The sequence below is a fragment of the Mesoplodon densirostris genome, chromosome 14, assembly GCF_025265405.1.
Source record: "Mesoplodon densirostris isolate mMesDen1 chromosome 14, mMesDen1 primary haplotype, whole genome shotgun sequence".
Classification (NCBI taxonomy): Eukaryota; Metazoa; Chordata; class Mammalia; order Artiodactyla; family Ziphiidae; genus Mesoplodon; species Mesoplodon densirostris.
The window spans coordinates 15,547,388-15,691,566 of record NC_082674.1 but is presented as its reverse complement, the minus strand read 5'-3'; the positions used below and the strand labels follow the sequence as shown (position 1 = coordinate 15,691,566).

General features: G+C 39.0%; 1 protein-coding gene across 9 annotated transcripts; it reads left to right on the top strand.

The window, feature by feature from the left end:
- The first annotated feature begins 38,808 nt into the window (after positions 1-38,808).
- On the top strand, positions 38,809-134,059 carry PUM2 (pumilio RNA binding family member 2). Of its 9 annotated transcripts, none has more exons than XM_060116888.1 (21): positions 38,809-38,834; positions 61,394-61,462; positions 69,322-69,430; positions 72,694-72,881; positions 73,433-73,602; positions 76,463-76,733; positions 76,977-77,070; positions 84,675-84,800; positions 87,497-87,639; positions 89,129-89,258; positions 99,935-100,078; positions 100,195-100,485; positions 104,622-104,858; positions 119,838-120,105; positions 121,303-121,432; positions 123,028-123,162; positions 126,827-126,964; positions 128,253-128,378; positions 128,836-128,957; positions 129,522-129,714; positions 131,060-134,059. In XM_060116888.1, exons 2-21 carry the CDS (start codon positions 61,412-61,414, stop codon positions 131,189-131,191), a joined length of 3,198 nt encoding a protein of 1,065 aa, XP_059972871.1. In that variant the 5' UTR covers positions 38,809-38,834; positions 61,394-61,411; the 3' UTR covers positions 131,192-134,059. The 9 variants fall into 9 exon arrangements, with proteins under 9 accessions (XP_059972871.1, XP_059972873.1, XP_059972870.1 ...); XM_060116890.1 differs by lacking the exon at positions 38,809-38,834 and adding an exon at positions 39,038-39,149 and having other exon boundaries at positions 123,028-123,156; XM_060116887.1 differs by lacking the exon at positions 38,809-38,834 and adding an exon at positions 39,038-39,149.
- The last annotated feature ends 10,120 nt before the right edge of the window (positions 134,060-144,179 follow it).

The window sequence follows — 144,179 nt, the reverse complement described above, 5'->3', positions numbered from 1 at the left end:
AGATGTTGCTGGTGAAGGTATTTTTTTTAAGAGGAGATTAACATATAAATCAGTGGACTTTGAGTAAAGCTGATTATTCTCCATAATATAGATGGGCTCCATCCAAACAGTTGAAGACCTTAAGAACAAAGACTGAGATTTCCCTAAGAAGGGAGAATCCTCCTAAAGACTGCAATGTAGACATCCTGCCTGTTGCCCTGAGAATTTGGGCTCACAGCCACAACATCGACTCTGAATTTCCAGCCTGCCAGTCTCCCCTACAGAGTTCAAACGTGCCAACCCCACAACTGCATGAGCCAATTCCTTAAAATGAATCGCTTGCCCCCTCTCCATAAATATATCCTATTGGTTCTGTTTCTCTAGAGAACTCTGACTAATACAGGGGCTGATCCCAGAGGCACCCTCTGCCTGGCACGTACCCAAATTCCAGACTCCAAGAAGGAAAGCAGGGGTTCAGCATGAATCATATTGGCTGTTTCTACAGACAGTTTAGGGACAGGGAGCCACTCTTCTCAGTTAATGTGTAGGAACTCCCCACTGACTCAAAATCTCTGTTCCCAGATGCCAGACAAGGGCCAGCCTGGTGAGCAGGGCTTTCTAAGGATAAGCAGTCAGACCTAACTCCTTTCTGTATGGAAAGTAAGTAGTCTATACTGTGGGCAATAGAAAGTCTTTGAATTTTTTTTTTTTTTTTTGGCCATGCCACGTGGCTTGTGGGATCCTAGTACCCTGACCAGGAGTTGAACCCATGCCCCCTGCATTGGAAGCATGGAGTCTTAACCACTGGACCACCAGGGAAGTCCCTGAGTTGTTTTTTTTTTTAATGTAAATATGTTATTCCATTAGAGATTTTAAAGTGTGGGTGGCATGTTATGTTTTGTGTCATAAGGCCATGCTGACTGCATATGGGAGCCAGCCCAAGTAGGGGAAGCAGAGAAGCAGGTTTCGGATTAGGAGGCCCCTCTGGTCATCCAGGCAGAGTAAGGATGGAGTGGAAGGGGGAGGTTTGAGAAAACAACAGGACCTGTGGGAGGTGTCACTTCCCAGGCTGTCACCTCTTCTCCCAGTCAGTGGGAGCCTTGGAGAAAGGCCTTCTGCAGGTGAGGTTGCCATGTGCACTCTGTCTAGTCCCTGGAGAGATCTGGCCTGCCAGGCCCAGCAGGGGTTGGGTGTGTGTCTGTGTCTATGTGTCTATGTCTATCTGTATATGTGTGTCTGTGTCTGTGTGTCTATTTGTGTCTGTGTCTGTGTATGTCTCTGTCTGTGTCTGTCTGCATATGTGTGTCTATATCTGTGTGTCTGTGTGTTTCTGTGTCTGTGTGTATCTGTGTGTGTGTGTTTGTATGTGCCTGTGATGTGTCTATGTGTGTGTCTATGTATGTGTGTCTGTCTGTGTCTGTGTCTATCTGTGCCTGTGTGTCTTCTGTATCTGCGTGTCTATGTGTCTGTGTGTTGGGGCCGGCTCACCTCCCATGCCCACCCTCTTGGGAGAGGTGTGCCCTAAACAGGGCACCTGCTGTGGCTACGAGAGGAGGGGAGGGGAAGGCTGGCTCTGTGTCCGTCTAGGAGGAGGGGAATCCACTCTCTGGAGACCTGATGCCCCAGGGCCCTTGCCCTGCTCTCTTCCCTCCCACCACAATCCAGACAGGGCTCCAGCTCTCCTGGATGCCCACAGTGCCTGAGGGCACACGTGAAGCTTACAGCTGCGAAGGATTCTGTGGGCTTCAAGGCTTTTGCTACTCAAAGTGTGGTCAGGCACCAGTAACGTTAGCATTTCTTGGAAGCTTGTTGGAAACAGAGAATCTCAGGCCCCAACGCAGCCCAGGTCCCTACAGACTCAGAATCCAGAGTTCAACATGATCTCCAGGTGATTCATTTGAACATAAAGTCCGAGAAGCACTGCTTGTCCTCACCTTATGTTGGAGGAAGGATGGTGGCCATGGGTTGATGGAACGTGTGCTGTAGCCAGGTTGCAGCTTTCCCCGGCCTCTGCTGACCATTGTGTGGTCTGGGCAGCGTCTCCCTCTGCCTCAATTTCTCATCTATGCATCGAGGCATTAGCACTGCCGCCCTCACTGGGCTATTGCGAGTTAAGTGAGCTGTCGCGTGTCAAGTGTTTACAACAGAACCTGGCACGTGGTAAGTACCTGGAAACTCTTAGCTGTCATTCCTAAGTGAGGGGTCGTCCAGCCTTGCCTTGCCCCACCTCTCCCAGCAACACGCGTGCACGCAGGACGGGGGAACAGCATCCCATGCTTAGACTGCCCTGAGGGAGAGCGCCCTCCTGCGCCTCCTGGAAGCTGGGTCTGAGGTGACACAGGAGTCTCTCCCTTGTCACAGAACAGCCTTCAGTTCTTGGAAATTACTCTCTGACCAAGTTTTCCTGTATTCAGGCTGTTCTAGTCCCCAGAACCCCATAATTTCTGCAGGTCCCGGCTGCCTTCCTGGGAGCCGGCCTCTCAGCGCACACCGGTTTGCCTAAGTCCATCTTAAGGGACACTCCCAAGGCCAGGATGCTGAGACAGGGGTGGTCTTCAGACCTGCTGGTTCTGCGGCCAGGCCAGTCAGATGGCTGCAGGGTAAGGCCCTCTGCAGAGGTGCTGCCACCAGGGTGTCCCAGGTCCAGTGGATGCTGAGCTGCCCAAGATGGTCCCTACAGCATGGTGAGGGTGTAAAACACCCTGGCATCCTGGCCAGCACGCGAGGGGAGACCAGGGGAAGGCAAAGCCCTTCAGTGGGCTCCCCAGAACCATGAGAGGGTGGCCCAGCAGACCCTCGCATCTCCATGAACCAACTACAGCCAATGTCCCCGGTCACAGGTAGGAGAGGGCAGACGGTGGCTCATCCCCAATGGAGAACATTCCACAACATCTTGACTGCAATTGGATTTTTTAAACTTTTGGCTAAAGTTCTTGGAGTTCAAGCAAAGTAAATAAGTCCTTAGAAATAATAATACCAATGACAGGGATTATAATAATAGGATTAATAAGTAACCATCTGAGGACTTATGTGTTAGTTACTAGTTCTTGACATGCATTATCTCATCTAATTCTCACAAAAAGCCCGAGCAAGGTGTGATTGTGGCGGAGACAAAAGCTGTCTGATACTGAGAGTCTTATCCAGCTGCCACCTCCCCTTCGCCCCTTTCCAGAGCAATTCTGGGTTTGCCCACTGGAATGCAGACGCTTCTTTGTGATCATTAGCGGAAGGGAGAATTGAAAGGAGCCAAAAGGCTAAGTTGATTTACATTTTAAAAGGTCCTGGAGCTTCTCCCAGAAGAAAACAACTTGTCCAGAAGGACAGAGGAGAGGTCCAGAGAGAAGTGGGTGTGAGAGGAGATTGAGAGAAGAGAGATTTGGGAGAGGGGCTACCTCGAGGACAGGGCTCTGGGGAATCTGCTGGGGAAAGAGGATCTTCAGGGAATTTTTCTTGTGTGTTTTGCACTATGGCTCCCCTTTGCCACCTCTTTGGGGGATTTATATGCATATTTACATTTCTTTTCAAGATTTTTTTGAGCTGGAGTTATGCATCTTCTAGAGGCAACCCAGAACTGAGCTAGAAGTGAGCCGGCCCACTTTTGTTCGCATTACACTGTGATTAGCTCCACCACTCAGAGATAAGGGCGCAGAGGTTAGAGGGTTGAAGTAAAGGGCCTAGGGTGACATTGCCAGTAAATGTTGAAACCAGCATCTGGTGAACACTCTGTACTGGACACAGCAGCCACCTACCACACTGGCTCAGAGGAGCCTGAAAACTCGGTGCTATTTCCAGGGTCCTCCAGCGGAGGGTCTTTTAATTGCCCAGGTCACACAGAGAAGTGACTCCAGAACCCTTGGGCTGTGAATACTGTGTTGGTCACTCCCTGCCTTGAAGTGGGTTTCCCAAATTGTCCCCTCATCCCGCTGTCCCTCCTCAGTGAATCACCTGCTCCCTTCTAGAAGCAGGCCTCTGCGTAAGCTTCTCTAACCAGGCAGTGTCTGTCTTTAAAGCCAGCAGCTGCCTGCCGTGGCTAATGAGGGGCCAGCAGCCCTGGCAGAGCGCTGTCGGAACAGGAAGTACTGCCGAAATCATTCACTCCCTCCGCAGTCATTTCTTGAGTTCACACTGGGAAAACAGCACTCCCTGGAGGCGACTTCCCTTTCCCTCTGAAACTCTCCGTGACTTACAGTTCTATTGTCATAAAATAAAACTAAGCAGGTCATTGACACCTTTATGTTTTTACTTTATCCCAAGTGGCAGAAGGGTTGCCAGCAAAGTAATATTGAAAACCTTGGACTGTAGAAAAGACGTACCTGACCAGAAACAAGTGGGGGGGGTTAGGGTGGGGGCTGGGTGCTTTATATTTTTTGTCATATAATGATTCAAACGTAAGAAAAATATATAGAGAATAATGTCTGCCACCAGCTTTGCCAATCTTTGAATATTCCATGTTTATTTCAAATCATTTTAGTTCAGATGAAACGCCTGTGCACCCCTCCCCAATCCTGTTCCCCACCCTCCCTCCCTCAGATACACTGTACTTACATATTTACTATATATGAATGTGTCCTAAAGAATAGTTGGTGGAGTTTTGCATGTTTTAAATTTTTACACGAATAGTATTATACTTTACATCACTTCGGCAGCTTGATGTTTTCACTCAATGATATGCCTTTTGAGACATAGCTATTGTTCATTCACTTTACCTGTATAATATTCCACTGTGTAAATATTTACCCATTGTCCTGTTGTTGGGCATTTGGTTTATTTCAAGTTTTTTTCTGATACAAACCATGCTACAGTGACAAGTGCTGCAATGGGACAGGCTGATGTGTTCACGTGGAAGGGTTTCTAGGATATCCATCCGTGTCACGGGAAGGAGCTTTTCATATGACAAAAATCCTGGGTTTCATTTCAGGTTTCGAAATTGCAGCCAAGGGCAAATGAAGCGTGCACCGCGACTCTGCCTCCTGTTTCTGCCTGGGGAGCTCCATGTCCTAGGTGAGTGAATGTGGCCCCCTCTCCAAGAATATGGTCCTGACAACGCCCTACATCCAGACTCATATATAGACCCCACATATATAGAACCCACTGTGAATCATTTCTCTTGTCTGTTTTCCCTTTTGGACTTATAGTTGGAAATATTGACATTCTGGAGTTTTCTGATGATTCATACCTAGTGTGAATGGTGAGAGAGTCCGCAGGGAGGGCACGAGTGTTTAGAGAAGGAGAAATGGAATTATTAGGTAGAAGTCAGGAGGACTGACATTCCATTCAGCCATTTCTGGGTAATAAACTACCCAGCAAAGATTTATTATTCTCCCAATTCTGTGGGTTCCTCTGTTGGCTTCTCCTGGGCTTGCTCATGTGGTTAATTTCATCTGGAAGATTCACTGAGCAGAAAGACCCAAGAGTCTCTTGATTGCATGTCTGGAAGTTGGTGCCGGCTGTCGACTGGGTTACCTTGATTCCCCTTCACTCACTCTTTCACCCTCCGAGGGGCTAACCCAGCCACTTTGCATGGTGGTCCTGGGGCAGCATTCCAAGAACGTGGAAGCAGATGCTGTAAGGACTCTTGTGGGCGGGGCCAAAAACTCACGTAGCATCACTTCTGCCAAATTCTACTGGCCAAAGCAAGTCACGGGGCCAGTCCGGATTTAAGGAGAGGGCTAGTTGTCACTCCCTCTTGTTAGAAGGAAGAGCAAGTCATGGGATATTGCAACATCACATTGGACAAATTGCTTCAACTGTCTTCGAAAATGATCTTGCATGATTGAGCAACATGGGCAGAGTTAGAAATCTAACATTGAGATTTTAGCCAGAGTCTTCTGTGTAATTTCCAAAATAGGTCAGGATGATATAATTGTCACCACCCTGGCTTTCCTGACTAGAAAGAGGTTCACTGAGGGATAGTTTTTAAATTATTGATGATTCTGGCGTTTCTCTTCACCTGAAAATCCAATAAAGAATCTACCTTCAACCTTTGTGAATTAATTCTTTAAATAATTTGTTTTTAAGGTCTCAGTGTGTATGGTGTATTATGCTAGGAGCTGGGGATACAGCACTGGACAAAACAGATATAGTCCCTAATTATGTTGGAACTTTCATCCCATGGAAGGGAGACTGGCATTAAACAATTCATTATACAGTTAAAGATTTAATTACAATAGTATTAAGTATCATAGGAGAAGTTAGTCATGCGAGGAAGAAATATAAGTTGTGGGCCCTGACCTGGTGCTGGAGTCATGGGAAACTTCCTTGAGTAAGACATGTGAGCTAATTTTTGAGGAATAAGTAGGCATTATATAGGCTAAGGGCATGGGGGAGGGTGGTAAAAAGGAATATTTCAAGCAGAAGAAACAGTATGTACTAAGGCCCTAGAAAGGGAAGAAGCCTGCATGTCTGAGGAACTGAGAAATAAATAGAAGACAGGGGAGAGTTGATCACATGAGACAGGAGAACAAACAAGAGCCAGGAGATCATGCAGGACCTTGAAGACCATATAAAGGATTTTGGTCCATCCTGGACTGAATTGTGTTCCCTGCCAATTCATATACTGAAACCCTAATCCCCCCAGTGTGACTGTATTTGGAAATAGGGCCTTTAAGTAGGTAATTAAGGTTAAATGAGGTCATACGCGTGGGGCCCTAATCCAACGTGATTGGTGTTCTTATATAAGATAAGGAAGAGACACCAGGAGACAGCATGGGCTTGTACAAGGAAAGGCCAAGTGAGGATGCACAGCAAGAAGACCTTCAAGTCAAGGAGAAAATCCTCACTAGGAACCAAACCTGCCAACACCTTGATCTTGTACTTCCAGCCTCCAAGACTGTGAAAAAATTAATTTATGTTGTTTAAGCTCCCCAGTCTGTGGTATTTTGATATGGTAACCCTAGCAGACAAATAAAGCATATGAAGATTTATGTTCTTAAAACATCATCCTGGTTGTTGTGTGTGGGATAGACCCAAGGAATACAAAACGTTATTTGGGGACTTCCCTGGCCATCCAATTGTTAAGACTCCGCACTGTCAACGCAGGGGATATGGGTCCCTGGTCAGGGAAGTAAGGGAAGTAAGATCCCGCATGCAGCATGGTGCAGCCAAAAAAAAAAAAATGTTACTTGAAGATAAGTTAGGAGGTTATCACAGAGACCTGTGTAGGAGGTTAGACTGGTGATGGTGGGGATGGAGAGAAGGGGGGCATGCCAGGGATACGGGCCATTAAGAGAGGGCAGCAGAGATGGAGGCCTGCCTGGAGGAGATGGTTGAGGAGTGCTAAGGAAGTGAAAAACTGAGATAGCAGGTATCCGTTCTTTTAAGAAGTTCAGGGACTTCCCGGGTGGTGCAGCAGTTAAGAATCTGCCTGCCAATGCAGGGGACATGGGTTCGATCCCTGGTCCGGGAAGATCCCACATGCCGTGGAGCAGCTAAGCCTATGCGCCACAACTACTGAGCCTGTGCTCTGGAGCCCACGAGCCACAACTACTGAGCCCACGTGCCACAACTACTGAAGGCCACGTGCCTAGAGCCCATGCTCTGCAACAAGAGAAGCCACCTCAATGAGAAGCCCACGCACCGCAACAAAGAGTAGCCCCCACTCAGCACAACTAGAGAAAGCCCGCGGGCAGCAACGAAGACTCAACACAGCCAAAATAAATAATTAATTAATTAAAAAAAAAATAACTTAAAAAAAGAAGTTCAGCCATAAAGAGGAGAAGAGAGATGGACAATAGACATAGAGGGAAGGGGGGTGAACTTTTGTTTCTTTGGTCTTTGTTTTCCAAGAAAGTCTAAGTTTTTTTTTTTTATAAAGTGAAAGAAACTTAAGCATTTTTAAACTGATGGAAAGGGTCCCACATAAAGGTAAGTGCTAGAGATGTGCTAGAGAGAAGACCTGAGTAAAAGCATCAGGTCCTACCAGAAGAGGCAGGAGGCACTGGGACCAACCCACAGGTGCTTTATGAAAGAGAATGAATGGATGAAGTTAATGTACAGATGAGAAAATGAATTAATGAAAATCAACACCCGTGATGCTCTAACCTATGTTATTTAGAGTCTATAGTGTGGCTGCCATCCATTTCCAGCTTACACCCACATAACCAAGGGAATCTATCCAGAAAGCAAGCTTATTTTTCTTTCTCCTCCTTCTGCTGGTCACTTAGGGTCCTCCCTACAGCCACTGGTGCAACTGTGCTGAGAGCCGTGGGGTTTCTTTCTGGGCTACCCACTTGCTGGGCCCTCTGGTCCTTCTTGCACTCAGAGATGCCCCCTCCCATCTCACTGTGGAGGGCTGCTGGCCTGCTCAATCTTATGATCTGGTGATTCTGATAGGACTCAGTTCATGATGGGCAGTGTCAGCCACATCATCACTTGATGTCCTGTGCTCAGAAATTCTGTCTGTTCCAGGGCCCAGAAACATACCAGAAGTTGTTTCTCAAAAGGCATTTAGTTCTCTGCCCCAGAGGGCATGGCCTTGCTCCAGAACTGCAAGGATCTTCATTGTGATTCTCCCACTGGGACCAGCCACAACCCTACATGGCATCTTTTCCCACCACCGATACTTCCATCACCACGGGGCCTACTGGACCATATGGCCCAAGTGGCAGGAGGTGTTTGTGGCTGCAGCCGGGGCCTGCTGCAGAGCCCTTCATGTTGTCCAGTGCACAGGCCTGGTACAACCCAGCCAGTCTTTCCATCTCTCTGGTGACCCATGATGCCCAATGTAAGTGGCCACGAGAAGAGGGTGAACATGTAATTTTAACAGCTCCCCCACCTCACGTGCTCAATCCTCAGAAGCTTGCTAAACCCTTACAACTTCCCCGTGAAGTAAGGCTCAACCTCCTTGTCTTACAGATGAGGAGACTGAGGCACACAGAGTTGAAGAAACTTGTTCAAAAATGCTCCACAGTGCGAGACAGAACCAACAAGAATACTAACCAGATGCCTCAGACTAGGCAAGAGAATCTTTTAGAAACAGGGTGAGTGGAGTAGAGAGGAGTGGAGAATGATCGTGGGTGCCTGTGATGGTTAATTTCATGTGTCAACTTGACTAGACTGTGGGATGCCCAACAGCTGGTAAAATATTATTTCTGGGTGTGTCTGTGAGGGTGTTTCTGGAAGAGATCTGCATCTGAATCTCAGTAGACTGAGTGAAGGAGGTCACCCTCACTAACGTGGCATCGTCCGATCTGTTGAGTGTCTAAATGGAATATATATATGTGTGTGTGTGTGTGTGTGTATGTGTATACACACTATTGGGGGTCTAAATGGAATATATATATATATATATATATATATATAGAGAGAGAGAGAGAGAGAGAGAGAGAGAGAGAGAGAGAGAGAGTTTGTTCACATGATTATGAAGGCTGAGAGTACATATAATCGATAATCTAATTTGGGTTAGATGTATCACTACTCAGTTTTATCTTTTGAAGTGTTTTCCTAACAGGACTTTGCTCAATGATGTAAGCTTTAGATGTTACCATTGTGTAGCGGTTGCTATCTATGTATGGTTTAGAGGTGATCTTAGTCCTAAAATCAGCAGCCGGCAAGCTGGAGACCCAGGAGAGCGATGATGTAATTCCAGTCTGAAGGTCAGCAGGCTTGATAGCCAGGAAGAGCTAATATTTCAGTTTGAGTCCAAAGGCAGGAAAAACGGATGTCCCAGCTCGAAAGCAGTCAGGCAGGAGGAGTTCCCCCTTATTTGCAGGAGGGTCAACGTTTTTGTTATAGTCAGGCCTTCACCTGACTAGATGAGGTTCACCCACATTGGGGAGGGCACTCTGCTTTACTCAGCCTAAGGATTGAAATGTTAATCTCATCCAGAAACAGCCTCACAGACATACCCAGAATAATATTTGACCAAATGTCTGGGCACCACGTGACACAGTCAAGTTGACACAGATGCTGATGCTGCTGGTCCATGACGAGGTTTTGAAACCACTGCTGCAGAGTATCTGCCTCTCTTTGAGGTGGGGTTAGACCATTATCCCCTCTTCCAGCAGCATCCTCACAATCTAGAGGGGAGCACCCATGACTCTGAGGCAGGTGTTACAGCAATGACCAAGCTTGACCTGCTTGCAGACCATGGGGTGTAGAGAGCCCTTGGCTGAGTGGCAGGAACCCTGCATGGCCAGGCACAGGGCCCATGCAGGCCACAGCACCTCCCTGGGCTTGAGCTCCTTTTAGAGTTCACAGATAAAGCATTGCACAACATTACACTGAAAAGTGTTTGTTGCTTATCTGAAATTCAGATTTCACTAGGCATCCTCTTTTTTGTTGTATTTTATTTTTTGCTCAATTTGGCAACCCTAGTTTCTTTGTGAAACGGGGTGCCACCAAAGGGGGTGTGAGAAGGCTTCAGGTGGGCTGCACAGAGAGGGTAGGTCACTGCTGCTTCTGGTAGCATAATGACAGCTTCCAGGCCAGGCCACCAAGGGGGAGCAGACCTGCTTCCCCGGGGCTTCAGGAAGCCCAGCCTCCAACCCTGGATGGGGACTGAGGTTGGGGTCGGGGGGTGAGTCAGCTTGAGAGGAGGCTGGGGGACGTCACAGCTCATGTCAACCACAGAAGGATGTCACTCTCAGACCAGCCCTGACACCAGCAGTAAACAGGAAGTTCCCTCCACCCACAGGCTCACTGCTCTTCTAGCCAGGGTTAAGATGATTCTAAACTAGGATTCAGAATAGTCACTAGTGCTGGCGTTCAGTAACCCCAAGCGGGATGGCCAAGCCCCCAACCCAGAGGTGCCTCCAGTTTTCCAGCTCCCAGCCAGAAGAGACCCTTACACCCACCCAGTCCCCTCCCTGTGCCAGGGCCCAGACCAGAGGAGAACTCCAAACCCAGTTTGGCGAGAGGAAGAGCTTCTCCCAGGCTGTCAAGGTGTCCAGGAGTACAGGACGGGTGCGGTGCAGGGTGAGTGGCGCCCCAGCCCCGGGTGCTCCGTTTGCTGGAGGTCTCACAGATGCTGTACTGTGTGTCGGCACCTCTCAGTCCTACGTGGCCCTGTGAGCTCCAAGGTCATGGGCAGCCCAAGGTCCTGGAGTCAGCCGTCACCCACCCTGTGGCCCCACCCCCCGTAGGCCCCATGTCAAGAAACTAGAGGAATGAGGGGCTGCAAAGGCCAGGTCAAGGGCAAAGGCCACTAGTGCTGAGGGAGGTGCGGGGCCGAGACACCCCCTGGACCGGGCCCCCCGGGAGCACAGGCGGAAGAGGAGACAGAAGCCTGGCCCCAGGGGCAAACCACTGGTCACTTTGCCAGCTCCGCCCCTCACTTGGAGCTTGGCAAGTCACTTAGCTGCGCCAAACCTCAGTTTCCCTTGTGTAAAATGGGGAGATGATACTACTCCGCCTGCCTCCTCAGGCTAGTGTAAGAACCAACTACTTGTGAAAGGATTTCATAAACTATAAAATGCTGTGAGTTAGGGCTCTCTTAGTCGCAAGTGTGTGAAAAACAGACATAAACCAGATGAGGCAAAAGGGGAGTTTACTGGTTCAGAGTATCAACAACAGGACAGGGAAAGGTGGCGTTCTCCTCTTCTCTCATCCCTGCTTCTCTCTGCAAATCAGCTTCTCTCTCTGGCATTCTGGCTTCTCCCACGAGCCTGGAGCATCTCCCAGCTTCACCTGCCACGAGGTGCTTCCCTCATCTATTTGCGCCAACATGAAAAATGCCAAGGAGGGCTCTCATCGGTCCCACCTGGGTCACGTGTCCACCCCTGGATGCAGGGTACTAGGTTGAGCACCCTCTTCTAGAACCATATATTTGGAGATCTGGGAGCCTTGGTTCCCCAAAAGAAAAGAGAAAGGGGGAATTCCTCAGAAAGGGGGAAAGGTATCTACTATGAAGGTCATGTTTTATCAGTGGCATTATTATTATCATTGGCATCAGCCACATTTTTAACCTGGCCACATTTTTCTAATTCCCCTTATCCTTGGGCAAAAGAGCGGCTAAAGGCACAGGCTCTGGAATTCAGACTGCCTGGATTCCAATTTTGGTTCTACCACTTTCTACCTGTGCAAAATTAGGCAAGTTGCTAAAGCTCTATGTAACTTCATTCATAAGTTTGTGAAGATTAAATGAGTTGATACATGCAGAATGTGAAGAAGAATGGATGGTATCTCCCAAGTGTTCAATAAACGCTACTTGTTACCATTGTCAGAAAAAAAAAAGTGGCTTAACCAGGAACCCCAGTTTGGGAGATAAGCTGGAACAAAACCATCGCTGCTCACTTACTTCCCAGCTTTCTTCCAAAGAGTGCTTACAACTCAGGAACTGCAGTTCACTAAGGACTTCCTGAGCTGTGTGGTATCCCTGAGAATTTTACAAGATGATAGACAAAGTCTCTCTCCTTCAGAAGTTCACAGCCAAGTAAGGGGGCAGACATACAAAGAGAGGGCTTTCCTGCAAGTTGGCTTGTGCTCTTCAGAAGTGGATGCAAGATTCTGTGGGAAACCACAGAGGGTGCTGGGTCCTGAGGAAGCTGCCAGGAGGAAACCACCCCTGAGCTGAGACCCAGAGGACGGGCAACAGTTTGTGAAGAAATGCAGTGAGCAGGGCACTGTGCTGGTTAGTCCTCAGGCTGTGGTGTCTCCGCTCCAGACCCACGTAGATCCTCTGCTTTGTGCCGCTGGGGCTGGAGCCCTGCAAATTCCACGTCTCCCTTGTCAGTGGTCCCTGGTATGTTCTGCCAGTAGGTGGCACCAGAAGCAGACTGGCAGGCAGAAGGAGGGAAGGCACTCGCTCCTTCTTGTTTGGTCACTGTCCTGCCAGCTTCTCCCCTGCACGAGCCCACGGGCCGGAAAGCAGCAGGGGAAGCCTCCAGGTCTCTTCTGCCTCCGTGGCTGAGCAATTGACAAAAAGCAGGAGCCGAGAGGCTGTGCAGAGAGCACCCAGGTAAAGCAGTGGGGAGGGAGCATCAGAAAGACTCCCAGGGGACAACAGCAAGGTCAAGGTGAGGTGGCCCTCTTACATAGCACTTGATACCAGCAAGGGGCAGCTGGGGGCAGGAGCCAGCGCCGGAGCAGGTCAGAAGCAAACTCCAGGCCCTGAGAAGTGGGGGCCAGAGGCAGGGCCTGGGTCAGGGAAGCTGTGGTGCCAAGGAAGCCACGCTGCCTTCCCAGCACTGGTGGTTTGTTCAGACATCCCCGAGGCCAGACCCGGGGCCAGGACTCCGAGTGCGGCAGGTTAGGGGAGGGGACCGCTCTAAGGACAGGGGACCGTGACTGCCCGCAGACAACAAGGGAGCTGGCTATCCGCTGAGTGCCCTGTGGCCAGCATGGACAGAGCCCTGAGCCCCTCCCCCATATTAAGGGGAAAGGTCTTTAAGAGCTCCTCTCTGAGATGCACTTCAGAGAGGGGCCTGAGTGCTGCGACCCGAATGCAGGAAACATGCACGTGTGTATCTGTGATGAGCAGTGGGGGGTATTTTCAGAACAGGCCTGGTAGATTTCTATGAGGTTGGTCATTCCCTTAAACAGCTTGTCCGTGGCATTGAAAACTTCTGTCTTCAACACTCTTATTCACTCCCGTGGCTTCCATTTCCACCTTTATTTCTAAACATGGATCTCCAACCTTGACTTGGCTTTTGAGCTCCAGATACACAAACCCCCTATCTTCATAGGAACCGCCCGCAGCACTTCAAACTGAACAAAGTAAAACACCTCCTTTTCCTTCAAACCTGCCCCTCCTCCCCTCTTCCCCATTTCCATAAACCATCACACGCTCACCAAGTCACCCAGGGGCAAACCCCGAGTCCTGGCCAGCATCCCCTCCTCCTCACCCACAAGCAAGAAGACCAGGCCAGTCCTCCTTGCCGTAGGTCCCAGGTCCCTCCACGACCCTCACACCCACTGCTACCACCCCAGGTCCCCTCCACAGATGCCCTCACCCTCAATTCCTTACAACACAAGGAGCCAGATTCATCTTCCAAAGCACCGCTCTCCTCCCCAAAGCTGCAGTTCAACTCAAGCCCGGATGCCTCACGCAGGGGCCCCCATTGTCTGAGCCAAACTGCTCTCACAGCCTCTCCCTCTCTTGACCCCATACGTACTCAGTGTGGCCCCACCACACTCCCAGAGCAGGCGAGCCAGGGGCACGTTCCCATGCTGGAGCGGGAAGCCGAGTGATGCAGACTTTAGAACTGACTGGTTGCCCATAGAGACGGGGTGGAATCTCTCCCTGTCTGAGGCTCCCACTCAAGAGGCCCCCCCCTCTGGGCTGCGATGATTAACAGTCGTGAACGGCGCCAGGATCAGTGAATCGCAGACAGAGATGGGCTCCTGGAGCAGGGTCAGCGCACAAAGGCAGTAACTCAGGTTCCCCCAGCCTCGCACAGCGTGTCCCTCACACAGTCCCCAGGCGCGTGGGAGGGCCCGGGACATGCGTGCGCCCAGTGAGAAGTGAGGATGAGGCCGGTGCTCTTCGACAAGTGGCTATCTTTCTTTTTTCTCTTATCATCTAGACTTTTTTTTGTCTTGTAGCACTGAACTATATAGAGTCAGATTCTGTGGCACTGACTAGGTGATATATTGATCTTATTATCTCTTCTGTGAAATCAAGCCTATACATGCCATTTACTCTTAGATTCAGGAATTTTTATTTCTTTCTGTATTTTTGAAGGTTTTCTTTAGTTTCTAACTTTGGCGGGTATATAAAAATTGTTTTAACTTTTGCTCTTTATATTGTATTTTTGAAAGAGCAATGTATTTGCTCTTTGTAAGTTTTGAAATGGCATTTAGATAAAACTATACAATTCTGCTTTTTAAAAATTAATAACGTACATTCTTACCTTCATAAATTATAAAAGCTTTTCATTTTTAAATGAAAAAGGTGTGTATATACAAATCCAAACTTTACTTTCAAAAGAATACTTCATTTTGGTGTGATTTTCAAGGAATTGTGTGCCTCTTCCATTATTTATTTAATTTAATTCTTAATGTTGTTCCTAAATATTTTATCTTTGTTCCCAAGGATTCTGTTTCCATGTTAAAATTAGGGCTCAGAGTGATCTGCTTAAGAAACCCAGTTATATTCTTTCATTCTTCACCTAGAAAAGGCATCCAAATAAAGGTCCTTTAAATCAGCAACCAGACCAATATTCAGCGTGATCCCCTTTGTTTTATGCACACGTTCACACACACACATATGTTTGTGTACGTTTGGAACATTTCAGAAAAGGTTACCTGTTGTCGCCTGTAAGGAGTGAGATTGGGAAGTGAGTACCTGCTTCTGTGGCTGCTGGTGTTTCTGCTGGCAAGTATGGTCAAGGAGGCATTTGTTTCTCCTGTGGCTGCAAAAACAGAAGCCTCCTTGGCTGGTCTAACTTTGTAGTTGCAAAGAGATAGAGTACAGGGCATCCAATTTTTTTATGTGAATTGCAGTGAAGGTGGTATATCCCTAAGTCAGCAGCTGGGGCAATGATTTCCTTGGCAGGCCAGTTCTGTGGCACTGTTATAGGGGAGCCAGTCCTGGAAGCTCAGTGTCCAGTTGGGCCCTCCTGCCCTTCCAATAATTTTGTAATCACCTAACTCCCTGTATTAAATCTCTTTCTACTTCAGTCGTCTGGAGTCATTTTCATTATCGGCAACCATACCCTGAACTGACACAGTAGGTAGAGAGGAGAGTTACAAATCTCAGAGGAGCTCTTCATATGATATCACCAATGTTCTCCTTTGTATAATTTACCTCCCAAGAATGAACAAGACACCCTGACCCAGATCCTGTCTTTGCACTGCAATACTGGTCCCTTCCTTGTCCTAGTTTCTCTGCCTCTTCAACAAGATATCTGTGTTCATGTATTAGTCAGGACTATTTGGTTGCAAGTGACAGAAACTGTTAATTCAATCTACTATAGGCAAAAATATACATATATTGTGTTAGACACAGCCAAACAGCAAGAAGGGTTGGGATGGATCTATCTTTTCCTCTCTCTCCCTCAACTCTCCTTCTTTCACTCTCTGTTTTTCTGTCTCTCTGTCATGCAAATCTCTCTCTGTTAGCTTTTTCTCTCTTAGGCCAGCTGTCCCCTACAAAAATGTCATTTCGACTGCTGGTAGCTCTTAGCTCAGGTCTTCCTAATTTGTAAGAGAAAGGAGAGGGACTTTCCTCCCCCAACTTCAGTTTGAAAAAACCCTGGGGAATAATTCTGACTGAATTAGTTTGGTTCATGTGCTTGTCCTTTGGATAAATCACTATGTCATGAGAGTGTCTTAGCTTGGTTCAAGCAGGGTCTGCTACTGGAAAAGATGAAAGGATGCTTTAAAAGAAGTAAATGACCACTATAATGTGAACCCTAGGCTGCTTGACACACATGCAATCCTATCTTTTATATATGCAATTCTAATAATGGTCATGCTTAGAAACTGTGAGTCTCCAATATAAAAAAGACCATATTCATTAGATTGTTTCCAGAACAGCTGCTATAATTTCTCTCCATGTGCCCATGCCCTCATATAGATCTAGTGACATACTGTTAAATTGGTTCTCTGAAAAGAGAAGAAAAAAAAAAAAAGCCTTGGTTTGTAGCATTTGCCAATTTCTATGGTATAAATATTCACACCATGGCCAATTTCAACTACAAGCAGTTTAACCACTAGCTTGCAAAAGTCGTGCAAGTTTAACAATCAGCTCTCAAGGTCTCATCATTCTGTTCCCTCCCATACTAGCCCAGGGTTTGGTCTCAGGTCACCTCAGGTGACAATAGCAAACTTGAAGCAAGCAGAGACTTAAAAAGTGCTTGCACGTTCAAGCTTACCCTCTCTTATTCCACTTGGAACCCTGACATCAATCACGTGCATGAGGTAGGTGAATGAGCTGAATGGTGAGAGACACAAAACCAGTTGTCCTTTTCTTCAAGCCAACAGCCAGAAATGTGAGGGGGTTATTGACCAAAGGCCTCCAAAACTGAAGGAAGGCCACCACAGAAGCTTGCATGGGCCCAGCCGAGACCCACGGAACTATCCACTGGACCCAGCCCAAATCGCTGACCTACAGAATCATTGATTAACAAATGATGTCTATATTAAGCCACTGTATGCTAAGGTAATTTGTTACACAGCAAAAGCTAACTGATACACTTATCCTATTCCCAAAGGGAAACAACCAAGGATTATATCCAGTTGTTACAGTCTGCTGTCCAGGATCTCTTAATTATCTCTGTTCTTCTCTGTAAGTTTAAGATATGATTGAGCAACCCACATATTAAGTGAGGAATTCAATTATCTCCAAAACACCTGGTAAACAATGCTGGAGAAAAACAAGGTAACAAAGTCCCTTTCAGAAAACAGAAAAAGAAAGGCAAAATATCTAGTGTAATGACATTTGTCATTATTTTTGGGTGCCCAGCATTTGAACTTTTTTTTTTTTACATATAAGGAGTCCCTCACCTTATGAAGCAGAACCTGTATACATCCCACTATAGCAACTAAAAAAATATTCCTCAGAGTCCCTTCCAGCTTGGGTGTGGGCACATGGCCTTGGTTCTGCCACTCAGATGCATTTACCTTTTGAATCAGAGAATTGTGATGTGAAGAGGCAGAAAACCCATTTGGTTTGTGAGTGGTGACAGTTCTAGGGACAGTGTCCAGTGGCAGCATCCTTGTGTGGGCAAGGCAAGCCTCAGGGTTTCACCACAGAATTTGTATGTTATGATCTAGACTATTGTCCCTGCCTTCATATCCTTCCAGCCTAACACACACAATACTCCTATCACCAGTTCTCCAGAGTGTCGTGGGCAATGGAGAAGCTCTGGAGTCCAGCTGCCTGGGTTTAAACCCTGGCTTTATTACCAATTGGCTGTGTGACCTTGAGAAAATTCCTTAACTTCTCTATGCTATGTTCCCATCCAAAATGTGGGGTTAACCATAGTATCAGTGTCAGAGGTACTATTATTGTTATAAAGGTTGTGGTAAGGATTACAAGGAGTTTCATACATGCAAAGAATTTCACATGATGGCTGGCAAAATGTAAGTGCTTAATAAATGTTAGTATTTCTTTATTATGTAATATCATAGTAATAAATTCCTTTTTATGCATAAATCAGTCAGTGTCTGTTGTTTACAACTAAGAATGCTGCCAGATATGATTAGTCACCAATCCAGAGTTTATACCATACCTTGCTAAACAGGAGTTATAAGGTACAGCTACTTATTAAGTTTCAAATGAGCCACTAGGTTGCTAAAGTCTCTATAGACAGGGAGGATTCACTTTGTCCAGGTCCTCCATGGCCATTGTTGGGGTCTGTTCTACTTTAACAGCTGACCTGCTATTGCTGCAGGTGTAAGGAGCATGGGGAATGTTTTGATACTCTAGCGCCACTGTGGAGCCACAGAAGACCAGTGAGGATATCTTGAGGCATTTTGCCTAAATGTGTCATGCCAACATTTCTACATTTCTATGCTGCATCATGTTGTCTTGCACAATGGGGGAATTCTATGACCTGACGTGCTTTCCTGGGTCTTCCCCGTGGAAGTAAGCAAAGGTTCCTCCACCTTCAGATCCCCAAACATATCTGGAGGTTCTTTTATCTCTACATGACTCTTGTCCCAATACATGCACATATGTGTTACCACAGGTCCTCCAAGGAACAGAGACCAAGACAAGATTAAATGTACAGGAAATTTATCAGGGGAATCCTCAGTGAAGGAAAATGGGGAGGAAGTCAGGAAAGGCTGGAAGAGATGTCAGCCCATGATATATGCCTGACCTGGAGTGAAGGAGAAAGGCAAGGAAGGAAGGAAAGTTGGAAGGAAGTTTTCAGTGCAGTTAGAAGGAAAGTTGAGCAAGGACTTCTCAGGCCACAGTCACCCTTCCAGGAGTCCCCTGTCTCCCAGGAAAGGGCCGGCCGTAGTATCCCCAGCTTACTCAGTAATCAGCTGGGAGTAGCTATGAGATGCACAGGCTCCGTGGACACGCAGAAAATGGATTTCAGAGGAAGAAAGGACTTTTCAATACATTATACTGGTACAATTCACTAGACACAATGAGAAAAAAAGCTAGTTCCCTTATTAATGTCATTTTAAAAAATCTAAATGGATTAAATAGATCATGCAAAAAAGTTATAAAAGAATGTAAAGAAAATATGGAAGAATTAAAAGACAGAAATATACTCATATGGAAAAAGAAAGTCTGAATTCTCGAAGAAAGAAGACATAGCTATGAGAGTCAAAAGTGATTCTCTCTGGGATAGAAGCAAGAGGAGTGGGAAGGAATGGAACCGAGATCTGTAATATTTTGACTTTTTAAACAATTAAATACAAATAAAGTTAACTCAAGGAAAGAGAGTAAGAGAACATTACGTACTACTTTTTCGACAAATCTGAAAGTTAGGAAAAAATAGATAACTTGTATGCTAAACCATTAAATAAATCAGAAGTTAAAAAGTTTAGAAGAAAAACAACAGCAAAAAAAAAAAGGAAACAATCTGTCAAATTTCAAAGAACAGATCATTCTAATATTATGCAAATTATCAGAGAAAAGAAGAAAGTTTCCACTTTGCCCAAATCATTTGATGAGGTTAGAATAGTCTTACCACCACCAGACAAGAACAGGTCAAGAAAGAAAAATTAAATGTTGAGAATTCCCTGACTGTCCAGTGGTTAGGGCTCCACGCTTCCACTACAGGGGTCGCGGGTTCAATCCCTGGTCAGGGAACTAAGATCCTGCATGCCACACACCATGGCCAAAAAAAAGAAAGAAAAAAAAAAAGAAAAATTAAAAGGTAACCCATTTATGAATATAGATGCAGGATTTCTGAACATAATATTAGAAAATTGAATCTAACAATTTTTTTTTAGTTTCTCATGATAAAATTGGTTTATCTCACCAACACAAAGATGTCTAAATTTCAGAAAACCTATTAATATAACTTACTTACCTATTAAAACATTAAGGGAGAAAACATATTATCTCAACAGCTGCAGGAAACATATTTGCTAGAGTTTAATATTATAAACTGGGGTTTCTCACAACCCCCTCCTTGAGTTTGATAATTTGCTAGAATAGCTCACAGAATGCAGGGAAACACTAATGCTTGCCAGTTTATAATAAAGAACATAATAAAGGATACAGATGAACAGCCAGATGAAGAGGTACATAAGGCAAGGTCTGGAAGGGTCCCCAGTGCAGGAGTTTCTGTCTCTGTGGAGCTGGGGTGCACCACCTTGTATCAACCCAGGAACTACCTGAAGCCCATACCTTAGGGATTTTTATGGAGGCTTTATCACATAGACATGATGGATAATTCACTCAATCTCTAGCTCCTATTCCCTCCCTGGAGAACAGGGTTTGGGGCTGAGAGTTACAAGTTTCTAATCATGCTTAGTTTTTCTGGTGACCAGCTCCCACCCAGGAGCCCACCCAGAGTCACTGTGTTAGAACAAATATGCTCCTATCACCCAGGAAATTCCAAGGATTTAGGAGCTCTGCTAACTCTTATCACCCCCTCATTACTCAGGAAATGTGCAAGGATTTTAGGAACTCTGTGTCAGGAATAGGGTCAGAGAACAAATATTAGTACAGAAGGTGCTCCTCGCACCTTTATCACTCCGGGAATTACGAGGGGTTTAGAAAGTTTGTGGAACTGGCGTCAAAGACCAAATACTAGCAGAAGCTGGGGACAGAGACCAGTATATGTATTTCTTAGTATTTCACATATACCATTCTTCTTTTGCCCTTTCAGTGGTTTTATGGAGTTGACAATTCTCTATATTAACTTTCTACTGTTAATAAAATTGCTGTGTGGTTTCTGTCACCTGATTGGATGCTGACAGACCACCTGGGACTTGCAATTGGCATCTGAAATGAGGCGCAATCTTGTGGAACTGAGCCCTTAACCTGTGGGGTCTGTGCTAACTCCAGGCAGTTAGTGTCAGAATTAAACTGTAGGAAACCCAGTTGGTGTCTACTGAAAATTGGAGAATTGCTTGGTGTGGAAAATCACTCACATCTGGTGTCAGAAGTAGTGTGAGTAGTAGCAAAGGAAACAGGAGTTTTCTTTAGCATAAATAATGGAAATAAATAGAAACTTCTTTTTCTGTCAAACTAGGAAACATACAACCCACAACTCAAAAATGCATAAATGCTACCGAAAGCTGCTAAATTTACTTCATAATCTTTATGAAGGTAATATGTTGTGAAAGCCCCTTGGAGTAGAGAAGGGAAATGAAATGCAAAACAGCCCAGAAGGAACAGATCCCAGAAACCCCAGCATGAAAACTTGCTTTTGGTAAAAGGCTCAATTTGAAGTAATAAATCATTACCCCTTGCACACAGTATAAGAGCTGTGATAGTTAGGAGGACAGGATAGAGACCTCTTCGGGGGAAAGTGAAACAACCTAGTAACAACCAATATGAGAAAACATTAGCAAAACTTTGTCCCCTGAAGCAAACCCCAACAAATAGGTCAACTAGAGAAATTCAAAGGCAGCCAGCTTTAATTCAAACGGGGGGAAATAAAAACAGGCAGGAAATTGATGTAAAACTTACCAGCTACAAAGAATCACCAATCAACTTGCCATGAAATAGGTGAAAATTTTGACCAAACATTTGGCCATTACTTTCAAAGACTTAATAAAGAAATAGCCTCAATAAGGAAGAATGAATAAAAAAAATATGTAGTCCCAGAGAAGAAATGGTGAGAAGACAAGAGAAAACTTGATCATTTGCATTTGCAGAACTCAGAAAAGAGGTACAAGAAAAAAAGAAACATCACAGAAATCAAAACAAAAGTAGAGGAGTATGGGGGAGGGGGTACAAATACAGTGGAAAATACAGTAAAATCTTTTGAGGATAGAAATGAAATAAGCATAGAAAAGAAACCGTTTTTAAATAAATCCTAAAGACATTGATACACAGAGAAGACAGACAGTGGAGCTGCAGCAAGTACAGAACTGGAGTCCCCAAAGAAGGAAAACAATACTATGGAACTGGACAAATCATGCAAGAATGTTCCTGAAATAAAAGGCAACTTGACAGACTGTGCACCGGGGGAAGTGACCACAAAGTGGTCAGTATGTGCCGAAACATATTAGATGTTAAAAATAAAGACACAATCCCCCTTTCTCTTTCTCTTCCTCTTTCTTTTCCCTTTCCCTTCTAGTCAATTCAGTCCCAAAGACATTTGGTGGCACCAAGCAAAACAGGCATGCATGGAGGGAGGGGAGGAAAGCAGTGACGTTGGAGCCTCAGCAGATTAAGGAAGACATCTGGGTAAAAGAGTGCAGTGGACTGAACGTGTCTCCCAAAATTGATATGTTGAAATCCCAACCCCCAATGTGATGGTATTAGGAGGTGGGGCCTTTGGGAGGTGATTAGGTCATAAGGGTGAAGCCTTCATGAATGGGATTAGTGCCCTTGTAAACAAAAGGGTCCCCGGAGAGAGCTCCCTCACTCTCCTTCCACATGTGAGGACACAGCGAGAAGTCAGCAGTCTGCAAACTGGAAGAGGGTCCTCACCAGAACCAACCCTGCTGGTACCCTGATCTCAGATGTCCAGTCTCCGGAACTGTGAGAAATACATGTCTGTTGTTTATACGCCACTTAGTCTAAGGCACTTTGTTATAGCAGCCTGAACTAAGACAAAGAGTGACCCGTCCTGTGAGGTTGGAGCCTAGGGAGGGTGCCACGTGGGGAACAGGTGGCTTGCAAAGGATGTCACAGCCTGAGTGGAGTGAGGTAAGTGTCCGTGCTGGAGCCTAAGTGGGTGAGGAGGGCTTCAGCATGGTGGGACAGCTCAGCACAGGGTGTTGAGCCCAAGCAGCATGATAATGGCACAGGATGGGAGGCGGTCCAGCATGACATGTTGTGGCCTGACCAGGGCCTGGGGCCGTGCATACTCAGCAAAGCTCAGAGAGCTTTGGCACGTAATCAGGGCCAATGTGTAGGTGATAAGAAAGGCAGACAAGGAGACATGGGTAGGGGAGATGTAAATGTAGAACACCTCCCGCCCCTGGACTCAGGAACCAGGGTGCCCAGCACAGTATAGCACACAGTGCCCAGCACGACCAGGAGACCACAGGCTGCTCAGACCATGCAGCTGGCCCCAGGGCTGTCCCTGGGGACCAACACAACTGTGGAGACACAAAGGTGCCAGAGCTGATCAGGGACACTGCATTGCAGGTCAATTTCCCTCCCTCCCCAGTGTCCCGCCCCCAAGCTCTTGCCTGCCACCCTCTCACCCATTTCTTCTCCCCAACTCAGGACTTCAACAGCAGCTGCCTCTAGTTGATCAGAAGCAGATGCTCTGAGCCTCCTGCAAGAGTTAATGATTACAGCAGCCCAAGGGCGTTTGAACCAAAGGACAAGCAGGCGGCACCTTACTGACTCAGACTTGTGTGAATGCAGGACACATGTTCCCAGGACAACTCAGCCAAGTTCCAGAAAGGAGAGGTTTTCATGCAAGCTCCTAGGATTCACTCTCTAAAGCCGTTCTTGCTGAAGAGGATTTAGCACTTAAAATGTAAACTCCAAGCAATCGCAGATGGAAAGACAGAATTCTTTGTAATGAGCAGATCAGCAAAGATATCAAGAGTTTCTCCTTGTGGGTCAGACAACATGGGATGAGGGTCACAGGTAAGAAAGCTTCAGAATTAATGATGAGGAACATATGGACAGGACTGGACAGGACTGTTTTCATTAGTCACAGCTGGATAAGCTTTTCAGCAATTTCAGAGATTGGATGACTGTGGAACAGAGTTGTAATGTATTTTCTCTGCCATGGTAGAAATGTTCTCTATCTGCACTAATACAGCAGCACTAGCTACATGTGGCTATTGAGCACCTGGAATGTGACTAGTGCAACTGAGGATCTGCATTTTAAATTTTACTTAATTTTCATTAATTAAAATATTTCAATAGGCCCATGTAGCTAGTGGCGACCACAGCAGACAGCCCAGCTCTACAGAATTTGTGATCATTGTATAATTGACTGCCAGTGTACTGGGTGAGTTATTTGGGTTGTTTTCAATTGTCTCAGATAATCAAAAAATATTTCTTGTATAAATAAAAGTCTTAGTTAAAGAACCCTTCTTAATTCGTGTAAGTCAAGTCTGCAGGGCTCTGGAGTCGCATGTAGGCATGGTAAGTGGACTCAGCTGCTAATTGTGGTGGAGGCGGTGGTGTCCAGAGTGGGGGAAGCATATGAGAAAGTGCTCCCCAACGGGCATTACTGGAGCACGATGATGACCAGTTGCTATCTGGTGTAATGAAGAAGCTTTGTGAATAGGTAAAGTGCCACGGAGACTTCTCGGTGGAGTAGAATTCCCCAGGGATCCCATTCCCACCTACACCTTCTCTACAAAGCCTATCAGACAGAGGCCAAAAGAAGAGGCGGCGTGGTTCTCTTCCCACCAGCACCCATGGGGTCTTATGCAGGGGACGTAATAGAGAGAGGGTAGCAAAGATTGGGAAAGAAGAAAATAGACGGGAAATGAGGGGTAGAATGCTGTCAGCAGGAAAGAGAAACTAGTGTCTGAGGTAAGAAGCCAGCAATTTGGGGGGACTTCCCTGGTGGCGCAGTGGTTAAGAATCCGCCTGCCAATGCAGGGGACGTGGGTTCGAGCCCTGGTCCGGGAAAATCCCACATGCCGTGGAGCAACTAAGCCCGTGCGTCACAACTACTGAGCCTGCGCTCTAGAGCCCGCGAGCCACAACTACTGAAGCCCACACTCCTAGAGCCCGTGCTCTGCAACAAGAGAAGCCACGACAATGAGAAGCCCATGCACCGCAATGAAGAGTAGCCCCTGCTTGCTGCAACTAGAGAAAGCCCGTGCGCAGCAACGAAGACCCAACACAGCCAAAAATGAAAAAAAAAATTTTTTTTTAAGTTTAAAGAAAGAAAATAAGGTTAGAGCCTAGAACTGCCAAAAAAATAATGGGTGGGGGGAGCCAGCTCAGGGTGCTCTCAGTATGAGGGAACTGGGGAGGCTGAGGCCTGTTGGCTATGACTGACCTGAACCTGTCCTCCCCAGCCATCTCCCACCAGTCAGGCCTAAGTGTCCTGCATCTACAGTGGGGGTCGCTTCAGGGTCCCCATGAAGCCATCGCTGGGTTGTCATCACTCGTGCAAGGAGGCAGACCCTGCTCTCAGCAGTGGGTTCAGGGGATGGAGAGCGGCACCTCAGGGCCAGGACACTGTGCTTTAGACGTGTTTTACCATGAGCCTCACGGGCTGCTTCCCACTCTGTAAAACACAAATCCTCCGTGACTAGAGGAACACTGTAGGTACAACCCAAAAGTCCCCACATCCCGTCCGCCTGTGGATGCAAATTCAATAAGTCAGATTCCTACTCTCCTTCCCACTTGCCCACTCTGGGCTCCAGGGCCCTGAAAACTTCTTAAGCATTTTGAGGAGCTCTCAGGCAGTGCCTCATGTGTGCTCACAGACCAGTCGGGTAGCTACAGGCAGCATGGACCTCCTTCCCCCTGTTCTCCCTGCTGCCGGCCCCTCCAAGTCCCCTCCCAGGATCCTGCAGGGAGGGCACTCTCCTCTGCCTCAGCACCAGTGCCCCTTATGCAAATGCCATGGTTCCCAAGAATGCTCTCTCCCCTGTGTCCAAAGCTGCTGCCTGAGGTGCCAGAGGTGCTGGGCTCCAGGCAGAAATGTCCCAGATTACGTGAAATATTTTACCTCCCCAGCCCTGGAGCAACCCTGCTTACTTCACCCAAATGATTATATCTCAGCAACCTCTGGCCTCCAGGTAAGGTCATTAAAAAAAAAAATCAAACTAATTTTTAACAATCATGAGATCCTCCTCGACCTCCCACCTCCCTCCCTCTTTCTGAGGTGGAAGCTCATTTGGTAGCAACTCCCTTCAGGTAGTTTGAGGCCTTCGGGAATGCTTTGCTGTCTGTGGTTTACCCTTCCTGTCACTCCCTAGCTTCCCCTGACTGGAGAACTGAGGTTCAAGCACAACCCCAGTGCCCAGACTCTGCAAACGCCAACCTCTGGCCAGGCCACCAGTGGGTCTGGATTCTCTCGAAGAACCATGTATAAATATGCTCTGAAAAATACAAAGTGCTGTGCTCAGAGCTCAGAGTGTTCTTATAGAGAAACTGAAAAGTCTAAAAGCCCAGTAGAGGGACTTCCCTGGCTGTCCAGTGGTTAAGACTCCACACTTCCACTGCAGGGGGCACAGGTTCGATCCCTGGTCGGGGAACTAAGATCTCGCAGCTCGACCAAAAAAAAAAGTTAAAATAATAAATAAATAAATAAAAATAAATAAAAGCTCGGTAGACACAGCTCTCTTCTCTTGAGTCAGAGAACAGCAGTGCTGAAAGCATCCCCAGAGGGGATCCAAAGTAATGCCATTGTTCTACTTGTGAGGACAGCCCTGGCCCCGCTGGGCTGGTCATCACAGGAACTCAGGATGGGTTTCATGGGCCAGGCAGGGAGTGCCAAATTTTGGAAACCAGATCATATCAGCCGTTGTGAGCTCTTAGCCTCACCTGCTGTTTCAGACATCCACCCAAGTGTTTACACCCCCTCCAGCTGCCAGGGAGAAGACAGTTATCACAGAAGTCCTGCCACTCCCTAAGTCCTATAGAATCTGAGCTGGCCCCTAGGTCCCTGTGCCTGAGGGTGAATGGGCGAGGCCAGCCTGTAAGACCTCAGGGGTGTCATGCCCTGCTGGAGAGTCTGGATCTCCCATTGCCCTCTAGGCCTTGAGGCACCCAGAGGGGGAAACTTCTGCCTGAGTCAAGACTGGCTTCTGGGCTTCAGTGCCTGGGCTCCATTGCCTGGGCTCCATTCTAAACTCCCAACATGGGCTTCCCTGGTGGCGCAGTGGTTGAGAGTCCGCCTGCCGATGCAGGGGACACGGGTTCGTGCCCCGGTCCGGGAAGATCCCACATGCCGCGGAGCGGCTGGGCCCGTGAGCCATGGCCTCTGAGCCTGCGCATCCAGAGCCTGTGCTCCGCAACGGGAGAGGCCACAACAGTGAGAGGCCCGCGTACTGCAAAAAAAAAAAAAAAAAAAAAAAAAAATTAAACTCCCAACATGACTGACTGGTTTATAAGTTGGCCCTCTCCTGTCTCTCCTGAAGGGGATAGTCCGTCAGCAGGTGGAGCTCTGGGTCCAGAGCACAGGGCAGCAGGTGATGGAGATGACCCTCCATCCCTTAGGGAGTTAGGAGGAGGGGCCGAGGGTCCCTCATGGTGAGGAGAAGGGATAGGAACGTTCAGAGGCTGCCCAGTGCCTCCGTGGGTCCCCAGCAGCCTCGGTGACCCAGGCAGTGTTGATCCCTTGATACCTCAGCTGCCTCTCCTACAGAGACAAGGGGAGACGGGAGGGGGTCTGGGACTTGAAGGGGATCTGGGCACTCTCCTGAGCCAACTTCAGTCCCTCCCTGTGGCCCTGTGGTCCACATCCCAGAATCTTCAGCTCCTAGAGCAATCCTATAAGGCCTAAAATTGTGCTTAGCACATAGCACATACGCAGGAAATATTCACCCAATGAATGGATGACTCTAAAAGTAAGACTCTGCTTACCTGTAGCTGCTGGTTTCATGGCAAAACAGGTTGCAGCTTCTACCTCCTTTGTGGGTTGGGATGATGCCCCTTCCTTCACTGTCTCAGTCCCTGGTCCCTGGCCCTTAGCAAGAACTCTGGGACTGTCACAGTGCCCTCTCTGCAAGTCTCACTTGGCACGGACAGGATCAGGACTTGGGAAGGCCCCAGGGTTCTCTAGTTTGGGCAGAATTTTGACAAGTCTGGACGGAATCCCGCCCTCACCCCTGTCAGACAGGTTTAGATGGCTCCATTTCACGGGGCCCATACTCCTAAAAAGTGGCATAAGCATCTCACTTTTCCAGCTCTCCCACACCTCAACCTCACTTTCCCGGGACAGGTGCCAGCTGCGATGAGGACAAAAGCAGAGCCAGACAGCGGCCTCCTTGACTGCTTCTCTTCAGAGGGTCTGGAGGAAATCCCTATAAAAGCTTTTTCCCCAGACATGCAAGTGTGAGTAGACGCCTCCCACAAGGAGTTCATTCATTCACTCCACACATAGTTCTCACATGCCTTCTCCGTGTCAAGCACTGTCCTAGGAGCTGGGGTCCAGCACTGAACACAACAAGGTCCCTGCCCTCAGGGAGCTTACATCCTGGAATGGGAAGACAGATCATAAATAAACAAGTAATTATTGAGACGGTGCTACATGCCAAGAAGAAAAATCAATCAGAGTAAGAGGATACAAAATGGTTGCAAAGAACATGAGTGATTAGAGAAAGCCTGCACGCAGCAACAAAGACCCAACGCAGCCAAAATGAATGAATAAATAAATAAATAAATAAATAAATAAAATTTATTTATTTTAAAAAACACACACACGCAAAGACCCTGAAGCAAGAGTGTCTGATGTGTTTTAGGAACAGCCCAGCATCCAGTGTGGCTTAAGTAAGGGTAAGAGGAGTAGATCTGAGAGATAGCTGGGAGCCAGACCACGAATGTCATGGTAAAGATTCTGGATTTATTCCAAGTGACACGGGCAGCTATTAAAGGGTTCTGAGCAGAGGAGAGACATGATCTGACTTGAGTTATAAAGGGGAAACACTTGCTGCTGGGTGCAGAATAGACTAGAGCTGGGCAAGGGTGGGGGTTGGGAGACAAGGTTTTGCAATAATCCACCTGGGGGATGCTGGTAGCCTAGACCACAGTGGTTGGCGGTTATGGTGGAAGTAGTAAGAAATGGGTGGAATCTGAGTATATTTCAAAGGCAGAGCTAACAGGATTTTCAGGGAGATTGCATGTGGAGTATTAGAGAAAGATAAAAGTCAAAGATGACTCCGGGGATGACTCAGACTGTTGATCTGAGCAAAGAGGAAGAACGAAGCTACCACGAGTAAACGCTTTCCACCCTGGGATCTTGTATTTCTTTGAAAAGGAAACGAAAATCAGGACATGCCAAGGACCTGGACTTAGTAATCTTAGCCCACTGACGATGGTGACCCTGCGAAGGTGTTGATGGGTATGTAGGTGCACAAGGGGCACAGTGAAGACAGGACACTGGTGGTGGGCATGTGGGTGCAGATGCAGGTTAGCACACGGCACACGTGGAGGGTGACGCTACAGGTGTGCATCATGAGATGCATGTACCATACGGTACTCTCAGACAGAATCTCGTTAAAGTAGCACTGAAATAGCAGTTACTCATCTTATCTTGACCAATCTATGCCCTAGACTTTTGACTTGAATAGTGCAGTAAGATTCTCCCAGCTCTGATATCATCTATAGCAAAATCTTGAGGTTTTATGTGGGACTATGTGTAGACACCAAAAGGATTAGCTGAGAACAAGGAACACATACCCTGGAATGAGAACCACAATCGGTTTACTCTAAATTCTCAAAGACAATGAATTATAAATGCTGGGCAGAAGGTTCTGACCTTGGCTCCAGTTTCTTCTCCTTAGAAACTGGTGAAAGTCTGTAACTCATGTGGCCAAGAGAATAGTTTCTTCCCCTCAGGTTTCCTCCATGTCCAACTTTGTGGGGTCCATGCCAAGATTGTCCCCCAGGGTGTAGTTTGCTCTAGGAGGTTTACCTCTTCCTTCAACCCATTTGTTACTATTCATGGCCAAGGATTCTCAGTTTTTACTTATGTCTGTATTTCAAAGGAGGATTTGCTTCTCTCTAACATGCTTTATAAAATGCTGAATGTTGGCTCTACTTGTTAACCTGAGAAGACTGTGCAACAGGGCAGTTCTGTTTTCCCTGCCATGCTGTTTTCTCTCTGGGATCAGCCCTCTCTGTGAGCATCAGCGATGGGAGGGATATCTTAAAGCCCCTTGGACACATGCAGCATACAGGGGACCATGAACACAGAGGGCGAGGGAATAGGAAAAACTCTTTGATTCCTCCATGTACCAACTAATAGAAAAACTCTTTTCTCCCTCTGCTACTCTCCATACTTCATTCTTTTCACCAAATATGTCATGGGTGGGGGAGGGCGGGTTCCCACACCAAGCAATTCTCCAGTTCTCGGTGGACATTCATTGTGTGTCCTGTAATTCAATTCAATTCTGACACTATCTACCCAGGGCTGGAGCAGACCCCAGTCCTGGAAGACCTGCCCACCCTCCCCTACTGCAGATGCCAATCACAAGTCCGGGTTGTTCCCTGTGCTTCTGACCTACTGGCTATAAATCAGAGGTTCCCAGGTTCCCACAATGACCTCCTTGGTTTTGATAATTTGCTAGAGAGGCTCACAGAAGTCAGGAAAATACTTACTAGATTACCAGTTTATTATAATGGAATACCACTCAGAACAGCCAGATGGCAGAGATGCATAGGACAAGGCACGAGGAAAGGGGCGCAGAGTTTCCATGCCCTCTCCACGTGTGCCATCCTCCCATCACCCCCACATGTTCACCAACCCGGAAGCTCTCCAAACTCCAGTTGTTTAGTTTTTGGAGGTTTCGTTTGTAGACATGATTGTTTAAATCATTGGACTTGGTGATGGAACTCTCCAGCCCCTCCTTGCTCTGCCGGAGGTCAAGGGGTGGGGCTGAAAGTTCCAATCTTTTAATTACCCAATTGGTTCCCCTGGCAACCGGTCCCCATCTTTAGAGGTTTTCCAAAAGTCACCTTCTTAATGTAAACTCAGGTGTGGTTGAAAGAGACTTGTTATGAATAGCAAAAGACACCTTTGCTTCTCTTTTCACATAGAAGATTCCAAGGGTTTTAGGAGCTCTGTGTCAGGAAAGGGGCCTACGACCAAATATATATTTCTTAGTATAAATCACAATTTCACAGTGAGCCTGCTGCACTACTAGGAAGTTTCCAATAATATTATATATATATATATTTTTCCCTCATGCATCTCTAGTTTAATGACAAAATGAGAAAATACAATCTACTTTCAAAATCTCCATCCCTGGCAGTCTATAAACAGAAGATACTAGTAGATTTTCCTAGACATTATGGACTGATGGTGATTTATTTTTTAATTTATGAGCATAGTTTGACCCCTTGACTCACCTCACAGCCTCAGAAAGCACCCCAATGGTATGCAAGTCAGACTCTGGGAATTATGGAAGTCTGGTGTGTCTGAGATAGTATAAAGTCTCTTGTTCCAGTTTTGTCCTTGCCTTGGTCAGAGACATTGGAAAAGTCATAGATCTCCCGGTTTCTAGGACCTACCTTCCTTATTTCAAGCCAAGGAAGCTGTTACTCTCCACTATGCCCAAATGGCCAGGATTTTCCCTCTGAGAAACCATAAAAAGCTGGGAAAACCCACCCTATCCAGGCGTGTTTATATTCAGGGAAACCCCTCTGGCTCTCCCTCTAATATTCATTTGGCCTCTCCTTCAGGGGCAATGGAATATATAAGATCACAGCAGCCCTCGCTTTATGCACAAACATTTAGAGAACACAAGCAAATAAATCCACAGCCACCACAGCTTACCCAAGCTAGAACACCTGTTCCCCAAACCCAAAACATACCACCATCCAGATCCCATTGTTTAATTGCCTGTCTTGGAAGAGCAATGATAGTCAAGGTTTAGCTAACAGCGGGGTTCTTTATTTTGTACAGGCTTTAGGGCAAGGGAGTGGAATTCAAGCCTTGTGTTCCTTAGAATACCACCAAAATCACAGAAGGAAACTGTAGAAACCACTTTGAGATTGGAAATAAAAGCTTTGGAGAAATGCTATACTTGAGACTGGATGTTTCACCTTGAGAGCAAGGGATTATTCCATGTTACAGAAACTTACCAGACTAAGAACATCTAAGAAAAATTTCTCCTCATAATTTTGAAAATGGAGAATTGTTATAAACCAAGCCTCTACAACTATACAGTTCCTTAAATAATTGGGCTCTGTCCTGGAAGGGGAAGGAGGCTTATGGCAGCTATGCACGGGCTGGTCAGGACTCCTGCTTCACTTTAGCAGTGAGATAGGATGCTAACAGACCAAGCTGCTACGATAGGGCAAGCCAGGAGGCAAAGTGGATGTCACCATAGTTTGCCACCTGCAGAACACTCTTAGTTGACACAACAAGCTGAAGCCCAGGGGAATGGAACAGACCTTTGACCGGGTGTCATGGACCTTGGCAAAGAATGTTTAGGAGAATCTCTACTGAGTGACCAGAATCGAGGTCATCCAGCAAGAATTCAACTTAGTGCCGACTGAGCTCTTTCCCTCTCCCAACACGGTTTCCTCAGGCTACAGAAAAGTGGCTTCAAACTATACCCAGTACTCAAACTAACGCTTTGAAGGGAAGACACGTTGGTCCCAGATGAGTGAGAACGTTATCAGAGATTTCACTGGCAGTTGCTCAAAGCAAAAAGAAAGCATGCCAGGTCTGCCCAGGGTGACCTTGGGTAGCAAGAAAATAAAAGGGGCCTTTCCATTAGGCAAACGTACTGCAAGGGGGGAGGGGGTGGGGTGGGAGGAGAAGGAATACCTCACACAAAAGACAGCAAACCCACTATGAGAGAAACCATAATCAAAGAACAAAGGCACTCCTCACAAAAACTTGTACACAAATGTTCACAGCAGTGTATTCATAAAAGCCACAAGGTAGAAACAACCCAAATGTCTATCAGTTGAATGGATAAACAAAATGTAGCATATCTGTGCAATGGAATATTATTTGGTCATAAAAAGGAAAGAAGTATTGATACATGCTACCCCATAGATGAACCTTGAAACATTATGCTAACTGAAAGAAGACAGTCACCAAAAACCCACATCTAATATGATTCCATTTATATAAAATGTCCAGAATAGGCAAATTATCTACACAGAAAAACAGTGAGTTAGTTGTTGCTTAGGACTAGGAGGTATCAGGGACAGTAGAGTGATAGCCTAAGGTATGTTTTCTTTTTAAAGTGATGAAAATATTCTAAAATTGACTGTGCTGATGGTTGCACATACCTGTGGATACGCTAAAACACACTGAATTGTACATGTTAAACAGGCAAACTGCATGGCCTGTAAATCTGTTTTAAATATAAAAGCCAGGGCTTCCCTGGTGGCGCAGTGGTTGAGAGTCCGCCTGCCGATGCAGGGGACACGGGTTCGTGCCCCGGTCTGGGAAGATCCCACATGCCGCGGAGCGGCTGGGCCCGTGAGCCATGGCCGCTGACAGCACCTGTGCATCCGGAGCCTGTGCCCCGCAACGGGAGAGGCCACAACAGTGAGAGGCCCGCGTACCGCAAAAAAAAAAAAAAAAAAAAAAAAAAAAAGTTGTCTAAAAAGAGACTCATTTAAACAAAAAATAAGATGCAGAAAAAATTCACAATGAAGGCATGGAAAAAGAATTTAAAAAGAAAAGAAACTGCCACGTTTTCTGCAAATGTTTATGCTGTAATAAACTTTAATAACATGACTTCAAAAAAATTAGTTCCAGGGACTTCTCTGGCAGTCCAGTAGTTAAGATTCCCGACTTCTGCTGCAGGGGGTGCGGGTTCGATCCCTGGTCAGGGAACTAAGATCCCACAAGGTGCGCAGTGCAGCCAAAAAAAATTCTTTTCAATAGTATCTTTACATTAGCTTTACAATAGTAGTTGCACAAAATGTTTCAAATAAGAATAATCATTGTCCCCGAAGTAGAGAATCTATCAAATGTCAGAGAAAAAATATTCAGAGCTAGTACAGGAATCATGAATTATAACTTATTTTGGATTTGTAACAAGAAATGACTATATAAATGTACAAACAGAAAAATTTCCCTGAAATGATTAAAAAAAACACTTAATTTCCAAATATCAAGGTTATATTTTAATACCAGGCAAATCTGTTAGAGGCTGACAGTGAGACATATTGTGGTTAAGACACTGAGGTTCAAAAGTAGAGAAAAAATTCTTAAAGTAGGTTAAAATCAAATCAGCCTCAGGTTTTCCATAAGTCTTTTCCCTAAAAGCAATGTTCACAAAGTCCTGAGGGGAAAAACAGCAAGACCCAAGAATAGTTGTTGTTTGAGTTTAATTAAAACAGAAAGGCATTTTCAAGCATGAAATAACTTAGGGAATATGAAGCTACCATGAAAGATTGCAAATGGACACAAATACTTTGAAGCTTCTGTCATCAAAAGATAAAGTCTGTGTCTTCCTCTGTCAAATCCATGCTGGCCTTATGATTTGCTTTGGCCAGTGACTTGTAATGGATGGGACACTGTATGAGCTCCGAACCTAGGCCTCAGGGGACATTGCATCTTCCAGTCTCCCTCTCTGCCACCACGTGAACAGGCCTGAGCAAGCTTGCTGGAGGGGCTACAAAGGGCCTTGGCTGACCACCTGACCGGAGCCAAAGCTCCCTACCAAGCCACCAGCTGACTGCAGTTGCATAGGTGAACCCAGGAGAGACCAGCTGAAAACCCCAGTTGAATGCAGCCCAGCTGACTAACCCACAGAACTGGGATCTAGGAAACGACTGTTGGGGGTGGTTTGCAACCCAAGTAGAGGCTGATACATGACGAAATGCATATAACCAAATCAAAATGAAGACAGAAATGAAGAAGCAATGAACAATAAATACATTTAACTGGAGAGGGTGTGGAGAAAAGGGAACCCACCTACACTGTTGCTGGGAATGTAAACTGGGGCAGCCACTATGGAGAAGAGTATGGAGGTTCCTCAAAAACCTAAAAATAGAGTTGCCATATGATCCAGCAATCCCACTCCTGGGCATATATCTGGAGAAAACTCTAATTCGAAAAGATATATGCACCGCAATGTTCATAGCAGCACTATTTACAATAGCCAAGACATGGAAGCAACCTAAATGTCCATCAGCAGAAGAATGGATAAAGATGTGGTATATATATATAATGGAATATTACTCAACATAATAAAGAATAAAATAATGTCATTTGCAGCAACATGGATAGACCTAGAGATTATCATACTAAGTGAAGTAAGTCAGACAGAGAAAGACAAATATCATATGATATCACTTATATGTGGAATCTAAAAAAAGATACAAATGAACTTATTTACAAAACAGAAATAGACTCACAGACATAGAAAACAAACTTACGGTTACCAAAGGGGAAACAAAGATGGGGGGAGGGATCAATTAGGAGTTTGGGATTAGCAAATATGTGCTACTACATATAAAATAGATAAACAACAAGATCCTACTGTAGAGCACAGGGAACTATATTCAGTATCTTTAAATATACTATAATGGAAAAGAATCTGAAAAGAATGTATACATATATATATATATGTATAACTGAATCTGCTGTACACCAGAAATAACCCAGTACTGTAAATTAACTATACTTCAATTAAAAAATAAATAAAAATACATTTAAATACTGAAATTAAGACAAATCAATATGGAAATGATGGATTAAAATAGAATGTAAATGTTATAAACCCTGACAAAATGAAAAATAATATAAGCAAAAAATTAGGAAGTACAGGAAGGCGGTAGAAGGAAGTGAAAGTGTGCAGATCTATCTTTCATAGCAGCGAAGTCAGTACTGACCAATATTGAAGCATGTAGTTTGAAAAAGTTACTCGGTCCTATTCGTGATTTTTATAATTGTGTTTAACCTTTGAGAAACCCTTTACAAGTCAATTTCTCTTGCAGTGAAGAAACATGCATCTGAGTTTTTCCTTCATTGACTTCTTTTGTTAAATTCAAGTAAGACTAAAGTCGATGCTGTACTTTAAAAACAGCCTGTGCGAATTGAGCCTGTTCCTGTTACACTCTATGTAGCTCTCTATCCATCCTTCTATCTGTATGTATCTATTTAATAATGGTGTTCACCAACTGTGGATATTTGTAGTTTTTCTGTGATATTAAAATTGGGATGATATGATCTTTTACTTCTTGAAGCTTTTATAAAAGGTTTAAATTATTTTCATAAAAATGACAAAGTTATAAAAGGAGTTTACAAGAAGTTTCTTGAGCGGTCCCAGTGGAAAGGGGGCATTTGCATAGGGAATACTGAAATGGCATTATGCTGTAAGATGTAATCTGTCTAAACTGGTGGTTCTCAATGGCTACACAATATAACCACTGAGGAGCTTTTTTTTTTTTTTTTTCCCCCCCGTTGTGGAGCACAGGCTCCGGACGCGCAGGCTCAGCGGCCGTGGCTCACGGGCCCAGCCGCTCGGTGGCATGTGGGATCTTGCCGGCCCGGGGCACGAACCCGTGTCCCCTGCATCGGCAGGCGGACTCTCAACCACTGCGCCACCAGGGAAGCCCTGAGGAGCTTTTAAAAAACATCAGTGTCCAGACTTTCGCCCACACCCATTAAATAAAAATCTCTGGGATGGGGCCTGAAAATTGATATCTTTAAAATGTTGCCCGGGTGATCCTGATATGCAACACTGGTTGAGAACCACTTGTCTCAACAGGCTGTATAGACACATTCCTAAGATGCAATGCGTGTTGCTGGAAGGTCTAGGGCACTCATTCCATCCTATGCCTCCTCTGTCCCATGGGAATATCCACTGGCCCTGTTGGCTACTCAACAAGGGGAGAATGAATACTCTGGGTAGGCTACTTGGCCACAGTCTAGGTTTCCTTGTAGTCGTAAGATGCCTGACAGCAGGAACTGAGGCAACATGCTTTCTTGCTGTCTTTTTCACATCCAGAAGGAGAGAGAGACTGGATCCCGCTCCCCCCTCCCAGATGCTCTGAGTTGGCATCTTAGTGTTTCACTGGCTCAAAATGGATAACCCACCCATTCCAGAAACAGTTCTTATTAAGTGAGATGGAATTATTGTGATTGGATCACCAATGCTTCTTAAACTTTATTGTGTAGAGAAGCTGCCTGGGAATCTTGTTAAAATGCAGATTTTGATTCATTAAGTCTGGAGTGGGGCTGAGATTCTGCATTTCTAATGAGCTCCCAGGTGATTAAAGTGGCTGTCAGGCGTCAACGTCAATGACATTTACAATGTCCACCTTAAATATCAAGCACACCTGATATTTATAGTAGCTGAGGCGCGTGTTCTTTCCTTGCAGGTAAATCTACAAGAGAAGCCAATTATAATCATAAGGTGCTTAATGAGCAAGGCCAGATTGCAAAGCATAAAGGCACAGAGGCAAGAAACTGCTCACCATGCACAGGGAATCAGGAGCTGGAGATAGGCAGTCAAATCACTAAAGGGCTGGGCTTTGATCTGTGTTCTGCAGAGCACAAAACCTCTAACAGATTTCCCATGGAAAAAAGTCTTATACAGTCAAATTTGTCTGGGAAATGTTGCATACCATGTCCCTCACTTGGATATTTGCAAAGCATATTTTGATTTTAAGGGTGCTAAGCAGTCTGGTAGTAAAGAAGCCTTTTGTTAAACAGCGATAATACCTCATAGACAGGACGGGCTATATATAATTTGTGGAGCCCAGTACAAAATGAAAACGAGGGCCCTCTCTTTTCCAAAAACTAAGGCTTTCTAGATGGCAACAACAAAGCATTAAACCAATTGCGGAACGCTTCTTTCTAAAGCTTGAGGCTTTGTGGGACTTGCACAGGTCACATGTTAGTGAAGCGTCCTGCTTATGAGTATATTAAATGGGACAAGGAAAAAGCTATAGTGCTTGCATACTATAAGCACTAAATAAATAATAACTATGGTATACGCATGGCTTTTAGTTAGAACTCTTGGAAGTACAGGAACTCTATCTAGCTGAAGCAAAAAAGCAGATTTTATTATCTAAATCGAGGCATTTGTTTCAGACCCAAGAGGCCGCCAACAAGGTCCAGGAACAAAGGGGGAGAGAAATGTCAGAACTCTCCTCTTCTCCCTCAACTCCACTCGTCTCCATGGGTTTCCTGTCCACACGGTGGGACCAATCAGCCCAGAGATCCCAGGTTTAAGAGACTTCTTAGGGAGAGATTAGGGTCTCTTAGTCTCAGTTCCGAATTCTCAGGGAGGGCCTCTGATGGGTTCACCTCTTTTTACCCAGACTAAGCAACTGTACATAAAGACTCTTTTGCTGTTATCAGCTCAGTGGCGGGAAAGGAGAAAGCAGGCAAAATATTTACATCCCAGTGTCTCCCATGCTTACTTGATTATAGGACATTTTTTACAGGGACATCTATTAACATTGAACAGAACACACTTGGGAAATGCAATGTGGGTAACAGAAACCAAGAAGCTGAAGGCGAAGATGAGTGCCAGGAATCAGATTTTCATGTTAGATGGCAGTGACCAGAACTCACTGGAGGTAGCGAGACTGAACACAGGAAGGCTATTAAGAGCCTGCTACAGAAATCCAGACCTGGGAAGGAGCCGCGAGCGAGAATCACTAGCGTAGGAGAACCACCTGAGTTTCCTTTGTGTTTACCGGGCCAAGCAAGGGGGGAGGGGGGGCGGCAATCTGCTGAGCCGGCTCCACCTGCCCATGCAGCAAGGACTAGGAGAATGACAGTCCACTTAAAGGGCTCACTCTTCCACCCAAGTTGTGTCTCCACCGTCTTGCTTCGGGGAGAGGCTAAGGGTGAAACCTAAAGTCCTGGATTACTGTCTGGCTCTTGTGGATGTCAGCACCACGAAAGCGAAGTGCGAGGAGTACACCGCGGTCGGGGGCGCTGATACCCGCACAGGCAGCTGGGGGAGAACAATGAGCTACGGGGCAGGAAGCCGAGGGTAAGCGAGTTCGGAAGACTAGGCCCCACGCGGGAAGACAGAGACTTAAGCCGACTTCGGAAACACCACGCCTGCGCCGCCAGAACCCGGCGCGCGCTCCCGAACCCGGCGCGCACTCCCGCCTGACGCCCCAGCCGAGCCTAGAACCAGCAGCTAGCCCGAAAGGTGAGGGCGGGGGAGCACACGCGGGAGGGAAGGCCGAAACGCGCAAGCGCAGAGAGCGTGCGCACGCGCAGAGCTCCCGCCGGCCGGCGCCCGCCCGGAGCGCGGGAGAAGCGTCGGAAGCCACAGAGAGGAGCGGCACCTCGGTGAGTGCTCCCCCTCCCTTATCTCCCGGAGTGCTTTGCGCGCGCCCGGTGGCCGGGGGGGAGGGGAGGGGAGGGGAGGCGGCGGTGGCAGCCATGTTGTTGTGAGTCTCTGTGTCTCACCCTCGGTACTTCGGTGGTTCGGAGGAGGAGGAGGGGGAGGAGAAGGAGGAGGTGGGGTGGGGGGGAGGGAGGTAGGTGGAGAAAGAAGATATTGCCACCACCGAAGGCGGAGGAGGGGAGGACGGCCAAGAGCGACGCCGCCGTGTGCCCAACGGTCGGTGTCCCCGGCTGAGGCAGCGCGGCCGCAGCAGCCCCGTAAGTCAGTCGCGCTTGCACCCTCTCCCCGTGCTCTGGCGCCGCGGGGCTGGCTCCCCGGGCTTTGTGTGGAGGCCTCGGCGGGGGCCGCCTGCCGGAGGGAGGGTGGACGGGGCCTGCGGACTGCCCGGGAGGGCTGCGGCCTTGGGCCCGCTCGCACAATGCCGGAGGAGGGGTGCCGGAAGGGGGGGGGGGGGTGTGGGCCCGGCGGGGGGTGCTCTCGGCTTTCCCGCTTCCTTTCCTCCCCACGCCTCAGCCTCGCGGCGCTGGGTGGCCCACCCGGCTCTTCCTTGGTTTCGGCGCGCTCGGGGTTAGAGACCGAGCTGTCCGCCCGCTCGCCCAGCCCTTGGGCCGGGAATGGGGGGAGAGGCCGGGTGGATCCCGAGAAGCGTGCGAGTTGGAAGTGGGCGAAGAGGAAGGCGTGGGCTTATGAAAACAAGTGTGGGAATTCTCGAGGGCCCGAGTGTGTGCAGGAAAAGCTTCCGGTAGACAGGTGTGGGTTTGAAAGAAAAGGCGACTTGGGTTCGGTGTGTTAGGAATGTTGTGTTTTTGTTATCGGAACAGATTTCGATACTTGGGGAAATGTGTAACTTAAAACCAAAGAAGAGATTAGGGGCTTCAAACATTTTAGCAGTCGTTTTGTATCTGAACTGGGCCAAATTTGGGGACGATAAATAGTTAAAAGTTGTATGCCCAAACACGCGTGTAAAAGTTACTGTTACTTCTGAGAACATAGCTAGGGAAAACCGATTTTTCTTAGCTTTTCATTGTAACACATATTTAAACATTTGGGTAGGATGGGAATTGCGGACGTATTAGGTGTAATAAGACAATCGTGTTAAATTCTGGACTTTAGTACTTCGTGAGATTTTAACCTAAGAAAACTGGTGACAGAGTTTTTGGGGTGAAGGTTTTTGAGGAAAGCTTTATTAGAAAAAGTCTTTTAAATGCTTGAGAGAAATGTAATACTTGTGAAGGTATTGTATACCAAGAAAATTTTAATAAAGGGTGTTAACTAAGGATTTTAGAAGCTTGTTTACTGCTTGGATTCGTGTTTAATAGGTGACTCTTCACCATGTGACCTGGAGCATTGGAGGATGATTTAAGGATTTCTGGCTAGGAATCCTTTTAAAAACACAAAGATAAATAGCTTTAATTGGATACGTTTCTTTTCTTAGTTTTTTAATATCCTGCTTTTAAAAAATGATTTGCTTTATCTGCACAGTCCTAAATAGTTGCTAGCATTTCCCTTATTATAAGAATGTCTTTAGAAGTCCAATTTTTGGTGAAATTGAGTTATTTTAGAATTGTCTTTCGGTGTCCTTGAGGGCGGTTTTTGTATGAAGTAAGTCGTATTTTTTAAAAAATTAAAGTTTTTTTAAAAAAACTTAAAAAAAATTAACCAGAATCCTGGTTCTTAAGCTTTCTTTTTTTTTTTTAACATCTTTATTGGAGTATAATTGCTTTACAATGGTGTGCTAGTTTCTGCTTTATAACAAAGTGAATCAGCTATACATATACATATATCCCCATATCTCTTCCCTCTTGCGTCTCCCTCCCACCCTCCCTATCCCACCCCTCTAGGTGGTCACAAAGCACCGAGCTGATCTCCCTGTGCTATGCGGCTGCTTCCCACTAACTAGCTGTTTCACATTTGGTAGTGTATATATGTCCATGCCACTCTATCACTTCTAAAGTTCAGTTTTTTGTAAAGTTCATTTTTGTTATTTGCACAGGTCTCTTATGTTCGAGTTAGATTTGCGATTAACAAGCCTAAACATCTTCAGTTTAAACTGTTTAATTTTAACACATGGTTTTCTTAATTTGAGTCTGAAGTTCTTTGATGTTTTGATATTAGTAAGATTTCAGGTTTTTTAAAAGTAAGTTAATTACTGCCGTATTAAAGTTGGTCTTACAAGGTTGTCACTTTAAATAGGCCAGTTTTTCTTAGGCATTACAAGTATATAAACCAAATAATGCAGTCTTAACACAGATACGAATATGAGGATTTTGTTTCTCTTAAACCTTCCATACTTGTCTATAAACGTTTCTGGTGTTGAAAGATAATTTATTTTTTTGTGCAGGTACTTATTATCCTATTTACAGAAGTAATTATCAGAGATTTGGGCCAGGTGTGACATCCAAAACCAATCTTCTCGGTGACCAGACGGTCCCCTTTTTATAGATACTGATAGGATCTTCATAATTTTAAGTGGAGGTTGGTTCATTCTCCTGGACTCAAGTTCTCTGTAGTTTCTAATTTAACAACCTTTGAATTCGTTGGGTTTCTAAGATAGGAAAATATTCTGTATTTTCTCATGTTTTTAAGACTTGTGGATACATATTTTAAACATCTGAATGTACCACATATGGCTTCGTCTAGCTTACATTCACAGTTTAAGGCCATTTTTACTGACAGGTGTGATTAAGATAATAATTGTACTTATAATAGTGTAAATTGGTTTGTGACATATTAGAGAGTTTTTTGCTGTTCTTAAGAAAGCATAAAAATAGTCTGACTTGCTCCTATTGTCCCACCTTCTCACTCTTCCCTTTGATGAGTTTGTAAGAAGGAACTGATCAAGTACGGCTCAGCCCCTTTCCTCTTTCTCTTTGGGAGCCTGCCCCCTGCAGAAAGCACTTTGCTTTTTCTGGAGGCCACCAGGGATAGACTCTGTCCCTTTCTGGAGGAGGACCATGGTTGTCCGGTGCTACCTGTGACTGGGTTAGGATAATTATGGGGTGTGGTGTTAGGAAGCCCTGTTGGTCTAGGTTTAGATTATGCTTTCCAGTGTAGCTTTTCAGTAATAAGGGAGCTATTTGGATTACCATCAGCCTAATTCCTAATGTCTCTCACTCCTGAATTCTGATGTGGTGGGAAAAAGGTTTCTTCAAACCCTATCATTTAGAAGCTAACGTTTAAGTAGTGATTTTTATATTTAGCAATATAGATAGAAGACATTTTTTTAAAGTTGCTTTTGCAGTGGAAAAGTGAATTTACAGAGAAATATTATTTTCATGCTTTTCCAGTGAAACATTGTATAGAATTATTGCATAGGTAGGTAGGTGCATGGCATATGCTTTCTCTTCTCAGATTTTCATGTAGCAGTATGCTTAGAGACATAAGCTTAATAATATTTTTTCCCTAGTGACTTTTCCTTTCAGTAACTCAAAAGATCCTACTTATTTATAAATGAGAAATTAAAGCTTGCCTAATTGAACACAAGTGTCAGCTTCCAAAGTGTCTTTTTTTTTGGCCATGCCGCGAGGCTTGCGGGGTCTTAGTTCCCCAACCAGGGATTGAATCCCGGCCCATGGCGGTGAAAGCGCTCAGTCCTAACCACTGGACTGCCAGGGAATTCCCACAGAGGGTCATTTTAATTCTTATTGAAATTGCAGAAGGTTTTGTTTCATTGACTTTTTAAATTATTTTATTTTATCTTATTTATTTATTTTTGGCTGCATTGGGTCTTCGTTGCTGCGCACAGGCTTTCTCTAGTTGCAGCGGGGGGGGGGGCTACTCTTCGTTGTGGTGCGCATACTTCTCATTGCAGTGGCTTCTCGTTGCGGAGCACAGGCTCTAGGCACGTAGTTGTGGCACACGGGCTTTAGAGCGCAGGCTCAGTAATTGTGGCGCAGGGCCTTAGTTGCTCCACGGCATGTGGGATCTTCCCAGACCAGGGATCGAACCTGTGTCCCCTGCATTGGCGGGAGGATTCTTAACCACTGCGCCACCAGGGAAGTCCCTCATTTTTCTTAAAATGAAAAGTTGTATTTGGCCCTTGCCTGACTCATTTTTCTGAAGTGCATTAAAGAATTAAAAAGGGATAAGAACCTGCTGTATAAATAAATAAATAAAATTCAAAAAAAGAAGTTAAAAGGGATGGTTATTCAAGCATGTTGGCAAAAAGATAGTTTCTTTAGTATATACCACCTCTGCAAATATAGCTTCTGTAATCCCATCCATTTTCAGTTTACATATCACAGATTTTCACTTCTTATTCTCTTACTATTCTCTTATGGAGCGAGAAAAGATTTTAGAGTACGAGAAAACATCTAGATTGTGTACACCTTATATATATATATTCCAGAATTTCACTGTAGCTACCAAATACAAAAAGGGGGAAGAAGTGTGAAGGGAGAAGGGGTAGTTAGGGTGTCAGAATACTTTGACTGCAAACCGGACAGCAAAAGAAGGCAGTCATTTTCTTTTTTTTTTTTTTTTTGTATTTTAATTTTTTTTTTATTTTACAAATTTAATCAGTTATACATATACATATGTTCCCATATCCCCTCCCTTTTGCGTCTCCCTCCCACCCTCCCTATCCCACCCCTCCAGGAGGTCACAAAGAACCGAGCTGATCTCCCTGTGCTATGCGGCTGCTTCCCACTAGCTATCTACCTTACGTTTGGTAGTGTATATATGTCCATGCCGCTCTTTCACTTTGTCACAGCTTACCCTTCCCCCTCCCCATATGAAGGCAGTCATTTTCACCTACCTAGGGCGATATGTATATTTGGACCATAAAAATCTCCAAAAATCTGCTTCCTGGAAGGGATTCGGTGAAATTGACTGTAAAGTGACATTATAAAACCACCTATTTGATACGTGTCTAGGAAAATAAAACCGCCAGAGTACATAGAAAATAGTATGGGGAGAGGGGTTAACTTTTTTCTTTTCCTTTAGTCCCCCAGAAAAAAAGTGTGTAGAGAGACTAGTTTTAGAGAAATCTTTGTGGTTTCAGTTTTACTGGACATTTTATGTCAAGAGTAGCAAGTTCTAGATCTCAAGGTGGTAATCTCTGATTTTAGGCACTGTTTCTGAAAGAGATCAGCAGCAGATAGTCTTCACTAATGTATAAGATGGTTTTATTCATTCTGAGGTTAAAAAAAGGTAAATAAATGGCGGAGGCAGGCTGACTCTAAGTCCAGGTCTTTGCTAAGCAGTCAAATGAGGCAAATTGTTGGTAGAGAAAAATATGGACTATGGTATGACTTTGTTACATACCAACAAAGAATTGTATACAGGAAGGAGCTACTTGTGTCTTCCATTTTGGTGACCAGGCCATTTATTTAACATCTCTGTAGTATTAGCACTTTTAGCATGATTTAATGCAAAAGGTTATACTTTCTGTGGCAAAACCTGAGTCATTTGAAACCAATTTAACAAACAGAATTAAGATTTGGAGTTCAGAGAAGGTGATAGCTCCAGGTTTTGCCTACAGATGTTTTCTTGGACCACCTTGCAGTTGAAATATAATTGATTGCTTTTCATCCAAAGGTGCCTTCATTTAATCTCTAAATTATTTGGCTCCTACACTGGCAAAAATAGGAGTATTCAAGGATCTTGCCAAAGATAAAATTGCTACTAATTTTTATGGTAAGTCTGGTTGAGAAGATACTCATGGAGTATTACTTGAGTTTCAGTCCATTTGTTACTCTGGATATTCTAAGTTGTATCATTTCATCAAGCTAGACTACCAGAAACTTGCATTCATTTTTTGAGGTTTGCAGGCCTATCATGTGCCAGACTGTGCTTAGATGTTTGTGGTACAGTGATCCCTGTTCTTATAGTTTTACTGTAACTATAAGCTTATGTTTACAGTGGAGGGGAAGATGATTAAACTCATGTTTACACAGTGCAGTACACTAAGTGCTGTCACAGTGCAGTACACTAAGTGCCACTGGAGGTGGTGTTGCAAAAGTGCTCTGGACTCAGGTAGACACTGCAGGGGGTCAGGAAAAGCTTTCCAGAAGAGGTAAAGTTAACTATAAAAAGACTTAGAAAAGTTAATTTAGTCAAGAGATGGGTGAAGTAGTAGCATTTAGCCAGAGGGTTTAGTATGTGTAGTGACCCAGATAGGGGAGAATGGCAGAGCTTAAAGTGGAGGTAAGGAGGAGAATTGAAAAGATTTGATTAGAGATACAGGTAGCAGCACACTAGATTAAAGGGCCTTTTTTTTTTTTAACGTATTTATTTATTTGGATGCGTTGGGTCTTCGTTGCTGTGTGCCGGCTTTCTCTAGTTGCGGTGAGCGGGGACTACTCTTCATTGCAGTGCGTGGGCTTCTCATTGTCGTGGCTTCTCTTGTTGAGGAGCCCGGGCTCTAGGTGCGAGGGCTTCAGTAGTTGTGGCGCAACGGCTTAGTTGCTTCGCGGCATGTGGGATCTTCCCGGACCAGGGATCAAACCCGTGTCCCCTGCATTGGCAGGTGGATTCTTAACCACTGCGCCACCAGGGAAATCCAGGGCCTTTTTTAATTTGAATAATTCTGAAGAAGACTTCAGAGATCCAAGATTATATCTTGGGAAGATTCAGACTATATTTTCCAGGAACCCTTAACATAATTACTGTGAATCGCTTTCCCTGGATTGTGTTAGGAGTTAGACACATGACTTTCCTTCAGGGATTGACTCTAAAAAAATGAGATTCTGAAACCTTGCATCTGCAAAGAGAGTTGTTGAGCATATTTTCTATTACAACTCTGTGTTCTCTATAATACCCCATATAAGAGATTTCTTTTAAAGCTTAGTGTTAGAAATAAGGTTGTCTCCAAGGAATTGGATAATGAAAATTTTTTGTAATGTGCTGTGTCACTCCCCCATCTTTGTGTCTTTCAGAAGTTAAAGTTCTTACTGTTTTTGTTATTTAGTATTTGCTTAGTTACTTTCCTAAGATTAGTTTTTGTTTTGTGTACATTTCCTATGAGTTACTTGGTGTGGCTTCTTCCACAAATTTTTATTTAAATGAATATAGAGTAAATTTCACTTAGATTATACTCAAGACTATTTCTACCACAGACACTTTTTATGGCATAAACTTAGTACTCCTTGAAACTGATATAGATTTGGTTTCTCTTTTCAGACACTGCAGTCTAGGTGTTTGGTTTTTTGTTGTTTTCTAAGCAACAACTTAGAATTTTTTTTTTTAACTTTTATGTCTTTAGGAAATTGGTTTGGTCATATCACTTTAAAGTCATTGGGAAACAGATCACCAATTCAAGGCTTGTTCTTGAATATTTGAGGAACTTTTTAAAAAATCACAATTCATATTCATCACCCAAAAGATTTCCTCATATTTGTTTAATTCAAAGATTTGTACCGCTAATATTTTTCTTAGACTGTTTATTATGCCTATCAGGAACTAAACATTTTAAAACCTTTTAACCGTCATAGGTTATGACTTTTCCTAGACAAAAGTTCAAGAAAGTTGAAATAGATAACTCGTTCATTTTTTTCTTGGAAATGACTAGAAATAGCTGCTTCTCAAAATAATCAGCGTTGTGTTAACATGCTTACAGAAAGTTACAATAATACTGGGTTAAAGTTAAGCAGATTTATGTATTTATGCATGCATGCATGCATGTTGCACTGTGCTGCTTGTAGGATCTTAGTTCCTCAACCAGGGATGGAACCCAGGCCCTCAGCAGTGTAAGCGCGGAGTCATAACCACCGGACTGTCAGGAAATTCCCAGTTAAACAGTTTTAATTGTGGGACTTCTCAGAGCCTTTACTATGCTGTTATCACAGAGAATGAATTCCAGAATGACCATGTACTCAGCTTGCAAAAGAACAAGTGGGTGCTGGGGAGCAGCATATCTTAAATGTATTGGACGAGGAACCTCTTATTTTAAAGAACACTGTGCGTTGGTGATTATGGAAATTTTTTGTCTGAAGAAAAAATCTTCTAAAAACTGCACTAAAGTCTGCTGCTTAAAGTGGTTTTTATTTTTTCCAGTTGTCTCAGACCACGAACTCAAATGATTTCCTTTAGTTCTCTGTTACAACCTAATTAACATTTCTTAAGTTATCTCTCCTTGGTGCCATACTGATTCTATTGATACTGTGTAACAATTGAAAATTACTAGGTAGCCATTCAGACAAGTCTTCCGTTGGGCATTCAGCCTAGTACTAAAATGAACTGAAAATAGCACAAGATTGCTTGTACTCTGTTGACTGTGGTAAAGCTTCTAAATTATAATGTGTTTAAACTGTATTAATATAGGACCTTTTTAAAAAATACTTTAATTTGCTAACGTCAACGAGCCTTACAACACAGAAATACAAAAAGATAAAGCCAACAGTACCCCTTCTCCTACCAAAGTTAGGTGTTTACTTTTTTCATAACTCCACACAAACATATACATTGCCCCTCTTTTGTTAAACAAAACTGGGATCAGGTTACACACCTTAGGCAACTTGGTGTTTTTATTTAATATCATGGATATTTTATTGTATTAGTACATATAACTTTAATAACTTGTCATACTTAGTGTATGGCTTTTTATTTTACTAACCCATTTTTGTCGAGTTTAGGTTGTTCATCTTCTGTTTTTGAACCACTGCAAGCAGTGCTGCAGCAAATACCTTTATTCAGTTCATCCTTTTATGTTGTTGCTGTTGTTTATGTAAGTTAAATTACCAGAAGAGAAATTACTGTGTCAAAGGATTATATATTGAGTCTTAAACAGAAAAAAATATGTTCAGTCATTATGGTGAGTTAATATTCTAGAAAGGACTTATATCGCAATTTCACATATTATCTAATTTAGTCTTCACAATAACCTTATGAGGAAGCATTGTTATCCTCATTTGTAAATGGGGAAACAGAACCAGAGAGTTCAAGTGGTCTGAGTTCATTCAGCTAGTTAGAGGCAAACCTGGTACCATATTCTAGATCTTTTGGTTCTGGTTTCTGTTTCTGTTACACCATGATGAATGACACAAAATTTTTTAGTTGGAAAACCATTAGGGTGCTTGTGAATATATCCCTTAGCTGTAGGTGGTATGGTGTATGTAAGACTTTCAGTCCTATCTGCACAGGGAAGCATTGCCTGGAGAGCTTAAAAATACTAATAAAAATCTGTGCCTTTCTTCCTACCCAGACTAATTCAAATAAGTCTTAGATAGGTGGGATCTGAGTGTTAGTAGTTTTCAAACCTTCTGTCTAGATTCTAATGCACTGTGAGGATTTGAGAACCAGTGACCTTAAAATTGAGGTGCTAATGTCCCTGAGGAGTACATGAAGTGTTTCCAAAATGGTAGTAGCACGTTTAGTTTCCTGAGGATCAATTTACAGATCCTCACTATGTGTACTGAGAAAGGCACATCTTTGATCCATCCCAGATTTTAATGTGGTGTATTTTACCCCGGATAATTAAACCTTCAGGGCACCAGACTTGGAGTTAGCTTCCTGTAGTGGTTAATCTTATGTATTCACATTGCTGTTAGGAATGAAATATAGCCTAGAACTGGCGTATTTTGGCTTCCATTGGGATTTTCTGAATTCGGGTCAGTGATAGACTTGAGTGGTAGGGAATAATGGCAAATTGTTTTTAAACCAGTTCACCTCTTCTTTCCTAACTTTTTGTCAAAGAATACTTACAAAGAACAATACTATGAAATACTTTGAAAGCTAGAAATACATAAATCATGTTTATTATAGCATACTATCAAATATATTGTGTTTAAATTATGATTTGGTTGGCTCCATTTTTTTTAACACTTTGCAGAAATATATCAAAGAGTAGGGTAGAACTAACTTAGATTTAAAAAACTAAGTGCTGACCACAAGTGTAATTCCTTTAAATCAGGTGATGATAGAATATTTAGATCTACAAATTGGATTTTGATTTTTTTTAAACTCAAAGTCTCATGAAAGTGTGGCTAGAGATAGTTACTATAGTAGGTATTGGGTATACGTGTAAATTCCTTTATATCATCTTAAAAACCCTTAGAAGTTTACAGATAAGGGGCGGGATTGAACCTGGGCCCACGGCAGTGAAAGCACTGAGTCCTAACCACTGGACCGCCAAGGAATTCAAGAGAATATCTTTAAGTGATGTTTAATTTATTGAAGATATTTTTCTGTTGTTTGTTGATAAGTCATGATACCTCTCTTATGTATAGGTGTATGTATATTTGAGTTCTACCATATAACTTGATTTCCAAGTTAACCTGTTTAGTGATTTTTAACATGTATATATTTTAAATATTTTAAAAATATAAGTAACAAATGGCAAATATTCAGAGTATAGAACTATAAAATATAAAATAAAAATCATGCATACCCTTTTCCAGATGTGACCACTGTTAACGGTTGTGTCACTCTTTCTGATTGTTTTCTGTTTTTACAAAAGTGGAATGATAGAAACACTGTTTTCACCTTGCCTTTTCACTTAGTATCCTAGAATTTTTTCCATGTATGCATAAATATATCCATTTCATGCTTTTTAATGGGTGTATAGTTGATAATATTATCATTTTCCCTCTCTCCCTATTACAGTATTTAGTATCCTTCTTTTGGTCTCCTTCCTCATGACTGTTAATATTTCACAGAACACTGGCACAACCAGAAAGTGCAAAATTGTGGTACATGTTTTTCTGTCATAATTCTGATTGAGAGAAGTTTTAAAGTCTAATGGATAAGATGATATTAATACATTGAAAAATACAAATTAAATGCCATGAGAATTGAGAAGAAGATGACTTGGGGGAGGTTTTAATGGAGAAAGTGGCATTTGAGCCAAACTTTAAGGGTTCTGTAGGATCTGCACATGAAGAGATAAATGGCAAAGAGCTGTCCAGAGGACTGGAATAGTTTAGCAAAAGGAAGGTTGGGGAACAGAGTGATGTTTTATGCTTGGTTGGTATGGTAAAGAGCATGGAGCTTTTGAAGTCTTGATGGTGTTGAATCCTCTGCCATTTTAGTAGCTTTGTCTATTAGGGTAGGGAAATTGACCACAATTTCCTTATTTGTAAAGTAGGAATACAATACCTACTTGGCTGGATTGTAATGAGAATTAAATATAATGTGTCTAGTGTCATCTCTGGCGTAAAGTCAAGTGCTCAGTACATTCTCTTGTTCGCTTTGGGGGATGGTGTCTGATAGAAATTAGTGCAAAGAGGTTTATGCTCATTTGGAAATCAGTTTTGTTTTTGTTTTAATTTCATATACTACTTGTCAAAAATATGGTTGAAATAATAAGTGATGTTAGGTTTAAACAACAGCTTGGACTGTAAGTCAGTTAACTTTCTGGAGAGTAACCCCCTGTACAAGCTGCAGTTTATAAATGTTTTGTTTAAAAGTGTGTGTGTGTGTGTGTGTGTGTGTGTGTGTGTGTGTGTGTGTGTGTGTGTGTGTGTGTGTGTGTGTGTGTGTGTGTGTGTGTGTGTGTGGTGGGGGGTGTCCAAATTGTACCTGTCCTTCAGGGCCCAGCTTAAATACCACCTGCTTCACATGGCTGCTTGTCATATTGTTAAACTTATTATGGAAATTTTCAAGCACAAGTAGAATAGTACAGTACACCCTTGGAGATCTATCATCCATATTCAATGTTGTGTGAAATCTTTATACCCATATTTTACTTCTTTGAATATTTCAAAGCAAATCCCAGACAGTAGCCAGTTTAAGCATAAATTCTCTTACTGATGAGAACTTATTAAAAAATGCAATCTTCTTGCTATTATCACAGCTAACAAAATTCCTTAATATCATCTAATACCCATTCTATATCTAGATTTCCCTGATTTTCTCAAAAGTTTTTTTATAGTTGGTTTGTTAGAATCAGGATTCAAGCAAGGTTTATACAATGTATTTGACTTTTAAGTCTTTTAGTGTATATAATAGTCCTCCCTCTCCTTCTCTTTTAAAATTTCATTGATAGTGAAATGAGGTGAATTTTTTCTTTTTTCCATATTCTAGATTGGGCGATTGCTTCCTTGTGTTATCTATTGGCTTTGCTCTCTCTCATATTTCTGATAAATCAGTATTTAGATCTAGCAGCTTTATTATTAGATTGAGTTTACTGGGGTGGGTTTTTTTTAGGCAGTAATTCTTCATTGGTGGTACTGTTTTGTATTACATTATGTCATGAGGCATATAATGTCTGCTTGTTCCACTTTTAGGGTGATGGCATATTAAATTACATATAAGAACATTAATTTGGAAATACTGCTTTTGGGGGACTCACTTCATAATATATCTTGGACATTTCACATGTATCTTGGACTCATTAGAGCCACTTTGCGTTAAATAATAATTATCTTCATTTCCATCTAAGTTATTTGACCTACTTCTCTCCGGTGATATGTAAAAGCATGAAAAACTAGAATTGATTGAGGTTGTTTTAGTGTGTAGATCTTCTCTAAACAGTATTTCGTTTTTCAAAGAAAAAAATGAATTTCCATAAGCAGTATTTTATTTCTTAAACTAAACCAATTGAGAGACTGCCTTGTAATATAAGAGACTTTGTAAGGACTCAAATATATGGTGATTCGCCTTTGAGAGAATTCTAAGGGAAAAAAAATGCCTTGTCTTATATTTGCATTAAGTATATATTTACCCTATTCAGTCTCCTTGAGAAATATGATATATGAGATTGATCCTCAAAGAGCTAAAGTATTCTTGCACATAAATATTTGGTAAACTTTTATTTAATGTCTTAATGCCGGTGCTGAAACAATCTTAATTTCTGATCTTAGTTAGAAGATTTGAGCTAGGGTCTTTGAAGATTTCTAGTTTCTGGGAGTCTGTATATTGATAACACATTTTTTTTGCCAAGTTTTATTCAAAATGTAAAATTTGACTTTTCCTTAATATAGTCAAGTCAGTTACACAGTACTGTTCTTAATGCTGGTAAAACAAGTATGTAATTCCCCCATGAAGTACATGGACAAATGAGTAGCAAATACCAAAAAAATATTTATGGCTCCTGGCTTAGCTACCACCTGAGTGACTTGTCCAACACCACTAGAAAAGTGTGTGATTCAATTTGTACCCCCAGATAAATAACAGATTACTAGGTGTTGATGGTGGTTCCTAGAGACTTCTAATATTAAGTCTGTGAAGGCTAATAGTCTACCAGAAATACTTAAACCTGGATTTACGTTTACCTTTGTCATATGGATAAGAAAAGGCATTGCTAAACAAATGAATTTTGTTGGAAAATTTGCGTAAGTGATTTACTATGCTGAAGAGACTAAGGTATTTGTAAGGACTTTAGTACCTGTTTTCAATGGATACCACTAATGCTCAATGATTATGTTCATTAAAAACAGTCCAAGGAGTATGACTACTAAGAATATGTTATAAGCAGCTTAAGTTACTCTTTGTGTGTATTGACTTATGTGAATCAATTAAATTTTCATGTAATTAAAAAAAATTTATTTATTTATTAGGGTGCGCCAGGTCTTTGTTGCTGCATGTGGGATCTTTTAGTTGGGACATGCAGGCTTCTTAGTTACAGCATGCAGACTCTTCAGTTGTGGCACGCTTGAGGGATCTAGTTCCCAGACCAGGGATTGAACCCAGGCCCCCTGCATTGGGAGCACGGAGTCTTATTCAGTGGACCAGCAGGAAAGTCCCAGTTTTCATGTAATTTTGTTGTTTTTGTAATGGATGCATGAGGTAGCAGCAGCCTCTAGGTATTAGAGGACTAGTTTGGAGAAGTAGTGCCAATGGGAAGTTGTACTTGTTTTATGTTTGGTAAATGTTTTCAGTTGTACAAAAAGTCTGAGGAAAAGTCTTGTTTACATCTCTATTAAAATGAGCATTGTGTATTCATATATATGAAGGCATTTATAAACAGTCACTATCCAGATATTAGATGATTTCATGATCTGAATTTACATTTCATAAAATATAGAATGATTTTTTTCATTCAGTATATATTGAGCATTTTGGTGGCTAAGACACAGTTCCTAGCCCCTTTAACTCCAGAGTTTAATTACTACTATGGCTTTAAAATAGAACTAATTATAAAACTATGAAAATGTAATTGGTCATATATGCTGGTGCTTTAATACCATTTATTGTAGCTTTAAATGGTTTTTGCCCCCTAACCTTTTTTTTTTTTTTGGCCATACGCGGGCCTCTCACTGTTGTGGCCTCTCCCCTTGAGGAGCACAGGCTCCGGATGCGCAGGCTCAGCGGCCACGGCTCACGGGCCTAGCCACTCCGTGGCATGTGGGATCTTCCCAGACTGGGGCACGAACCTGTGTCCCCTGCATCGGCAGGCGGGCTCTCAACCACTGTGCCACCAGGGAAGCCCCCCCAGCCTATTTTTTATGGTAGGCATATGGTAAGGAATTGGATCAGGTGTTACCTAAGAAAATAATGCATATTCTTGGTTCATTACACCAACTATTTGTAAACCTTTTGGCGTATGCATTAGTAAATATGAAAACTCACAAAACGTAACCAAGTTGTTATTTGAAGTACTTTATCTGTTTTTCTCACATAATTAGTAATAATGTTGTCTACAGAAAAATTAGCTAATACTGTTAAATTTTAGAACTTAATAAGACACCCTTCTTTTGCTAGGAAACATCATAACCTCAAAAACTATTAACTTTTTAATTTAAATTTACCTCAAGATTACACATTGTCGGGCTTCCCTGGTGGCGCAGTGGTTGAGAGTCCGCCTGCTGATGCAGGGGACGTGGGTTCTTGCCCCGATCCCGGAGGATCCCACATGCCGCGGAGCGGCTGGGCCCGTGAGCCATGGCCGCTGACAGCACCTGTGCATCCGGAGCCTGTGCTCCGCAACGGGAGAGGCCACAACAGTGAGAGGCCCGCGTACCGCAAAAAAAAAAAAAAAAAAAAAAAAAAAAAAAAGATTACACATTGTCTTGTCCATAGAAAAGTTTCTATTATGTATTTTCTGTATTAGCAAATTCTAATTGTTTAAGGAAATAATGGAAAACTTCATGGCTTAATAATGCAGGCAAAAAAAAAAAAAAAACAATGAAGACAGACTTTACACCCCCAAGCAGTATAGTGTGTACTGTAATTCTGGGATACATTTTCTTCAAGGGAACTAGTCAGGTCAGTATTATATAACTGATAGCTAGATACTCCATTGCTTGTTGAAAGAAGAGATTGTTCTTTTTCTCCCTTAGGTCTAACCACGCAGGGGAGAGTTGTTAAATTATGTCCGGATTCTTTTCCCTTGCCATCAGGTGACACCAGCGCAGAAATTTTAAGAGTCCTTACTGGCATATGTGTGCCCCCACCCCTGCAGTTTCATTACGGTTAATATGAAGGTCATTGCAGAAGAATCGAAAGTGTTTATTTTCTTTGTATCTCATTGTTTTGCCCACTTTCTCCTCCATTTGCGTTCTCATAGTTGAAATAAATGGTAACACCTTAAACTAAAAAGCTGAGCTTGAGTCTTGCTTTGTGAGTTTTGTATTGTCTTTTTTTTTTTTTTTTTTCAGTACGCGGGCCTCTCACTGTTGTGGCCTCTCCCGTTGCGGAGCACAGGCTCCGGGCGCAGGCTCAGCGGCCATGGCTCACAGGCCCAGCCACTCCGCGCTATATGGGATCTTCCCGGACCGGGGCACGAACCCGTGTCCCCTGCATAGGCAGGCGGACTCTCAACCACTGCGCCACCAGGGAAGCTCCTGTCTTGTTTTTAAAGTCTTTTTCCCATAACCCACCCTGGTCATTGAAAGAGAATAATAAAATAATCTCCATTAAACATAATCTGAAATTCCCATGCATTATTAAAATAAAAAATGTACATGGTGAGAGTATAAATGAAAAGGTTGAAAGCAAAACCCTGATGCTTAACTTTGGGTCTGCTCGAGTTTGAGAGTGAATTATCTGCATTTGATGTTTTGTGGAACAGTCGAGAGTAAATGCACTAGGGCAGAGGTCAGCAAACTTTGGCCTATAGGCCAGATCTGGCCCATGACCTGTTTTTGTTTGAACTGCTCTCTAGAATTGACTTTTTTTTTTTTTTTTTTTTTTTTTTTTTTTGCGGTATGCGGGCCTCTCACTGTTGTGGCCTCCCCCGTTGCGGAGCACAGGCTCCGGACGCGCAGGCTCCGGACGCGCAGGCTCAGCGGCCACGGCCCACGGGCCCAGCCGCTCCGCGGCATATGGGATCCTCCCAGACCGGGGCACGAACCCGTATCCCCTGCATCGGCAGGCGGACTCTCAACCACTTGCGCCACCAGGGAGGCCCTAGAATTGACTTTTAGAATTTTTAATGGTTGGGGGAAAAAATCAAAAGAAAAATAATATTTTGTGACACATGAAAAAATATGGAATTCAGACTTCACTGTTCATAAATAAAGTTTTATTAGGACACATTCGTGCTCATTCATTTTCTTATTGTCTATGGCTGCTTTTGTGCTACAGATGCATAGTTGAGAAGTTGAGGGACCATATGGCCTGTAAAACCTAAAATGTATACTGTCCGGCTCTTTACAGAAAAAGTTTGTTGACCCCTGCACTAGGGCATGATTCACCACAAAAGTATGTGGATCCATATAGCTAAGAGACCTCTCACATTTATCCAGAGTTTCTTTAACTTATTACCTTATCTGTTTGGACCATGGATGAAAATGTAGAAGTAAGCAAAGAAGGGGCTTTGGTAAAGCTCTGATGCTTTTACTTACTCTTGAGAAGATACCTTTTTTTTTTTTTTCAGTTTCTCGAATTTATTGTTCTGTCCCTCTCTTTGTCTCTCTTTGTACCAATACCATATTATTTTGATCTCTTTAGTTTCATCATAATTTCAATTCATGTTATACAGTCATCTTTTAAAACATCAACTTTATCGAGGTCTAATTTACATACACTAAAAAGTATATGGCTCACCAATACCAATCAATCTATACACTAATGTAACAACCCCAGAATTAATATACAAAAGTACTTCTTTTCAGGTAATCCTCTCTCTTCTTCCCAACCCCAAGTAACCACTGATTTGGTTTTTGATGCTACTGATTCATTTTGGAATCACACAGTACGCATTCTTTTGTGTGAAGCTTTTTATTCCACATTTGAAGATTCATCCCTGTTGTGGCACTGTTCGCTCCTTTTTATCAATGAGCAGTACACCATTGTATGGCATAACTGTGTTTATCCAGTCATCTGTTTAGAGGCGTTTCCGTCATTTCCATTATAAAGATGCTCTGAATAGGTACAGGACTTTATGTGGGCATAGTCTTCATTTCTCTTAGGTAAATAAATACCTTGGATGCGCATAGCTTGATCACATGGTAAGTGCATGTTTAACTAAATAAGACACTGCCACCTGAGAAGATTTCTTAAGTCCTTTTTTCCTAATAAATTCTCCTTTCTTTCATTCATAGATTGTACAGATTTATTGTAATAAAATAAAAAATATATTTTTAATATTTTTAATAGCTACACGATACTTTATAGATGTGTTATATCACTTAACTATTGTGAGACAGTTATGCAGCTTATAATTTCAGGATCTGCAAGCAACACTGCTACAAACATCTTTCTGCATAAAACTTTTTTGTATTTAGGTTTTCTTTTTAGGATTGATTTTCAAAGTTGGGGAGACGGGCTCAAGATATACGAACCTGTATATATGGTGCCAAATTGCTTTCCTAAGAAAGGATTGTAACTTTAGAATGTGTTTTTGTGTTTGTTGGAAGTAGTTTCCTTCTTAGAGCTTGTTTACTCTTACAAGTCTACCACACTCATCTGAGGCTACAGATTACTACAAATTAAAAGCAACCTAATTAGAAAGGTCAGAAGGGATACTGTATGTTCAAGTCAAGTGATATTTAACCTGACAACAAGGCAGGAGGCTGAAACACTAACAGAAGCATACAAGAAACACAAAACATTGAGCACCCCAAGAGTCTCAGGAAGTATCAGTTCTTTCTCGAGTAGTATGTAATAATGGTCTTAATAATAACTAGTTATTTGTTGAGCACTTTTTATTAATTGCTCACAAAACACTTTTGGATACATTATCTAGTTTGATCTTCACAACAGATAAGTAAGATTTAGAGGTTAGACAACGGGCAAAAGTTAAAACTCGAACTCTTATATTCTGAATCAAAATCACATACTATTTGTACTCTGCCACATTATCTTAAATATAAAATTTGTCCATTATTCTTTCTTGAGGATTGCAGAATAATGAATCAATTTTAGAACTATTTCCATCCTAAATAATAAGAATCTTATGTTTTTGGCCCTAGTGGAATAATTACCTTATTAAGGACAGTCTGTCCTCAGAGGATACAGGTAAATAAGATGTCGCATGGGAGATTTTTTTTTTTTAATGACTGTAATTGGTGTGATCTTTGTATGTTGAGCCCAGATTTCAAGGCTTAATATCATTTAGTGTGTGTTCATAAATTGAATTATGAACTCAAAATTATATGGCTGCATTGTCAAGTTGGTAGGATTTAAATTTGAAGCATTCTTAAGAAATTAGAACACCTCTTTAGGTGATTGAAAATATCAGTACATGATTCCTGATAACATGTCAGCAGTATCTCAAAGCTTTCAAATGATTGGCCATTAGGTTTGGGAAACAGTTGATGCTTGGAAGAAGTTGAGGCTGTAATGGGATGGGAAATCTAGAAAATACAAGGTCTATAACATGTAAGGTTTAAAGAAAGTGAAATCACAAATGTAAATTGTCTTAAGAAAAAGAATATAAAGGACATCGAATCTAGGGCAATATGGAGACCCTAGGAAGTATTTAAATAGAAAAATAAAATGGACGCTGCCCAAATTTAGGAAATTTTAAAGAAACAAGGGAAATCAAAGATGGTTTGAGCAGACCATACTAGACATGAGAATGAATTGTGTCATGTGAGGTGTAGAACTTTGATTGCGTGACTGAGAAGTGTAGGACACATTTGGACTAAGATTCTTTTACTTATCAGATAATTGGAGGCCCCTCCAAACTATATATGTATTTAAGGATGTACAGTTGTTCCTCGGTATCTGCAGGGTATTGATTCCAGGTGCCTCCCCAGCCCAATACCAAAATCTGAGGATGTTCACCATCCTTGTATAAAATGGTGTAGCATTTGCATATAACCTGTGTGCATACTAGGATATACTTTAAATCATTTCTAGATTACTTATAATACCTAGTACAATGTAAATGCTTTGTAAATAGTTGTAAATACAATGTCAGTGCTATGTATTGATAAATAATTGCCAGCCCTCAGGGAATTTAATTCCCTACTTTTTGGAACTTGCTGGAATTTTTTTTTTTTTAATACTTTTGATCCCTGATTGGTAAAACCTGCAGATGTGGAACTCATGGATATAGAGGGCCAACTGTATAATGTTGTGTGATAAAAGAGTATTTTGATCTCAAACTGGGTTTTGCTTTAAATCACTAGGTGTCATGATGGTATGGCTAGAGATATTTTTTGTAGTAGGTATTGGTTGTACATGTAAATTGGTTCATCTACATATGTTATCAAACCCATAATGAAATTTTTGCTTTACATGGGCATATGTGTTTTGAAGAAATTGAGAGGAAAAACTAGTCCTTTGTACTTATGCACATACTTAGCATTTCTGGTGCTCTTAATTCCTTCCTGATTTGAGTTTCCATCTGGTACCCTTTTCCTTTAACCTAAGAATTTTTTTTTTTTTTTTTTTTTTTTTGCGGTATGTGGGCCTCTCACTGTTGTGGCCTTTCCCATTGCGGAGCACAGGCTCCGGACGCGCAGGCTCAGCGGCCATGGCTCACGGGCCCAGCCGCTCCGTGGCATGTGGGATCTTCCCAGACTGGGGCATGAACCCGTGTCCCCTGCATCGGCGGGCGGACTCTCAACCACTGCGCCACCAGGGAAGCCCAACCTAAGAATTTTTTTAAGGGATTTTCTGAGGTGGAAGTCTGTTTAACAAATTTTATTTTCCTTTTATCTAAAAATGTCTTTTAGCCTTTATTCTTGAAGGAGATTTCCATCAGATAAAAATTCTAGGTTAGCATTTTTCTTCTTTCAGCCCTCGAAAGTCTGTCCTTTTTATTCTGGTCCCCATTGTTTCTAGTGCGAAGTCAGTGGTCACTCATCATTTTTCCCCTTTTTGTAATGTTTTTCCTCTTGCTGCTTTCAGGATTTCTCTTTGATTTTCAGCACTTTTATTATGATGTGCGTGGATGTGGGGTCTCGTTTTTGTTTTTCCTGTTTATCTTTCCTGGGGTTCACTGAGCATCTTTTTTTTTTTTTTTTTTTTTTTTGCGGTATGCGGGCCTCTCACTGTTTCGGCCTCTTCCGTTGCGGAGCACAAGCTCCGGACGCGCAGGCCCAGCAGCCACGGCTCACGGGCCTAGCCGCTCCGCGGCATGTGGGATCTTCCCAGACCGGGGCACGAACCCGCGTCCCCTGCATTGGCAGGCAGACTCTCAACCACTGCGCCACCAGGGAAGCCCCTCACTGAGCATCTTGAATCCGTAAATTTTGCTTTCATCAAGTTTAGGGGAATTTCTGGCTCTTGTTTTTATTAATTGATTGCGGCGTTGGGTCTTCGTTGCTGCGCGCTGGCTTTCTCTAGTTGCAGCAAGCGGGGGCTACTCTTTGTTGTGGTGGCAGGCTTCTCATTGCGGTGGCTTCTCTCGTTGCGGAGCACAGGCTCTAGGCACGCGTGCTTCGGTAGTTGTGGCTCGCAGACTCTAGAGCACAGGTTAAGGAGCTGTGGCGCATGGGCTTAGTTGCTCTGCTGCATTTGGGATCTTCCCGGACCAGGGATCGAACCCTTGTCTCCTGCATTGGCAGGCAGATTCCCAACCACTGCACCACCATGGAAGTCCTGTGTTATTTGTAGATTTTTTTGATGACAGCCATTCTGATAGTTGTGAGGTGATATCTCTGTTGTTTTGATTTGCATTTTTCTAATAATTAGTGATGTTGAGCATCTTTTCATGTGCCTGTTAGACATTTGTATTTCTTCTCTGGAAAAATGTCTGTTCCTGTCTTCTGCCCATTTTTTGATTGGGGTGTGTGTTTTTTTTTGGCTGGGGGTGCGTTTTGTTTTTTTTTTTTAATTGAGTTGTATCGGCTGTTTATTTTGGATATTAACCCCTTGTCAGTCATATCATTTGCAATTACTTTCTCCCATTCTGTTGGTTGTCTTTTCAGTTTATTGATGATTTCTTTTGCTATGCAAAAGCTTTTAAGTTTAATTAGGTCCCATTTGTTTATTTTTTTTTTATTATTTTTTTTTATTATTTTTTTTTTTTTTGCTGTACGCGGGCCTCTCACTGCTGTGGCCTCTCCCGTTGCGGAGCACAGGCTCCGGACACACAGGCTCCGCGGCCATGGCTCGCGGGCCCAGCCGCTCCGCGGCATGTGGGATCCTCCGGGATCGGGGCACGAACCCGTGTCCCCTGCATCGGCAGGCGGACTCTCAACCACTGCGCCACCAGGGAGGCCCCCATTTGTTTATTTTTGCTTTTACTTTGTCTCAGGAGACAGATCCAAAAAATATTGCTGTGATTTATGTCAGAAGTGTTCTGCCTCTGTTCTCTTCCAAGAGTTTTATGATTTCAAGTCTTACATTTAGGTCTTTAATCCATTTTGAGTTTTTTTTAATATGGTATGAGATAATGTTCTAATCTCATTGCTTTATAATACATGTAGCTGTCCAGTTTTCCCAGCACCACTTGTTGAAGAGACTGTCTTCTTTCCATGTATACTCTTGCCTCCTTTGTTATACAGATTAATTGACCATAAGCGCATGGGTTTATTTCTGGGCTCTCTTCTGTTCCATTGATGTATGTGTTTGTGCCATTTCTATGCTGTTTTGGTTATTGTAGGGAAAGGAATTATTCTTAAGGAAACCTCTGAATTTTATAATTACTCTCACAGCAGATTATATGTTGCTTTGAGGTAGAACTGGATCACCACTTAAAAAAATTTTTTTATCATTGGTATAAGATCTACAAATAATGAAATTCTGAGAAATTTTGAGAAATCTTAAAGAAGTAGTGCAAAGTAATAATTTTTTAATAGGAATTACAACACTTTTTTTTTTACAAGAAGATAACTGGGGATTTCGGGGATTTCCCTGGAGGTCCAGTGGTTAAGACTCCACGCTTCCACGGCAGGGGGCAGGCATCCAATCCCTAGTCCGGGAACTAAGATCCCACATGCGGCGCAGCATGGCCAAAAAAAAAAAAAAAGAAAAAAAAAAAAAAAGGTAACTGTATTTTAGTACGTGAGCTCACTTCTTTTCTTTTGCGCAGGCAACTAGTAGGGGTTTCTTTTGGCACACAGAATAATCCAAGAACCGTTGACACCAGGTTTCCCACAAATTTTAGTGTAGATTGCTATGGTGTTCTATTTAGGAAAACCTGTCTTTATAGAGAAATGGATTCTTGTCCATCTCAGCTCATGCTATAACATCAGTAATAGCAGCAATGTAATATAAAAATAGTTGATGTGGTCTGTTGTTCAAATTTTTCTTTCTACTAATGTTTCTTTTTGTTATTCAACAGGTTTGATCTGTGGATGAAATGAATCATGATTTTCAAGCTCTTGCATTAGAATCTCGGGGAATGGGAGAGGTAAATATTTACGAATACTAAGAATGTATACCTCACTTTGATTATTTGAGCCATTGAGACTTGTTTTTTAACCATAAATCTCCTTGAAAATAGTGGTTATATCTTTCAAATGATGTGGGCTTTTAAAATCTGTAGTTGTGAGATTTTCAGCTTTTTTTTTTTTTAACTTTTAGCAGTAATTTTAGTGAGGTTATTTGTGTCTAGTTGATTTGATTGACCTGATGATGTCTTCTATTTTGGTAATGGACCATAATTACTTTGATCAGAAAAGAGCCTTCCTTGATCTTTGTCCTGCTGTTTTATATATGTATGCTATGTTTGCTTTAGCCACACTTAATTGTTCACTGTTCTTTCTTACAAAAATTTCTCCTTGTTCATTGTTTGCTTAATAGACTTCTAATCCTCTGCAGGACTCTACTGAAAAAGACTCTTTATTGTCCCATTGATATCTGCAGTAAAATTAATTACTTCCTCATCTGAATTCTCATGGATCTTTGTACATACTTTTATTATATTACTGGTTACAGTTTATTTGTTTTATATTAGTCTCCTCTGTAGATTGTTAGCTTTGAATGACTAGGGCACAGTGGGCACTCTAAAATTTTGGCTTTTATCAGTCCTGTTAATCTCTGATTTTCATTGGGGCATCCCATTTAACCTCACCATTACATAATTCAAGACATCAAAACTACTTAGTTTTCCATATACCTAATGAATATTTAGAAAACTTTAATTGATTATGAAAACCCTTACGGTCACATTTTTGTTTTCTCATGTTCTGTAGTACTAACATAGTGTGGACTTTGGTAATAGAAAATAACCGTGAACAGACCTAAGATGTGTAATTAACCGCTTGCTCCTGGAGATTATTTTACTTTGGTAGACCTTCATGAGACTCACTCCATCCAATGCTGTGCTCTTCAGATGCAGAAAAAGAGTCCAGTCACTCTTCTGGGCCACAAGAGGGCACCCTGCAGCTAGCTAACCCTCCCCCTCTTCAGAACAGCGTTTTCCAAAGAGTTTGTCATTTTCAGAGGACTGATTTAAGGGTGAGTTAAGGTGCTTAAGCATAAGTATTGCCAAAGTAAACTTGTTAGTCCAGCGCTTAAGGTAAAACTCTGGGCCCTAAGAAAATTTGAGAGAGGGAATAATTTTTTAGTTAAAAAAGAACCTTGCAGCTTCACTGCGGTGCCGTGGCGGCTTAGGCATTATTTACACTATGGGTGAATAAAAAGAAGCAGTTGAAAAGGGCTTTTGTTTTTTTCCCTGTTACTTGTTTTCTTTGGTCTTTAGAAAGCAGAATAACATATCCTAAAAGCAGGTTTGAACAGTGCTTTAGCCTAGTCTGTGACGAACTTGAACTTGATTTTCTTAAAGACCAGATAAAGTCACACCCTTACCTTGATTCTGTTTAGACCCCATGACACTTTACTTTGCAGATCTACATTGTGTATGTACTTACAAATTGGCTCTTTTTTTCCCCTCCCTTTTAAAGTAGTATTTGATAAACCCAAAGACATGTTGGCAGTTTTTAAAAAAATGTCATGATCAGAAACAGTAGTTGAGAGAGTTTAGGTATTTGGGGGGTGGAGGGAGGGGTATTTGAGGTTTTTGGAGAAGAGAGGCTGGTTTTAATAGCATGTTAAATTATCTAAGCTTAAATCTAGGCTTTTCTTAATGGAAATGTCAGATATGCAGAGTAAAAATGGCTAGGGTTAGGCTGTCTGGTTTTTTGGCAGGTAGCAGCAGGTCAGTGCTTCTGTGACCTTCATCTATTAAAAATGTATTTTTAAATAAGCTGTTATTCACTAATTAAGTTTTTTTCTTAACAGTTTACCAACTAATTCTGTTACCTCTAAGAGATAGCTAAGAAACCTATTGAGGTTTCTGTCTCTGGGTTCTCTCTCCCACAAGCCTTTCTATCTTTCCTCATCTCGCAGGCAGCAGGGAACCTTCTGGGATTTCCTTCTTTGCCTGTCTCTCTCTCACCAGTCTTCTCCTCCTTTCCTGACAGGTGAGGTTTTTTGTTTTATCCCAGAATTCATTCATTTTAATAACCTAAAAGCAGCCTTGAGTTTCTGGCTCTTGAGTTTTCTAAAATTGCTTGTTTATTTTTTTTAATGCGCCATCCTTTTCTAATATATTGCCCTATCTTTTTCTTTAAAAATAAAGCTTATTATGTCTTAAGTTGCTGTAAATCTATAATGTACAAAGCACTGCATTACATACAGGGTTATTTTCAAATGTACTGGGTTATGTAGATCATGATAGCTTTTACTGACTCATCATCAGAAGGGCGGTTTCTTCTAGTTGTTCATCCAGAGTAGGAACAGATTTGTATTCATCCATTCATAAACTCATCCTTTCCAATTTTTTCCATAGCACATTTTTGTCAAAAGGCCTAACAGTTTGCATATGTCACATGGCTTAAAAAGAGCAAAGCTAACCCACAGGCGGTTGAACTCAGCTTCATTAGTATGGTGTTTTAAAACTATACTGCAGAGACACATACCTATTTATTTTTATATATAAAAATTAAACAGGAATTTTGTGTGTGTGTGTATGTGTGTATGGAAAAAGAGGCTCCTGCCTGAAATTCTTTAGGGAACCCAGAATTTAACTTTAAATCACTGAGTTAATGTGTTTGGGGGGAATATTTTCATAGCTTAGTATGATAAAGTTCCCTCCTTTCTTTTCTGACACAGTAATATTTAAAGAAAACGTTAGAGAAAATTTATGTACTAAGATCCCAGGTAGTATGGTGAAGTGGAAAATGTACTGGAGAGAAGAGTAAGGAGACTCCTGTTTTCTCTCAGATCTATCACTAGTGCTATATCACTAGTGAGAAAGACTGACTTCTTTGAAGGTAGTAATAAGAATAGCCTTTTGTATGAATCACATATATCTCCCAAATGCTCTAGCTCTGATCTGAGCTGTTAGGGATAACTGGAATGGAAACCAGCTGTTTTAAATAGCTGATTAACATTAATGTGTATAAATCCCTATCTTAGACATTCTATCATAAACTTTATCCACTCTAATGAATTCCCACATTATGTAGTCTGAATATCCTGATAACATCTTGAACTGTTTTATTTTTTTCATTGTGGCTAGTCGTGGCCTAATAACTGAATATTTTTAGAAATATTGATGAGTTAGACTATGATTGGAAAGAACCATCTTCTGTGGTAGTTAAGTGTAAAGAAAATGGGCTTTAGAATTAAACAGTTATGGTTTCAGCTCCTAATGCTGCCACTTACTAGCTATATATGTAATCTTATATGTAATCTTGGATAGTTTAACTTCTGATTCTGTTTCCTTATGCAAAATGTGACTTTATTAGGCAACTGTTTTTTATTGATGTAAGTAGTGTAGTTTCATGATCCTCCAGGATACTCAAACTAAAAAAGAAGGCAAACAGCTATAGACAAGATTTTTGTAATGCATACTCTTATAATCATTTAAAATAATCAGCCAGTTAAATGTTGCTGGCCAGCGTGTTACTCATGTTTTAGAATCTTAAAGGATTCATACTTTTCATAGTGAAGGTACGTAATATGTACGTTTGCCACGTGCTAGATGCTGTTCTAAGTAGTTTACTTATATTATTTCATTATTGCCTCATAGAAAACTCTGTAACAGTAGCTTTATTATTATCCTTACTTCACAGATGAAGAAACTGAGGCTCAGAACAGTTACTTAACTGGCCCAATACCAAGTAACAGAGCTTGAACAGCAGTTTGAACTCTTGAGTGCCTTGACTGTTTACAGTACTGCTTCCCATTGGAAGTGATGACATCTAATAACATTTGCTGCTGATATTAAGGGATATTGGGAATGTAGAAGATTTGGGGAAGTAGTATGATTTGAAAACATTAAGTATTGATATCTTTCATTAACGGAAAGGATTAAAGTCTGGAAAAGCACCATTCTGGAGTTCCCTTGTGGCTGTTGTTCTACACACTTGGTTATTAGCATCTATGCCCGCCTATCTTTTATGACCTTCCATTGTAAATAGAGTCACCTTACACCTAATTTGCCCAGACTGTCCAGATATGTGTTTTCGTGGCATAATTGTTAATAGCACTCCCTTTCTCAGAAGTGTCCCAGTTTAGATGTTATATAAACACTATAATGTAGACATAGAGCCTTCAAGTTCTTTTAATCCTTAGGATTATATTAATTTGGTTGGCTTGGTGATTTTACATAACAATATTATCTTTTTTTTTTTTTTTTTGCGGTACGCGGGCCTCTCACTGCTTTGGCCTCTCTCGTTGCGGGGCACAGGCTCCAGACGCGCAGGCCCAGCGGCCACGGCTCACGGGCCTAGCTGCTCCGTGGCATGTGGGATCTTCCCGGACCGGGGCACGAACCCGTGTCCCCTGCATTGGCAGGTGGACTCTCAACCACTGCGCCACCAGGGGAGCCCTTGCATAATAATTTGTATTAGAAAAATCTGAAGTGTAAGTGCACCTCGTAGTATAAATTCTAGCAGGAATTTTAATAATTATTTATTTTGTGGCAGTATACTGTGGTGTTGACTGATTTCTTTGGAGATGGAAAAGGGCAAGCTATAAGTGCTTCTTGAAGGAAAGAACTAATAAAATGGTGGCTAGTGGAGGGGTAAATTTGTATGTCCACCCAGTCATTTCTGAGTTGGAAGGATGGAGGAATAGGTTGACAAGAAATACTGAGTTGCTTGACCTTGGTTTAGAGCTTTTGTGAATTAGGGAACTAATATGAAACAGTATTTGGATAATATGTTTTACAGATCTTCAAGATCTCTTAGCCCTTGTTTTTGTGCTCTCCCATTTCTACTATAGTAAAAGAGTCTCCAGGGGCAAAACACTACTTTTATTGCTATTCCAACCTTTGTACCACTTAATCTTTTCTTTTCTTTCTTTTTTTTTTTTTAACTGTTCTATCCTGGATATCCTGAATTGTTGCCTCCCCCTATATTTAGTCCATTTTAACTTAATTCTTGGTCACAAGCCAGTAGTTTCTCTAAAAATATTTGAAATCACTGTCTGTACTGTCACAGCTGTTTCTAGAATGGTGATAAGGGCCTTTGTTAGGAAAAGTGTTAATTTTATTAACTACTAAATTGTTTGCCGGTCCGTGATAACTTATAAATGTTTGCAAAATGAAGAGACATTCATAGCCCAGTGCCTGGCAGAAAGTAAGCACACTGGGTAAGTGCTGGACATAGACTCCCCCCGCCCCCAGTTTTATAGTTTGGGTGTCAAAGCAGTGATCTATGAAGTACTACTGTACTACATGGAATCTTATCCCAAAAGACTGGAATAGGCTCCTCAAAAAGATTCTATTATTTCTCTTACCTCAGAAGGTTAGTTTGTTTCAGCCACTTCTATGTCTGTAATAAATGCTTCTACTAAGTTGTTATAACTACATTTCTGATTTCTTATTTGTTATCCTTATTTTGCTATTAAAACATTTTTCTTTATGAAGTATGGGATAAAAGCATTATTTGCTCAGGAGCCATTTCCTTCTGCCTGAAATGGCTTATTTATACAGTACTTCAAAGGGATTAACTTGGGTTTTACTATGAATAAATGTTCAATTATTTAAATATATCAAGTGCAGTGTTTTAGTACTGTATTATCAGACTTACATTTTGTTTGAATATTTTCATGAAATTTTTATAGTGAGATTTTTAAAAATCGTAGCAACAGAGGTTGTATTTTACCGGGATCTTTATTAGAGCAGATTATTGTTTTAAATGTCTGTACTTTAGGGAATTCCCTGGTAGTCTAGTGGTTAAGGCTCCACCCTTCCACTGCAGGGGCACAAGTTAGATCCCTGGTCATGGAACTAGGATCCCTCAAGCCATGCAGCATGGCCAAAATAAATAAATAAAATCTTTGAAAATAATAAAAATAAGTAAATAAAATGTCTATAATACAAATCATTTGCAGCTCAGGAAGATCCTAACATGCAAAAAGTTTTCTTTCTTAAAATAGCAGTAAAATTAACAGTATTTAGTTTAGCAAAAGATCCTAGGGATATATGCCCAAATTGAATTTTCCCTCCTCCCTCCAAAGCCGCTTATCCTGTTGTTTTTTTTTTTCTGTTTTGGTCAGTAGTATCATTTACCTCGTTACCCACATTTAAACTTTTATTCTTTTTATCAACCTTCCCTTATTTTTTTAATATTTATTTGTTTGTTTGTTTGTTTATTTGGCTGTGTCAGGTCTTAGTTGCAGCATGCAAGATCTTCGTTGCCGTGTGCGGGACTTTTTAGTTGCAGCATGCAAACTCTTAGTTGCAGCATGTGGGATCTAGTTCCCTGACCAGGGATCGAACCCAGGCCCCTTGCATTGGGATCTTGGAGCTGTAGCTGCTGGACCACCAGGGGAGTCCCAGACCTCCCCTTATTTTTATTCATATTCTGTTGACTCTCCTGAATGTTTCTGAAATCCATTTTATTTTCTCAGTTCTTTCTGCCAGTACCTTGTTTCAGTTCTTGTTGTCTTGGCTCTGTTGTAATTCTCCTTAACGATTTCTTTGCCTCTAGTCTAGATTATCCATCATTCTTAGAACTTACAACTTGAATTGTTTTCTGAAACAGTGTCACTCTTGCCATCCTCTCTTGAGTCCCTGTTGCTTCAATGTAATGTACTATTGATATTTCTTTAGCATGTCTTTGAGGTTCCTCATAGTCTGCCTAGATAGCTTTAACAACATCAGCTTCCACATCTGTTCCTCCATCTCACACCCTATTCTACAAACTGTACATTTTCTCAAGTTGTGCCTCTGTTCATAATTTCTTGTGTCCTCCCCACCTTCCATTCACACTTTAAACCCCCAACACACATACAGTCTTATCTCTCAGACCCAATTCAGGTTTCACTAAGTTCATTTTATTATGGTTAGTTTATATTTGTGAGCTCTCTGTGAGCTCTCTGAAGATAAGGTCACCAGGCCCTTAAGGAGGCAAACACAGGTAATTTAGTGTGATAAGTGTAGTAATAGAAGTATATACAGGTTTGATTATGAGGACCTAATTATGGGCTGAGAGGGATGGGTGTCTTACAAATGCTTATTTAAATGTCAAATGCATGTCTTAGAAACCAGTCTGTTCTTTTCAAACAAACATATCCTCAGTTTGCCTTCTCTGAGTGTCAGGAAAGGTAGAGAGGGGAGACCTGGATGAACGTTAAAGTCTCATTAGGAATTGGCTAAATGTACATTTTGAATCATCATTGAATGCTTATATCAACACAATTTTTATACGCTTGTGTATGTTAACAGTATAGGATAGGGCACAGGGCTTTGACATTGTTACCTCAAAAAGTATTTAAGGGTCTTTTCTATGTGTCTCTTCTGCCATCCCATAGCTTCCTGATTTGGGATCAATAGATTGTTAGTGTTGAGGACCTAGGAAGAATTGAGAAGTTCACCTCCATTGCATTGTGAAGTAAGAATGAAAATTTTCTATCATTGAAGCTGTAGGATAGGAGGTGATCCAAGGGCAATACTTGGAAGTAAAGGAAAAATTTTAATCATTTGTTTAGATATTTTTATTGTATTACTGTATTAAGAAATTGAGTAAGTCTTTTGAAAAAAATTATAAAAAATATCACATGACAGTAAAACCATTTGAAAAATGTAGAAAAGTCTGAAGTTGACTTTTCAGGTCTAGAATTATTAGAGCCAGTATCTAAGCATAAGTGGGGAGTTATTGTTAACTGGACAAATTAAGAAATAGGTCATCTGAATTTTCATTAGCATTGAAAATTAACTTGTGCCTATTGGTGGTAAGTTTACTTTCCTCTATGTTTTAGCTCTTTGTAATTAGAATAAAATTTAAATAAAATATTTTTTTCCCTTCCAAATAGCTTTTGCCTACCAAAAAATTTTGGGAACCTGATGATTCAACAAAAGATGGACAAAAAGGCATATTTCTTGGAGATGATGAATGGAGAGAGACTGCATGGGGAACTTCTCGTAAGTTATTGGTGTATGTGTGAGAGTTCTGAATTTGTTGAATACTTGAATTTTCTTTTAACTCTGCCCCCCAGACAGTATTTGGAGAAACTTTGCAATATCTGTGAGGATTTCATATATCCTTATAATGCACATTTTCTTATGTAAAGTAACTCATATCTAATGGTCCACTTACTGATTAGGAATGTTTGTCACAATAAGATTTTATTAAGAAGTTTTATCTGAGGTTAAACTGATTATAAAATTCTGAATGTCAGTTAAAATAGAGGACACGTTAACCATAGGAATTTTTAAGCTTGAGTTGTATTAATGGACAGTGACTGATTTATTTAATTGCAGCTCAGTCAAACTTTATTAGACGTCAGCCACACCCACAAAGGAAGTAAACCCCCTTAGTAAGGTAGAATTCCCAGAAAGGGAGCAGACTTTGAATGTTTTTGATATCCGTAAGTAGTGAAGAGAGACATAGGTCCAAGAAACTCTTAAGGGAAAAGGAACTGGGTGTAAGGAGTATAACTTACAGGGGTGACAATATCTATTGGTAAATTAAAGAGCATAATTATATTCTTAAAATAGTACTGATTATATTTTTAAATGTTTCTGACTAGTAAAATTTGAGATACACACATGGAACTTTGAACATGTATTTTACAAATAAGTTTTCTCTTTGTAACTAAGTTTAATGCAGCTTACTAAAGGTATACAAAATGATCAAAGTAATATAAAAACAAATTTCTGGATGATAATTATCAACTTAACCTTATATTTTGGGTGTAAATTACCAGGTACTTTTTTTATCCTCCAAATTATTAAAAAGATTTTTAAGTGGGCTTCCCTGGTGGCGCAGTGGTTGAGAGTCCGCCTGCCGATGCAGGGGAAGCGGGTTCGTGCCCCGGTCTGGGAGGATCCCACATGCCGCGGAGCGGCTGGGCCCGTGGGCCATGGCCGCTGAGTCTGCGCGTCCGGAGCCTGTGCTCCACAACGGGAGAGGCCACAACAGTGAGAGGCCCACGTACCACAAAAAAAAAAAAAAAAAAAGATTTTTAAGTCCTGTATAGTCTTAAATTTTGTTTTTAAGGGTAAAATAATTTTTTTTAAGTTAGGAAAAGCTGGAAAATTTTAGTGATTAATACTGTTTTATAGTCAAAACTGAAAAAGATTGAAAACTTTGCTAACTACTAAATTAGACTAAAATACTGGGAATTTTCTTTGGTTTCAAACAATATGTAATATAATATGCCAGGTTTGGAGAATACAAAGATAAATGAGATATATGATCCCCATCCTCAAGGAATTTTTTTTTCTGGATTTGTATTAACCTATATAGATTGCACTCATAAGGACTAGGATACATTTTTCCCACAAAAGGCACTTTCTTTGCTAAAATAATGTGCTTGAAAACTTGGTTGATAGACGTGTTTGGTTTTTTATTTTGACAGTTGAATGGTTAATTGCTCTATTTACCAGAACCAAAATTTTTTAAAGCATTCCAAAGCAAAACATCTCGAGCACAACATGGTAATGAGAGATATTTTCAAGATGGATGGTAGGGAAATATCTTTGGTATGTTATATTTGGAGGACAACTAGTACCAGCAATAAAACATTTAAGCAACTGTTTATATATTCCTGATGTATCTTCTTAGCATCAAGTTTATAATTTTAGTTAATTCCTTGTACCACTCCCTCTTCCAACTTAACTTTTTTAGTTGTACGGATAAAGTTTTGAAGATGAGTATTAGTCTTTACCAGGAGAAATGAGAAAAATAGAAATGAATGGATTATTTTGTTTACTGAACAAGCATTTATTGAATGCCAAGCATGTACAAATACGAATAACACATTCCTTGTCCTAAAAGAATTGTCATTCTGCGATTCTTTCCATGAGTACAGGAGATTTTATCATACACATATTTCCTTCCCAGCTGAACTGAGTTACTTGTGATTGTTAATTTCGTTGTGTTCTCCTGCACTTTTAGGCCTTAGAGAAACCAGGATGTTCAAACCGAAATGCTCTTTCCACCCCCATTTTCACCTGTTTTTTGTTCTCTACTGTTCATATCACTTCCTTTGGGATTCACCCTAAGACTGGGAAGAATTGATAGATGCCCTTTGTTTCTGTTCCCCATAGTATCCTGGATTATTTTTATTGAAGTGCTTTTTACTCTCTTACGATTGCCTCTTGTTACACCTATCATCTGTTTTGAAGTCAGGGACTGTTTGTTCTTGGATTCCCCATACATAGCACAGTGCCCAGCATAGGAGAGACAGTAAATCAGCATTTAAACTGTGAATGAATGGGTGAATGACTGAATGAAAAATATAATGACTAATCTCTCATGGATAAAGGTACTGACATGGAAGTGTTTTAATATGGTTTAACAAAAGTACCAGTCATTTAAAAATTATTGCAGTTAATAAAATGATGAGTGAGTATACCTCTATGATAGTTCAGCCCTTTAAGGATGATGCCTAATATTTAGTATGGTACGTGTTCACATATGAGCCAGATATAAATAGTGGCTTATTGGTTCCTTTTTAAAATTCTTTTCTGAAAATCTATGTGACTCTTCCTCAAATGTTTTATTATGTTTGTATCTTCTTTGCTTTCAGATCTTAAGTATTGCTTTTTCTTTTTGTCACAAAAATATGTAGAAAATCTATTCGTACCATATGGATGAATTTTTTGTTAAAAATAAATGGAAAACTTTTAGACTAGAAGGTGTTTTTTAAAAAATCTTAAGTGATACTTAATTTTTTACACCAAGAATAGAAAATTCTGTGATATTACTGGTTTTTCTAAACTTAGTCATTTGTGTTTATAGCAGTACAGCCGTGTGTTCTGAATCTGTCCAGTACGTAACTGTGAGCTTGAGAAGTGCCTCTGCCAGTTTAGAAGTTACTTTTATTTCAGGTTTTATCTCTAAAGTTTTTTGTTTTAAATTGTTTAGAACTTTTTAATAAGATGCTTACAGGCAGTGGAGATGTCAAGTTAGTTTCTATCTCCATTGACCTTTGGGTTTGACTGTTCTTCACAGAGGCTTTTACCTGCTTTTTAGCAAATGGCTTTCTTAATCTGTATTCTCAAGAAATGTGTGCAGGCCAGTGAGTCTCAACAGACTGAAGATCTTTTTATAAAGATTACAGTAATATTCAAAATAAAACAATATGCTGATTTTTCTTACTTTAGTATATTAATTCATGTAAATACATTTTGTTAGCTTAAAAGTATGAATTTGTAATTGAGTTCTTTCTTCCAAACAGACCATTCAATGTCCCAGCCTATTATGGTACAGAGAAGATCTGGACAGGGTTTTCATGGAAACAGTGAAGTAAATGCAATATTGTCTCCGCGATCAGAAAGTGGCGGCCTTGGTGTGAGCATGGTAGAATATGTATTAAGTTCTTCTCCTGCTGATAAATTGGATTCTCGATTTAGGAAGGGAACTTTTGTAAGTATTTTGAGTAAAGAAAGCTTCTTAAATTGCTTGATGGTTATTTGGTTGTCTTTAAGCCAGTTTCTTTTTCTGGCCCTTCCTAGAACTAAAGGAAATTTCATAGCTATTGGTGCTCTTATTTTCTTGTCTTGGCCACTTGAAATACATAACCACTGGGAATATTTCTAATCTTAACCATGTTACCAAAAAAACCATATTAATTAAAAAACAAAATTTGTAAGATTAAAATTTCATATTCATGGTAGTACTTGATATGAAAGTAAAAAAACAAAATCATCTATGCATTAAGTAGAATTTTTTATCTCATTTGTGGTGTTACTGCTTTTCCAGCACCGCTATAGTTAAGGTTGCCTTAGCCCTTCTGTTATAAATCACTGGTTTGTACTCAATTTTTTTGGCCTTTTGTAAATTAGTTGACTATGAAATTAAAATAAGATTCAATGTTTATTGTTTACATGCACTATAGTATAGTTTTAGGTCACCTCATGGTGCCTTTTTTTGTGTTCTATTAAATATTCAGAATCAAACAGATTCTTTTTCCTCAGGGCACTAGAGATGCTGAAACAGATGGACCTGAGAAAGGAGATCAAAAAGGCAAGGCTTCTCCATTTGAGGAGGACCAAAACAGAGATCTTAAACAAGGAGATGATGATGATTCTAAAATAAATGGCAGAGGTTTGCCAAATGGAATGGATGCCGATTGCAAAGATTTTAAGTAAGATTTTAACTTTCTCAAGAAGAAAAGCATATCTCTTTAGGGATTATTGCTACTAGCTGATGTGACTGATGTAGACATTTTTCCAATTTTGGTTTTTTTTATTTCCCTTTGTACCTTGTATTAATCTGGAGGAAGATTTAAAATTTTTGGTAAGGAATATTAGTTAATGATTATGTGCCATTTTTTAAAAAAACAATTCTTTAAAAGTCTAAAACAATGCATTCCATTGAAGGAATAATGTTAGAAGCTGCCGTTACCTTTCTGCTAATATGGTAGTCTAAATTTTAACTGTTTTCTCCCTGCTAAAATTTAGTGAATTTTAGGTTTAATCTGTGATTTTTCTTGGCAAACTCTTCTTGGGTTTGCTCTTGAGCACCTTTGTGTAGAGTTTCCTCTTCCTTCTATCCCTGTATTGTATCTCCTATCCCCCCTTTTACTCTGAGTTTGTGCTAATACTTAATCTTGCTGAAATTAGGAAGGGGGGGAACATATTAGAGACTTCCAAAGTTAGTATTTAAGTTCAGTTGCAGATTTTTTATTGTCTCTTTATGACAGGTAATTGTTTCTTTTCTTCTAAGCTTTGGACTTGGATTAGACAGTGCACATTTATCTAAATATTAGGGTGTTGTTTCTTCATACAGGGAGTTGTTTCTTCATACTGATTTCCTATACTTTATACTTCAGTAGTCAGATGCTTTGGGGCCTGTACCTGAAAATAAGCTGTTTCTTTGCGATCTTGTGAACCATGGAATATCAGTTAGTTGTAGGTACATGTTTACGTTTATTGCCTTTAATTATCAAAAGCAGACTAACAACGCTTCTTAAAAACTGCCATTTCTATCTGTTTTAAATGCAAAAAAGCATCCAAAACCAGTAAACCTCTTTTGACAAGAAATTAATGCTATTCAATTTGTTTTAGGACCTCATTCTGATTTTGTGCTTCTGCTATTACTTAATCTATGTTTTAGTCAAGGGTATGCATTTAAAACTGAGTTGACTATAAACCTGCAGGGTATACATTTATAATTGAAGTGTTAATACACCATTAACTATAGCAAGAAAATAGCACCACTCATAGCATAATGACTTTTCTATTCTCTACTTTTTGCTATTAAAGTTGTTTTGTATGAGAGGCTATACTTCTTCATATTAATATGAACTTTACATTCAATAGCATTCTAATTTTATTCTGTTTAAGTTTGGGGTATGTATTTAAAATTGCTTATAAAATGTTTCAGATACAATATTGTCTTCAACAATATAAAACCATTTCAAACTAATAGCTGTGGTCATATGGTCATTATGGTAACACATTATTATGTACATTAACTGATACATCATCAACATATATATATTATTGGAGTAGAACTGAAAGGAATGAAAGAACTATAGCAGGCTTTCTTTCTTTTTTTTAATTGGCTGATTTTAAAGAGGACCCTTTCAGTTTTATTTTTTTCTTCCCCTATATTCTGAATGAAAAACAAGCCTTGGGATTATTCATATGAAAAATTAGGTGCGGATAAAGGGGAAAGGAGTTTGAAATTTCTTCTGATGTTGCAAGGACAATGGTTAATTTTGAAATAAAATGTAAGTCTGCCTAAATATCTGGAAAACAATTCTTGTAATTAAGCAATTGCTTTGTGAAATGTTCTGTACATGTTAGCAAATTTATCCCAACGTGAAGCACCTGAAGTTGGGGTCAGTTACATAGGTGTAACAACTGACGTTGAAAGCCAGGTAAAATAGTTACTGCCATTTATTTAATGTACTTATATTTGAATATACTATGAACTGATGGTTCCAGAACAGACTTGTTTCTTGTGAGGGAAAGGATCTTAAATAAAATATTTCTGTAGAAGGAAAGAGACTGTAAATGAGAATTAATTATGTCAAGAAATAAAGTGAAAATAAAGTTTAGACTGTGAAGGATGTTGATAAAAAGAGAAGAGTCGGTGCTTAAAATTTAGTCCAATGTTAATAAATTTCTTCAGAAAATTAAGAAGGCTAGTCAGTGGGGAAAGTTGCTTTTTGTGTGTGTAGGATTATATTTTTCATTGATGTGCATACTTAATTTTTGATTAATATGCTATACATCTCTATTCTCATGATTTAAACTGAAACAATTTGGTATGATAAAGATGGTTTTTGGAGAGCTCATAGAAGGTTTTCACAAATAGTCTTTTTGTTCTTATTATTTGGAACCACAAGGTCACCTCTTCAGTCTCAGAAAGGAAACTGAGGCCTGGAAGATGAAATGATTTGCTCAAAATAATACTTAAAGATAGAATCAGGAGTCAGCTTTCTGACTTGGTTCACTGCCCTTTTCTGTCGTATTGCATATTTTACACCCTTAAGTCATGAAGGCCATATGATTCTTTATGGCCAGTTTTTTTTCTGAAATATTAAGCAAGATGTTAGGGAAATTATGTGCTGGTGGACAGGATGGGAGTATGGTACGTGGGTTTTGGTTTTGAGCCTTCCCATATTTGTCACCTGATAGTCTGCTGTTCATACCTACAATTCATTTTGTCTGATTTGAAACAAAAGTTTTGGGTAGTCTAAGCTTAAATTGTGGTATTGGCAAATTTCCTTATCTGTAAAATTGAGTTATATCTTTATGCTATTCAAATCGGGGACAATGGTCACTAATGAGATTTAAATAATGAAACCATGTCAACTCTTAAGAGGAAGCTAGATTAAACCAAAAAAAGTGATAAAGTGGAATGGTTAGTGACCTAGGGTGCCTAATTTGCCCTCTGTGTTTTACAACCATTTGTTTTTTCATGATTTTCCTACTTTCCCATTTCACCTTTTGACATACTTGTTACTTTTACTCATTTCTGTTTTGTTTACATAGTCGTACTCCTGGAAGTCGTCAAGCCTCTCCAACTGAAGTAGTTGAGCGCCTGGGCCCCAATACTAATCCCCCAGAAGGATTGGGGCCTCTTCCTAATCCTACAGCTAATAAACCACTTGTTGAAGAATTTTCAAATCCTGAAACTCAGAATCTAGATGCCATGGAACAAGTTGGTCTGGATTCCTTACAGTTTGACTATCCTGGTAATCAGGTACCAATGGACTCTTCAGGAGCTACTGTAGGCCTTTTCGACTACAACTCCCAGCAGCAGGTAAAGCATGCCACTCCTTTAAAGAAGTTCCTCTTAACTATGTACTAGTATAGCCTGAAGTGCTGGGAGACACTGACATAAATAATAGGGGTATTCTTGAACATTTAGTGTTTTATTGAATAAAATGTCCTTGTAGTTGAAAAAGTGATTCAAATATGTATTTGTAATATTCTATTCTTAGCTTTCTAAACAAAAATGAAATGCTCTGAGACTCATCTTTGTATTTAATATTTTTCTTAATAGCTCTTTCAGAGGACTAATGCACTGACAGTTCAGCAGTTAACTGCAGCTCAACAGCAGCAATATGCATTAGCCACAGCTCAGCAGCCACATATAGGTGAGTCTTTATAAGTTACCATTTTGATTACAATGTTAGAAAATCTTGTGTTAAAGTGTTTAGAATGTTCCTTTCGTATTTATTGAATGGTGTTATTTAATTACTTTTGAAACATCTCATTGAGATAAAACAGTAGTAGATTACATGGCAAGAGTAAAAGATTAGAAGATTAGGGAAGAACAGTTTGGCTTTTATTTGTATCCTTGGTGAAATAAAAATCTATAACTTGATAAAAACTGTCAGCACATAAGTTTGTTTTTAAACATTTTTTTTTTAATGTGGACCATTTTTAAAGTCTTTCTTGAATTAGTTACAGTATTGCTTCTGTTTTATGTTTTGGGGTTTTTGTTGGCCATGAAGCATGTGGGATCTTAGCTCCCCAACCAGGGATTGAACCCACACCCCCGGCACTGGAAGGCAGAGTCCTAACCACTGGACCGCCTGGGAAGTCCGAGCACATAAGTTTTTTTCTCAGTGTGAAGTCGAGACCATCAAACACTTGGAAATTCAAGTGTAGTTATGGGTGTTCATATCAAGTCAGAATGTTTATTCATTTATTTATTTATTTTTTTGCGGTATGCAGGCCTCTCACTGTCGTGGCCTCTCCCGCCGCGGAGCACAGGCTCCGGATGCGCAGGCCCAGTGGCCATGGCCCACAGGCCCAGCCGCTCCGCGGCATGTGGGATACTCCCGGACCGGGGCACGAACCCGTGTCCCCCGCATCGGCAGGCGGACTTAGCCACTGCGCCACCAGGGAAGCCCAGAATGTTTATTTTTAAAATGGGTTGGAAATAGGAATCCCAAGAAAATTTCTTTGATTATTTTCTTCCTTAATTCATTAAGCTATTTAGTCTTTGACCTTTATAGTCTTTAGTATAATGTGAATTATTACAATTACATATGTGTTACTGGTAGAATTCAGGCATTAGTATGTGTTTTTGTGTCTTGGGCTTTTTGTTGTTGTTGTTATTTTGAAATAATTACTGATTCACGTGAGGTTGCAAGGAGAGTACAAAGAGATTCCCCACCCAGTTTTCCCTAAATGACTACATCTTACATAATTATAGTACAATACCAAAACCAGGTATATGACGTTGGTAAATGTGTGTGTATAGACTTATGTTATTTTATCATGTTCGTGGAACCGTTTTTACACCTGATTTTGGCTGACCTTGATTTATTTCCTGGTTGGGAAAGTTGTGAACTCTCTCAACATCAGTATGTTTGGGGGCAGGTGGTGGGATATACTAAGTTGGTTCTGTTCCCTTAACTGTGTATTGTTCTATGTCAATCCAAGAAGTCTTTCCAGGTCCAAAATTTTATTTTTGGTTTTAATCAAAGATGACCACACATTTCTAGATGACTTCTAGTAGCAGCATGCACTCTGGACCTGTTTTTTCCAGTTTTCTTCAGCCTTCTGTATTCCTGTCCTTCATTACTTCTTACTCGTTGTTAGAAACGTACTGACTCCTGTCTACTCGTGGGCCAGTACAACACTTTTTATTTCTTGACGCTTTGTGGTATGATTTATATGTGGCAGGCTAGGACACCCATTATTGCTCTTCCTTTTGGGAGTTTTAAATTTTTGGTTCTTATTTGCTTTTTCATATGAACTTTAGAATCCTTTTATTTACTTCCAGATCAGGTTAAAATCTTAACTTAGGAAGATCAACATCTTTATGACATTAAGTATTCTTATCCAGTACATAGTGTATCTTTAATTTTGTTCAAGTCTGCTTCTGTGTTGTTTATGATTGCTTTAAAGTTTTTCTCATGTAAGTTTGCATATTTCTCAGTAAGTTTGTTCTTTGGTATTTTATCTTGCTATCACTGTAAATGCCTTCCTGTCTTTCATTATGTCTTTAAATTGGTATCTATGAAAGCTCTTAATTAGTATTTATTAATTTTATGAATGATATATTCTAATAATTGAATAATTCCTGTGTTCTTAGAATTTGGAAGAATTGTATATAATTATTTTAATGAGCTCTTTTAATTTGCTAATGTTTTATTTAGGATTTTTTTAATCAACATATAATGAAGTTAGTCTTTAAGTTTGTGTGTGTGCATTTTTGCATTTTTTGTTACGTTTTGATATCAGTATACTTGCTTCATAAAAATAATTTAGAAATGTTCCTTTTTTTAATGCCTTGGAGTATTTTCATTTACATTCTGTCTTACATGATCTTTAAAGATTTGGCACAACTTAGAACAACTTTGTGAAGCCATCTGGGAAACTATGCAAATAAATTTGAAAACCTGAATAAAATGGAAATTTCTAAGAAAGCATAACTTAGCAAAATTGATCCCATCTTTTCATCTTTGTTCCATAGTTAAATAGAAAGAGAGAGAGAGTGTTGATCATAGTCCTTTTATCCAGGTTTGCTCAGTCATCTCTTAGCTGGCTGATAGTTCATTTAGAACAGCACTGTCCCAAGAGAAATATAATATGTGCCACATAGAATTTAAAATTATTTAGTAGCTACATTTTAAAATGTAAAAAGTAGGTGAAATTAGTTTGAATAATATTTAATCCATTATATCCAAAATATTTCAAGTATAATCAATATAACACTAATAAGAAATTTTAAATTCTCTTCTTCATATGAAGTCTTTGAAATCAGGTATGCATTTTCCCACTTTGAGCAGATCTCAGTTTAGACTAGTGGCATTTTAAATGCTCAGTAGCTATATATGGTAATAACTACCGTAACAGACAGTGCATATTCTAGAATGGGGTTGACAAACTTTTTCTGTAAAGTCCCAGATAGTAAATATTTAAATTTTGCAAGCCATATGGTTTCAGTCACAACTACTCAACCCTGCTGTTATAGCACAAAGCAGTCGTAGACAATACATAAATGAGTACAACTGTGTTCTATAAAACTTTACTATGGGCACTGTTATATGAATTTTGTATAATTTTCATTTGTTACAAATTATTATTTTCAACCATTTTAGAATGTTTATTCTTAGCTAATTCATACAAAAATAGGTAGCAGGCTAGAACGTGGCCCATGGACTGGACCAGAAAGAGGTATAGATACAATACATTTTATGTTTTAAAATATAGAGCCACACTCAAAAGGGGGAGAGAGAGAGAAAAGAAAAACGTGGGGTTGTTTTGATGGCTGGAGAATTTCTGTAGGATAGGAAATTGAGAGGTGATCCATAGGAGCAAAGTGGAAATAAATCTATGAGACCTGTAGCGGGCTGCAAGAGCGATAAATAAGCAGAAGGCCTGCACAGTGCCAGGATTGGGGTTGGAGGGTTAGACCCCCAAGTCACTAATAAAGACTTGGTTTGGAGACTTCACCTTATGGTGTGTAGTTGGCAATTGGGATGAGTAAGTGTAAGAGAATCTCTCATACAAGATAGTATCTAAAACAGAAATTACAATGCAAACAAGAAAGAGCAGTCAGAAGGCAGTCATATAACATATAGTAGAATTTACACCCAAGATGTAGAAATAAGAGAACTTTAAAGTTCTGAAAAGAACTTTAAAGTGTTTATTTAGAATATTAAGAGATAAAGGACTTAAGTCATCGAAGATCGGAGGTCTTGAAACAACAAAATGATGTGAAAACAGACCATTTCAGAACCTTGTAAAAAAAAAAAAAGACATAGGTGGGTTGCATAATTAACTAGCTATCACCTAGGAGGAAATGAAGCAGAAGATAAAACGTACGAACACTGAAATATAGCACATAGGAATCAAGATGTGGGGTGGAGTAGGGAGTAACTAAGTCAGTGCAAGGTGTATGTAAAGAAAACTGTAAACTTTTTCTGAAGGCTTAAATAAATGGGGACACATGCCCTTTGGGGGAACTCATTACTGTAAAGAGGTCAATTCTCCTTAAATTAAGTTGTGAATTTAATATATTGATTGGAATCCCAACAGGATTTTTTTTTTGAACTTGAAAGTTTGCTTTTGATGTTTATCTTGGAAAAATGAAACCAGAAAATTAATAGAACACTAAAATGAGAGGTGGACGTACTCAACTATATTTCAAAACAATTATTATCCACAGTGATTAAAACGGTGTGGCACTGGCCTAGAAATATACAAGTCGATCAGTAAACAAGAACACTCTGAAATGGGTGTGTGTGTGTGTTTGGGTGCAGTGGTAGGGTAATTTTAACCTTGACATTGCAAACTAACTATAAAAGAATATCTTTGGAGAATAAGTTGGAGATAATTGGGTCATATTCCTGATGGATTAAAAATTTTAATGAGAAAAAATAAAGGTATAAAAGATTTGATATGTTTTTTCTTTTTGATAGCCAAAGAACTATAGATTAAAACCAAAAAATTTGAATGCTTTATTTTACTTCTGACGTTGACAACTTTTAAAAAGTTTGATAATATCCTATTTCAGTGCGAGTGTAAGTGGTATTCTCATATACTTATGGTAGTAATGTAAATTGGTACAACTTTCCTGGAGGGTAATCTGGAAATGTGGATCAAAAATTTATATATAGGGCTTCCCTGGTGGCGCGGTGGTTGAGAGTCCGCCTGCCGATGCAGGGGACACGGGTTTGTGCCCCGGTCCGGGAAGATCCCACATGCCGCGGAGCAGCTAGGCCCGTGAGCCATGGCCGCTGAGCCTGCGCGTCTGGAGCCTGTGCTCCGCAACGGGAGAGGCCACAACAGTGAGAGGCCTGCTTACCGCAAAAAAAAAAAAAAAAAAAAAAAAGTATATATATTTGTCCATTTACGTGAATTTTCATGAGGATATGATGATACTGTATTATACTTAAAGAATAATAGCAGCATTATTTGTAGCAAAAACTTGTGACTCATCTAAATATATATCTGTAGTAGACTGGTTAAATCATGTTTCTTCTGTGTAGTGGGATACAAAACTATGAAGCTATAAAAAAAAAATGAACTAGGGAATTCCCTGGTGGTCTAGTGATTAGGACTCGTGCTTTCACTGCCAAGGCAGGGCTAGGGTTCCATCCCTGGTTGGGGAACTAAGATCAACAAGCCACGCAGCACCCCCGCCTCCCCCCCACCCCCCCAAAATGAATTAGATAGGTATCTGTTGACATAGAAAGGGATCTGTGGTTAATTGGCAAGTGAAAAAAGCATATTAAAGTACCGTTATACCCTGTAATATAAAATGTATGAGTGTGTGTGTGTATATATAAATATAAAAATTTAGAAGGGTATACATTTATACATATGTGCATATGTAAACACAGATTCAAAAACATGTATATATACATGCAAACATATACATATTTATATGTACACAAACAAGCATATGGTTTGATGTCTAATGTGTTGCAAATATTTCTCAGTGAATCATGTGAGCTTAAAGTAAGTTTTCATTTTTTTGGCAGAAGGTTCAATATATATCTGTTAGGTCACACTAATTCCTTGTTTTTCAAATATTTGAAACCTTCCTGCTTTTTATCTGCTTTGTAATATAAATATGGAGAGAGCTATGTTAAAATCATGTCTGGAATTGAAAAAAAAAGTTTTAGAAGGCTGTAAACCACCTGCCAGTAAAGGTTACATGAGGACTTTGGCTTTCCACGTTATATACTTCAATAGTATTTCATTTTTTAAAAGCAGTCTTTTTTAATCATAAAGATATAGAATATAAAATTAGGCCCTGACTTTTCGATTTGTAGTTATAGGAGTAGAACATGGATATCAATACATCTCTATTCTTGTCATAATCACGGTAGAGGAACCAGAAGGAAATCTTGAAACCTTCGACCTAGGGCATAGCTAAGAATGCAACTTTGAGCAAATGATTTTTTAAATAGTGCAAGGATTTTGTTGAACCCTCTGTTTAATTCTTATTTCTTTTATTAAAAGCAGATTTTTCAAATGGCCATGCTATGCCTGGGCATGAAATCAGTATTGTAGCTTGTGGCCAGTATTTCTTAAAATTAAGTAATTTAGAAATCAATGAAGAGAAAAATTAAATAGAAAGTAGAGTGCATTGGAACCTCATAAGGATAAATATCTTTTTGAGATTTTTGTTTGTGGCGTGTGTGTATATGGACACTAGGGAAATATATTTTACATTGTGGGTCATAGTCAAAATATGTGAAAGCCACTATAATATAGTTAGAATTAGGTTTCTGAATCTTGATTTTAAGACCTAGATTTTAAGATAAATGTACCTCTTGAATACTTTTTTAAAAATCGTTTTATGTCCACCTGCTTTATGCCCATATCTCCCCACCATCATCTTTTAACTTGAACCTTTTTGAGCTCCTTTAACTTTAAACACATTCTCTTTAATTATTTCCCTACCTTGTACTTGTCACAGTTAATTTCCAGAAGAGGAAACTCTCGCAGTACATTTTCTTTTTTTTTTTTATTAGTTTCTGCTTTATAACAAAGTGAATCAGTTATACATATACATCTGTTCCCATATCCCTTCCCTCTTGCGTCTCCCTCCCTCCCACCCTCCCTATCCCACCCCTCCAGTCGGTCACAAAGCACCGAGCTGATCTCCCTGTGCTATGTGGCTGCTTCCCACTAGCTATCTACCTTATGTTTGGTAGTGTATATATGTCCATGCCTCTCTCTCGCTTTGTCACAGCTTACCCTTCCCCCTCCCCATATCCTCAAGTCCAGTCTCAAGTAGGTCTGTGTCTTTATTCCTGTTTTACCCCTAGGTTCTTCATGACATTTTTTTTTCTTAAATTCCATATATATATGTTAGCATATGGTATACAATGGAATATTACTCAGCCGTAAAAAGAAATGAAATTGAGCTATTTGTAATGAGGTGGATAGACCTAGAGTCTGTCATACAGAGTGAAGTAAGTCGCAGTACATTTTCACAGTAATTTTTTAGTACCCTATGATAAAAGGTCTACATACTGATTCCTGCTCAATACCAGCGGTTTTCTCCTTTCTTTAATAAGTACTGCAAATGAATATTTTAAAATCTTTCTTAGCCTTAACCAAATCTATATTGGCATATATTAGACTCAGAAGTGGGTTTACGCTCCTGCTTAAAACTCTTCATTGTTTTATTTTCAGGATAAAGTCCAAACTACTTAGCATGACCCAGGAAACTCTTCATGAGTCTTCATTCTGATTATAACTCCAGTCTTATCTTACACACTACAACCCCACTCCATCCTACCAAAAGCTTCTTGGATACCCCTACTTTCTGTGCTCATATAGCACTTACACTATATTCTAATTGCCAACTTATTTGTTTGTTTTTCTCACTAGCTGGAGTGATTCGTGAGCGCAGATCATATCTGTCTCAGTGTTGAATCCCTAGCTCACAGTATGGGTTAATAAGGATTGAATGAAAAACCACTATTGAACAATAGCAGTTCTAGCTCTAAACATTTATTGTGTGTATATGCTAGTACTATACAGTCATGTATATTTAATTCTAACAAAAATCACTGGTGATTTTTGAAACCAGTTTCATAAACAAAGAACCCCAGAGTCAGGTTGTATTACGTGCCCAAGGTCACTTAGTTAATAAGAATTAGAATCATTATACACCCTCTCCTCCCCCACCAACCCTAATTTCAGAAGAAATTTTTTTTAACCTGATGAAGAAAATCATACATATTGTTTTATTTATTATTTCTCCCCCTTTAAAATACAGCTGGTGTATTCTCAGCAGGCCTTGCTCCAGCTGCATTTGTGCCAAATCCATATATTATTAGTGCTGCTCCTCCAGGGACTGATCCGTATACTGCAGCAGGATTGGCTGCAGCAGCAACATTAGCAGGTAACTTACTGTTCATACTTGTTGCTTGTTATGGATTTAGTTTTAATTTTGGGATAAGCTTTATTTTTGTCTATTTGGGCAATTTGAAGTTTCTAGGAAAAACTGAAACATTTATCCAGAATGAACTGAAGTTTCCAGAGAGTTAGTTTATTTTTCGACTGTAATGCTACAGGAGAAAACCTAAGTCTGATAACTGGTTTCCTCCTGTACATAGTTGTTTTACATTTTAGTTTTATAGTCTCAGAAATCTTACATTAGCAGCCACAAATCTTTATTCTTGTGACTGATCCCATTACCCACAGAGACAGTGCAAATAAAGTTACTTCTCAGAAAATAAACTGGGGGTAGCTGCTATAAATAACCAGGTCAGGGATAGTACAAGGTAAAGAGGTTCAGTGATCTTAAGAGAATGAGTATCTAAAAAGTAAAGTTAAATTAGCAATGTTAAAATGTGCAGGCAAGCTGAGGGACAAAAAGGTGGGATTGAGGTGGAAAGAACTTATTAACTGTCAAAGCCTGATAAGCACCACTCAAAATCTGAAGGAAAAACCAAAAGTACACAGTGTCACATGTCAGTTGTATGGCAGTAAAGCTGGAAAAAAAATTTTTTTTAAACCGAACTGTATTTATGTCTTATTTAAGTAAGGGAGAGTTGTGTACCGGTTAGGCACAGTCTTACTGAGCAGAGTGATTTGCTGATCTTCTACAGGGTTTTGGGGGAAGGTGGTTTTATGTTGAGTTAGTTACAGAGACAGGAATGAATTTGTCTAAGCATGATTTATGTTGGTTACCAAGGCAGGAGGAGGGAGATGTCAACCATAGAAGTGTGTTCCTTGGGTTGAGTCTGTTGATTGGCTAACTTTTCATAACTTTAAGCTGTCACTGATAAGTTCACTGAATTATCGCTGATCAATTAATTTTAAATCCGCTTCTGGTAGTTATTTATTATTGTGACTGCAGAACAGTTAGTCTTTTCATAGGCTTTTTTTTCATACTCAAGACTTTAAGATGTGAAAAAAATGTTAATTTCAAATTCTTGTTTGATATCTTAGCAGACTGAAACTAACTTGTCACATTCAGTAGTTTTGGGTATAGATCTGCATGTGATTCCATAAAGATGTGAGCTTTCCTGGTACTATTTAACTGGATGTTAGTATGTAAAGTGCTAGTATATCATACATACATAAAATCATGAATCTGTGGAACTGAAGGAAGCAACTTTAAGAGGTCATTAGTTTTGAGATAAGGATTCCTGGCATTCTGAACTTACTTAGGCTTTCTAAGATCAGCACTTTTCAGTAGAAATAGAACGTGAGCCAGATAATGTAACTTAGATTTTTCTAGTAACCACATTATGAAAGTAAACCACAGATGAAATTAATTTCAGTATATTTGATTTAGCCCAGTATATCATGTAATCAATATTTTAAAAATTATTAATAGATATTTTATTTTTAATGCTAAGTCTTCAAAATCCTGTGTGTATTACATACTTACAGCACATCTTAATTCAGGCTCTCCAGCTTTTAATTGTTTAGCCACAAATGACTTCTGGCTACTTTTGGACAGAGAGGTTCTAGGTGGATGTCTGATTCTTTTGTTTTGTTTTGACTGTATCCTTTCTTCATAAATCCTTCTCTGTATTTTAAGAGTCTTCATTGTAGATTGTGCTTAAACTATCTTTAGAAATATACTTTACCTTTAAACTGTTTAAAACTTTTCATTTTAGTGATTCAGTCAGTTACACTGGGCTTTATTTTCTTCCAAAACAAAGTGAAACCAAGAGTTTGACTTTCTAAAGTATACACATTAGATATACTAAAATCATATCAGTGGGATTTAGGGACATGTATCAGTCAGGAAACATGACATCGTAATCATTAGTTTAATGGCAGGGCTTATTGTGTGATACTATTTACAGTCCAGAAATCAAATTTTATCTTGAATAAAGTAGAACAGAGCAAGAATTCATTCTATTTTTCCTGGTTTGCTTTTTTATGTCTATGTCCTTGATTATATTTCATAGTTCTTGTCTTAACTTACTAGTTCCATCTTCCTAACCATAAAGACACTGATGTTTCATTTGTTTTTATGTGATTTTCAATTGTTTTGTGAGAATTGTAACTAATTCTGTTTCAGATATGAAAAATATTTTAAAATTCACAGTTTACAATTAAAATACAGTTGTAGCAAGCTTAGTACCAACGTGTTCCCTAGTTTTGTTATAGATTACAAATTAAAAGCCAAAAATGTTTTGTTTTCAATTATAAAAATTCCTTTTTAAAGAAAATACTGAATTGAGTATAGGAAATCTTACAGTTTTATGGTGTTCAATGATCCTATTTGCCAGTATCAAATGCATAAACTAGAATTCAATAGGTGTTGAATAGATGGTTCAGTGTCCTGTCAATTCATTGGTCTTCTTGAGTTTAGTTCACATCTTTTCATTAAGACAACTGCTGTCACCTCTGAATACTTTCTTTTTTAATAATCCATACCTCAGTGAGACTTTCTCTCTAGTAAAATTGGGAAAAAGAGAAAGGGGAAGACAGTTTTATGTGGGTAGAGGATTGTAAGGACATCTGCTCTAAGTCTTATGCACTGTCCCTTTTTTATGATCTAATGGTAACCTTATTTATCTATAAAATGTAGTGACTTTTTTTATTTTTTTTGGGGGGGTGGGATGTGGGGTTTAGGTCCGGCAGTGGTTCCACCTCAGTATTATGGTGTTCCGTGGGGGGTGTATCCAGCCAATTTATTTCAGCAGCAGGCTGCAGCTGCGGCAAACAACACAGCAAATCAGCAAGCAGCATCACAAGCTCAGCCTGGACAGCAACAGGTATAGGCCTGCCTTCATTAAATACTACCTGAAGAGTCTTGGAAATTTCATGAGCTCCCTGCATTCAAGATCTGTGTTTTTTTCTTTTTATTTTCCCCAGTATGTAGCACAGTACTTATCATATAGTTGGTATACCAATATTGATTATGTGGGTTTTTTTCTCCAGTAGTCATATATATGAACTTAAAGATTTGGTTGTATTCTACTTCAACATTTCTGTTATTGAAACTGTCTTGAAATCTCTAGCAATTTTTAATTTTCTTTTCATCACTTCTTAAAGTGTGCTTATAATGTTTCTATCAAAGTAATTGTCATTTCACTTTCTTCTGGGTATTTAAATTACTATTTTAAATATTAACTTAATACATTTCTGACCAGAAAAAGGAGATTACTGAGTACTTTGTTTTTAAGCGAGGAAAGGTGAAATATTTTCACTAAAGGTTAGATTTAATTTCTTAAAACAGAAAATCTTTATTTTTAAGATTTCTTTTTTTAATTTCAGCCAATTTTCTGGAGCTATTTTTATAAATAAATGTAAAAGAAAAATTCTGATAAAAATTCCAGAATTCTGTTTGTCAAATTTATCATATTTATACCAAAGAAGCAACTTAATGACAAGTATAGTGTTTGTTACTTGGCAGTTGAGTTTTCTTTTAAACTATATTGATGTTCTGTTAAAGCTATCCTTTAGCTCAGTCCTTGGAGATTATACCACAGCACCATTTAATAAATTCTTTTTAAATCTGTGTCTTCTTTGGGGAGATAAAAATATCACCTTGCTTAAACATTACATATACCTGTGCGTGATGCTTGCTTACACGGATGGACTTAAGATGAATCCCCCTTGTCCTGAATTGTTTAAGTATTTACCTTTGTGAAATTAATGTGTATCATGCTTGTGTATATTCACTACAACAACTATGTATTATGAAGCAGTAAAGTTTGACCAGCCTTAAGAGTTTTCACATTTTTTGATGAAATCTTGTGTTCCTTTTTTAACCCTAAGGGTTTACAGTAAAAAGCAGCTTTTTACTCACTTTAATTAAAGCTTCTGAATTCTGAAAACTTGGTTCAATTTGAAGTTTTCACTCTGCACCACAATCTCATACCAAACTAATTGAATAATCATACTTAATTTATAGTTTTCAGTCTTAGAAAATAATAAAATTTAAACTTTTGTCTTCATCTAAGATTTTGCCATTCCCCTCTCACCGCCCAAATATCTGTCTCTCATTTTAATACTACTTTGGTAGGTTAAAGAGCACAAATACTAGAAATAATTGTTCCTGAAGACCCTCTACCATGTTACTTAATAGATTATGTTTTTGGTGTTACGTTATTTGTATTTTTTAAGGGTAAACTGATATTTCATTGAATGTAAATATGTTTAAAGAATATCCAAAGGCTATCTGTGATATATACAGAGTTGTCTGAGATAACTTTGTTATTTTATAATTTCGTTTTTAAGGAAATTGTTTGTCCTTTGTAGGTTCTTCGTGCTGGAGCAGGTCAGCGCCCTCTTACTCCCAATCAGGGCCAGCAAGGGCAGCAAGCTGAATCACTTGCAGCAGCAAATCCAACTTTGGCTTTTGGTCAGGGTCTTGCTACCGGCATGCCAGGTATATAGTTGGTTAATTGTGGAAACTTGAATAGATTTAAAATGCTAAATGTAGATTCTCACACTGAGGAGTGAGAAAAATCAAGAAATGTCTTTAGGGGCTTCTCTGGTGGCACAGTGGTTGAGAGTCTGCCTGCCAGTGCTGGGGACATGGGTTCGTGCCCCGGTCCGGGAAGATCCCACATGCCACGGAGCGGCTGGGCCCGTGAGCCATGGCCTCTGAGCCTGCGCGTCCGGAGCCTGTGCTTCGCAACGGGAGAGGCCAAAACAGTGAGAGGCCCGCGTACCACAAAAAAAAAAAAAAAAAAGAAATGTCTTTAAATCTTGCCTACCCTGCAATGCATTATTTACAACTCAGGTGCCAATAGTTGAAATCAGTATTGTTTGTGAGACTTAATGACAGGGATGGCAAATATGTGTTAGAATTCTCAAAAACCTTTTTTTCTTAAGTCTATGGCGTAAATCATAGCGTCTTTCCAGTGGAGTATAGCCCAGAATTCTTTTTTTTTTTTAAGATGTTGGGGGTAGGAGTTTATTAATTAATTTATTTATTTTTGCAGTGTTGGGTCTTTGTTTCTGTGCGAAGGCTTTCTCTAGTTGTGGCAAGCGGGGGCCTCTCACTATCGCGGCTTCTCTTGTTGCGGAGCACAGGCTCCAGACGCACAGGCTCAGTAGTTGTGGCTCACGGGCTTAGTTGCTCCGCGGCATGTGGGATTCTCCCAGACCAGGGCTCGAACCTGTGTCCCCTGCATTAGCAGGCAGATTCTCAACCACTGTGCCACCAGGGAAGCCCTCAGCCCAGAATTCTTAATGCAGTGCTTTAAGTAATAAAACCATTAGGTGGCATGTCAGACAAAACCTATTTGCCATTTCTGCCTTACAAGGATAGTTAGTCATTTAATTAGTTAATGTTGAAAAGTGTACAGCTAACATTTTCCACTTAGAACATTGCGCAGCCTTGTTTAGCACATTTATAGTATTTTAACCTGTTGGTTTTTATAACCTGATGGCATCAGTATTTACTAAAGTTTTCTGCCCATTGCCACAGTACAACTTTTAGAAAAGGCCAACAAAATACATTTTTTGTGAAGTAAATTTGTGAAAGTAAATACAAAATTAGTACTTTAATAATAGTGGAAGATAGAAGGAAGGTATTTTTCTTAAGCTAATGAAGCAGCACTTGTTATGTTTGGGTTTTTTGAATTTTATTTTATTTTTATACAGCAGGTTCTTATTAGTTATCAGTTAGCACTTGTTATGTTTTTAAAGGCTACATTTGAATGTCCGTAGATAATGCATCACTTCCCATTCTATTCCTTCATTTCTCTTCATTCCTAAAGACTCACTTTCAAGCATTCCATTTTTTCACTTTTAGTATATGAGTAGTTACTCCTTCAGCTGTAGATTACAGCTAACCCTTGAACAACCATGGGTTTGAACTGCATGGGTCCACTTATATGTGGATCTTTTTCCATAAATATGTACTATAGTACTACACAATCTCTGGTTGTTTCAGTCCTGTGGGTGCAAAATAGTGGATATGGAGGGTTAACTGTAAAGTTATTTGCATATTTTCAGTTGCACAGAGGGTTGGTGTCCCAACCCTGCATTAAGAGTCAACTATACTGATTAATGAAATACGTGTTCCAGTTTTCATTAATTGTACTGTAGATAAATTTTCTATTCAGGTCATTTAGGAGATGTGTTTAATGCATTGGAAATGATCCTGACTTACATGATTGAGGGGTTTTTTTAACATGCTGCTAAATATTTCTGTATGTTATTTTGAGGAGTTCTGTATCAATTACATTCATTCTGTTCTCTCTGAAATTCTAAGGTCTGAGTTTATCATCTTGTTTAGCCTACTGAATGAAGAAAAGGATGTTAATATTGCTGTCCCTGGAGTACAAATGATAATAGAATGGGGGCATTCTCATTATTTTCCTTTTTTACCCAGCTGTATACTTGCTTCATAGAAGCTGCTGTCCCAGAGCTGCTGTAGATTAGAGACCCTGGCAAAAGCAGCCCTTAGTGAAATGGACTGTGAAGCAGAAGTTGTAGGCACGTGGAGAGACATGGAACAGGGCTAAAAAGAACTGAGCTGGGAGTTTATGAAAGCCACTGCTAAGACCATTCTGGATTCCTCTTGGGTTTTAGCTATAAATAGAAAAGGGAGAAGAGTCATGGAGTATAACAGTCCTGTCTTACTAGATTCTAAGTAGGATTTTGATTTAAGAGAATGCTTCTGACCTGTGTTTATTTGCTTCTCCCTTTAACTTATTTCTTATTGTTTTAGACTTTTGGTGCTGGTCCTATTATCCATTTCTTATAAATGCCTTTGCTTCTCTTCCTCATATTCAGCTCATGTTCTTATTTACTAAAAACATCAAGGTATTTTGCTATTAATTTTATCAACTTTGGTCTTCTCAAAATTTATTTTTATGTTCACGTCTTTCCATTCTATAAGAAGGCTCTTTATTGCTTTTTTTGTTTTGTTTGGTTCATCAGTGAACTCTATCTTGGTACTCCTAAAAGAAAACCACTTTTTACATGATATTTGTCTAAAAACCATTGACTGTCTTCGGAGTGATGAGAAAATTAAAAGCAGGGAAAACTTTTAGGGAAAAAAAACAGATTATTTTACCTAACCTTCTAAGCCACAACATTTAGTCCCTTTACAACTGTAAATGTAAAAATCATTTTCACAAAAAGGGCTTTACTAGAAATAATATTTGTGTGCCTAAGTGACTTGTTGACTGTTCATTTGATTCTCTCACTGTAAAACTTTTCTCTAATACCTTCTGTACTTTATTCTGCCCAGGACTATGATGAAATAATTGTCCCTTATTCAAATAGTTACATAGATATAATGTTTTATGTGTTATATCTTTATATGTTTTAAAGATATAAAGCTCATACACAAGCTTGCTTAGAAAATTGTTTATTTCTTCAAATCTCATGCAGTTCATAGCTTTCCCACCTTCTGTCCTTCACTTCTCATCCGTCACATCCCTGTTCCTTGTACTATGTTGATTATAGACTTTCAGTCCTTCTGCTTGATTCTATATGCCATCGCTGTTTTTTAGTCTTGGATTTTCAGTCTTTCTCCCTCTGCCACCTCCTTTTCCATAACCACGATGCTAGTCTGCCTCTTCATCCTAAAAAGCTTTCTCTCTCTTGTGCTTCCCTCTTATACTACCTTTCAGAATTTACATTCTACCCCACACTTCTTTTAAGCCCCGCCTCCACGATTCCTTTTCGGTAGCTCTAATGTAACTCAGTGCCAAAATTGACTTCCTCTCCTCCATCCTTAACGTTTCTCAGTTCTTTGTTGTATTACACAACTTTGTTGTATGTCCAACTTTCTGCAGCTCCTCTCCACTACATTTGTGTGATATTTTACTCTCCTGGCTCTCCCATCTTTCTCATTGCTTTTTGTCAGTCTCCCTTTCCTCTGTATATCACTTAAATGTAAAAAACATTCTGGCTTTAGTGACTAGATGCTTTGGAGTCAGATCTGCCATATTGCTCTGCCAGTTAATTGTGTGACCTTGGCCATGTTACTTTCCTCTTTGAACCTTAGTTTCAATATTGGAAAAATAGAGACACTTTATATTTTTTCTGTGGAAGAGTCTTAACTACTTTCATCTTTTCACCTGTCATTCCTATACCAGTAAACCAGTGAGTTTATGTCTGCATCTTGGATTCTTTTCTGAACACTTAACACATTTCTACATTTGTACAAGATATTACCATGTATATGTTCCTGCCACTCCTTAAACTTGAAAATGTCCAAAAATGAACTCACCTCTCCCAAATTTGCTTATCTTATTGTTTACCCTATTTCACTATTAACCCCACTATCCCCTTGAGCTAGAAATTTTTGGCTTCATTCTCAGAGTCATCTTTAACTCTTGGTTTTCTTCTGTGCTCCACATTCAGTGACTTGCCAGTTGTTTATTCTCTCATGTTCACTTCTTTTCATCTCTGCTATTCTTGTTCAGCTTCTCCTATATTCTCCCACTAACTCTGTCTGCCTCTAATCTCTTCTGTTTATTTCATCTTTTTATTCTCCTCTCAGTTACCTTTCAAAAATACAGGTTAGTTTATACCATTCTGGTTCTTAACATTTTCATTAATATAGCTCCAAACTATTGATACCTTTTAACCTAATCGGTACTGTCCTGATCCTATGCTTTAACACACTAGACCACATACTGTTCCACAAACATCCTTTTATGCCTTTAGCCCTAGCTAATACTTTTAGTTTAGAATACACTTTTATAAATTTTAAGCAAAATTGGGACATATACTTTCACATTTTCCTTTTAAAAGCCTTGCTTTATACTTTGTGATTAACTTTCCTTCTCATCGTTTAATATGATCCTTTCCATGAAGCCTTCCCAAATCTTTCCCAGTGCTTGTTCATTAATACTTATTCCTCCTGGGACTTCCCTGGCAGTCCAGTGGTTAAGACACAGCGCTCCCAGCGCAGGGGGTGGGGGTTCGATCCCTGGTCAGGGAACTAAGATCCCACAGGCCGTGTGGCACAGCCAAAAAAAAGAAAAATAATAATAATCATTCTTTTTGCCATTCTTGTGGCACATAACTTGCTCCTTTCTTTACTACTTCTGTTTGCCTTGCATTTCATTTAGCTATTTGTGGTTTGTTTTCTTAATTTAATTATTTTACCATGTTTGGAGGTGTAAAGTGTCTTAAAATTAAAGTGGAAGAGTTATGTATTTCTCCCTAAGGAAAGTTATTTGATCAATGTCATGTCTGAAAATAAGTGGCATCTTAGAATTAAGAATATAGTACATTATCTTCGCTACAAATTGTATAATTCTTGAGTGTGGGGACCATGTCTTTTTTAAGTAACAAAAAGATAATACAATAGAAATTAGAAACTTTTGAACTGAATGATTATGAAAATGCTATACATATTTAAACTTGTGGACTACACTTAAAAACAAAACATAGAAGAGGGGTATATAAGCTTTTTTTTTTTTAAATTGAAGTATAGTTGATTTACAATGTTGTTAGTTTCAGGTGTACAACAGTGATACAGTTATATTTATATATATATATTATTTTTCAGGCTCTTTTTCCTTATAGCTTATTATAAAATATTGAGTATAGTTCCCTGTGCTATACAGTAGGTCCTTGTTGGTTATCTATTTTATATATAATAGTGTGTATATGTTAATCCGAAACTTCTCTAATCCCCCCCCCCCTTCCCTTTTAGTAACCATAAGTTTGTTTTCTATGTCCGTGGGTCTATTTCTGTTTTGTGCATAAGTTCATTTGTATCTTTTTTTTTTTTTTTTTTTTAGATTCCACATATAAGCAATATCATAGTTGTCTTTCTCTGTGTGGCTTACTTCACTTAGTATGATAATCTCTAGGTTCATCCATGTTGCTGCGAATGGAGTATATAGGCTTCAGTGCATACATTAGAAAATAAGTTTCTATCTGGGAACCATGAAAGGAAGAGAATATACCCAAAGAATTGTAGAAGGAAGCCAGATAATAAAGATAGAAACTGATGTGGATGAAATAGACTACAAACATATAGTTAAAAGAGTCAGGTTATCCCAAAATTTACGTCTTTGAAAAGACTAATAAAATTGATAAACCTCTGAGAGGTTCATCAAAAAAAAAAGGTAAAGAGAGAAGACATAATAACCAATATCAGAAAAATAAAATAATCATAAGAGGGTATTAGGAACCAGTCTCATGTTAACAGAAATTGGAAATTGTAGACAAAATGGACAAATAACTAGAACAATGTAACCAAACACACTCAAGGATATATAGAAAATCTAAAGTTCATTACCATTAAATCAATTGAGTAATCAAAAATATTCCAAGAAAATTCCAGGCCAACACAACTTCAGTGGTGAATGATAATCAGGCATTCAAGGAAGAAATAATTCCAACAATTCCAATTTTTTAAATTCCAGAGAACAGAAAAAGAGGGTGTGCTTCCCATGCCATGTTATGGTACTAGCATAGTCTTGATATTAAAACCCGTCAAACAGTGCAGAAAAGGAAAATTGTAGGCTCATCAGACTTAAGAACATGGATTTAGAAATCCTCAAATATTAGCAAACCAGATGTAGCAATATAAAGCAGGATAATATATCATGAACAAGTTGGTTTTATCCCAAGAATGCAAGATGAGCATTAGCAAATCACAGTGTAATTCACCACATTAAAAGATAATAATCATAAGAACTTCTCAAAAGATGCAGGAAAAGCATAATAAATTTGTATATTGACTTTAAAAAAAAAAAAACCTCTTTAACAATTATGAACCAGAAGATAACGTCTTTAATATGTTGGGGAGTCAGGAGGGAATTAAACACCCTACCCCACTTCCCAAGGATGATAGACTTTCCTATTTATAGGAAATACTTGAAAGTGTTCCATCTAAGACTGGGAATAAGACAAGGATTTCTGCTAACGATACTTCTCTTCAAAAGAGCCTAGCCAGTATATAACATGAGAGAAATTCTAGTAAAATGAAAAAGTTCTGTAAATAGAAAAACACAACTGTCATTTGCAGAAAATATGATTGTATTAACTGAATCTGCAGATAAAGTATTAGAGTTAATGTGTTTTTGTTAAGGATTTTGGATATAAAAATCAGGTTTAAAATCTTTTTCTGTTAACCAACAGCCTTTTCTTTTTCTTTTTCTTTTTCTTTTTTTTTTTTTTCTGACATGCTGCGCTGCTTGTGGGGTCTTAGCTCCCCAACCAGGGATCGAACCCAGGCCCACAGCAGTAAAAGCGCTGAGTCCTAACCACTGGACTGCAAGGGAACTCCCAACACCATAATGTTTTGAAATGAAAAAATTGAAGGTTATTATTTACAGTAGTCAGAAGTACCTAGGAATAAGTCTAACAAAAAATGTGCCCAGTTTCTATGGGAAGCAGCTTTGTTTAGACATTAAAGGAGACCTAAATAAACAAACCATTGGGCAACTCAATATTTTAAACATGCCAGTTCTCCCCATATTAACCTGTAGTTTCAGTGCATTTCCAATCAAAAATCCCAATGGGTTCTTTTGGTGGTTCTTTTTGACAGCTGATACTAAAATTTAATGAAAATGCAGAGTCAAGATAAGCCAAAACATTCTTTTTTTTTTTTTTTTTTTCTTTTTTTTGTGGTATGTGGGCCTCTCACAGTTGTGGCCTCTCCCGCTGCGGAGCACAGGCTCTGGACGCGCCCGCTCAGCGGCCATGGCTCACGGGCCCAGCCGCTCTGCGATATGTGGGATCCTCCCAGACCGGGGCACGAACCCGTGTCCCCTGCATCGGCAGGCGGACTCTCAACCGCTGCGCCACCAGGGAAGCCCCCAAAACATTCTTTTTTTTTTTTTTTTTTTTTTTTCGGTATGCGGGCCTCCCACTGCTGCGGCCTCCCCCGTCGCGGAGCACAGGCTCCGGACGCGCAGGCCCAGCGGCCATGGCTCACGGGCCCAGCCGCTCCGCGGCACATGGGATCCTCCCAGACCGGGGCACGAACCCGCATCCCCTGCACCGGCAGGCGGACTCTCAACCACTTGCGCCACCAGGGAGGCCCCCCCCAAAACATTCTTAAAGAACAAAAGGAGGTAGAAGGGCTTGCTCTGTTCTAACTTACAGAGTAAGATTTACTCTAAAGCTGCAGTTGAATTACTGCATGGACAAACAGACCAGTGGAACAAAGTAGAGACCCCAAAAGTGAGATTCCCAAAAGAAATGGCCACCTAATTAATAGCAAAGAAAGCAGCAAAAAGCAGTAGGGAGGAATGAATGACTTGTTTTATAAATAAGATGAAAGAAAATTGATGATTTGGGCAACAAATTGAACCGCTGCCTTATCCTGTGTTCAGTACTCAGCTCCATTTGGATTTTAGACCTAGGTGTGGAAAAGTGGAATTTTAAAGCTATTAGAAGATAATATAGGGAAATTTTTTTATGAAAATAAAGGAAATAATAAATTTGAACCCATTACTTAAAAAGTCACCATAAAGAGAATCACAGGTCAGGCTAAGAATGGAAGAAGATATTTGCAATACATTAAAATGGTGAAACAGCTGAATTCAGCATACATAAAGAATTATAAATCAATAAGAAAATGCAGACCAATAGGAAAATGGATGACAGAGACTACTTGAACAGCTGTTTCCCCAGAGGAAATCCCAGTGCCTAATTAGCATATGAAAAGATGCTCAGCCTCCTTATGGGCAAAGAAAATCAAAACCACAACAGAATGCTTCTGCCTATCTTTCAGATTGGCCAGTTTTTAAAAGTCTGCCATTATCAAGTATTGCTGAAGTCATGGAGCAATGGGAACTCTAATACCAAGGTGGTAAGCGTGTAAATTTGCACAACCACTTTGAAGGCAGCTTGGCATTATTTGCCAAAGTTTGAAAATACACATGCCCTTTGGCCCAGGGTGTCAACTACTAGATATATACCTTAGATTAGAGAAATATGTACACATAACACACCAGCATACATATACAAAAATGTTTATGGCAGTACTGTCGGCAGTGGCCCCAAACTGGCAACCGTGTAAGTGTAGAATGGATAAATTCATTGTGGTGTTTGTCCAATGAGGTGCTATACAATAATGAAGATGGAAGCTAGAAGGTCTGTGTATAACCACATGGATGAATCGTACCTAAAATTTTTAAAATAATTCAAACCAAATGATTGTTTAGAGAGAAGCATTTATGGGAAGTAGAATGTGTAACTCTAAGGGAAAGAGAAGACTGGTAGAGCAGGGACTTTCGAGAGGTGGGATGCTGGGCAGTTTTCTGTTTCTTGGCTTGGATGGTAGTTATACTTTTTTGTGTTGTAGTCATTATAATATACTGTTTTTTGTACTTTTTATGTGTTCTGTTTCACAGTAACAATAAAAATTTTAAACACCTAAGTATCATGCTCTGCTAATCAAGTACATTTTCTGGTTAAGAAAAAAATTACTCTCAGCCCCCTTTCTGTAGCTCGCCTCTGGTCCTTTTTTTTTTTTTTTTACAGCAAAACTCCTCAAAAGCATTTCTGTACTTGTTTATGGTTCTTCCATTCTTTACTGAATTCACTACAGTTTGGCTTTTATCCTTACCAGAATGACTTCCATGTTGCTAAGTTCATTGGTCAGGTTCTCAACTCTCAATGGCTTTTAGCAGCGTTTGACATTGTTGATCACTCAGTCTTCGTTCAAATTCTTTTTTCTTTGACCAAATTGTTTGAATTTTCTTTCTTTACTGGCTATTTCCTCTCAGTCTCTTCCCCTGTTCCTGCTCTCTCCAACCTCTTAATGTAAAGTACCCTCAGGCCGTAAGCCCTGCCCTTTTATTTTCTTGGTGATTTTGTCCTTTTTAGCTTATACCATCCTTATCTTGACCACTCCCATATTTATAATTCCAGCCTGAACCGCTCTCCTGAACTCTAGACTTGCATATCCTATGTGACAGTTACAGTTAGATATCTAATAATCTTCTCATTCATCATGTTCACTCCATGAGGAGAGGGCTTGAAAGCTCTACATTCCCTCCTAGGTTTTGCCCGATGCTTCTCTTCATCTGGCTGGTCCTCCTAATTCATATCCATTGTATTAGTAAAATGGTATTTGCGAAGCAGAATTACTGTATTTAATTAAAACAGCCTTTGCATGTGAAAGTTTTGGTCTTAGTAGGGAAAGTAGTGTTTAAATTTAAAAGTATCCAAGGCTGCCAGTGCAGTTTTGCAAGTGGTCCTCAGACTTCTGAGCCTGAGTCTCTGTTGCTGTATAAGACAGCCTTTCTCAACCTGCGTTCTGGGAGAGAATAAGCCCTATTGCCTTGAAGTATCCACTGTATATATATATATATATATATATAGTTAACTTCTCTCCCATGCATCTTGAGTGGTACTTACTATACACCATCCTTGAGAGAATTGGCAAAATAGTCACTTTTCTGTTCAAATAGTCATTTTCTGTTCTGTGGTTCAGATGAGGAGTCCCTACTGAGAAGGTCTATGAAGAGATAAACTTCACTCACCTGTCATTGTGAATAATGCAAATTGTCACCTGCCTTGTGGTCAAGGCTGTAATAAAACTAATGCCTATGTGGTTTTTATTCAGACTCCAGCTTGAGAACCTTTACAAATTGACTGTTAAACCTTATGATTTTGAGTTATCTGTTTATATCATGATTTAATTTTGAAAGGGCTGCTTACAAATGAAAATCTAAGGGAATGCTGGTAATGAGGCACTTGGTTTAGAAATTTACTAAAATTGCATAATAAATCGTACAGTGTTCTCCCTTACTTCCCTTAGTCTTTCTATCCATTCTCCTCTCAGGACAACTGACTAAATGGTAATAACTTTCAAGCATCAGCCCTTGATTACCTATGGTTTCAATATCAAGGAATATATCTCATCATTTTGTTGTCCATAAGCGAGAGGCATCTCTGTTAAAATTGAGGAAAAATATTTACTTGTGCTTTAGTACATTTTCATATATTTAGTAATACCTTCTCAGCTGTGTTTGCTTTTTATATGGTGACTAACGGTTTTATATTAACAGTATAAATAGCTGTGTTTTCTGGTTGATAAAAACACAAATGTGGGGGAAAATAAATACATGTTTTCTATAATAAATGTTTTCATTGGTAAACATTTATTTTAATATTATCTAGGCTATCAAGTACTAACTCCAACTGCCTATTATGATCAGACTGGTGCCTTAGTGGTTGGCCCTGGAGCGAGAACTGGCCTTGGAGCTCCAGTTCGATTAATGGCTCCAACACCTGTTTTAATTAGTTCAGCAGCAGCACAAGCTGGTAAGTGTAACTGACATTTTCAGGGATAATATTTTTCTGGTGTTGTTTGAGATGTTTCAAAAATAGAAAATGGTTTTCTGAGTAGTTTTAAGAAGTGTCTGAAATTTAATTTACAGCAGCGGCAGCAGCAGCTGGAGGAACTGCAAATAGTCTCACAGGCAGCACAAATGGCCTCTTCCGGCCACTTGGCACTCAGCCACCACCGCAGCAGCAGCAGCCACAGCAGCCAAGCACTAATCTGCAGTCTAATTCATTTTATGGGAGCACTTCTTTGACTAATAGCTCCCAGAGCAGTTCTTTATTTTCTCACGGACCTGGCCAACCTGGAAGTACATCTCTTGGCTTTGGAAGCAGTAGCTCTTTGGGTGCTGCTATAGGCTCAGCCCTCAGTGGATTTGGTTCATCAGGTAAGTTTCTTTTTAAGATGAGTGTACTCTGCTAAGTGGACATGAGGTATATGTATTTGTTTTTAATATTAATATAAACAGTAATAGCTTGTGGTATAGAAAGGACAGGAATAAGGTACTGGTTTATTGGTTTAGTTTGGTAGCTGAAAAACCACCTCCTGTAACATTTAGGAATGTTTAACTCATTGCAAGCAGCCCATGCTTTACTCAGATATAATACATTTTCCCCTGGCTTTTAAGAATTATATTACTGTAATTTTTGTTTTAGTAAGGTTTGTTTGGGATAATATATATTATGCTAATTACTAGCTCATCCCTTTGCTCTATAATATTAATGTTGGAGGAAGTAAATATTTTTGCCATCTTAAGTTTCTGGTGTTTTAAAATAATCTTTGTATGCTCATCAGATGATTTATCCTTATTAAATGCTAATGGTTGTTAATGATCTTTATTTGGTATAATATATAAAAATAAATTATGATGTAATGTTCTAAACAGAAGCCCCTAAGATAAATATGCCTATCTTTATATTAAACAACTTAGCCTTTATCACTAAAAGTTCATTTAGAAGGACTTTTTCCCCCCATATCCTAGTTTTATATATAATCCTTAAGAAATCCAAATTTTAAATAGCTTCACAAAATAAATAATTTACCCACACAAACTGATTTTGTAACTGAGGAAGAGCTGAAATCAGAAGAGGCCCACACTGACACCCTGTTGACACACATTGTATTATCGGTCTCTGGTGTTTCCAGAGTATTCAGGAAACAGGGAAAAAACAGCTTACTCTCATTCTCTTGGTACAGTTGACAGCCTTTTCTTTATGAGGGGCAGGGCCATTTATTCACACCTCAAGAGGATTTTTATTCCTCTAGTGTCCTTGAATCTTAAAATCTGGTTCTCTGTTTTCCCACCACATTAAATTATATTCTGGTGTGAAAAATGGCAAAACTAACACATGCCAGTCACTACTAACTGTGCTTGCCAATTTTCTAAGACAGTATCTTCTGAACTTCTTGAACATTCATATTTATAAATATGATGGTCTAGAACAACTATAAACTTTTAGGTGCAGAATGCTTTTTTGTTGCAATGAAATTCAAAAGGGAAATATACTTGCCTAATACAAAATTACCTAAAGAAATGGGCATGGGAACTTCCGAGGAAAAGTCTAGTGAACATAGAGACTGTTTAGCCTTAATTTTCCTGTTTGATTTTTTTTCATTCCTTTTGGAGCTTAGTCTTTTTATCTCTCGCCCAAGTGCTCCCATAGACTCATTTTTTTGTTTCTAACACAATTGAAAAGCATTTTCCACAAATAATCCTAGATTGCTGGAGAAAATCAAAAGAACATATAACTTTATTAAAAAAAATTTTTGTGTGGAAATAACTAGTTTCTATAGATTGTAGACCCTAAATAATCCAGGAAAAATAGAGAAAAGACCTGATAAATCTCATGTTCCCTTTTCTAATAAAATGTCACTGATGGGTCTGGTATAGATTTGTAAGAACTCCAAATTCCCATTTGCTCTTAGTTGTTAAGAGCCTTCCCCCTGCATTCAGGAACTGGTGAGCCATCAACATTCTGTTCTCTACACATGTCCCCTGTAGATGCCTCTTTCCCAAAAACTGATCATCTTCATTCCTCCCTTATTTATGAGCATTGCTTACTCCATTCTGATTTCCAGTTTGGGGTACCTCTGTTTTACCTTGCTTCAGAGGACATTAACAGTTGCCACCCCTAAATACCAGTAAATAACCTGTCATCTCCCTCCTCTTGGACATTTCATGAGCATTCATTCAAGTGCTACACTTAGGTACTCTTTGAAGTCTACCCATTGCCTTTTTACATTATGGCAATTCCATACCTACATGAAATCTAAAATATAATGTGTTTATGTGCTCATGTACACACACAGTAACATACACACAATCATTCTTTTACCCATATGATGAAATTATTAATGCTTAGTAGTGTTAAATACCCCAGTTTATAACTCAGCTCACCAGGAAGCTTAGCCATTGTAATAAAGTAATTAAATCACCATTTCTATGACCCATTAGAACGTTCTTTTACAATTGAAAGTTTGTAATTTAACATTTTATCCACAGTTGATAAATGATTAGTGACTCTACTGTCTAGCCACTTAGATATTTTAGATATACTTTGTTTTATATTTTGTAGTCATACTGTTGCAGATAATTTAGGCATATAGTAAAATTTAAGGAGCCAGCTTGTTAGGTTTAAAGTAAAGCTATTTCTGAATTACTTTTAAATGTTCGGCTTGGCTTCTCCTTTTTAGAGGAAAATAATATCGCATGTGTCAAAACTATGGTTTCTTTGATTATTTGCCAGGGGAATGATAGTGCTGCTGCTCTCATTAGAGAGCTGTTGTCTTTTTCCTTGTCATATAAATTGTTTTCTGAAATAAATAGGAATTTTAAATGTAGCCATGTTTTAGAAAAATCACTTTGACAGTGTCCTTTTAAATTAGCATAGTTAATATAGCATACATTGACAATTTTGCCAAAACCATTCTTACAATAGTGTTTATTTTTTGCTATTAAAAATGCATATAGTTACCAGTATTTCCCTGTAATATATCTTAAAAAGTGAGAATTTCAATAAAACATGATCAGTCTTCCAGAAACTGCACTCACTGGTTTAAAAGGTTGAGTACTGTTTATATAATATTTTGCTTAATACAGTAGTGTGAGCCTGGTATTTTTCCTTTATAGAATTTTAAATTTGGTAAAACCAATGTAATTAAGTTTCCTATCTGTATTAATAAGCTTAACTTGGTCTACCATCATGTGCTCTGCTTAATTTTTCTCTTTAATCTGTACCCTTATGATCTATTTATAATTGACTTGCTATTAGAAAACCACAACCTAATAGAAACTTTAAAATTCTCTTGAAAAGAATTACCATATTGGTCCGAATATAGAGCTTGTCCTTAAAACACTTGATAGGTTAAGAAATGTATTATAAAATTATTTTGGATGTAAAAGGCTTCAGTTTAAAAAGGCTTAGAAACAGTAAAAAACATACTTGAAAATATGGGCTCTAAGTGAGACTTATGAATTGGGAGTTTTGGACAGTCCTTTTAAACACTTAGTAAAGAATTTGATTATCCAAATATATGTTGATTAACAGCCAGATCTTGTTGCTTTTCTGAGCATGCATAGCTACATGGTAATGTGAACCTACCACTTTTTTATGATTTTATGAAGTACAAAAGAAAACTAGAAGGTTAATAGTTGAATTGGGGATTAAGTGAAAAACAAAAAAAAATTGGTATGTAGTACAATAAGGGATGTGATATAATTGTATACCATATAAGAAAACAAAGGCTGATCAGTCTTTACCTGAGTAAGGGGCTCATGAGGCCAGAAATAGAATCTTAGGAATGGAAGATCCTGAGGGGTAAGTGAACACATGTCTTTGGTTGATAACAGTAATGAGAGCTATCAGTTTTCTAAGAGAAAGTTTGATTTTTCCATATGTATTTTGTAATTTAGTTGCTGAAGGATAGGGAGAATGTGTAGTGTGAAAAGTACTGAGGAGTTAGCTGCCATCTATACTTCACAGCTGACTAATATTCGGGCCAATATGGACTTTAAAGGACTATGATTTGAACACAAGCTGGAAGCCAAATCAAATGTGAATGGTGAGGGAAATGTATTAATATTCTGTTTATCAGTATAATCTTTTCTTGGCATTGGGTTGAAGTTTAAGAACTTGGTTCCAGAGATTAGGATACTACCAAAATTTAACCTTATTGGAATTTAATCTCTAGCATATCCTAAAGCAGACAACTTACAATTTCAGGGTTTATAAATCATACCAGGGTATTAAAGCACAGTAATCATATGTGTCAATGGTAAATATGTGTGAAATAATGAACATATGAGTGACTGCTCTTAAATATTTGGTTATTTTCTTGGGGTGCATTTATACCCTTTTATGATTAATAAGTTAGTATGTATAGTTATCACAGTAATTATCTTCTCTATAATGTTTCTAAAAATAATTATTGTGATCACTTCTGTTATTTCCCAGCAAGAGTTGGGGATAGGTTTTATTCAGTTAACACTGTATGTAATTAGGGTTTTTTTTATTTCTTCTTCAGTTGGCAGTTCTGCAAGTAGTAGTGCCACAAGGAGAGAGTCTCTATCTACTAGCTCTGACTTGTACAAAAGATCTAGTAGCAGCCTAGCACCCATAGGGCAACCATTTTACAATAGTCTGGGATTTTCCTCCTCTCCAAGTCCAATAGGCATGCCTCTGCCAAGCCAAACTCCAGGACATTCACTTACGCCACCGCCATCACTTTCATCACATGGATCCTCATCCAGTTTGCATTTAGGTAAAAAAAAAAAACCAAAACCCTTTTTATTTGTATGTATACATGTGAGTGTGTTTGTGTGTGTGTTTTATAATATGTGTAAAATATTTAATGTTGGATAAAACATGCCAAATTGCTTTTGCTTGTGGATATTAGCCTTTTGAAAAAGTTCTACTTTTGTGAAAATTCAAAGTGAGGGTCTAATGTACAGTAAGGTAAAGACCCCTATTGTATCTTATGTTCCTTTTATGAAATACAGTGGTGTGTTTTTTTTTCTCGTCTGTGCTTTTGATTTGTGTGTGTTTTAGATCATCTGAAAAGTCAATTATTTATACGTGATAGTGAAAGAAATTTCACGATCAAAAGTTTGTGCACACCATATAAAATGGATAAGTAATAAGAACCTGCTGTATAAAAAAATAAAATAAAATGCAAAAAAAAAGTTTGTGCACACCAAAAGCAATCATTAGTCACAAAGTTATTGAACTTTAAATAATTTAGTTTAGTATAATGGTTTTTGCTTTGGCCTTTGAATGAATGCCTGGCCATTTTACCACAGGGTTATATCAGGGTATATGAATTGAGTATGTTTGTGAGTTAGAGAATCTTATTATGTATGGGTTTGGTCCATGTAGTTCTCTTACTTTTGAACACATTGTTTAAGAAAAAAAATGTTCTAGGCTTGCTGTACCCTTGAAATCGGAACATTTAGAACTTTGGTTTATATCTGTATATTAAAATCACCCCCACCCCAAGATTATTTGAATTGGTGGTTACCTTTTTCCCACTCCAGGAAGTATTTAGCCATGTAGTTAACAGTATATTTTGAAGGGTTTTTGGATATCAGAGGCTGTGTATGAATCCCTCCCTGTCTTTCAAAGAAAGTATTTTATTAAAATTAGATTCTGGATTTTTATAATTCTAGTCATTTCAGCTAAAACTGAGAGATTCTATTGCTGATTCTTACGTGCTTTAGGAAGATTTAAATCAGCTTGTGATTTAAAAAGTAATGTTGCTTTTGTAAGCAGATATATTATAAATTAGTGATTATGTTTGACCCCGCCACCCCCATCATAAGGCTATAGTTATTTTTTCCTAAAGCTCAGTAATATAGTAAGTTTCCATGTAACAAAGGAATATCTTACAGTGATCATCATTTAGATTTATGTTATTACAAAGTGGGCTAGATTTCTTTTTTAAAGACTGGTCCTCCACCCCAAATTCTGGCCTTTGCTCTTTTTGGGGATATTGACTGTATACAACCAATTAATTTATCTGAGTGGGGTCCTAAGATCTGCTTTGCAGCACTGTTTGTGTAAACTTATCAGTTTTTAGCCTACCACTTTCCTTCATTTATCTTTTCTTAGTCATAGGAGCTTCTCAATTCCTGATTTTTATTATTTCTATTGACCCACTCCTACCACTCCCATATAAAACATGCCTTTGAGACTTTGAAATTGACACCAAAATTTGGAACAAAGCAAACCTAAAAATAGACCTTTTGTAATAGTTTTGTGTTTTATTCGTTAAGATTATATTTGTCACGTCCTGTCATTTTTTTCATAGATAAGTTTCAGATCAGATTTTTGTCAACTGTTACTGCTTACGTTGTGCTTTAGTGCCTGTGTAAATGGCATTAATTATTCTACATAGCTGGCTTAGAAATTGGATTATAAATGACTTTTTAGATGTCTCTAATTAAATAGCAATCTAGATTTTTTTTGACTATAAAGAACCCAGGCATGTAGATGCTTCTAGAAGGAATTCTAGTCAGTTGTGAGAAGTAATCATCGTGTGGGCCAGCAGTTCTACATTGTAGCCTGATACTTTTGTACCCATAGTTTAAGCTGAACTCCTTAGTTTAGCTTCACCTTGAAATCTAGTATTTAAACACACCTCTGATTGAAATTGTCTGTAGATTATTTTCTTTTGTGATTCCCCAGTTTCTTTTAGCTTTAGTCATATTATAACTAGCAACCTTGTTTGTTAACAAGGAATAGACCCTGCCAAGTTGAAAATAATTAAGTAGATTTCATAAGTTTGCTCTTTGTATAGTGTTCATGGAAATAATCTATCTTTTGTTTTCATGTCATTGAATCACGATGCAAGACTTACATGCTCTCTGGTCTATATATATATATATATATATATATAATATATATATAATTATATAATTATATATATATATATATATATATAATTTTTTTTTTTTTTTTTTTTTTTTTTTGCGGTATGCGGGCCTCTCACTGTTATGGCCTTTCCCGTTGCGGAGCACAGGCTCCGGACGCGCAGGCTCAGCGTCCATGGCTCACGGGCCCAGCCGCTCCGCGGCATGTGGGATCTACCTGGACTGGGGCATGAACCTGTGTCCCCTGCATCGGCAGGTGGACTCTAAACCAGTGCGCCACCAAGGAAGCCCTAAAAAATATATATTTTAAATTGTATATCCCTGAAGTGGATTTCTTCATGAATCAAGTTATCAAGGCTGCTAATTGATAAAATACCTATGAAAATGAATTTGCATAGCCATTTAAAAAATAATCTTACTCTGCTCACATATTAAGAATATAATATCATAAAATAGGGATAAATTCTCAGTTTCATTAGAATTGGTTGGAATTAATTAGTTCCAGCTGATTTTCTTATGAGATTTTTTAAGATACGTAGCCATTATAGTTATTGGTAGGTCTGGATATCGATATTCTTAAAATATTGGATGAAACAGGTAACTTTTTTTTTTTTTAACCACCTATGCCTTTGCTCATGCTAGTTACTTGATTCACAGAAAAAGTGAATAGCAACATTGTGTACTTCTGGCTTTCCAAAAAAGATGTTTCATTTTTTAAAAATAGTTGTCATTTGATCAACATAAGTATTTTTAGCAGGATGACCAGTAGTCACTTTGTGATTGAAGAACAAGTATTTCAACTGATGAATTTTGGTGGTTCATTTTTTTATAACCTAAAATATTCTTTTTAAGATTTGCAGCCTTGTTGCTTTTTAAATACATTGAAGTCAGAAACATGAAAAAGTAATTTTATCTTCCCATATTCTAGTATGAAATTTCTAAGAGATAGAGATTCCTTTTTTAAAAACAGTTATAGCCACAAAATCATTATCATACCTTTTAAAATTTATAAATTCTCATTACTCTAATTTCCCAAATTGACTTAAATGTCTTTTGGCAGTTGTTGTGTTTCCATCAGGGTCCAAATAAGGTCCGTCATTTGTTTGATGTCTTTTAATATGGAACCATTTCCCCATCCTCTTTTTTTTTTCCTTCACATTTATTTGTTGAAGAAACTTTGTCCTGTCGAATATCCCACATTCTGGACCTCGATGGTTTCTTCTCCATGGTGGTATTTAATATGTCCTCTATTCTCTGAATTTCCTGTAAAATGGAATTTAGGGGTTTGATCTGGTTGTTTGTTTGCTTTGCTATTTGGTTCTGTATTTCTGCTGCACCATATCAGGAGACACATGTCTGGTTATTTTCTTTGTCAGGTTGTCTGCCAAATCCACCTAATGGCTTAGCAGCCTTTGATCATCCCCTACGTATTTCTTCAGAGGTTGCAAAATGGTGATGCTCTGTCATTCCTTTTACATTTGTTAGCTGGAATTTTTCTATGGAAAAGAACTTTCATCAATTGTGAGGTTACCCTAAAATATATAGTTCATATAGGAGTCAGGATGATGCTTGGTTTCTTTTCCTTTGTTTTCTGACCTTGGGAAATGAGAATTGAGAATGAGAATGAGTTGATGCCCTAGCAACTTCTAACGGTGACTTGCAGGGTTTTTTTGTTTTTGTGTTTAAATCATCATTGTTCCCTATCGTGTAAATTGATGGATTTTAGGATGGTTGTTATGTTTCAGTCCATTGCAGACTGGGAGATAACACTTTCTATACCTTTTCTTGATGCTAAAATATTACTATCTTTGGCCATTTGGAGTCCCTTCAGATTGGTTCCCACATTGACTACAGCTTGTTAAAAGCAGTGCTTAAAATACTGATCAGAGAAACAAGTGGAAAAGAATAAGGAAGGGGAACAACTTTAAGATTAATGTTTTTTATGTTGAAATGCAAAGAGCTATGTAAAATTCTGGGCTTCAAGTTCAGCCTTGAATATTAAGTGAATTATTTTCTCATGTTATACTGATGTATAGAGTTGGGGGGAAAAATCTTCTACCTGTAGTTGTTTTTTATAATTCTTTATGATAGAAGTCAGTCTCTTATTTTGAGATACGTTACTCCCAGTAAAAGAAGATTAAATATTTCAAGTATTATTTTATTCATCTACCTGGAGCTAGCTAACTAGTTCTTTGCTTCCTTGTTTCCTTTTTCTTCTTTGAGTAAACGTTTAAAATATGTTAGTGATTTCTTATTTACTCTAATCTTTATGCTCATAATAGATTGATATGGAACTTCTTGGGTATAAAGTAACATTTTGTGTTTTTATTTAACTTAGGGTTTGACAAACTAATGGCTTCTTCCCTTGTACCTCTTCGTTTTTGAACTGGCTTGTTTTTTCTTAAGAAAAGGGTGATAAAAAGTCTAATTCCAGCTTTGAACTCAGTGAAATCAGTTAATTCAAAGGTGGCTGTCAGTTTTGAAGATTCCTTAATGTCATGTATTCAGTAGTCACACAGTGCTTTAACTTGCAGTAGATTAAAAAACTTTATAACCTATCTTCTCTCCTAATCACAGAAAATTTTATATGAAACATAGATATGGTAATATTAACTGTTAGAGTCATTTTCCCTGTTCAGTAGTAGTTAATCTGTTGAAATTGCTGACCTTTGGCAGATTTGGTCATCCGCTTCTCTTAGAATGAGATGTTTGAGAATTAAAACAAGTATGGCCAAATTGGTTGTAAGGCTTTGTGCAGTTTTTCTGAGTTTCATATATGGTCCTTAAAGCAGAAAACAATATAAATTATTTTGAAGTTTTCATTGAAAGGTATTATTATCCTTTAAGTAGCAAGTTCCCTGTAACTAAATAGCATTTGATAGTTTTGTAAAGCACTTTCATATTCATTATTTCATTTCATCCTAATTGTTAACATAAACTGGCTGAGTGATCTGCCCATTAAAGATGAGACAGTTATAGGTCATATGAGCCCAAGAGACTTGCCCAAACCAGTAAATGGCAGAACTGAAGCTAGAACACTGTTCTGACTCCTGATACTATCTTTTCTTTTTCTGTTCTGCTATTCTATAATGAATTGAACAATTTTACAAAGTATATCAATAACAATATTCTCAGCCTCTCAAATTTAACCTCACAATGGTGTAGGTTATATGTTTTTAAAATGTGTATATAAGATTACTAGACTTCTAGATCCCTTTCTCAGTTATTCTTGAGATTTATAGAGAAGCTCTTATCTACTGTATGAAATAAGAATATGTGTTACTCATAAGGCAGGCCACTCAGGGACTGAATATATGTTGGACAACAGGACTGAATAGATAGGACAACATACTCAGCTCTCAACAGAATATTATTTACAGGTTCTCATGGTGGTATAAATGAAATCACTGCTTCAACCCATTGGTGCATCTAAACGTCATTTATTTGTTGAAAAGTATGAAATATGTTGTGGAAAAGTTCTAAAATTATTACTTGTATGGAAGAATTTATTATTTTATCTTATGTTTCATTTCTGTGTACAAATTCATTAGTCTTAGTCCTGCTTTGGGGTCACAATGATTAATTTTTGCCCTTATGTTTTATCCATTATCCTCTAATAATGTTATCTATGACTTCGTGCTTCTAATGACTGAGAATGTTTTCACCAGCTAATTCAGTTAAGGTAATCTCAGATTTGAGACTGAAAAATACTTGATGATTTGATTCAGTGGTTTACCATACCAGAATCACTTGGAGTGCTTGTTTAAAATACCTAGAATGAGGAGGTGAACAATTTGGAAATGTGTGGCAACCGTTCTTGCTTGTCATCATGACTGTGGGGATTCTGTGGACATTAAATACCCAGCAGCCAGATGCTAAACTTTTCATTTAAAAAGGATTATCCCACTGGAATTTCCAGTAGCACTCAGGTGAAGAGAGACACCTTGGAACAATTCATAGTTTGTATAAGGCGTTACTCCAGTTCACACTTCATAATTCCTGGATCTCTAGTGTGTTATATGAGCCTTTGATCTTGTCCCCCATCATCTCCCTAATGGATTTCTTTCTTCCTGCCTCGTTTCCTTCTATTGACCTGAAGTCTGCTTGCCATTGTATATTTTAAATTTTTGAAAAAAAGCTTATGGGATGAGAAAATAGAAAAGTCTGGTCTCTTACTGAATATGTTTTTAAATATTTTTTTCCTTGATATGTGTTTTGCAAATTGGAGCCATTTCTTTAATGTTGTTGACTATAATTCTGTATATCATTATTTACTATCATTTGGTTGTTTTACTTTTTATTCACTGGCTCTACCTTTCCTTCATATTTGCATTGCAGCTCCTCCCTCAATTGTTTCTCTACCTTTCCTTCTTACTGATATCAAATAAGTCTTCAGGTGCCTTAAAAACAGTCTATCAAGAATTCACCAAGAACTTATATCATTGCACTGTTTATCCACTAAATAATGTACATTAAGTAAACATAGGATCAAAAAACTAACTCTTAAAATATAGGCAGATGTGCTTCATGAGAGATCTGCAGCTTTAGCCAAATAACCTTTAAAAATGAATGCAGCATGGGTCTCATGGGGTAATACTGAAAATTGACTTATGTTTAGCATATTTTTACATGAGACTGTTTCCTTAACCAGGAATAAGTCCATTGGAGGAAGGGCAGAATCTTACACTGTAAACCATAAAAGCAATGACTGAAGTTAAAGAAGGCAAATAAATGAAAGGACATGTCATGTTTGTGGCTTGAAAGACGCAGTATTATAAAGATACCAACTGTCTTCTAATTGATGTATAGATTTAGCACGATCTCAATAAGAATTTTCAGGCTTTTTTAAAGAAATTGACAAGCTGATTTATTTAATATGAATGGAAAAACAGAGCCAAGAGTAGTCAAGACAGTCTTGAAGAACAAATTTAGAATTTAATAACTTGGCTAGATATCAAACTTATTAAAACTGCAGTGGTAGTTTTACTAAAATTGTGGTATTGGCACAAGGGTAGAGAAATAGATTGGTGGAATAGAGGATCCAGAAATAGACCTGCTCGTTTAGTTACCTGATTTGTGGCCACAGTGCCACTCTGGTGTATTTAGGAAGGATGGTCTTTTCAGTAAGTTCAACTAGAGCAATTGAATATCCAAATGGGGAGAAATTAACTTTGACTCCTCTTTCACGCTACACACACACACACACACACACACAACTTCATTCTCAAAGCAATCAAGGAACTTGCTTGTAGTCATGAAGTTAGTAAGGAACAAAAATTTTGAGTCCAGGTCTACCTGGTTCATTCCAGGGTGTCACACTGCTTCTCAAAGAATGCTTTTGTTTCTGTCTACTATCGCCCTAAATAAATAAAGGATCTTTTCCTATTCCCTAAGTTTAGAATTTTTGTGAACTTTTTATAAAATTGTGGTAAAATATAATTTAGCCTATTGTGAGTTGGTGAGGAAAGTGAGTTTGAATGTGTCAGTATATTGGCATTTTTCACTTGCCTGCAATTGACTTTTTTTTGGCTCCTTTGGGTCTTCATTGTTGCGTGCAGGCTTTCTCTAGTTGCGGCGAGCGGGGGCTCCTCTTCCTTGTGGTGCACGGGCTTCTCACTGTGGTGGCTTCACTTGTGGAACACAGGCTCTAGGCGCACAGGCTTCAGTAGTTGTAGCACACAGGCTCAGCAGTTGTGGCTCGCATGCTCTAGAGAGCAGGCCCAGTGGACGTGGCGCATGGGCTTAGCTGCTCCGCAGCATCAGCATGTGGGATCTTCCTGGCCCAGGGCTTGAACCCGTGTCCCCTGCATTGATTCTTAATCACTGCATCACCAGGGAAGTCCCCCTGCATTTGACTTTTAATCTAAATTAAATAATTCTTACTTCAAGGATCTCATAATATTTTATTGCTAATTTTTAAATTAAAACTGATCAGATAAGGGTCTTTACATGATATTCTAAATAGGATAGTAATAAGCTTAATTTACACTGAAACTAATCCCTATTTTATGTTTATCTTTTATGTGTAGTTTTATTGGCCCCCAATTTAAGAATTCCGGGGTCTCATCAAAGTTTTTATTTAATTAATTTATTTTGCTTAATTAATTCACTTAATTTATTCAACCAATGTCAAATCCCTATATGCCAGACTGTGCTTGACTTGAGAGACACCGTTGAAGAAAACATCATTCTACCCACCATCATCAGGTTTGATTTTTTTGTGGTGAATACAGATGAGTAAACCAACAGTATAATGATTGTAATGCTATTGCCTTATTGCACTTTATTTAACACAGTGATTCTCTCCATTAGAATTATTATCTGTCCTTTCTGTACCAAATTAACCACAGACTAGATTATATTAGAGTTGTTTCTGGGTTTTTTCTCCCTACTAGATTAGAAACAAGAAAGCTGAAACCATTCTCCACAGCTTTAACAGTACAGTTGACCCTTGAACAACACAGGTTTGAATGGCCCAGGTTCACTTATACATGGATTGTTTTCCCCCAAAAAAATGGGGAAAATTGGGAAATTTTTTTGGAGATTTGCAACTTGAAAAAATTCGCAGACTGCATAGAAATATCAAAAAAATTTTAAAGTTACGTATTTCATGAATGCATATAATTATAATTATATATATAGCATATAACGTGTTAATAGACTGTATGTTACTGGTAAGGCTTCTGGTCAGCAGTAGGCTGGCTACTAGTAGTTAAGTCTGGGGGGAGTCACAATTTATACATATATTTTGGTGGGGTGGGAGTCGATGCTCCTAACCCCCGTGTTGTTCAAGGGTCAACTGTATTCAGATCTCAACAAAATGGTTGGAGTAATTTGAGTGGCTTTGTTCCTTTCTGTTTTATCGATGAATTTATTTTTGGACACTAGCTACTTGTTTAAAAAAATTATTTTACATCCTACATAGATTTCTACATTAAAGCATTGTTGGACTGGTAGTGTGTTCTCTGATCAGTGTGTTAAGATCATACTCTGTAGAGTAGTGCACTTTGAGAAGTTTTATGACGGTTGTGAGTTTTTATTTTTGCCTGTGTGTGTTCTTTGGTTTGGGGTAGGGGTAGGTTTTTAGAGTGTCCTCATGTTCAGTAATCACAGAAGTAGTTTAGTTTTCAGTAAAGATGTAAGATTCAGACAGTTCTTGAAACCATACAAGCCTTTTTTGATGGAATAATGGAAATTGACAAGGTGAGTAGAGGTAGAAGTGAGATATAATACTAGTCTGAACTACATAGTTCATATGTTAAAAACTCAGTCTGTTTAAATGCTCTTTGATGAATGAGGAAAGATTATTAATATTAAGTATCTTCTGTGAAGATGGCCTCCCTCTTACCTTTATATTTTTAAAAAGTTGAAGCACTAGTTGCTAAAGGTAGATTAATTACTTAGTTGCTTTTAGAAAAGAATTACAAACAATTGAAATGGAAACAACAGATTTTTATTTTGGTTTTAGTTTGCACCTGATATTGTTTGCTTACATATGGTCATAAAATGTACAAATTTAAGATAGCACACTTGACATATTTATGCTTTTTGCTTTTTATATTAGTCTTTTAAGGTGATGTGGAAGATTATACTTTTAACTAGAATTATGTAGGTTTTTTAATTCATTGAAGCCTTGGTTTTTCCCGAGTAAAAATTTTGTGTCTTTATATAGCACATATATAGTTAAAAAATTTACATGGTTTATTCTCCCATGTAACCTCAAGCATATCCCACATTTAAGTATGGTATGTGGCATTAAATGTCCTTCATGAGGTATAGCAGAATATAACTGAAAGCTTTAAGGGAATTATTCAGATATAATAGTTTAAAATAACCCTCAGTCTAGTTATTAGCTATGCATCCTTGAGTAAGGATTTATTAAGGATTTAGCTTCTCTAAGCCTATTGTGTCACAAGTAAAATGGAGATAATATCCTTGTCTCAGAGTGTTGTTAAGCTAGCATTACATATTAATGTTCTAAGGCTGTTAAAAATTACAACTAAGTGGCTTAAAACAGATCTATTGTCTCACAGTTCTGAAGGTTAGAAGTCAAATTAAGGTGTCAACAGGGCCATACTCCCCTTGAAGGCTGTGAGCACAAGCCTTCCTTGCCTTTTTCTGGCTTCTGATGGTTGCTGATAACACTTAACATTCTTTGGCTTGTAGACACAGCACGCCAGTCTCCGCCTCCATCATTACCTGGCATTCTCCCTATGTGTCTGTCCTAATTTTTCTTCTCTTATAAGGACAACAGTCATTGGATAAGAGCCCAACCTACTCCAGCATGACACCTCATTTTAACTTGATTACATTTGCAAAGATACTATTTCCGAATAAAGTCAAATCCACAAGTACCAGGAGTTAAGACTTGAACATATCTTTTGGGGTAGCCCAGTTCAGCCCAGTACCGTCTAAACTCTTGTCCCCCAAAATTCACGTTCAGCCCACATGCAAAATACATTCCGGCATCCCCAAGAGTCTTGAACCATTCCAAAAATCCCAAATCTTATTTTCTAAATCAGGTGAGATTCTGAATGTGGTCCATCCTGTGGCAAAATTCCTCTCCATCTTTGGGTCTGTGAAACCTAGGAAACAAGTTATCTGCCTCCAAAATATAGTCATGGGACAGGCATAGGTTAGACAGTCCCATTTGCAAAAGGCAGAAATTGGAAGGAAGAAAGGAGTTACATGGCTGTTACAGTCTACTCTGAATGTTCCATACATTTCTTTTGAAAAGTAATCAGAGAAAAAAAATAACGAACTGAAAGTACTAAGTGTATGGGCTCTGGGTTAGAAGTAACTGAAGGTAATACCTTAAAGTGAAATAGGTCATCCTCATTTTAGACTTTTTCCAACTGTGCATTCTTTATCATTTATTCTTTGCCCACTCCAACTAACTAGTCATCTTTCATTATCATCTTACCATTCTTGAGCTTTCCAGAGCCTCGCCTTCTGAAAGGGACTCTGCCTAGTAGCCTATATGTAGTTGTACCCTTTTCGGGACTGTGAATCTACTTGGATTACCATTTTTATTTGAAATTAGTAGTTGACAACTTGCTCTAAAATGAAACCTTAATTTATCTTGATTCTAATTTATTAGCCTCCAAACCTCTATCAGAATAATCTTCAGGTAGACTTTTTTTTTTTAAATAAAAACTATCCACTGGGAAAGATTTGAGAATCTTTATTTTTTAAAAAATAGAAAAAGTAAATAAATAATAGGCTCAGGAGTTGTTATTCCAGATCCCAGGGAGGTGGAAAATAATGAAAAGAAAAAACTTGCGAGATTTATTTTGTGGTGGTTTCAGTTGTTTTATATTTCCTCCCCTGTGTTTTTCACAGTATTAAGATCTTTTTAATTTCTGGCATTAAATAGGGAAGGATTCTAAAACAATGGACTTCTCAAGGAAATTAATGAAAACTTATAAAATCATATTATTTCTACTAGGATAGTTATGAGGTGTTTGCCTTCATTCAGTTGTCATGAATGAACTTGATAGATACCTATGTAAATAGCGTATAAGGGGCAGCACACTACTGTGTGATGAACTCTGGCCTAAGACTCCTGGTTGCCTAGCTGCATGTCACATCACCTTTGAACTATAGTGACTTCATCTGTGAAATAATAGTACAGATCTCCATGTCCCATACACTCTTATTAAGCTAGTGATTAAGAAGTGATAAATGATAGGGGTGAGGTGAGTGATAAGTTGAAGGGACTGTTACCGTTTAACACATTTGGTGCAGAACACATCTTTTAGATGACCAGTAGCAATGGTATGAATATAGATGACCAATTTGTATGTTTGTTTTTAACTAATTTTGAAATAATTTCAGACTTAAGAGGAAATCATTAATAATTTTAAAAAAAACCTAGCTTATCCCCCAATTCTCCAAATGTTATTTAACTGAATTTGCTTTATTGTTGTTTCCCTCTCCTCGCTTCCCCTCTCTGCATTTGCCTGTCCCTTCACACCCATTTTTTTCCCTGATAACTTTTGAAAGGAAGTGGCAGACACAGTGTCCCTTACTCATGAACATATCAGTGTGTGTGTGTGTCCTGAAAGTAAGGACACTCTTTTGTCAAAGTCAGGAACTTAACAATACTACTATCAAATCAGCCGACTTTATTCACTTTGCCAGTTGTCTCATTGATTTCCTTTATAAGAAAGATCGGTGGGGGCATTGGGGCGGAGAGGATGATTGATTGATTTGGGGGCTCACACATGACATTTATTTGTCATGACTCTTACTAATCTTGAACTATTTCTCAGTCTTTTATGACCTCAACATTTTTGAAAGGTATAGGCCAATTTTGTAAAATAATTCCTCAATCCCAAAATAGTTTTGGATGATATGCTTTCAGTGTTTAAAAACAACCAGTTTTTGGGTTTTTTTTTTCCCACGTGGCTTGTGAGATCTTAGTTTCCTGACCCGGGATTGAACCCAGGCCCTCAGCAGTGAAAGTGAGGAGTCCTAACCACTGGACCGCCAGGGAATTCCCTAAAAAACCAAATTTTAAATGTTTAATATATATTTTACATTGAGTTGAAATGCTTATTTAATTAATTTGTAAGGAAACGAAGGTATCCTGGCCCTTTGTGAGATTAATTTTTCAGCTTTATAAATGAAAGTGCTGATTATAATTAAGCTTCTAGAACTGAAATTCCAAGATTTTTTAAAACTCAAGGCAGTTTGGCATCATTAGATATTTTAAGTTGTTTAAGTGCATCAGGAGTTTGGTGTGTTAGGAGCTGATAGAATATAATCAAGAAATATCTAGACACAGGAGGAATTCCTGTTGGATATTGATAGGACTACTTGGAAGGTACCAAATAAAATTGTCGTTTTCTGGGGTAAGTATGTATTTTGAATTTGGTGTTGAAATCTTCAATGCATTAAGAATAAAGAGGTAGGATTAGGCCTTGTTTCAGGTAGTGATAAGCAGTGGTACAGAGATAGTAATGAATAAGAAGGAGAGAAGTGAACAATTAGGGTACTATTAGGAAATTCATGTGAAAAGTAGGTTTGGAATAATGACTTGAAAAGTAAGCTGAAGAATATAGAGAAGGTACTCTAGCAGGATGCTGTAGGTTTTTAGTATAAAATGACATCATCAAAGTGGCCTTTGAATGGGAAGATATAATTGTTGTTTATGAAAACAGATTGGAATGATAAGCAGAGCACCCCTACCCTACAAAAAGGTTAAAGAATTGTTATCGAGACTCGAATGGGCTCATGATCAGTTACTGTTGTGAACGGTTGATGGTACTATAAACAGAAAGAAAAATAGGGGACTAGAAGGATTAATAGTGAAGAGGTCGAGACAGTATTAAAAAACTGAATTCTTTTACTTTTTAGACTTTTCACACATGAGCACGAGTTTATGTAGAACTGGAATGAACATGAGAATTTGATGTCAGTGACTTTGGTGTATAAAATGGCTTGTTAAAGTTACACACTTTTAAGAAAGATATTACAGAACTAGACCGTAGGCAGTTGATATTACATTAAATATGTATAAATATTTGTGTACTCACTGTCTATGAGGCATCGTTTTAGGTACCACGTATCAGATGCATGTAGGCGAATGTAATTCTATGGCACTTACATTGGAAATGGGGCTGAGGATTCAAATAAATAATAAATATGTATAATATACTGGATGATGGGAAATTTAATGAAGAAAAGTAAAGCTAGGGCAGTGGGGACTGAAAGTAAAAGAGGGATATTCTAACCCGCTTCACTCTCCAGGATTATAACTCTTTTACTGCTCCTTGTCCCTGTAACTCTTTTTGGCCTTTAATGCCTCTCTATAACTTTGCACTGACAGTGTGTCCTTGGCACCATCTATACTTTGTGGCCTAGATTGTACATACAGCACTACTCTAAATAGAAGTGATATACAATAGTGAAAGCTGGCGGTGGGTTTTGTTTATCTGAACTACTAAATCTGCATTTTACAATTTTCTATACATTTTTCTTTTTTAAAAGGACACTGTCAAGTACTTTTAAATGGTTATTTGTAATAAGAACAATTACCTGCTTCTATTTATTTTTGTTTTTATCAACTGCCCTTTAGTAGTATTCTTTGGAATGGGATATAAGTTAAAAAGGCTTTGTATTCATTTGTTTTAAATGGTCAACATTAAAGCTCTAGGAGTAATAAATATGTTTACTGCTACTATTTCTTGTCTGTAAAACAGTAGTATTTTATGGAGAGTATTTTTTAAATAAAAAATTTAAATAGTGTGTAATTTGGCTTTATTATCTGATATTGTGGGTTTTTTAAGTTTGAAATTTAATCGGGTTAACTAAGAAATCCTTTTTCTTTACATACAAGTATATATGACTTAATGAATTTGTATATATTCCAAAAAAGTACAGATTTAGTTGGTGTTCTATTAACTCTGTGAGTAAATTTCAATTAAACTTTCAGTGGCTTAAAATCTGAATTTGCTAGCTGTTTGTAACTTGCTTGTTAATGTAACTGAAAATTTTGTTGGTGGTTTCAGTATTCAGGTATTGATACTAGTATGTATGACATTAGTTGTTATAATTATGTTTTAAACTAAGCTTCCAAGAGCAAATACAGGTTTTGTGTATGACATTAGACGTTTTTAAACTAAACTGCCAAGAACAAATACAGGTTTATTTTGCTCATGTTTTCTAGTCTCTTTTTCCCCCATATTATAGCCAGACACATTAAGTAAATGTGTGAGATTTCTCCTTCAACTTTAATTTTCTGTTATACCATATAGGAATTAGTGGGGTGAATATTTCTATATTGACTGACTTTTTGGTTTAAATGACTTTTATTTGAGGAATAACTTTGTCAGAAATATTTGCTGACCACAGCTGCTTTGTTGTAGGAGGACTGACAAATGGTAGTGGTCGATATATCTCTGCAGCACCTGGAGCAGAAGCAAAATATCGAAGTGCTTCAGGCACTTCCAGTCTGTTTAGCTCCAGCAGCCAGCTCTTTCCTCCTTCTCGGCTTCGGTATAATAGGTCTGATATTATGCCTTCTGGCCGAAGTAGATTATTGGAAGATTTCAGAAACAACCGCTTCCCAAACCTTCAACTTAGAGACTTGATTGGACACATAGTTGAGTTTTCTCAAGACCAGCATGGTTCTAGGTAGGTGATTATTATTTATGATACTTTCTATTGCATTTTTGCTTTGAAAGAGCCAAAGTTTTTCTTGACTAGAATGATTTAACCTTTATAAAAGTTAGAATTGTTTAAAAAATAAATAACCAATATGGATTTTTCTTTCCTGTTAGGATGAACTGTAAAAATACAGGTTTTTAATTTATTTTTTATGGTTCTTCAGTTTTCTGTAGTAAAAGTATAGCAGTGTCCTTTTATTGGATTATCTTTATTACATTGACAGAATACATTTAATTTCTTCAAATTTGCTTTTGAAAATAATGTTCCAAATTACATTTATGGACTTGTGTCCCTGATATATACTTTGTCTAAAAAAAATTTAAAACAAAGTTTACATTAAACAGACCACGTGTACTCTAATGCTTGAGGTACATGCAAATTAGTGTTCTCAAGATAATACACAGAAAGGAAATTAGTAGTAGAATTCTAACACATTTATTAAATTTGAGGTATCTTTTTAAAGTAAATCTAAAATTTTTTAAAATCATTTTTGATTATATAGTTGCATACAAATTTTATCTCCCTATGGTTGAAAGTTCTTAAAGTTCCTTAAGAGTAGCAAATCGACCTTGTGTGTCACTCACAATGGCTAGCTTCTTTTTTGGGCCATGGCATGCGGGATCTTCCCCAACCAGGGATCGAACCCATGCCCCCTACATTGGGAGCATGGAGTCTTAACCACTGGACCATCAAGGAAGTCCACAGTAGCTAGCTTAGTTAGGAATTAAGTTGTGTCTCATGAATTTTATTTCTAAAGGTTTCTTTTATTATGTTCTAAAAATACTTAGTAATAATATGATTATTAAAAATAAATGAATACCAGTAATATCTTTGTAGTTTTTCATTGATTATAATACAACCAGAACTAACTTAAGAGGCATTAAACATCTTCATGTCCAGATTTTTTGCCAGTCTAACTAGAAGTTATTTTAAGTTAAGGTGTTAACAAAGAAATGCTTTGTTCTTTTTATTTTAAATTGAATAAAATGTATTAGTACTATTTCTGGAAATGATTTTATTTATGTGGATATGTATGTATCCACATATATATATATATGTATATATCCAATATATATCGGGGTGTATAATACTCGAGTCAGATTTGGATATTGCCAGAGCTTATTATCAATATACTGTCATGGCATTAAAATTTTTCCCACATAGATTCATACAGCAAAAGCTAGAGAGAGCTACTCCAGCTGAGCGACAGATGGTATTTAATGAAATTCTACAAGCAGCCTATCAATTAATGACAGATGTTTTTGGCAACTATGTTATACAGAAGTTTTTTGAGGTAAGCACACATACATGTTTGTATATGCTTAATGCTTAGAAAAGCTCTGAAAGTTGGATGAGTTTATTTTCATATAAAAATATGTGAGCTTGGGAGAAAATATTTGCAGATGAAAAATCTGATAAAGATTTTATATCCAGAATATATGAAGAATTCCTGAAACTCAACAACGGAAAGACAGCTCAGTTAAAAAATGGACCAAGGGCTTGAATAGATATTTCTCCATAGGAGATATTCAAATGTGCAGTAAGCACATGAAAAGAAGCTCAGCACCCTTAGTCATTAGGGAAATGCAAATGAAAACCACAAGGAGAGTCTATTTTACATCTAGTGGGATGGCTGTAATTTAAAAAACAGAAAATAACAAATGTTGGTGAAGATGTGGAGAAATGAGAACCCTTGTACATTGTTGGTGGGAATGTAAAATGGTGCAGCCACTGTGGAAAAGTTTGGCAGTTCCTCAAAAAACTAAACATAAAATTACCATATAACCCAGCAATTCCATCCTAGGTATATACCCAAAAGGATTGAAAACAAGGACTTAAACACCAGTGTTCATTTCAGCATTGTTTATAATAGCCAAAAGGTGGAAACAATCCAGCAGATGAATGTATAAACAGAATGTGGTATATACATGCAGTAGAATATTGTTCAGCCATAAGAAGGAATGAAGCTTTGATACATGCTTACACATGGATGGAACTAAGTGAAATAAGCCAGGTACAAAAGAACAAACATTACAGGGCTCCATTTATGTGAAATACCTAGAAAAAGCAAATTCATAGGGACATAAAGCCAACTAGGGTTTCCTAGTCTTACTAGTAGACCGGTTGGGGTAAGAGGGGGAATAGGGGGATATTGCTTAAAGAGTACAGTGTTTCTGTTTGGGGCAGTGGAAGAGATTTGGAATCAGATTGTGGTGGTGATTGCACATGGTGAGAATATAGTCAATGCCACTATATTAAAAATGGTTAAAATGTCATATTTTATGGTATATATTTTTTAAGTGTATGGTCTTATATTAAATGAGAAGTTTAATACCAATCCTGATTAATATTTGAAATATATTTGAAAATATAAAGCATTAGGAGTAAGTCTTATGTGAAACAATTAATGAATAGTAGTACAGTCTTTATGTGGATTTGTTAGGTGTCATTTATTTTGTAATTCAGCAAATTTTTTAGTTTATAACTAAACATCTATGTTGTAGCTTGACTTAACAGATTTCCTCCACAGTCAGAATATAGTTGAGAATTATTTGGTCTGAATGTATGCCTCAGAAATTCGTTTTATTAAAAGACAGTGGGGGTGTTTGTTTGAAATGAAGAGTGAAGATGTTTACTTTAAAAGAATAACAGGTGGTTAATATGTTAGTAAAAAGGAAATAGTAGATAGAATGACTTACCCTCTAAAAAGTGATATTATTTCAAGCATCTCTTGGTCTATCTTAATTCGCTTTTACCTAAATGTCTTCTCCCTACATACTTGCCAAATGTGATATTTTATAAATAGATTAAATAGAGTGCAAACAGTGGGTTATTCAAGTTTAACAAAGTAATATTATAGTCATTTTTATTAATTTTTTTTTCTGTCAGTTTGGGAGTTTGGATCAAAAATTAGCCCTGGCTACTCGTATTCGTGGTCATGTTCTACCCTTAGCATTGCAGATGTATGGCTGCCGTGTTATTCAGAAAGCATTAGAGTCTATTTCATCTGACCAGCAGGTAATTGTAAGTTAAGACAAAATTTTTGTATTATTTTATCCAATTTTTAAATTTTTATCTTACAATAATCTTGGAGTGAAATGTTAAATATTTCCACAGACTAAAATATTTTTTAAAATCTATCTCAAACAGTATGTAATTAATTGAAAGTTACACAACACATCTTTGATCTGTCCCCTGTTCATTTTCTTCATCTTTTCATTTCTAAGTGAAAGTATTTGAGTACCTACTGTATGTCAAGCAGAGTGCTAGATGGTGGGTGTTTCTGCTACCACTACTCATTTGATTTTCTGTAGTATCAGGAATACATTTTACTATTCCCAGTGTTTATTTGGATTACACTTAAACTTCTATCGTAAGAATAAATATTTTAAAACCAATTGCATTCCTATATGCCAGTTAAAAATGTATATACAGGGAATTCCCTGGTGGTCTAGTGGTTAGGACTCCGCGCTTTCACTGCTGAGGGATTGGTTCAGTTCCTGGTCGGGGAGCTAAGATCCCACAAGCTGCGTGACGTGGCCAAAATATATATATATATATATATATATATATACAAAGTTTTAAAAATTTCATTCAACAGGAAAAGTAGCCTAAGCATCCTCTTAACAAGATGTACAGTTCTTTAAGAGAAAAGAGAGCACATATAAATTAATTGGGAAGTATACCATGTTCTTGGATGGAAAGTTCTAAGTATTTTAAGTAAAAAAGAGATTAGTACAATTCCAATTATGTACTCATAGGAATTTTCTTGTAAATGGTCAAAATAAATTTTTAAATTATTTTAAATAGACAAAGATATTAAGGAGAGTAGGGGATGAGGAAAATTGCTTATCCACTAGATTTTTTAAAGAAACTGTGTAGCACCACTAATTAATTAGCATGGTTTGCGCATGAGGTAAACAGACTTTTAAAATGAAATTCATAACCTCCCATAGATACTGTATATAACTGGTTTATATATTACAATGAAATATAATAAGAGTAAAGAAAATAATTATTTTTTAAAAGGTATTGGTAATTAGTTTGGAAAGAGATTGGCTTTGACTTTCAACCTACATTCATATGATAAATTCGAGAATTAAAGGCAATAATATATATGGATGGATATGTATGTGTTACGTATATACATTAATCACAGCAGTGAACATCTGTGAGAAAATAGCATTGTTCCTCTTGAGGAAATCCTGAGTTTTGGAGTCATTGAAGATGTGTCATAATGGAGAGAGATTAGATTAACAGTTTGGCTGTATTGGTATTTAGAACTTCTCTGCTCTTAACTCTCAGACTGGTATAGATACTTTATTTTGGGAACAGTTCTCAGAGCTTTCTGAGATTCCCTTCCCAGGTTATAATCCTCAAGTTTGGCTTGAGTAAAATTTTCCAATTCTTTCATTTAAAAAAAAAAAACGAGGGCTTCCCTGGTGGCGCAGTGGTTGAGAGTCCGCCTGCCGATGCAGGGGACACGGGTTCGTGCCCCGGTCCAGGAGGATCCCAAATGCCGCGGGGCGGCTGGGCCCATGAGCCATGGCCGCTGAGCCTGCGCGTCCGGAGCCTGTGCTCCGCAACGGGAGAGGCCACAACAGTGAGAGGCCCGCGTACCGCAAAATAAATAAATAAATAAATACAACGATATGTTACGTGTCTTTAATATTTGAAAATATAAAGCATTGGGAGTAAGCTTCAGATGATTAATGGTATTACATTTCCTATTTGGATTCTTCCCCCACCCCGCTCTCCATGGCTTATGGGATTTTAGTTCCTTGACAAGGGATCGAACCCAGGCCCTCAGCAGTGAGAGTGCAGGGTCCTAACCTCTGGACCACCAGGGAATTCCCTCCTGTTTGGATTCTTAAGTACATTTGATTTTGTAATTTAGTCCATATTTTTAGTTTATAACTAACATTTGTGTGATATCTTGACTTCAAGGATTCCTCTAGCTATGTCAGAATACAGTTGAGAGTTTTTTGGGTGAGAGAGTTTTGGGGATTTTTTTGGCTGCGTTGGGTCTCCGTTCCTGCGCGCGGGCTTTCTCTGGTTGCAGTAAGCAGGTGCTACTCTTTGTTGTGGTGTGCGGCTTCTCATTGCAGTGGCTTCCTTTGTTGCCAAGCACGGGCTCTAGGCGTGCGGGCTTCGGTAGTTGCAGCATGCGGGCCCTAGAGCGTGTGAGCTTCAGTAGTCGTGGCGTGCGGGCTCCATATTTGTGTCTCGTGGGCTCTAGAGCTCAGGCTCCGTAGTTGTGGCGCACAGGCTTAGTTGCTCCGTGGCATGAGGGATCTTCCCAGACCAGGGATCAAAAACCCGTGTCCCCTGCATTGGCAGGTGGATTCTTAACCTCTCCGCCACCAGGGAAGTCCCTGGGTGAGAGATATTTTAAATGTGAATACCGGGAATTCCCTGGTGGTCCAGTGGTTAGGGCTCTGCACTTCCACTGCAGGGGACATGGGTTCGATCCCTGGTCAGGGAACTAAAACCCTGCATGCTGCACGGCGCAGCCAAAAAAAAAAACTGTGAATATGTTTACACTAGGTGTACTCCATTTCTTCACAATGCTATTTCCTACTGCACTAATAAGGCACGCAGGTTATTGTGTGGCTACCTATATTTTTCCCTAAGGATTAAGATGTTTATTTAATGAAGTCTTACAAACTTATGAGAAAAATATTAAGATTGTTAGTTAAAAGAAAATGTACTTAGTAAATAAACCTTACTGTAAATAAGTTTAACCTTATTAGTAATCAAATATAAATTGAAAGGTGTCATTTTTGCCCATTAAATGAGCAAAAATCTAAAATCGCCTGAGAATCTGTCCCTGAAGAAGGTATCAAATGATAAAGGAAAGTTATATTGAGTCAGGTTCTTTTTTTTTTTTTTTTTTTTTTTTTTTGGCCGCACCAAGCGGCTTGCAGGATCTTTTTTCCCCGACCAAGGATCAAACACAGGCCCCAGCAATGGAAGCTTGGAGCCCTAACGACTCGACTGCCAAGGAATTCCCTGAATCAAGTTCTTTGTTATAAGATTATTAAAAAGAAGAGTAAAAGTGCTCAACAATAATTTCTTCTCATAATTGAGATATTACGTGAAAATCACATAGCCCATCAGTGCTCGCTCAGCTTCTTACCCTTTTCCGGGCACTTGATAAACTCAAGGAGCCATCACAAATAATTACTTGGGGGCATTCCCTGGCAGTTCAGTGGTTAGGACATCTTGCTTCCACTGCAGGGGGCACAGGTTCAATCCCTGGTCGGGGAACTAAGATCCTGCATGCTGTGCGGCACAGCCAAAAAATGATAATTATTATTTGGGGGAAGGGGTATGCTACGTAGATAAAAAACGTAGAATTCTAAAATCATTATATTAGTTGTCAGTTGAGAAAGATAAGTGGATGATGTACACAGTGAAGATAGTAGTATATAGCAAATTGAGTACCACTAAGTTATATTTCAGCAGATATCATTTACATTATAATCCTGTAAAATGTTTTAGTAATTCTCACCTTCAGTGGCTTCTGCTTATTACACTTTGGGGAATGGGGTGGGAATTTTAAACTTTGACGTATAAAAAATTGCAAACAAATTTTTGAGTATACTTTTGTTCCTATCTCAGTACTTTTATGTAAAATCCTTCTGTGCTGTTTGGTGAGGTAATTTAAATGTCTTCTCTTTTGCAGAGTGAAATGGTAAAGGAGCTAGATGGTCATGTACTCAAATGTGTGAAAGATCAAAATGGAAACCATGTTGTACAAAAATGTATTGAATGTGTTCAGCCACAGTCACTACAGTTCATCATTGATGCTTTCAAAGGACAAGTAAGATTGATTTTTGGCTTCTAATTAGTTAGAATTTGAGTGTTAACTGACATAGTTTTTATAAATCAAAAGATAATACCCAGTACTTTCATACAAAAATAAGAGATAAATACTGAACGTGCATTAATTTCTGCCTCTTTCATAGAGTCAATAGATAGCTTCATTTTTTGCAGCTGAAAAATGTAGAAATAAGAGTTTAATTTATATTACTCTAAGAAGTAAAGACAACTACTTACCACTATTGTAAACCCAACAGTGTTTTCCAAATTTTCTGGGAGAGGGAGAGGAGGGAAGAAGACTTAGGACTGTATAATAAAAGGCAAAATAAATATCAGTAATTAATTACATAATAATTAATAGCTTCTGAGTACAACATGCACTACCCCTACTGCACAATCCATTCTTTGTCATTATTACATGCCTTCCATCTTCTGATTAGGTTCCTTTTGATCAAAATATCCGTTAGTGAACTTATGGTTACCGGCGGTGGCGGAAGGGATAGTTAGGGAGCGTGGGATTGACATGTACACACTGCTGTATATCAGATGGATAACCAAGACCTACTGTATAACACAGGGAACTCTGCTTAATGGTATGTGGCAGCGTGGATAGGAGGGAAGTTTTGGGGGAGAACGGATACATGTGTATCATGGCTGATTTGCTTTGCTTTGTACCTGAAACTATCACAACATTGTTAATCGGCTATACTCCAGTATAAAACAAAGAGTTTTTTAAAAATCAGTATAAAAACAAACCAAAAGGATATCCGTTAGCTCCTAAATTCAGTACCCTGCTTCCCAGCCTTTGTCACATGACAGTTGGCATATTATCAATAAATGTGAATTCCCCATTCTATTTTATTTTCTTTTTTTTTTTTTTTTTTTTTTAAGATGTTGGGGGTAGGAGTTTTTATTAATTAATTTATTTATTTTTGCTGTGTTGCGTCTTCATTTCTGTGTGAGGGCTTTCTCTAGTTGTGGCAAGCGGGGGCCACTCTTCATCGCGGTGCGCGGGCCTCTCACTATCGCGGCCTCTTGTTGCGGAGCACAGGCTCCAGACGCGCAGGCTCAGTAGTCGTGGCTCACGGGCCTAGTTGCTCTGCGGCATGTGGGATCCTCCCAGACCAGGGCTCGAACCCGTGTCCCCTGCATTAGCAGGCAGATTCTCAACCACTGCGCCACCAGGGAAGCCCCCCCATTCTATTTTAAATTAATTCAGCATGTTATCAAAAACATGTCCTTCCAAAAATGTCACAAAATGGAAATTTATTTCTTCTAATTGTCTTAAGGTGTTTGTACTTTCAACTCATCCTTACGGCTGCAGAGTAATCCAGCGCATCCTAGAGCACTGCACTGCAGAACAGACCTTACCTATCTTAGAAGAACTTCACCAACATACAGAGCAGTTGGTACAGGTATAAACTCCCTAATATTTTGAAATGTTTATATATTTTTGAAAATATTCTGATTTTTTCTTTTCTTTTTTTTTTTTTTTTTTGCGGTATGCGGGCCTCTCACTGTTGTGGCCTCTCCCGTTGCGGAGCACAGGCTCCGGATGCGCAGGCCCAGCGGCCATGGCTCACGGGCCCAGCCGCTCCGCGGCATATGGGATCCTCCCAGACTGGGGCACGAACCCGTATCCCCTGCATCGGCAGGCGGACTCTCAACCACTGCGCCACCAGGGAGGCCCTATTCTGATTTTTTAAAAAGGAAATATAATTTATTGTTAACACATTATAGAAACACTCAGTGAGACAAAAGCCTGTTGTATTCTCCTGATTGTACTATTGGATTTTTAGAAAATTGATGAACATCTTTTTGAAGAATTACCATTATTCTTAAGGAAAGTAATTTTTTAATATCTGCACTTAGGATCAGTATGGCAATTATGTTATTCAGCATGTACTGGAACATGGTCGACCTGAAGACAAGAGCAAAATTGTTTCTGAAATCAGAGGAAAGGTCTTAGCCCTGAGTCAACACAAATTTGCCAGGTATTGCGTTATTTTCTAATCCCAGGGGTCAAGTCTTTCAACTCTCTGGCTTTTATTAGTAAGCACAGAAATGCATATAGAATATAATGTTGGAATATTGTCTTTTTTAGTAGAGGCAAAAGGTACATAATAGAATGTTGCTTTTGTTCTTATAGAATCTACACGACAAATGGGTTTGCCCTCGTATATTCCATTTTTGAGATCTGTATTTGGAAAATTATTTCTTCCCAAGATGTGTAAATAAAGGCCAGTCTAATTTATTTAGTGCATGTTCATGAAAGCCTCAGACCTTATTAATGACCTACTCCCCCCCCCCTTGAATTACAGTTTTAATTATTATTTAATTATAATTTTGAGGCCTGTAATTAACTTGCAGATATCCAATATGGGTTCTTCTATGATATTAATTTCTGTTTTGAAAGTAACTGTAAGAGAATTACAAGAGAATCCTATTTTGACTCTTCTGTCTTCCAGTGCATTGAGCAGCTACTTTCAAAAACCAAGGAAATTTTTCTACTAAAAAATAACAAAATAACTTTTTGTGTGTGTACTTTAATTTTCTAGCAATGTAGTAGAAAAGTGTGTCACTCATGCCTCCCGTGCTGAGAGAGCATTACTGATCGATGAAGTTTGCTGCCAGAATGATGGTCCTCACAGTGCCTTATACACCATGATGAAGGACCAGTATGCCAACTATGTAGTTCAGAAGATGATTGACATGGCTGAGCCTGCTCAGAGAAAGATAATCATGCACAAGGTAATACAGTTTGTAGCACTTAAAATAGGTGATCTCAGTTTGTGTGACTTCAGGCTACTCATTTAACTTCCCTAGGCTTTAATTTCCTCAGAATTGTTAAAACTGCAGAAAAAACATTAAAATCCGTGGAAAACCGTTGGCAGATGTAGGTATGATATACCCCTTTATTAAATTCTTAAGGTAAAATCCCATTCATTTCTCATCTATTTACCTACCGTTAGCATTGTTTTTCCCTTCACCGTCTTATTTAGGTATATTTGATTTGCCATATACATTGGCTGAACATTTATTTTAAAATCTGATTAAATTTTCTCACTAACCTAGTAAATTTTCTTAAAGAGAAAATTTATATCGGTTTGATTTTTTTTTTAATGAGTTAAGCTGTTTTCTCTCTCCTGCTAGAATTAAATGATTCTTTAAGAAATCATTAATTTCCACAGGAAAACGTACTGTTAAAAAGAACACTGGTAGTATTTTTGCCCTCTTGATTTTCTGTGTTTTTAAAAATTTAGTAGTTCTGCTTAAGAATGTATATAACATTTTTTTCAGTCTTATTTTTAACAACTACATTATTTAATCAATATCATATTTAGGGCATTTTGATTAATAACTGTTCTTAGCAGTGTTTATATAAACATCTTTGCATAATTAAGTGTTTTTGTAAGGTAAATCCCTAGATGTGGAATTGCTGGCACAGAGTATGTGAACACGTTACATTTTAATAGATTTCTGCCAAGTAGCTCTCCAGAAATCTTTTACAAGTTTGCAGATCTATCTAGTATTTTTTTTTCTATCTAGTATTTGAGAAGAGTGCCTGTTTTACTCTTCTCATCAGTACCAGTTATTATTTATAAAATCTTTGCCAGTCTGGATGGAAAGATAATGATATGTTTCTTCTCATTTGCATTTTTAAAACAATTAAGGAGATATTGAACGTGTTAAATGTATTAGCTATCACACGTCTGATTGCTTGTTCATGTCTTTTGCTCCATTTTGTTTTTGAATTTTTGTCCAGTTGCATAGAGTTATAGAATTTTGCCCTCGTAAACCTTATAAGAATATAATAGCTCATTAGTGGTACTTCTCTGCTATGTTTGGAGCCCCTCTACTGTTTGCACATGTAGTAGTTTATAGGAATAGTGGTTTGTTTATTCATTGAACAATTTTGAGAGTAGAAGTTGGGAGAGATTGAGTGGAACAGAACTGCTTTTGCAAACAACTTTCTTTGGATTTGAAATTTAAAATTTCAGTTATTCTTCCAAATCACCCAAATTTGGGGGCACTTTTTTAAGGAATCAGAAATTAAAATAACTTAGATTTCCTAAGCAGATCATTTATTTTTCAGATTCGGCCTCACATTACTACTTTGCGCAAATACACATACGGGAAGCATATACTGGCCAAGTTGGAAAAATATTATTTGAAAAATAGCCCAGATCTAGGGCCTATTGGAGGACCACCAAATGGAATGCTGTAAAGGAAAAAGAGAAGATGATGTAACCATGTGAGAGGAACGTTTCTTTTGTGAATTATCAAAACACAACTCAACTATGAATCTTCAAATTTTTTTTAAAGTGAAACTATTTATTGACTTTAGTCATCCATTTGTAAATTTTTTAAGGTTCTTGTGTATATTTGGGGGTGGGGGGTGGTGAATTATAAATTATATTCAGCCCTGAGTGGAGACCTATCAGATTGGATTGCTGGCAAAGCACAGAATGCCTGTATATGATGTAACTGTATCAAAAAATGCTGTCACATATTTTGTAAATTTTTACCTTGTAAAGTCACAAAAATAGTTTTTAAAGGAAAAAGTACAGTATTCTTTTAATAAACTGGCTTGCAGTCTGGTAGGTCTATGGACCCCATAGCACAACAGGTTTATAGAAATGTATATAGAAATATAGTCCTTATGGGGTTTTTTTTGTCCTTTGTGTGAAGCCTTTTATAACAGATTAACAATCAGCTGCATAAATATTATTAATATTTTTAAAAGAAAGTTAAGTTGTATTTTGGTAATTCACAAACTATCATGCAAATAAAAACTCTGCAAGTAAGACAAGAATTAATGATTTGAAATGAAAAGAACTTACATTATTTACAGTAGATGTGGTTTTAATACAAATACTGCCCCAAAATGTCTCTGGCAATGTACAGAAGTATTGTATATACTTACATATGTAATTGTTGTAAGAGGTAGAAAAAACAATATCATGGTGACACTTCCATCCAGTTAAAGTACGCTAAACGAAAAGTTAAGTTCCATTTTAACTTTTCAGTTTGGTTTGTGATGAGAAAGAGTGGAGATTTGTATATTGTTTTGCTTATAGAATTACAAGGACATGTTGAAAAAGTGTTGAGATTAATTTTGCTTTTTCATAGTAGATTCAGAAAGTAGGAACCAGATAGAGGTGAAAAGGGGCCACTGAAAAGTGAATTTGATAGCTCAACATTTAAGCATGATTACATATTCAGATAGCTTTTTTTGCTTCCTATAAATATATGCATTGTGTGTGTGTAGTAATAGATGTAAGTTTACACTTTGAAAGCAAATCTTGTTTCAATGTTTATTATAAAAAGCCTTGCTAATTTAGTAATGATGTTTTCTTTGGTTGTACAGGTGTACATTTGTAAACCTTAATGCTGTAAATGGAATTTGTTTTATCTCTTTGGGAAACATTTGCATTTTAGTGTACATTTATGTCCCTGCCCTCTGACCTGGCATATAGTGTTGTATAATGTAAATTTATTTCTCCAAATCAAGAGTGATTTTTTAAAAATTTTTTATCTTTATATGGTTTCAGAAGTATGAACCAGCTTTCTTTTTATTATTGTGAAAAACATTTTGTTTTATAACATAGTTGTTGACTCTGTTAATATGGACATGCTAGGATTTGGATCACTTTCAAGAAGTCAGGGTACTGTGCATAATAGAAAGTATTGGACTGAGATATTTGGTTACCATGGAGGCCAATGCTTTTTCCATCTTATTAAATGTGATGTGACTTTTTTCTTTGTACAGAAGAGTACTGTATTTTTGAATAGCCTACTCCCAAGTAATAGCAAATCTGTATGATAACATTTTTTCTCTGGACATAAGACATAACAGTAACATGATGTACATTTACAAGCGGCCTTATGTACATTTCCCAACAATCTTTTTAAGGCAAAATTGTGACCATATGTGTATAATTAAAATCGTTTTTAATCCTTTGCCTATGAAAATATTTTGGAAAAAAAACTTGCTTTGTATATTCAGTTTCTGAAAGATAAAGAAAGTGCTTTGTATTTTGTTGAAGTCAGTATTTTGTATAAAACTTTTATGTTGACCCACTTATGTTTAATGCTAAAAACTAATGAACCATGCTATCTCTTTCAATTTGAACATGTGAGGGATTTTTTTATTAGAAGTCTGCAGAAGAAAAGCGATCTTCTGAGCACAATATTGAATATAAAGGTTTTTTCACATAGCTGTTCCTATCATGAACCTAAGACTAGCGGCATGGAGTTTGGGCGCCAGGCGTACTTCTTCCTGTTTGATGTTGAGTTATTCTAGTTTTCTAACCCAGCATTCCATGTTGAGGCCATAAAATTTAACCACTTATCACTGTCACGGTCCCTTCTCATAGTCACACTAGTTCATCAGCATGTCCCAGTCACAGTAACAGAGCTTTTTCCCCTCCGTACAGAACTGCTCTCTGCCACTCTTCCCCACTTTGTTTTGCCAGCCTCAGAATGTCTTGGACCTGTGTTGAACTTTCGTTCCCAGTATCAGCTCATGGTTTCAGGATCAAAGTTGTCCTTGTTGCGGATTGGTGGTGACTTTCCTGGATTTGCACAGTTGAATTCCTGGTTTTCCTTTATCCTTATCTTCTGTTCACACAGGCAGATTATTTCTGCAAATTTAGAAAGTCCTAGAGAATGGCACATTGGGAAACTGAACAATTGTCTTGGGTTCCTGATGTTCCCATGTATCCGAGTGTTGACAACCAATCTCCCCAGTATTTTAGGGTTTATTTTATTTTCTAGAAATTTTGCGGTCTGCTATTTTTGGTGCCCACCTCTCTAATTCCACCTTTTAATAAATTGGCATGGAGTTTTGGTATAATCTGAAAATGACATTTCAGAATAAACTTAATTGGGCAGAACCACTTAGGCTTTACTCTTGGGTGTCTTGATATGGATTGTTTCTGGACCAGTTTGTCTTAAGTCCTGGCTCTTATTGGTTCATATGAAATAATGTTATCTTCACTTCTTTGTATATTATGTATAAATTAGAAAATGAAAAATGTGTGAATAACATTGTATGAAATAAACCTGGTCTTGTGTTTTTCTCTAGATAAAATACCCCTCTGTACCTCAATTACAGTTCCATTGACCATTCAGGTTTACTCTGATTGAAGGAAAACAAAAATATCTTTATCACATGGATGCTAGTCTAGGGCCACTGATTACACTGATGGTATTAATTCTGTCTTTTAATATTCATAATCTAATTACATAGCGTGATTACACACCTCATATGATGAAACTTTAAGCCTGTTTCCTTACTGATAAAATGATGGTTTTTGAGGATCAAATTAAATCATATATCTTTACCCACACGTGTTTGTTTCCTTTCCACATGCACTTCAGGAGACTAAGTACAGTTTGGGTTCAGGCATGGATTTAAAGTTAACCTCACTGTTTACAAACCTTGTGAACTTGGGTGTGTTATCTCAGCCTCAGTGCCTTCATCTTTACTATGAGATGGAACTATTTTTAAATCCATGGTTTTAAGAATTGAGAATATATATTAAAAGATACCTAGACCCTAATTCTCAACCGCTGCTAATACTGTTCCCATTTTCCTGTCCCTTCTATAGCTAATTTTTTTTAAATCTATACAGATAATTCAGTAGAATCCAAAATGGTGATCTTATAAAACTAAATGGGAAAAGGAGTTTTCATCGTACACATTGTTTATCCTCCATTTTAATTTTATCCTGGTTTGGTTCTATTCCAAACTGAAAGCCCCTCTGGAGTTGTTTACTTGCGCCACGTGTAGTGATGAAATTAAAGATCCTAAAAAGGAAATAAATGTCATGTCCTCCCACCCTAGCTTATCAACTTCAGAAAAGTAGTTTCCTAAAGTGACCTGGGTAGTTAATATTTGCCCTAATGACAGTGGTTTCTCAGAAGAGGGTGGGCGAGTAGGGGAAGGCAGAGAAAGCCCTGAGGAGCAGCATTCACAGTCTGCCTTACCCATCTAACTTGAAAGGCCTGGGTTAACATATCTGATGGGATTTGGATGCTACGGACATTTAGTAAATTCATCTGTAGACAGAGGTGAGAAGGCATAGTGCCCACTTGGAAGAGGCTGCAGTGGGCCTCTGGAAGGCACTGCCGAGGGAAAAGGAGTGGGTCAGGCCTAGGTTGGGCCCTGAGGCGTGTGGTCTGTGTGGTAACCCTTTCGGCCTTTAAGTTATCTATCTGTACAGTAGGAATAATATCCTGACTTCCCACAGAACCTCAGATCTGAGAGTACTTTCGATACTAAGAACCTTACAACTACAGGATGGATCCTGTGGGAAGCTCAAAATTAGGTTGAATATTTGTTGAACTTTATTACCTCCACATCCTGTAGATAATTTCTTGTTTATGTTCCAGTCATACAACTTTCTTTTCTAAATATTTACCAGGACCTTAAGTGAAATAGCTCTGTATTCTATTTGATAGTTTAAGAAAGAAATTGGCTACCTTAAGATTCAAATTTTCCTGGGCATTAGCTTGTAATGGTTCAGTTTGGATTCTGGGCCTAGACTGCCCAGGTACCTTTAGTTTTACATGGTTAGGCAAGCACTTTCATCTTTTAAGCCTTAATTTCCTCGTGTAGGCAAGGGAAGAAATACCCGCCTCCTAAAATTGTGAGGATTAAATGAAAATATGTGTGATATGCAGGGGCAGTGAGTACTCGGTGCCTCCTGTTACAGTTAACTGAAAAGGGATTTTTGTTTTTAATTTGCCTACATACAACCTCAGAACATTTGGCGTGGAGCTCACGTTTCTGCAAATGAGCTCTCGATTCAAGCTGCAGATAAATCACTAAGTAGGAAAACTACTGAAGATATGAGTAAGGAACTTTACAGCACTTTAATTCTTTTTCTTGGTACAGTTAGTCTTTTTTTTTTTTTTTTTTTTGGTACTTTGCCCTGATGTGTATGGCTGCCAGGATGGAGCCAACGTGAGGAAATCAAAGGCAATGTGGTAGGGAAATCTATCTCACAAAAACACACACCTAGGAAAGCATATTAGAGGCTCAGAAGCCACTGAGGTTTTTGGTCTCTGCCATTCCTCACACCCATCCCTTGCATCATTTTCACTGAGTAGTTTGGGAGCCCTTGGTTCTGGGATTATGCTTCAGTAAAAGGAGTGGTCTGCCAATATATTGATTTCTTTTTTAAACTTATTTATTTATTTTTGGCTGTGTTGTGTCTTCATTGCTGCATGCGGGCTTTCTCTAGTTGCGGTGAGCGGGGGCTACTCTTTTTTTTTTTTTTTTTTGCGGTACGCAGGCCTCTCACTGTTGTGGCCTCTCCTATTGCGGAGCACAGGCTCCGGACGCGCAGGCTCAGCGGCCATGGCTCAGGGGCCCAGCCGCTCCGCAGCATGTGGGATCCTCCGGGACCGAGGCATGAACCCGTGTCCCCTGCATCGGCAGGCAGACTCTCAACCACTGCGCCACCAGGGAACCCCGGGGGCTACTCTTCATTGTCGTGCGCAGACCTCTCACTGCGGTGGCTTCTCTTGTTGCGGAGCACGGGCTCTAGGTGCGCGGGCTTCAGTAGCTGTGGCTCGAAGGCTCTAGAGCGCAGGCCAGTAGTTGTGGCTCACGGGCTCTAGAGTGCAGGCTCAGTAGTTGTGGTGCACGGGCTTAATTGCTCCATGGCATGTGGGATCTTCCTGGACCAGGGCTCAAACCCGCGTCCCCTGCATTGGCAGGCAGATTCTCAATCACTGCGCCACCAGGGAAGCCCTATATTGATGTTTTGCTGAGTGTAAGATTAAAGAGCTGCTTTGGATCATTTATGGGTATCTGCTTTCTTTGAGAGGTGAGCTCTAGTGGTAGCCAAGTGAGGAAAAGCGTTCTGTATGGGTCCATCCGACTGATGTGACTTGAAGCCACAATAACACTCCTCAGTAATTTCTGCCAACTTGGCTTATTATAGCAAGGAAAGCATTTAATTGAGACAAATAGTGCCTGTTGGCCTTCTAAATCAATCCCTCTGGCATCTGCCTGCACAACAATGTTAAGATAAGCTGAAGTCTCCTCAAAGTAGGTATTTAGAAATCCAAAACCCAGAGGGTCTCACCCAACTCCTGATACCAATCACAGAATTCAGCCTTCAGAGTCTGCCCGATAACTCCTCATGGACATGGCCGTCTGACTTCCTAGGCAAGTCAAGGGCTGCTTGAGAAGACTGTGATTTTCCTACCTCAGCAGACATTTTAGGAGTAGTGCTGGTGCCCATGCAGTTGAGTAGGAGATTCCCTTCAAGGTCAGGACCAGGTCTTTACTGTGTATCCAGAACCTAGGTCACGGCCAGACAGGGCTTATGGAAAGAATGGTAAACAGTGGAGAAGAATACACCACTAATCTATTCCATGATCAAGTAAGATCATGCTGAGGAAACATTATGTCCCATATATGGTTTGGAAAGAGAGTAAGCCTGAGAAAAAAATAGTTTCTACCTCAGTAGCTTTAAATCTAGACAGAAATCAAGATTTCAAAGATAAATACCAGTGAAAAGCACAGCACTGGATGCAGTGCCTTGGGCAGGTAAAGGGAAGGAGAGGTGAATAGACTTACACTAGGATGAGTAGGAGGACCTGGGAGGTTGGGGTTGAGGCTGTGGCATCAGCTACCATGTTTTCTTACAGTTGTATTTGATGAGCACCTCAAAGAATGAGGTCCTTGAAGCAATGCTGTGGTTAACAATAGGAAATCGTCATAAATTCTTGAGCAGGGAGTGACAAGTGCAGTGCTGGAAAGGACCCACCTACATGAGAGGCAAAGCCTCAGATGTAGGGAGAAACTGGAGGGAGGGTGAAGTTAGCTCTGTGAGTTACAGAGCTAAAGAATTCCCGCTACAACTGCCCGCTCCCATCTCTCGCCTCAGTCTCACCCAGGCCTTTCATGAGAAGGAGCCTTGAAAAATCAAGGGATCTCAACATCTGGTGGGCCCATCTTACACCAAAGGTTAGGAAGAAAGCATGTGGATCACCCAGAGGAGAGGAGGGATGTTTGGGAGCCCTCCCTGCCCCTACTTCTTTGAAACTCAGTTCTGAAATCATACAGGGCACATTCATTGAATAGAATGCAGTAGGAGTCACTGAATAGAATGTAAAAAGGAGGCTGAAAGAATTTCTTAGAAATATATCTATTACTAGAAATATATCTTAGGAATCTTTAAAATACTGTTCATTCTTAATAACTCCTAGGTAAAAGACCTAATCTAATCTAGAATAAACTATTTGGGCTAACTTCAAAATTAATTATAGTGAGAGTGCTATAAAAAACCTGGGGGATTCGAGCCAAAGCCTATTCAGAGAAAATGCTTAGCAAAAAATAACTGAAGATAATTTAATAATTTAGTAAAATAAAATAATTACCAAAAAATAAGTAGAAGGAATTAATAATAAACCCCACATTAAAGAACAGACTCAGTTAAAAGCAATAATGAACTAGACATGCTTTTGGCAAATTTGAGTTATGAAAAAAGATGGAAGATGCAAACATTAGTAATCAGATATAAAATTATTTTTTTAATTATAGGAGACCATTTATATTAAAAGTCTACCTGTAAATTAAAAATCAAATGAAATGGATAATTCTCTAGGGCACTATAAAGTTCAAGAATTGATTCAAGAGAAAGACAAATGATACCACTTATATGTAGAATCTAAAAAATAATGGAAATGAATTGAGATACAAAACAGAAACGGACTCACAGACATAGGAAACAAACTTTTGGTTACCAAAGGGGAAAGGGAGCAGGGAAGGGATAAATTAGGAGTATGGGATTAACAGATACAAAGTACTATGCATAAAATAGATAAGCAATAAGGATTTACTGTATAGCACAGGAAACAGTATCTTGTAATAACCTATAATGGAAAAGAATCTGAAATATATATATATGTATATGTGTATATGTGTGTGTATATATATATACATATATATATATGAATCACTTTGCTAACTAACACAATATTGTAAATCAACTATACTTCAATAAAAAAAAGAATTGATTCAAGAAGAGTAGAAAACTTGAACAGACAAATAATCATAAAAGAAATTAAGAAGGTGGTCAAAAGAACAAAGTTGAAGGAAGGTCTCACATGTCCTGATTTCAAAACTTTTTATAAAGCTACAGCAAGCAAAAAACAGTGTTTGGATGTTAACTAGAATTATTGTGGTGATCATTTTGCAATACATACAAATACCATATCATTATGTTGTACACCTGAAACTAATATGTTATATGTCAATTATATCTTAAAAAATCAAAACAAGACAAAACAAACAGAAACAGTGTGGGACTAGCATAAAGACAAACATATAAACCAACAGAATAGAAGAGAGAGTGCAGAAATAAAGCCTCACATATATGGTCAAATTATCTTTAACACTAGTGCCAAGAACGTTCGATAGAGGAAAGAACAGTCTTTTCAACAGATGGTGTTGGGAAAAGAGGATATATCCTCATGCTAAATAATGAAGTTGGACCTTACCTTACAGCATGTACAAAAATTAACTCAACATGGATTAAAGACCTAAATGCAAGACCTAAAACTATAAAACTCCTAGAAGAAAACATATGGGAAAAGCTTCAAGACATTGGATTTGGCAATGATTCCTTGCATGTAACACCAAAAGTACATGCAACAAAAGCAAAGTAGATAAATGGGACTGTATCAAACTTTAAAATGCCTGCATCAAAGGGAACAATCAACAGAGTGAAAAAGCACCCTACAGGATGGGAGAAAATATTTGCAAGCCATGTATCTGATAAGGGGTTAATATCCAAAATACATGGGACTTCCCTGGCGGTCCAGTGGTTAAGACTTTGCCTTCCAATGCAGGGGTTGCGGGTTCCATCCCTGGTCAGGGAGCTAAGATCCCACCTGCCTCTTGGCCAAAAAAACCAAAACATAAAACAGAAGCAATGTTGTAACAAATTCAATAAAGACTTTCAAAATGGTCCACATCAAAAAAAATCTTTAAAAAAAAAATATATATAAAGAACTACAACTCAAGAAGAAAAAACCCAAACCTATTAAAAAATGGGTGAAGGACATGAAGAAACGTTTCTCCAAAGATGATATACAAATGGCCAACAAGCATATGAAAAAATGCTCAACATCACTAACCATTAGGTAACTGCAAATCAAAACCACAATGAGATATTACCCCTTGCCCATCAGAATGGCTATTATCAAACAGAAAATAGCAAGTGTTAGTGAGGATGTACAAAAACTGGAGCCCTGTGCACTGCTGGTGGGAATGTAAAATGGTGCAGCTGCTATGGAAAACAGTATGGCGGTTCCTCAAAAAATTAAAAATAGAATTACCATATGATCCAGCAATCCCACTTCTGGGTATATATCCAAAAGAAAGTAGGATCTCAAAGAGATATTTGCACACCCATGTTTATAGCAGCATTATTCACAATAGCCAAAAGGCAGAAACAATCCAAGTGTCCATTGATGGGTGAATGGATAAAAAAAGGTGGTATATACATACAATGGAATATTATTCAGCCTTAATAAAGAAGGAAATTTTGACACATGCTACAACATGGATAAACCTTGAGGACATTATGCTAAGTGAAATAGCTAGTCACAAAAAGACATACTGTATGATTCCACTTAAATGAGGAATTTTAAATAGTTAAATTCATAGAAACAGAATAGTGGTTGCCAGGAACTGGGGGGGTGAGGGGGAAGTGGAGAGTCGCTGTTAAATGAATATAGAATTTTAGTTTTGCAAGATGAAAAAGTTCTAGAGATCTGTTGCACAACAATGTGAGTATATTTAACACTACTGAGCTGTACACTTAAAAATGTTTAAGGAGGAAGGAAAGAAAGAAAGAAAAAAGAAGGTATCAAAGATATACCCTAAAAATAAAGGCACAAACCCAGACTGTCTGGGCAGTGAGCCTACTGTAAATCTTCAAGGAGCATGTAATTCCTAGTTTATATAAACTTTACAGAGCATGGAGAATAATGAAAGTTTCCCAGCTTATTCTATAAAACTATGATAACCTGGAAAACAACACAGAATGATAGTACACACACAAACAATAACCGTGGGCTATTTTCATTTACGCGTATAGATACAAAACTCTTAAGTAATATGTAAACCAATCACATCCAGCAGAGTCATATTTCATGACCAAGCAGAATTTTATCACAGGAATTCAGGATAGTTGAACATTAGAAATTTTATTAATGTAATTTAGTACATTAATACATAAGGGGGCTTCCCTGGTGGCGCAGTGGTTGAGAGTCCGCCTGCCGATGCAGGGGACACAGGTTCGTGCCCCGGTCTGGGAGGATCCCACATGCCGTGGAGCGACTGGGCCTGTGAGCCATGGCCGCTGAGCCTGTGCATCCGGAGGCTGTGCTCCGCAACGGGAGAGGCCACAACAGTGAGAGGCCCGCGTACCGCAAAAAAAAAAAAAAAAAAAAAAAAAATACATAAGGGAAAACATCATATCAAACAGTAAGAAAAGCAACTGATAAATTTCAATACCCATTTCTTTTTTTAAAGTTTTTATTGAAGTGTAGTTGATTTACAATGTTGTGTTAGTTTCAGGTGTCTAGCTCAATACCCATTGCTGATAAAAACTCATAACAAGCTAACAATGTTGAGAAACTTCCTTAACCAAGAAAGTAGTATCTATCAAAAATTTAAAGCAAATAGCGGGACTTCACTGGTGACACAGTGGTTAAGAATCCGTCCGCCAATGCAGGGAACACAGGTTCGAGCCCTGGTCCAGGAAGATCCCAAATGCCTGGAGCAACTAAGCCTGTGCACCACAACTACCGAGCCTGTGTGCCACAGCTACTGAATCCCGTGTGCCTAGAGCCTGTGCTCCGCAACAAGAGAAGCCACCACAATGAGAAGCCTGAGCACCACAATGAAGAGTAGCCCCTGCTCGCTGCAGCTAGAGAAAGCCTGCATGCAGCAGTGAAGATCCAACGCAGCCAAAAATTAATTAATTATTTAATTTAAAAAATAAAATAAAATGGCTTGGTGTTTGTATTATAAATAAATAAAGCAAACAGCAAGCTTAATGTTGAAACATTAGAAGTAATCCCATTAAAGACAGAAGCAAATAAGGATGTCCACAATCACCACCGCTATTCAACACAAAGCGGGGGGCCCTAGACAATGCATTAAGAAAAGCATTAGAGGGACTTCCCTGGTGGTCCAGTGGTTAAGACTCTGTGCTCCCAATGCAGGGGGCCTGGGTTTGATCCCTGGTCAGGGAACTAGATTCCACATGCTGCAACTAAAGATCCTGTATGCCGCAACTAAGACCCGACACAGCCAAATAAATATTTTTTTAAAAAAAAGAAAAGAAAGAAAAGCATAAGAGGTATAAGTTTTAGAAAGGAAAAAAATGATAGAATGGTTTGCCTAAAAAATCCAAGAGAATCAACTGAAAAAGTTTTAGAACTATTAAGAGTTCAAGCAGTTGGCCAGATACAAGATTAATATACAACAACTAATAATAGCTATAGCTTTTCTATCCACCAAAAAGAGCTAAATTTAAAAAAAATTCATGATAGTACCTAAAGCTCTGAAGTAACCATGAAAAAAAGCAAATAAGAAATTTTCAATGTGAAGAAAATAATTTTCATTGAAAGATGGTAAAGAAGAATGGATTAAAATAGCGACAGCATATTCCTGGATAAGAAGATTTGATGTTGCAAATTGTTATTTCTCCTCAAATTAATTTATAAATTCAATTCACCCAAAGAGTTCAGACTATGCTCTTCAAGTGCCATTTCTCATTGGCTAATTACAGGTCTAGGGTAGGAAGTGTCCAAGATGAGCCTGCAATATTCTGTCATATTCTAATACATTTTGCTTATTTTTGCTGTGAAATAAACCACCCCCAAATCCAACAGCTTAAAACAACAGCAATTCTCCTTCTTCTTTTTTTTTTAATTCATAGATTAGTTGGGGAATTCCCTGGTGGTCCAGTGGTTAGGACTCCACGTTTTCACAGCCAAGGCCCGCCCGGTTCAATCCCTGGTCGGGGAACTAAGTTCCCACAAGCTGAGCAGTGCAGCCAAAAAAAAAAAAAAAAAAACACTCATAGATTAGCAGTGTGGGCCAGAATCAGCAGGGCAGCATGTCTGCTGCATTTGCTGTCAGCTGGGGCAGCCTGAAGGCTGGGGGCTAGAATCATAAGACAGTGAATTCTCTCACATGTCTGGCAGTTGATGCCAGCTGTCAACCACACACGGAGGCCTCTTCCCATAGCCTGGTTTTCTCACTTTGTGGTGACTGGGCTCTAAAGGGAGCATCAAGGGGAGGGGAAGGGGGTAAGCAAAGCCCCCCACCTCCGTCAGCCTCACACCTGCAGTCAGGCCAGTACCCTTGACTCTCTTCCAATGGCCTGCAGGGCAAGTGTTTGTCCCACAGCTTAGTGGTGTGGACTCCAGAACAAGTAACTTACATCCCAGGGACACGCTTTCCTCATTTGTAAAATAAGGTAAGCACAGGATTAGGGCTGGGGCCAAGGTGCAACCTTCATGTTATATATAGTACTGTTCGATTTTTTATGATATTTTTATTATGTGACTGTATTTGTTATTATGAAAATAAAGTCTTACCACATGACCCAGCAATGGTGCTCCTAAGTATTTACCCAAATGAGCTGAAAATGTATGTCCATGCAAAAAACTGCACACAGATGTTGATGGCAGCTTGTACTCTGCCAAAACTTGGAAGCAACAAAGATATCCTTCAGTAGGTGAATGGATACACAAATGAATGCATCCAGACAATGGAATGTTTTTCAAAGATAAAGAGAAATGAGCCATCAAGTTATGAAAAGACAGGGAGGAACATGAAATACATGTTACTTGGTGAAAGAAGCCAATATGAAAAGGCTACGTCCTCTGCATGCGGCACCGTGTGGGACAGTGACACCAGATGAAGCGGAAAGGAGAAAAGAAGCTTTGCACTCAACACCTACCATGGTTCTGCGGAGACGGCCGTGAGCAAGGGGCAAAGCACCGGTGCCCCGGCTCCTTCACTGAGTGGATAGTAAGCTAGAAAACCATGAAGGTCCACATGACAAAGCCCACATCATCCACAACCGAACTTGGCTTCTCTTTCCGGAACGTTGGAGAGTGGATGCGCTCGACGGGCACTGGCTGCTCCAGGGGATCAGGGCGTTCGG

What these genes read in the sequence shown, in the direction of transcription:
- PUM2 (XM_060116888.1), top strand. Translation starts at nt 61,412, where the DNA reads ATGAATCATGATTTTCAAGCTCTTGCATTAGAATCTCGGGGAATGGGA. An exon ending in AGCTCAGCAGCCACATATAG is followed by an intron (nt 77,071 to 84,674) that starts GTGAGTCTTTAT and finishes TTTAAAATACAG; the next exon opens with CTGGTGTATTCTCAGCAGGC. An exon ending in ATACAGAGCAGTTGGTACAG is followed by an intron (nt 128,379 to 128,835) that starts GTATAAACTCCC and finishes ATCTGCACTTAG; the next exon opens with GATCAGTATGGCAATTATGT.